The sequence below is a fragment of the Triticum urartu genome, chromosome 2A, assembly GCF_056163025.1.
Source record: "Triticum urartu cultivar PI428250 chromosome 2A, HENAU_Tu73, whole genome shotgun sequence".
Taxonomy (NCBI): domain Eukaryota; kingdom Viridiplantae; phylum Streptophyta; class Magnoliopsida; order Poales; family Poaceae; genus Triticum; species Triticum urartu.
In genome coordinates this window covers 763,343,126-763,487,304 of record NC_141874.1, presented here as the reverse complement: position 1 = coordinate 763,487,304, position 144,179 = coordinate 763,343,126, and the positions used below count along the sequence as shown (strand labels likewise).

General features: G+C 45.3%; 3 protein-coding genes, 1 non-coding gene and 1 pseudogene across 4 annotated transcripts; 3 read left to right on the top strand and 2 right to left on the bottom strand.

Annotated features, from left to right (window-relative positions):
* Positions 1 to 19,817: 19,817 nt before the first annotated feature.
* LOC125534651 (disease resistance protein RGA5-like) lies at positions 19,818 to 27,286 on the bottom strand (annotated as a pseudogene).
* A 16,422-nt stretch (positions 27,287 to 43,708) lies between these two features.
* LOC125541924 (U2 spliceosomal RNA) lies at positions 43,709 to 43,907 on the top strand. The gene has a single exon (XR_007297730.1). It is a non-coding gene; the product is annotated as a U2 spliceosomal RNA (small nuclear RNA).
* Positions 43,908 to 46,655: 2,748 nt separating this feature from the next.
* On the bottom strand, positions 46,656 to 126,421 carry LOC125534650 (uncharacterized). Its single transcript, XM_087545598.1, has 8 exons — positions 125,806 to 126,421; positions 125,495 to 125,702; positions 116,181 to 118,308; positions 115,234 to 115,255; positions 52,524 to 53,355; positions 47,435 to 49,410; positions 47,313 to 47,360; positions 46,656 to 47,143 (listed from the first exon to the last, which is right to left on the bottom strand). The coding sequence occupies exons 1-6, from the start codon at positions 126,419 to 126,421 to the stop codon at positions 47,442 to 47,444; spliced, it is 5,775 nt and encodes a 1,924-aa protein (XP_087401724.1). The 3' UTR covers positions 46,656 to 47,143; positions 47,313 to 47,360; positions 47,435 to 47,441.
* On the top strand, positions 50,191 to 51,535 carry LOC147988022 (uncharacterized). Its single transcript, XM_087545599.1, has one exon. The coding sequence runs from the start codon at positions 50,831 to 50,833 to the stop codon at positions 51,533 to 51,535; it is 705 nt and encodes a 234-aa protein (XP_087401725.1). The 5' UTR covers positions 50,191 to 50,830.
* A 13,800-nt stretch (positions 126,422 to 140,221) lies between the features above and the next one.
* LOC125538526 (disease resistance protein RGA4-like) lies at positions 140,222 to 142,371 on the top strand. Its single transcript, XM_048701812.1, has 2 exons — positions 140,222 to 140,405; positions 140,612 to 142,371. The coding sequence occupies exons 1-2, from the start codon at positions 140,222 to 140,224 to the stop codon at positions 142,369 to 142,371; spliced, it is 1,944 nt and encodes a 647-aa protein (XP_048557769.1).
* Positions 142,372 to 144,179: the final 1,808 nt, after the last annotated feature.

Below are 144,179 nucleotides of genomic sequence, written 5' to 3'. Positions count from 1 at the left end.
CGTTGGCACGCGGATAGGGAGGAGAAGAAGCGAGAAGATGACGCAAATGATCCGGAGATAGATAAAAAAGACAAGATGCTGAGTCACCCTAAGGATGCGAGCCAGTGGCAAGCGTTGAACTTCGAATACCCAGAATTTGGGAAGGATCCAAGGAACATCGTGCTGGGCGCGAGCACCGATGGAGTCAATCCGTTTGGCAGCCAGAGAAGCACACATAGCACCTGGCCTGTGTTTGTGTGGATGTACAACCTTCCCCCCTAGTTGTGCATGAAGAGGAAGTACATTCACATGAGTATGCTAATTGAAGGGCTGAAACAACCAAGGAATGACATCAATCTGTATCTAGGGCTGCTGAAGGAGGAGCTAGACACACTGTGGAAAACGCCAGCCAATACGTGGGACGCCGCAGAGAAAGAATATTTCCCTATGAGAGCCGCACTGCTCACGACGGTGCACGACTATCTCGGTTACGGATATCTCGCGGGGCAGGTAGTCCATGGATTTTCTGGATGCGTAAGGTGCATGGATGACACAACGTATCGCCAGCTAGATAGAGATCCCGGGTCTTCGAAAACCGTGTTCATGGGACATCGAAGGTGGCTTCGCGATGATGACCCGTGGAGGAAACGCAAGGATCTGTTCGATGGTGAAACCGAACCCCGAAAACGCCCGTGTACGAGGAGCGGCAAGGAAATAGACAAGCTGTTGAAAAATTAGAAAGACTGCCCACTGCCGGGAAAGAAGCAAAAGGCGCCAGAGCGGGGAAAGAAGCGAAAGGCGCCAGAGCCGCTGCTGAAGGTATGGAAAACGAGGTCTGTTTTCTGGGACTTGCCGTACTGGAAGATCCACCGTGTGCCTCACAGCCTTGATGTCATGCATATCACGAAGAACGTGTGCGAGAGTCTGCTTGGTACCCTGCTCAACATGCCAGAGAGGACCAAAGATGGGCCGAAAGCAAGGGCAGACTTGAAATCAATGGGCATCAGGCAGGAGCTTCACGCTATATATGATGATGATGATGATGATGAGGCGAAGCAGGACACAGAAAGTCGTCGCAAAGGCTAAAAGGCCAAGAAGACCGGAAATGACTACCCTCCCGCGTGCTTTACTCTAAGTCAGGAGGAGATCGAGCAGTTTTTCACCTGCCTCCTAGGAGTAAAACTTCCTTACGGTTACGCGGGGAAGATAAGCATGGACACTCGATCTCGATCCCCCTCCATCTCGATCGCTATCCCACCTCGCCAGATCCGGTCCCCCTCGCCGCCGAGCACCCCCCGGTCCACCGGCCGCCGCCGCCGACCCTCCGCACCCTCGATTCCCCTACTCAACCTCCGCCGCCGACCCCCCGCACCCCTTCCCTACTCAACCGCCGCCGCCGACCTCCCGCACCCCCCGCACCCTCCCCCCCGCTCCACCGGCATTACTGTTTGATGATATTTAAAAAAAAATTATTACTGTCTTATAAAAAAATATTACTGTTATGATTTAAACAAGTTTGAACATATTCAAACACAAATAAGTATCAAACAGCATTTTAAATGCATAAAAAAATTGTGGAGCCTGGGAATCGAACCCAGGACCTCCTGGTGTGAGAACTGGCTGCTGACCAGTCAAGCTAGTAGAGGGAACTTGATGTGGATCAGGTCAGGTGGAAGATAACCTGTTGGCTCGAGCAGAAATAAAAAAAATACTAATGGCGCACCAGGGTGAGGTGCGCCATTAGTATGGATGTACTTATGGCGCACCGAGGGGTGGTGCGCCATTAGTATTGTGCCGCCCCCATCCATATTTCCTCCCCGGCCCAAACCTATCCCCTCTCTCTCCCTCGCCCTCGCCCTCGATCCCCTTCCCCTCTCCTCTCCCGACGCCGCTGCCCCGCCGCCTCGATGCCGCCCCGACGCCGCCTCGACGCCGCCTCGACGCCCCGACGCCGCCTCGACGCCTCGCCCGCGCGCGGCGCAACCTCCGCCTCGCCGAGTCCAAAGGTACCCTCTTTCTCCACGCCCCCCGCTCCCCGGACCCTAGCTAGGGTTCTAACTGAACTGCTGGGGGTTTCGCATCTAGCGGCCGGCGGCGCCGCGAAGCTGGAGGAGCTGCTCGTGGAGGAGACGTGGCTGGAGGCGCTGTCCGGGGAGCTGCGCAAGCCCTACGCGCTCGACCTATGCCGCTTCGTCGCCCACGAGCGCCTGCACGCCAAGGTGCCTGTCTACCCGCCGCCCCACCTCGTCTTCCACGCGCTCCACACCACCCCCTTCCACAACGTCAAAGCCGTCATCATCGGCCAGGTACCCAAATACCAAGCCACTCAAGTCTACGAATCTTGTACTTGTTCACCTGTTGCTTCATTTTCATTGTGAAGAAGTGTGTGACAGTTTCACTAACTTAATTTCATTCTGAAGAAATTTGCGCCTAGAATTTCTTTTTGTTACAATGCTGCTTGCTGAATGGAGTGATGGCATCAAATTGAAACATGGATAGAAAAAAATTGGCAACGCCGTATGCAGAAATGTAAATTGTTGCTTCTGTTCTGCGTATTTATATTATGCTAGAATAACTGATTTGTGGTGACAGTGCTGCCTGCTGTATGGAATAATGACATTATACCGAAATATGGATAGTATAATTTGGCAGTGCCATATGCATTTTCATATTATCATGCAAGAATAACTGGTTTGAGGCTATTTTGTTTGTGTGATCACATTGTGGTGCCTGGCATATTTGCCACAACACTTTGTAGCCGGAAAATATGCCTGTCATATATATGCCTTTCATTCAGCTATTAGTTCGTGATCCTATTTCGCTTGTTGTACTTACCATATGGTCTTCATTTGTCTTTGAACCTACTTTGCATCTGTATCATGCACTAAGTTTCTGATTTTAGTGTTTTCAGTCTATTTTTCTATTTCTGCTTTAACATAACTGAATAACTAATGGTGGCTGCCTAATGATGACAGACTAAGTTTCTGATTTATTTTCTTATAAAAGTGTAGATTCATTGGTAGCAATTGTTTTCAGTGTCTCATGTTGCAGATTGTCTACTTTTCAGGATCCATACCATGGTCCTGGCCAGGCCATGGGATTGTCGTTTTCTCACATTCTTCTTGTATCTGATCCAGTATTGCTTGTAGTGGTTTGTCCAAAATGTTGAATGATACTGCTTGGAGATGCATATATTGTTTCACCTCTTCACATGCCAATGTATTTTCCATGTTGTGATGGAGGCCTTTTTTGCCTTGTCCACCCGAGAGGCCCTTGAGTTTGCTGGAATGTCGATTAACTTCCGTTCCGGCAAATTCGGGTACTCCATATGTCCTATTTTTAGCAAAGGTCATGCTAAAATTTTCCATGAATTTTAGCATGACTTTGCTAAAAATAGGACATATGGGGTACTTGTGACTAATGCATGGGCCGGGGTATCTTAGTAGTTAATTAAGTAGGATCAAGTGCCCCTTTATTCTAGCTGCATTAAACCATAGGCGGCAATAGAGCCAAGTGATTAGGCCCAACTTAGAATTCTCCTTCCCAGCTTAGCTTTTAGGATGCCTCGGTGTCGACAAACCATTAATTATACAACCTTGGCTTTTAGGGTGCCTCGTTGTCGATAAAAACCGAAATGATGAAAGCTTAGGCTTTTAGGGTGCCTCGACGTCAAAAAACCCTCAATGATAAAAGCTTAGCTTTTAGGATGCCTCGGTGTCGACAAACCCTAAATGATGAGACCATGATCTTGTTCCTTGACAATAACCAACTTTTTGACCAAACTTTGTTCCTATTTAGAAAGAAACATGGCCAACAACGATGAGGCCGGGGGTTCAGGCGGCAAGGCATTCTGGGAGCTGTCCCAGGAGATGGAGGAACAACCTCACTTGTATGAGGACGCCGCCTTCCCCACCGATCCTGAGACCACTGATGGTGCCGCCGAGGATGACCCCACTGATGCCACCACTGATGGTGCCGCCGAGGATGCCACCACTGATGATGGCGGCGCACGCACAGATGGCAGCCAACCGAAGAGGCAACGGAAGGACCGGCGCCCGACCGTGCTCCGCACCCTCAAGGAGGAAGTTACTGAAGTGGACTCCGACGGGAATCCAATGGCGCCCGAACGAATAGTCAAGGGGTACTCGCTTCAGCTCGGGTGCATTCTCCGGAGCACCGTCTCGATCAACACCGAGAACCTGAGGCATCCTGACCGAGGGAATTTGCGCAACCTCCTCTTCACGAAGCTGCACGAACGATACAAGTTCCCCGCTGAATTTGAAAACACAAGCATCAAAGGGAATAACGTGAACAATGCTGCCCTCATGAAGATGAGCAAGGCCCTGTCTACTTGGAAAAGCAATGTGAAGAGAATGATCGAGAAAGGTGAGAGTTATGAGAAGATCAAGGAGAAAAATCCTTCGATCACCGAAGATGACTACAACGACTTCAAGATCAATTGCTCGAGCACCGCAAACTCCGAATCAAGTCAGTGGGGGAAAGAAATGCGGGAGCTGAACTTAGGGGAACACACACTCGGTCCCGGCGGTTACAGAGTGGCGGAGCCTATATGGGACAAGGAGGAGGCGGACCGTGCCGAGCAAGGCCTACCGCCCCTCTTCGATAAATACGGTGACAAGCAGACCAGGAACTTTGTCAGGGCCCAGTACAAGAAGGACCCGAAAACAAAGGAGCTTACCACGGATCCGAAGACCAGGGCGCTTGAGCTTGTTCTGGTAAGGAATACACCCCTGCGTAATTAGCTCCATATGGTTGCATTCTAATTAATGAAGCCAAATTTCTAAATGGTTCACATTCCTTCCGCAGGCGACTGAAAGCAGTAGCGCGGGGTCGACTAAGAGCAACCCTTGGGACACCACTCTAAATAGGGCGTTGAATGTAATGAAGAACAAGGATAAGCTCAGTAAGCCGACGTCAGCTGGTCGTGTGGCCGGCAAAGGCTTGTCGACAAAATGGTCGTCATACTATAACACTGGTGGGCGAAAGGAGAAAAAGACCAGCTAGGAAAGCCAGGCGCGTGAGGTTCAAGAACTCAAGGCACAGGTGGCGCGGATTCCGGAGATTGTCCAAGAGCAAGTGCAACAACAACTCGGAGCGACGATCACCGCCATTGTGCCTACCTTGATCTCGGGGTTGAGTGCGTCGATTGCGGGCGACCAACAGGGGCCGCCCCCGATTCCTAGCTTCACGGCCATCAACTCGCAGAACGCGATGCCGGGGCCATTGGTGTCTCCAGCGGAGGCGGCATTGGTGTCTCCGACCCCGGCACGGGAGCTTAATGCACCCGGGTGTACGCCGGCCGGCACCTCTGCAGCAAGCGGCCCCTCCGTCAACTGCACACCCGCCGTTGGCGGTGCCTCGACATTAGCCGAGCTCGACGCCATCATCACGGTAACTAATTAAGCCTCTCTCGGTCGAGGACTTCATCTCCTTGCCTTTGACTGGGCATCCCTGACGCCCTACATGTTTTCGCAGGGCGCCACCGACGTTCCGTGCACTCTCCTGCACTTCGTGAACAACGAGTTGGTCGATGTCGCCAAGGGCAAAATCGTTCAACCGGGCAACCCCTTGTTCCACGGTACCCAGATGCCACCCAACTTGTTTAGGGTTCAACTGGTTCGGGTGCTGCCAGGCTGCGACGAGTTGTTACCTCCGATTCGACCCGTCGGGGCCAACGATGATGACGTGATGAACCTCAGCGCCTGCCTGAGCTGGCCCCTGCTTTGGCCGAAGAGCCAGATTCGTTTGGGGCGGGGGACACCACCCCAAAGACAACACCGCCAGTCGTGCCGGCGCCAAGTCGGCCCCATGGCAAGACCGCCGCAACGGTGCCGGACATCCCTATGCCACTGGATCCAAACATGCATATGGCACAGGATCAGAACGACGATGACGACGATACATTTGGCAATGTCGATCAGCACTTTGCCGATCATGGGTACGGTGGCGACTTCATGGGGCCTCCTTCTCAAGAACCCAACCCAACAAAAGACGTGCGCGATCTAGCTGGTACCGCGGAGAAGCCAAGTTGCAACAGGCGTCGTCTGCAGTTCAGCTCTCAGGAGACGCCTCCAGCTGCCGACTTCACCGAGCCTCAGATAGGCGAGGTGCGAAATATATCAGCCCCAACACACTCAAGAAGGCGGTCTGTGAGCAGAACTCGGTCCCATTACAGGAGAAGAAGAAGGCACGCAAAAGAAAGACTAACAAGGGTGCGGGCCAGCCGGCACCGAGTACGATCCGTGCTCAGGACGGGCCACCTTCACCTGAGGATTTAATGAGGAGGGTGCATGTGGCGGGTAGGCCGATGCTACCGAGAAATATGCTCGATGCTGCAACCGGTGCTATGCGGAGTCTGCATGATAGTGTTCTTTCTTTGGAGAAGCGGCGTCTTAGAGAGAAGGATGTGGCATACCCGGTTTTCGCAGCCAAGGTGCCAGAGGGCAAGGGCTTTGTGGATAACTCCATCGGGGGTACGATCGTCCTGCGGTTTGACGACATCCACGCTATGTTGAACCTTCATCCGCTGCACTACACCTTCATTCGGCTATTTTCGCTGAGTATGGAGATGCGGATCATTCGCGACAAGACCCCGGACATCGTGATAGTCGACCCCTTCTACATGTGTGCCAAGATCTTGGCAGCGCTGGGGACCGGCAAGTCGCGAGTTCTTACCTCGAAGGCATCATTCTGGCAAACCAAGATAAGGATAACTTCCTCGTGCCTTACTTTCCCGAGTAAGTCCTCCCCTCAACCGCCCCGTAACATATGAATTCTTAGATTTCGATCGTTTTTCTTTTAACATTCCGTGTTTTCTGCAGTGACACACATTGCACGCTCATCCTCCTAAGCCCCAAATATCCCATGGCCACGTATTTCGACCCGGACCGTCAGTCGAACGTAGACTACACAAATGTCAAGAAGGTTCTTGATGATGTTCTCCCCGGCTACGCCAAATCTGGAGGCACCTTCAACAGGCCTATACGTAAGTACGACAAGCACGAGTTCTCCCACAATACGACGTTCTGCTGCGTCAAGCAGCCGCCTGGCGGTCAGAAGGGTGCCTACTACGCCATCCATCACATGCGGGCGATTGTACGGGACCATCATCAACTTTTGCTACCGAGTAAACTCAAAGATTGGGCCGCGAGCGTGTCGGCAATCCAGGACACGGACATCAGACAAGAATTCTTTCGCATCCAGTCGGAGCTTGTGGAAATCATCCATCAAGATGTCCTTCGTACCTCGAGGCAGTTCTACCTCAGAAATCAACTGTCCAACAGTGACATCGACACAATGCTGCAAATGCAGGCTGACAACGCCCGTTATTTCATGACTCCCACGATAGACGGCGGCTTCATCCACGCTCCGGTCCCTTGAGTCGAGTCGAAAGCAGTGATGCTGTGTCTAGTTCTGAAACATCGATTGGCTCATGTTGTAATTAAACTTTAATGAACTTGTAGTATGTCTCTTTGGTTTCGAGAGTCGTTCAACTTAGATGTAATCGATGCTATTAATGTCTTGCTTTTCTCTTCCGATCGTTCTGTTGCATACTTATATACTGCTTATGTATTGTCTGTGAATTGGTACTAACGTTTCGTTTGGCTAGTGCATAGCGATGCCGTCGTATGTCGTGTACAAGGGTAAGGTTCCCGGAGTCTACGACGACTGGGAGGAGTGTCGGAGACAGGTTCACCGATTCAGCGGTAACAGTTACAAAGGGTACACCACTAGGGCCGAGGCCGAATCTAGATACACCCGCTATCTAGCGGGAGAGGGGAGGGAGCGTTGGAGGAACCGGATGAAGACGAGTTTCATCGTGATGATGCTCATCGTGATGACCGCAGCTCTCTTCTATGTGATGGTAGTTTAGATGATCGATATCGACTTGTAATGTGAAGACAAACTCGCTACTCGCGGTCTCGAGACTTGTAATATAATGTTCTATCTTTGTTCGGTCTTTTAAATTCGGAGACTAATATGATGAATTGTATTCGGAGACTAATATGATGAATTGTATTCAGAGACTAATCTTCTATTGTATTCGATGAATCTGTTGTTGATGTGTGCTGTCTATATTTTGTCCAATTATACATTTTGTAACCTGTGCAAAAAACAGAAAATAAAAAAATAAAAAAACCTAATATTCATACTAATGGCGCATCACATCACAGTGCGCCATTAGTATGCCAAAGGATACTAATGGCGCATCATTAAACAATGCACCATTAGTATGCCGAAGTTACTAATGGCGCATCTTGTTGTTGTGCACCATTAGTATGCCAAAGCACCTGGGTATACATGGCCCCTGGGAGGCATACTAATGGCGCACTGTTGTATATACTAAGGGCGCATCTGAGGTCCGCCATTAGTATACCAGATACTAATGGCGCACCAGTGGTGCGCCATTAGTAAAATATACTAATGGCGTGGCACTAATGGCGCACCACTAATGCGCCATTAATGGCCAAATTAGGTGCGCCATTAGTAGGCCTTTTCCTAGTAGTGTACAGTGCATATGCCAGTTGATATATTTGAAACATCATTTGAGCACTAGTAGAAAAGGGGCCTATTGTCCCGGTTGGTGAGGGCCTTTAGTCCCGGTTCATGAACCGGGACTAAAGGGTCGGTACTAATGCCCTGGCCCTTTAGTCCCGGTTCAATCCAGAACCGGGACTAAAGGGCGCGGCCACGTGGAGCTCCACCTTTAGTCCTGGTTGGTAACATCAACCGGGACTAAAGGAAATTTTATGATTTTTTTTGAAAAAAAATTTGAAATTTTTTTTTGAATTTTTTTTTATTTTCAAATTTTCGATTTTTTTTAACCTCTAGTCTGTAATCACCACCCCTCATCACTTCTCAATTTATCCTCTAATCACCCCTCATCATTCCAAATCATCTAACTTGCCGAACGGTCACCCATCCTCCCACTCCCCCAGCCTGAGCACGCTTAACTTCCGGGTTCTATTCTCCCTCGCTCCAAGTCTGCACTTGAATAATTAGTTTTAAAAAACTAATAATTATTTAGTAACACTAATATTTCTTGAATAATTAGTTTGACCATTATTTGACCACAGTTTGACCATAGTTTGACCAGATTTGACCAAAATTGAAATAACTGAAATAACTATTTAGTAACACTAATATTCTAGAATAATTAGTTTGACCATTGTTTGACCACAGTTTGCCCACTGTTTGAATTTTTTTCGATTTTTTCCACTCTAGATCTTAAAAGCCCCGTAACTTTTTTTGGTTAGGTTTTTGAGGATTTTGAAAATGTTAGGTACCAAAGTAATCCAGGAGTGGATCACTGGACAACGATCAAGAACATCCTGAAATACCTGAAAAGGACGGGTTACGTTGATGCAAGCTTTGACACTGATCCGGACGATTCTAAATCGCAAACCGGATACGTGTTTACATTGAACGGTGGAGCTGTCAGTTGGTGCAGTTCTAAACAAAGCGTCGTGGCGGGATCTACATGTGAAGCGGAGTACATAGCTGCTTCGGAAGCAGCAAACGAAGGAGTCTGGATGAAGGAGTTCATATCCGATCTAGGTGTCATACCTAGTGCATCGGGTCCAATGAAAATCTTTTGTGACAATACTGGTGCAATTGCCTTGGCAAAGGAATCCAGATTTCACAAGAGAACCAAGCACATCAAGAGACGCTTCAATTCCATCCAGAATCTAGTCCAGGTGGGAGACATAGAGATTTGCAGATACACACGGATCTGAATGTTGCAGACCCGTTGACTAAGCCTCTTCCACAAGCAAAACATGATCAACACCAAAGCTCCATGGGTGTTAGAATCATTACTGTGTAATCTAGATTATTGACTCTAGTGCAAGTAGGAGACTGAAGGAAATATGCCCTAGAGGCAATAATAAAGTTATTATTTTATTTCCTTATATCATGGTAAATGTTTATTATTCATGCTAGAATTGTATTAACCGGAAACATAATACTTGTGTGAATACATAGACAAACTAAACGTCACTAGTATGCCTCTACTTGACTAGCTCGTTAATCGAAGATGGTTATGTTTCCTAACCATAGACATGTGTTGTCATTTGATTAACGGGATCACATCATTAGGAGAATGATGTGATTGACATGACCCATTCCATTAGCTTAGCACCCGATCGTTTAGTATGTTGCTATTGCTTTCTTCATGACTTATACATGTTCCTGTGACTATGAGATTATGCAACTCCCGTTTACCGGAGGAACACTTTGTGTGCTACCAAACGTCACAACGTAATTGGGTGATTATAAAGGTGCTCTACAGGTGTCTCCAAAGGTACATGTTGGGTTGGCGTATTTCGAGATTAGGATTTGTCACTCCGATTGTCGGAGAGGTATCTCTGGGCCCTCTCGGTAATGCAAATCACTTAAGGCTTGCAAGCAATGCAACTAATGAGTTAGTTGCGAGATGATGTATTACGGAACGAGTAAAGAGACTTGCCGGTAACGAGATTGAACTAGGTATTGAGATACCGACGATCGAATCTCGGGCAAGTAACATACCGATGACAAAGGGAACAACGTATGTTGTTATGCGGTCTGACCGATAAAAGTTCTTCATAGAATATGTAGGAGCCAATATGAGCATCCAGGTTCCGCTATTGGTTATTGACCAGAGACGTGTCTCGGTCATGTCTACATTGTTCTCGAACCCGTAGGGTCCGCACGCTTAACGTTACGATGACAGTTTCATTATGAGTTTATATATTTTGATGTACCGAATGTTGTTCGGAGTCCCGGATTTTATCACAGACATGACGAGGAGTCTCGAAATGGTCGAGACATAAAGATTGATATATTGGAAGCCTATGTTTGGACATCGGAAGTGTTTCGGGTGAAATCGGCATTTTACCGGAGTATCGAGAGGTTACCGGAACCCCCCGGTAACCTAATGGGACTTAATGGGCCTAGTGGAGGAAGAGGAGAGGAGGCCTAGGGGCAGCCGCGCGCCCCTCCCCCCTCCCCCCAAGCCCCCTCCACCATAATCCTCGATAATATTGTAGTGGTGCTTAGGCGAAGCCCTGCGACGGTAGAACATCAAGATCGTCACCACACTATCGTGCTGACGGAACTCTTCCCAGACACTTTGCTGGATCGGAGTCCGGGGATCGTCATCGAGCTGAACGTGTGCTAGAACTCGGAGGTGCCGTAGTTTCGGTGCTTGATTGGTCGGTCCGTGAAGACGTACGACTACATCAACTGCGTTGTCATAACGCTTCCGCTTTCGGTCTATGAGGGTACGTGGACAACACTCTCCCCTCTTGTTGCTATGCATCACCATGATCTTGCGTGTGCGTAGGAATTTTTTTGAAATTACTATGTTCCCCAACAGTGGTATCAGAGCCAGGTTTTATGTGTTGATGTTATATGCACGAGTAGAACACAGGTGAGTTGTGGGCGATATAAGTCATACTGCTTACCAGCATGTCATACTTTGGTTCGGCGGCATTGTTGGATGAAGCGGCCCGGACCGACATTACGCGTACGCTTACGCGAGACTGGTTCTACCAACGTGCTTTGCACACAGGTGGCTGGCGAGTGTCAGTTTCTCCAACTTTAGTCGAACCGAGTGTGGCTACGCCCGGTCCTTGCGAAGGTTAAAACAACACCAACTTGACAAACTATCGTTGTGGTTTTGATGCGTAGGTAAGATTGGTTCTTGCTTAAGCCCGTAGCAGCCACGTAAAACTTGCAACAAACAAAGTAGAGGACGTCTAACTTGTTTTTGCAGGGCATGTTGTGATGTGATATGGTGAAGACATGATGCTAAATTTTATTGTATGAGATGATCATGTTTTGTAACCGAGTTATCGGCAACTGGCAGGAGCCATATGGTTGTCGCTTTATTGTATGCAATGCAATCGTCCTGTAATGCTTTACTTTATCACTAAGCGGTAGCGATAGTCGTAGAAGCATAAGATTGGCGAGACGACAACGATGCTACGATGGAGATCATGGTGTCGCGCCGGTGGCGATGGTGATCATGACGATGCTTCGGAGATGGAGATCACAAGCACAAGATGATGATGGCCATATCATATCACTTATATTGATTGCATGTGATGTTTATCTTTTGTGTATCTTATATTGCTTTGATTGATGGTAGCATTATAAGATGATCTCTCACTAAATTTCAAGATAAAAGTGTTCTCCCTGAGTATGCACCGTTGCCAAAGTTCGTCGTGCCCAGACACCACGTGATGATCGGGTGCGATAAGCTCTACGTCCATCTACAACGGGTGCAAGCCAGTTTTGCACACGCAGAATACTCAGGTTAAACTTGACGAGCTTAGCATATGCAGATATGGCCTCGGAACACTGAGACCGAAAGGTCGAGCGTGAATCATATAGTAGATATGATCAACATAGCGATGTTCACCATTGAAAACTACTCCATTTCACGTGATGATCGGTTATGGTTTAGTTGATTTGGATCACGTGATCACTTAGAAGATTAGAGGGATGTCTTTCTAAGTGGGAGTTCTTAAGTAATATGATTAATTGAACTTAAATTTATCATGAACTTAGTACCTGATAGTATCTTGCTTGTTTATGTTTGATTGTAGATAGATGGCCAGTGATGTTGTTCTGTTGAATTTTAATGCATTCCTTGAGAAAGCAAAGTTGAAAGATGATGGTAGCAATTACACGGACTGGGTCCGTAACTTGAGGATTATCCTCATTGCTGCACAGAAGAGTTACGTCCTGGAAGCACCGCTAGGTGCCAGGCCTGCTGCTGATGCAACTAACGACGTTAAGAACGTCTGGCAGAGCAAAGCTGATCACTACTCGATAGTTCAATGTGCCATGCTTTACGGCTTAGAATCGGGACTTCAACGATGTTTTGAACGTCATGGAGCATATGAGATGTTCAAGGAGTTGAAGTTAATATTTCAAGCAAATGTCCGGATTAAGAGATATGAAGTCTCCAATAAGTTCTATAGCTGCAAGATGGAGGAGAACAGTTCTTTCAGTGAGCATATACTCAAAATGTCTGGGTATAATAATCACTTGATTCAACTGGGAGTTAATCTTGCGGATGATTGCGTCATTGACAGAATTCTCCAATCACTTCCACCTAGCTACAAGAGCTTCGTGATGAACTATAATATGCAAGGTATGGATAAGACAATTCCCGAGCTCTTCACAATGCTAAAAGCTGCGGAGGTAGAAATCAAGAAGGAGCATCAAGTGTTGATGGTCAACAAGACCACTAGTTTCAAGAAAAGGGGCAAAGGGAACAAGAAGGGGAACTTCAAGAAGAACAGCAAGCAAGTTGCTGCTCAGGAGAAGAAACCCAAATTTGGACCTAAGCCTGAAACTGAGTGCTTCTACTGCAAGCAGACTGGTCATTGGAAGCGGAACTGCCCGAAGTATTTGGCGGATAAGAAGTATGGCAAGGTGAACAAAGGTTTATGTGATATACATGTTATTGATGTGTACCTTACTAGAGCTCGTAGTAGCACCTGGGTATTTGATACTGGTTCTGTTGCTAATATTTGCAACTCGAAACAGGGACTACGGGTTAAGCGAACACTGGCGAAGGACGAGGTGACGATGCGCATGGGAAATGGTTCCAAAGTCGATGTGATCGCGGCCGGCATGCTACCTCTACATCTACCATCGAGATTAGTATTAGACCTAAATAATTGTTATTTGGTGCCAGCGTTGAGCATGAACATTATATCTGGATCTTGTTTAATGCGAGACGGTTATTCATTTAAATCAGAGAATAATGGTTGTTCTATTTATATGAGTAATATCTTTTATGGTCATGCACCCTTGAAGAGTGGTCTATTTTTGATGAATCTCGATAGTAGTGATACACATATTCGTAATGTTGAAGCCAAAAGATGCAGAGTTGATAATGATAGTGCAACTTATTTGTGACACTGCCATTTAGGTCATATCGGTGTAAAACGCATGAAGAAACTCCATACTGATGGACTTTTGGAACCACTTGATTATGAATTACTTGGTACCTGCGAACCGTGCCTCATGGGCAAGATGACTAAAACACCGTTCTCCGGTACTATGGAGAGAGCAACAGATTTGTTGGAAATCATACATACAGATATATGTGGTCCAATGAATATCGTTATTTTCTCACCTTCATAGATGATTTAAGCAGATATGGGTATATCTACTTAATGAAACATAAGTCTGAAACATTTGAAAAGTTCAAAGAATTTCAGAGTGAAGTTAAAAATCATCGTAACAAGAAAATAAAGTTTCTACGATCTGATCGTGGAGGAGAATATTTGAGTTACGAGTTTGGTCTACATTTGAAACAATGCGGAATAGTTTCGCAACTCACGCCACCCGAAACACCACAGCGTAATGGTGTGTCCGAACGTCGTAGTCGTACTTTACTTGATATGGTGCGATCTATGATGTCTCTTACAGATTTACCGCTATCGTTTTGGGGTTATGCTTTAGAGATGGCCGCATTCACGTTAAATAGGGCACCATCAAAATCCATTGAGACGACGCCTTATGAACTGTGGTTTGGCAAGAAACCAAAGTTGTCGTTTCTGAAAGTTTGGGGCTGCGATGCTTATGTGAAAAAACTTCAAACTGATAAGCTCGAACCCAAATCGGAGAAATGTGTCTTCATAGGATACCCAAAGGAGACTATTGGTACACCTTCTATCACAGATCCGAAGGCAAGACATTTGTCGCTAAGAATGGATCCTTTCTAGAGGAGTTTCTCTCGAAAGAAATGAGTGGGAGGAAAGTAGTACATCGCAGAAACCGGTTTCTGTGACACCTACACCGATTAGTGAGGAAGCTAATGATAATGATCATGAAACTTCAGCAAGTTACTACTGAACCTCGTAGATCAACCAGAGTAAGATCCACACCAGAGTGGTACGGTAATCCTGTTCTGGAAGTCATGCTACTAGATCATGATGAACCTACGAACTATGAAGAAGCGATGGTGAGCCCAGATTCCACAAAATGGCTTGAAGCCATGAAATCTGAGATGGGATCCATGTATGAGAACAAAGTGTGGACTTTGGTTGACTTTCCCAATGATCGGAAAGCAATTGAGAATAAATGGATCTTCAAGAAGAAGACTGACGCTGACGGTAATGTTACTGTCTACAAAGCTCGACTTGTCGCAAAAGGTTTTTGACAAGTTCAAGGGATTGACTACGATGAGACCTTCTCACCCTTAGCGATGCTTAAGTCTGTCCGAATCATGTTAGCAATTGCCGCATTTTATGATTATGAAATTTGGCAGATGGATGTCAAAACTGGATTCCTGAATGGATTTCTGGAAGAAGAGTTGTATATGATGCAGCCGGAAGGTTTTGTCGATCCAAAGGGAGCTAACAAAGTGTGCAAACTCCAGCGATCCATTTATGGACTGGTGCAAGCCTCTCGGAGTTGGAATAAACGCTTTGATAGTGTGATCAAAGCATTTGGGTTTGTACAGACTTTTGGAGAAGCCTGTATTTACAAGAAAGTGAGTGGGAGCTCTGTAGCATTTCTGATATTATATGTGGATGACATATTACTAATCGGAAATGATATAGAATTTCTGGATAGCATAAAGGGATACTTGAATAAGAGTTTTTCAATGAAAAACCTTGGTGAAGCTGCTTACATATTGGGCATTAAGATCTATATGTTGGGGAACGTAGTAATTTCAAAAATTTCCTACGCACACGCAAGATCATGGTGATGCATAGCAACGAGAGGGGAGAGTGTTGTCTACGTACCCTCGTAGACCGAAGCGGAAGCGTTGACACAACGTAGAGGAAGTAGTCGTACATCTTCCCGATCCGACTGATCCAAGCACCGAACGAACGGCGCCTCCGAGTTCTGCACACGTTCAGCTCGATGACGCTCCCCGGGCTCCGATCCAGCAAAGCTTCGGGGAGGAGTTCCGTCAGTACGACGGCGTGGTGACGATCTTGATGTTCAACCGTCGCAGGGCTTCGCCTAAGCACCGCTACAATATGACCGAGGTGTAATATCGTAGAGGGGGGCACCGCACACGGCTAAGGAACGATCACAAAGATCAACTTGTGTGTCTATGGGGTGCCCCTGCCCCCGTATATAAAGGAGTGGAGGAGGGGAGGGCCGACCCTCTCTATGGCGCGCCCTAGGGGAGTCCTACTCCCAGCGGGAGTAGGATTCCCCCTTTCCTAGTCCAACTAGGAGTCCTTCCATGTAGTAGGAGTAGGAGACAAGGAAGGGGAAGGGAGAAGGGAAGGAAGGAGGGGGCGCCGCCCCTCCCCCTAGTCCAATTCGGACTAGGCCTTGGGGGGGCGCGCGGCCTGCCCTAGGCAGCCCCTCTTTCTTTCCCGTATGGCCCAATAAGGCCCAATACTTCTCCCCGTATTCCCGTAACTCCCCGATACTCCGAAAAATACCCGAACCACTCGGAACCTTTCCGAAGTCCGAATATAGTTGTCCAATATATCGATCTTTACGTCTCGACCATTTCGAGACTCCTCGTCATGTCCCCGATCTCATCCGGGACTCCGAACTCCTTCGGTACATCAAAACTCATAAACTCATAATGAAACTGTCATCGTAACCTTAAGCGTGCGGACCCTACGGGTTCGAGAACACTGTAGACATGACCGAGACACGTCTCCGGTCAATAACCAATAGCGGAACCTGGATGCTCATATTGGCTCCTACATATTCTACGAAGATCTTTATCGGTCAGACCGCATAACAACATACGTTGTTCCCTTTGTCATCGGTATGTTACTTGCCCGAGATTCGATCGTCGGTATCTCAATACCTAGTTCAATCTCGTTACCGGCAAGTCTCTTTACTCGTTCTGTAATACATCATCCCGCAACTAACTCATTAGTTGCAATGCTTGCAAGGCTTGAGTGATGTGCATTACCGAGAGGGCCGAGAGATACCTCTCCGACAATCGGAGTGACAAATCCTAATCTCGAAATACGCCAACCCAACATGTACCTTGGGAGACACCTGTACAGCACCTTTATAATCACCCAGTTACGTTGTGACGTTTGGTAGCACACAAAGTGTTCCTCCGGTAAACGGGAGTTGCATAATCTCATAGTCATAGGAACATGTATAAGTCATGAAAAAAGCAATAGCAACATACTAAACGATCGTGTGCTAAGCTAACGGAATGGGTCATGTCAATCACATCATTCTCCTAATGATGTGATCCCGTTTAATCAAATGACAACTCATGTCTATGGTTAGGAAACATAACCATCTTCGATTAACGAGCTAGTCAAGTAGAGGCATACTAGTGACACTATGTTTGTCTATATATTCACACATGTATTATGTTTTCGGTTAATACAATTCTAGCATGAATAATAAACATTTATCATGATAAAAAAATAAATAATAACTTTATTATTGCCTCTAAGGCATATTTCCTTCAGTAACCTCTCCTCTATCTATCCTACTTCCACTTCTTACCGTATCATCATCGGTAACGGCGCCGGTCTTCCCATCTCTCATACTGGTTCTGCTAGTTTTCCATCTAACTCTAGACCTATCTCTCTAAATAACGTCATTGTTTCTCCACATCTTATTCAGAATCTTGTTTCTGTTCGTAATCTTTCTCGTGATAATTCTGTAAATGTGGAATTTGATGAAGTTGGCTTTTCTGTTAAGGACACTCGCACCAGGATGATACTTCACTGATGTGACAGTCCCGGCGATCTCTACCCAGTTCAATTGACATCATCTTCGGGTGGTCCTCGAGCTCTTTTCGCCGGCGTCGATACTTGGCATGCTCGCCTCGGGCATCCTAGCACTTCCTCGCTTTGTCAAATAATGAGGGGTTTTTCCTTTTCATGTAGTAAAACGGATGCTCACTCATGTGAAGCATGCCGGTTAGGCAAACATGTTCGCCTCCCTTTTACTTCCTCATCCACAGTTGCCTCTTTTCCTTTTGAGTTAATTCACAGTGATGTATGGACCTCTCCAGTACCCAATAATTCTGGTTATCTTTATTATCTTGTTATGCTAGATGATTTTTCTCACTTTGTGTGGACATTTCCTCTTCGTAGGAAGTCAAACGTTCCCGCTGCTCTCATCGCATTTTATTCTTATGTCTCCACATAGTTCGGGCGGCCCATACTCGCACTTTAGATTGATAATGGAAAAGAGTTTGACACCCTCACCAACCTCGCCATATAAAGCTCTAGGTAGCTCCTGTCTCAGGAAGCTACTATACATGATTGCGGTTTAGTTTGTTTCTATGATTTTTCTATGGGTTTTTCTAGTAGTTTTTATTTGCTTTTTTGGTTTTATTTCCCTTTTTATTTCATTTTCAATATTTTTTTAAAAAGTTAAAATTTAAAATTCATGGACTTTTTTCAAATTACCTTTTTGCAAATCTGTGTACTTTCTTTCAAATGCATCAAATCCGCAAATGTTTTTCAAATTAGTAAAAAAATTCAATTTCGTGATTCCTTTTGAATTTGTAATTTTTAGTTAAATCCATGAACATTTCTCAAATCCGGGAAATCCATGAACTCTTTTTCAAATCCGTGAAATTTTTCCAGATATGCAAAAAAGTCCGGTATGAGCTTTTTCCCCAAAATTTACCCAAATAATAAGTGCCACATGTATGGCACGAAACACTTCGGTCCTGGCGTTTTTTTACATCCAAAGTTGCTATCTGAAAGAAAACATACAGAAAAACTGAAACTTGACATCCGAAAAGAAAGTTGTCATGCTTGACAACGAAAATTGCCATCCTCGCATCACTAAACTTGCCATATAAAATGTTCAGAGTTTTCATGTGTTTATGGCACACGTGTGACATTTATTAGGGTCCAAAATTTAATGGTCAACATTTGACAGGTCAACGGTGAACCGATTGAACGAGCGCTGCTTGGCTATCTGGCGAACTAAGCGAACAAACAGTTATTGGGCCGGCACAAAAGCAGGTGCCCATTTGCTCTTTCTCTTCGTTGGGCCACACAGTCGTGGATAAAGGCCGAAGGCGAATCCATTGGGTATCTCTCTCTCTCGTCGTTGGCTCGAGACTGTTCTTTTGCACGCGTCGACGACCGGAGGCGGCAGGGGAACTATGGCGGCGGCGACCCCTCCGATGGGATTTTTGCTCCGGGGAGGTGGACGGCGGCTCGTCGACGCTCTAGTTAGCAGTAGCCGAGCGGGCAGCACCGGTGATAACCAGAAGGCAACAAGCAGCAGGAGCTCGGTGACGGCGACGGCTGCCGTTGGCGGCACGCGGCTACTAGGTGAGCCAGTCTCTGTAATTTGACCAAGATGTTCTGCAATTGAAGGCCAATCATAGCTATTTATAGCTAGACTTGTTTAAAATTTCAGATTTGGGAAATTTCTTTGTTGACACTACAAGAAATTCACAAGTGAAACTGTTAGTGCATACTAGTATTAGACTATCAGTGATTAGGAACAATGTGTCTGCTTGAGATCTTAATGTGTATTCAAGCTGTTCTACTACACGATACGGAAACAAAAAATACACCACCCTGTCGCCCGTGGAACACAAACTCTGAACTGAACTAATAACAGATCAGCTCACTGCGGATAAAGAAAAATTAATAGGCATTTGTACCATTAGAAACAAAAGGTGATGCATCCAAATAAACAAACTGACTACGCCTTAATTCCATTGATTATGAGAAAGGAATAAGAGAGTCTCAAATCAGACATGAGGGCAGCAGTGCGCCGGGTAAACAAGCCGGCAGTACTTGATAAAGAAGTACCTTAGAAAATAAGCTACTTATTTGGAAGGAAAGCAAAAATATATAGTGAATCATGAGCTAGCTAGCTTTCAGGCAGTCAACTAAGGACCTTAGAAATGTAATGGTTCCTGAACCGAGGAAAGCAAGAACAGAATAGACTATCACCGAATTTTATCTTACAAGAATGTAGACAGTAATCAACACAACAATAGAAATGGAAATAGGTTCGCTGAGTTCAACGCACACCAGGAAAACCCTCTAGCAGCTACATTCGCGGGGAACATAACCCAAGGGACAAAAAACCTGGCGCACCACCAAACTAGCCTTATTACACACTGAACAAACCAGTTTCACCAAATAAATATGTACAGGCAAAAGCACACAGAACTTCATCTCGATGACATAGAAGGAACATGAACTGAACATGCAGGAGTGCTTGGAAGATGGAGGCTTGCGCGATAGAGAGTCAATGCCGACGGAAACACCTCGTGCCAGCTGAAATCAAAGGCAGAGACAAAGAATCACATGCAGTTCATGTTGCATCTTCTTGATGGTGTGGTGAAGTAAACAGACAGTGGAGGGCTAAAGAAGATGTTGAAAGGATAGTACTACTAGTTACAGACATATGCGTGATGTAGAAAACAACTGGACGGAATGGGTACCTGGACACAGGATTTTGTTCATCGCTTGGCTCGACTTGGTCTGTAATTGAAAGAAGTCATTATGAGACAAGGCAAAAGAAACAGGGGACTGAATTAAATGCAGAAACAGTAGTACCTCTCCATCATGTCAGTATTTATCGGCACGAAGGGTGGGACTTTTGGGATGGCCCTCTGCCACACGCCTCAGCGCATCCATGGCTTGAGAATAATACTCAGGTCTGCGTTTATCTCCCCTACTGTCGAGGTCAATTCTGAGTTGCCTGAGCGAAGGAAGGTTTCTTATGCTCAGATCAAAGTCAGGACCGAGGATGTCATTCACTAGGAGACCGAAGCGAAGGCGTTGAACCATTGGCATAGCTCCTGGTTGGAAGGTAGGGTGCACCAGTATAAGTTTGTGGAAAAGGCACACTCTCACGCTCGGGAAGGCACCAGCGCTAAGCACAAACTTCTCCAATGGATTGCATACATTGCGGATGACTAATGATAATGTGACACACTGGAGAGCTGGCAGCATCCCAAGGATCTGAATATCCCCGGATTCCACATGACGGACATTTAGATCGAGGGAGGAGAGAAGCGGAAGCGACGAAGAACAAATCCATGTAGGCAAGCTCTTGAAATATCCGTCAAATTTTAGACTGCGGAGGTTTGGAGATGGCACCCAATCCTGCATGAGGTTGACAAGCCAATTACAAGCAGAGGAGATCTCCAGCCTCTCGAGTTTGTGCAACTTGCCTAGGGACTCAATTAAAGCTTTATCAGTTCTCAGGTCATTGCCAAGGGTCTCCATCAAAGTTTTATTAGCACCCACAATATGGCCCACGGACTCAGTCAATGGTTTATTGGTTCTCAGAACATCCGGACACCTAACAATTTCCCTCGGATTTTTCCTTGATGAATCCCATTTAAAGGCGAGCTCCCTTAACCTGTTCAGACGCCCCAGCTCTTTTGCGCTGTCTGCAGAGAAAATTCCCACCCCGTGTCCCGTCAGCTGTTCAAGGCATGTCAGGTTGCTGAACCCTTTTGGTAGTGGCATATCAGAATCAAGGATTAGGCACATCAAATGCCTCAGATGAACAACACTGGACGGTAGTTCTTTTGAATTGGTCCATCTCAAGTCTAGTGTCTGCAAAAACTTCAGCTTTCCTATTTCCACAGGGAGCTTGCCAACCTTTGTACCTCTTAACCCTAGGTATCTCAAATGTAACAAGTTCTCAACATGCCTAAGGTCAACACCTCCAAGATCACAACCTTCTAGATCCAATACACGTAAAAATTGAAATCTAGAAAGAGGGGGGATCTTATTAATAGCAGGACTAAAAGAGGTAAAAGACCTCACTTGTGACATTCTTGTGGTAGCCAGCTGAGTAGTGGTGAGATACTGAGATCTGTCATGCTCTTTTGGAGGGACAATCTGCGGAACTTCTTCTCCAAAGGTGTGTCTCCCTTGATAACATCCAATATAGTAACAAAGTTATCTTCGCTTGATAATTCGCACATAAGATCAAGCATTATATCATGGACATAACAAGCTTCAACCCTACCATCAACATGTATGTTTATCGGCATTATCATGTTCCTGTTTACTAGCTCATTGAAGTAACAATCTCCAAGCTCTAGTAGGCTGGTGTCATCTTCTACTTGGATGAATCCTTCAGAAATCCATCTCCTTATCAGCCGATCTCTGCTAATTTGATGATCATCTGGAAAGATACTTAGATATAGAAAGCAAGTCTTCAAATAAGAAGGGAGATCATAAAAACTCAATGATAGTATCCTCTTCATTTCTTTCACATGATCATCACCTTTTTTAAGTCCACCGCCAATACGGTTGAGCAAACCATACCATTGGTCAATTTGGTTGATCCTCTGATTATTAGCTAAATAGCTAGCTAGACTAATGATAGCTAATGGCACCCCAGCACATTTTTTCAAGATCTTTCTGGATACATGCTCCAATCTAGAAGGACACATCTCACTTGGAAATACTCTTGTATAGAAAAGTTTTTGGGATTCATCATCAGAGAGTGGTTCCATCTTATGAATCATATAATCTTTATTAGAGCAACATTCTTTAGAGACCTCGAAATGGCGGGTTGTTGTGATTATTATACTACCACACTCATTGTCCTTAAGTGCATATCTGATTGTTTTCCATGCTTCTTTATCCCACAAATCATCGATAATTATAAAGTACCTATGCACATTGCAATAGAGAGCTACAGGTTAGCAAAACAAAACAATTTGTTTACCAAAAATATGAAAGCATGTCAACCACTTCAATAATCCAAAGAGTTACTATTGTTACCACTTGAGCAGTGGGTGTGTTCGATTCTTCGTTTTGAATGTTTGAAATTTTGATGGCTTGGTGTTTGAGAAAGGGGGTCAATACCGACTCACGACACGCACTTCAAATTGACCTAGCTATCACCAGTACACAAATGCAAATCGAGGCACCACGGCCCCATGAGATGGTGTGCACGCTACCACATTTAATGCATGCATGCAATTCAAATAGAATAAGAAATACATGTCAATATGAGGAATTAGACCTCTCCAGAAAAACAACTTGACCTAGTGCACTAAGGCGATAAATTTACTATCTTCACAAAGATATCGGGGTGGGTTGGGCCGTCCGTCCTCGGGCACGGTTCGGGGCTGCGCCTCAATGTCAGATTCCTCCATGACCGAGTTTGAGTTCTCCATGGCCGATTCCGACTCCTCGTCGTCCTTGATGGTCGACCGTGCTCGGGCATGGGCCGGGGCAGGGCCTTGATGCCAGGTTGCACCATGGGTGAGTCCGAATTCTCCATGACCGAGTCTGATTCCCCCATGGACGAGTTCGACTTCCTCGATGGTAGACTCCTCCATGGCCGAGTCTGGGGCTTTCACGGTTGAGTCTGGCTCCATCATGGCTGAGTTTTCCATGTATTGCAAGAGGTGGACGTGCAATCTTTAGTCCCACCCCAGAATTGTAGGTGGTGTAGGACCAACTTATACAGTGGAGTCTAGTCACTCCACTTAGTGATGGGTAAGAGGAGAAAAAGAGAACACCACATGCACACGCTCGCCGAGTTTGACTTCCTCGATAGAAGACTTCTCCATGGACGACTCTGACTCCTCCATGGTGGACTCCTCCGAGGGCTCTACTTCACTGTGTCACGCCATTGATAGCCGACTCCCCGCCTAGCCCAAGTCCGACTCCTCTGTGGCCGAGTATAACTCCTCCATGTTGATTCCTTCGAGGACTCTACTTCGTTGCGTCACACCACCTAGGGCAGACTCCTCTATGGCCGAGCCCGAATCCTCACGGCGTCCATGCATTCCGTGCCAAGTTTGACTCCTCTGTCTAGTGCATTGCAGCATCGCCGACGGTCGACTCCTCTAGGCCAAGTCTGAGTTCCCCATGGCCGACTGGTCTTCTTGGACATTGATATGATCTACCTGAAGAAATAATTGATGGACTTATTTGGATTGCTAGAATTACTCGTGAATGCCAGAATTGTTCATGGGTTTTTTAGAGGAAAAAGTTATTAGCTTCAGCTTTACATCATTACATGGTTATGATAATTCATTTTGTGATATATCCAGACTACATTTATGATGCAATTTTAGGTGAAATCTTAGAGCTATTTTGATGTTTGCAACCTGGGTGCAATTGTGCACACGTGTTAGGGGCTGTTAAATGATAATATGTTTCCATCCTACTATGCTATATACAAATTACGTTGAATGCTTTGTTTCTCTGGGCTACCAGTACCTTACAATTAGCCCTCGGCTGTATTTCGTTTTTTGCGCCATGGGCCCAACAGGTCATCTAGTACAAATATAGAACCAAACCACCTTAAGCTATTGTTACTTATATATCCCAATACAAGAGGAGATTAAAGCGCATTTCGGTGTCCCATACTTATATGCACACCTTTGGGGCTTCTGATTACAAAAGGTGGTCTCTGAAATTACTAGGATTTATGTCCATAAAATAAATATTTGAGAAATATGATAAAGACGAAAGGCTATTCTTATGACACTAGTATAATATGGACTTAAAAAGGATGACCATTCAAAAATTAACACTTACACATAGTATAAGGTTGTGAAAAATCTATTGTACTCTTAAAGTAAAGGGGAGTGGTTTTTCTACACCCCAGCTTGGTGCACCCATGGTGCACCCACACAAGAAAATATAGCAAAACATTTCAAAAAAATTAAAACTTTGTGGGAATGATCATCAACAAATATTATGAACGGTTGCAAAGTTTGGTGGTCAAATAATATTCGAGGAGCTCTCTACAAAAAAGACAAAATCACTAAAACTTAGTCAAGATGAAAGTGCACTGTTTGAGCATATTTTGCAATTTTGTCTTTTTTGTACAGAGCTCCTCGAATGTTATTTGATCACCAAACTTTGCAAGCACTCATAACGTTTGTTGATGATCATTCCCACAAAGTTTCAGACTTTTTTTTGAAATGTTTTGCTATATTTTCTTGCGTGGGTGCGCCGTGGGTGCACCTTAGGAGGGTGCAGCCACTACTTTGTTTCCCGAAAGGAATATTGTTTCTAGACTGGAGATTTTACAAAGTTAACGTATGGTCAAATTTTATCTAACAATAATGGTGTAGATTTGATCTCTTAATAAGTTGTAAAGAGTAGTACAAATATAATATAGAAAAAGAGTAAGTTAATGAATGGAGAAGATAGTCTCGCAAATACAGTCACGAATTAGGGTGTAGATTTTCCATAGAAAGGACATTTTATATTTTATACCTGTAAGATATAAACTGTTGTCGAAGAAAAGGAAATAAATGTAAGAGACCATATGCTAGACGGTTTAGGGAAAGAAAAGACAAAGTGTATACATAATTCAGTTCTAAAGTACACAGACTAGACGTGGCACACTTGATAATAATAATAAGAAAAACGCCGGCTGTTTAGAGGAATCAATAATGAAAGCAGACCTACTCGTAGCAAGAGGCCAAGGTAGGTATAGTGAGAAAAATAAAAGTAGGCGTGGGAACATAGGCATGTACAATGAGAAAGGCATAAAAAATAAGGTGAGATGATTTCTAGAGTGGTGATGTTTTTCCTTATCCAATATCGGTTATTTTCTGCTAATTAGTTATATATTATATTTGTTGTCTTTTTTATTTGACCAATTCGTCAGGATTGACACTATGTATGCTGCTTAGATGTACTATTATCTGCAGCATATAAATGACATGGCGGCATACCTTTTATGGCAAAGCAAATCTCGGATCACGATGATGAGCTGCTCTACATCCAACTTTGCTGCATTTATACTAGTATGTCTTCTGTTGTCAATTTTAAAGAGAAGATTGCTTAATACATTCTTCAAGTCGGGATTCCGGGACACAGACAGAAAAGCTTTGTAATCAAATTTTGTTGGAAGGGCATCATATACTTCTCTGGCAAGTGTAGTCTTTCCCAATCCTCCAAATCCAACAATAGAAAGTATCTTGAGTTGCTCATTGGACACAGGGCCCCCCTCACTGATCTTCTTGATAATATCGTCCCTTGCCTTCTGCATGCCGATAATATCCTTCTTATCTCCGTAGAGAACCTCCCAGTGAGGGTCCACGGTTGTCCTTGTGGCTGCAGGTAGATTAGCAAAATTAACCATTTCACTAACCATTTTATGTCGGGTGGCAACATCTTGCAATCGTTCATGGATTTCTTTGATTGCTTTGGAAATCTGATGTTTAGCCTTGCCCTTTTTAAACAGGTTTTTGAAGTTGGTCACGACCTTCTTGAAGTTGGACTGATCGGCATTGGGCTCACAGCTCTCAACACGCACCAGGAGAGAGTCGATGACATCCTCCATGTCGTAAGACAGCTCCCTGATATCGTTAGCCCAAAACTTAACCTGGTCGTCGAGCTGATCCCTCGGCACCTCTGCCACCTTGCCAAGAGCAGCGCGCACAATCATCAGCTGGGCAGAGAAGGACCTGACCTTTTTCTTAACTCCCTTCTGTAGCTTGTACTCGCCCTTGATAACCTCACACAGTTTGAGGAGGAGGGAGCCCATGGCCCCCATTGCGAGATCCATGGCTCACTCAATCCTCTTTTGTTGATGGTCACCAGGCAGAGGCTACGATCTGAATATCATATGAAAAAAACACGAATGTTACTGCAACTTTGCAAGAGATTACATGAAGAACCAGAAGATCTATAATTCACAAGGGGGTTCCGGAAGAATGTTGCTGCGCCAAAAATCATCAAAGTTCTTCAGGTCATCAGGGATGCAAGCATGCAAGAGAGCTGCATCGTCCTGATGCAGGCTAAATCGGTAATGAGTAGTGAGGGGGACTGACCTCTAGAGACAATAGCGTTGCGGGTGGGACGTGCTGCCCAAGGGGCAAGCAGAGGGGTAGACAATAGCGCCTCGGCAGGGTCAATCAATCTTGCTTACTTGGACTAACCTTAGCCAAGGACAATTGTTATATTGGCCACAAGGGTTCACGGTTGAGCCACACTCCAGCAAGTATATCATTGAAGACTTCACCCATTGGACTCATCGGTTTAAGAAACCGAGGGGAGACAAAAGTTTCCTGCCAATTCTGTTTGTTTTCTGAGTGAATGTTCCCGCCAATTCTTGGTGAATGTACCTCTCTACACATGTAAATATGTCTATGGCTCTATGCAAACCTCTGCCTATGTGTCCTCTTTGACTAATACTTTCAGGTGATAGACTCCAAGCCTAGAAATTTTATATTGGGAAATACTAAGACGGAAGATACATATGCACTAGGCACTTTTAGTAGTACACAAGCACTAATGATCATGTACCGTCCCAGCATCGATGGATGGTCCTGATGTGTGCAGATGAAAGTCAGCGACATTGCAAGGACAATTCATGGGATGACCACGTGGAGGAGTCTTTCCCGCCGGTGCCCCCCCTCCCCCGCTCCGTTGGCACCGTTGTATCTGCCTCGTCTACTGTGGTGTCTGGCAAACCTTGCCGACGACCACATTGGGGGGTCCTTCCCACCACCGTCCCTTTTCATAGCAACTTTCCCCAGAAACAGTTCCCCTTTAATTTGCCATGTGACTTGAAATTTTTCTAAAAGTTGCCATGATTTTTAAGAAACACGTTTTTTTCTTCTTCCATGTGATCATTAGAAACACTTTCAAAATTAGCCTTGTTTCTAGAGAACACTTTTCCCTAAATTTTGCGATGCAACTAGTTTTAATTTTTTTAAATCCTTAATTTGATTTGTAGGAATGAGAATTATCTCATTTTGCCATGTGATCAGTATAAACCTTTTAAAAAAATTCCATGTTTTTCAAAGAACAAAACTATCCAATTTTTTCATGAGACTATTTATTACAACATTTTTGTATGTTTTTTATTGCGAGATATTGGTATGATGTTGTTGTTTTGTATATGATTTTCTATCTAGACAGGCAGTATTGTATTTGCTCTATATCATGGGAATTTCGTATGTTTGTTTTTGCGTTTTGTTTTTATACACAAATTTTTTTTGCTCTTTAGCATGGCGAATTTATATTGTAGGTCATGGCAAATCTGTTATGCCAAACAGCATGCCAACTACGTGTGCATATTTGTTGTTTTGTATACATGCAAAAAACATTACTCTACAGTATGAGAATTTATATGTTTATTCCGTGATAAATTTATAATTTTTAGCATGGTAGTTTTTGGCCCGGTTTAGAAATTGTACTTTGGGCCTGGCCCGTCTTGCGCAAGGCGCTCGTTGGAATCAGTATGCCCAACGTCACGCGCGCTGAGGCAGTAGTCATCGAGGAGTATGATGGAATTACGAGTGTGAATGACTACAAACTGGATTGTGTTCCTGCGTGGGTACGTATCGTTGGAATCCCGGATGGTCTTATGAAAAACGAAGCAATTGCGGAGAAGATTGCGAGGAAGGTCGGTATCCCTCCAATAAAGGTTACTGTGAATGAAGGACGAATTAACCCGACCGAATATCTAAGAGCTACGGTGTTCCTCCCCCTAGATGTTCCCCTAGTTCTGTTTGTCCACCTGACATTGAAAGAGAGCAAGAGGTATCCTGTGGAATATGAAAAACTCCCGGACTTCTGTGATTTCTGTGGTATGATTGGCCATTTAGTAAGAGAATGTGGTGATGGAACCCATAGAGCAGAAGACTGTGAATGGGGAAACTGGTTAATGGTTAAGTTTGAGGATCCGTCAGGAGGAACTGGGTATGGTCGAGGTGGCGGCCGTGGTTCAGGCCGTGGGGAAGACATGTGGAACAGAGGGAGGGGATTTGGTGATGACAGAAACATGGCACCAAGAGGTTCTGGAAGGGGAAATACTAGAGATCTAAATCCCCAAGAACCTGAGAACATGGATATGGAGAGAGGGGATGATCTTCAAGGGAGAGATGTTGCGCCGAGCGCTAGGAAGCGTCTCATAAATCAGGATGGGACTGCTAATATAGCAGTTAACTCCTCTATGGCACCCCCACCAGGATTTGTGACCGATCAAGTAGGGACTGCTAATATAGCAGTTAACTCCTCTATGGCACCCCCACCAGGATTTGTGACCGATCAAGTCCTACTGATCGAACACACAGGTGGAGGACAGATTGATAAAACCCTCATGAGTACCCCTCAAAATATACATGATAACAAAAGGCTGAAGGCCAATATGTCGGAGTCGACAAAAGAATCAGCGGCGTCCTCCTCCGGGGAGGGTCGCCGATCGCGATGAAACTTATAAGTTGGAACTGTCGGGGTTTGCTCGGGGCCCCGACAGTGAGATCGCTTCTGGACATCCAGAGAGGAATAATCCAGATGTGTTTTTTCTGTCTGAAACACATTTGGATGAGACTAAGGCAGAAGAGGCAATGAGGAAACTGAGGATGGATCATAGGATTGTGGTCCCCTGTCTTGATGGTAGAAGCAGAGGTTTACTATTAGTCTGGAAGAAGGATGTGAGGATCTACTCCCGGACTAATACGTTTAATTGCATTGATGTCTCAATTGAAGAAGTGGATGGTAGATTATGGAGGCTGACGGGTCCGTATGGAGAACCAAGCTGGGATAATAAGAATAAAACATACCAGCTGATCCGAGACCTTCATGCCCACTCTAACTTACCGTGGGTTGTTATCGGCGACTTCAATGAAATATTATTGTCGTCGGAAAAAGAAGGAGGAGCCCAGCGGCAACATTCTAGGCTACAAGCTTTCCAAGATGCCCTGTCAGACTGCTCCCTAGAGGATATTGGCTACCATGGTGACAAGTTTACCTTTTTCAGAGGAGGATTGCGAGAAAGGTTGGATCATGCAGTATCAAATTCGGGATGGATGGATATGCATCCTTTATGTGGTCTTTTGAACCTGGATATGGGAAAGTCGGACCACCGACCTATTTGTTTGGATACTGAATACCTAGTGGGTGTCGCAGCTCAGCGACGTCGTCCAGGAAGAAAATTTGAGGCAAGATGGCTAGAGGAGGAATTGGTGGAGGAAGTAGTGAGAACGGCTTGGCAGAAAGCATTTGTAAGGGGGCTTTGTCCCTCAGCCAGTGAGAAGCTAGCAGCAGTGCATAAGGATCTTCACCAATGGGACAGAAAAGTTCTAAAGGGCCCCCGCGCCAGACTTAAAGCAGCCCAGCATGAACTAGAAGCACTGATGCGAGAGCCATATGATGCTAATGCACAGGCAAAACAGCAGGACTTGACGCTCAAAATTGAAAACCTCCTAGAGCAGGAGGAGATTTACTAGGCCCAAAGGGGGCATGCAAATTGGCTTCGCCGCGGTGACCGTAATACCAATTTTTATCATCAGTTTTCTTCAGCCCGTAGGCGTTGTAACTTAATCCAGAGATTGAAAGATAATAATGATGCATGGGTCGAGGGGAATGAGAACCTCAAGCCCCTGATTTTTGATTATTTCCAGAATCTGTTCTCATCGGAGGCAGGGCTGATTGACGAAGCCTTGCTGAACACAGTAAAACCTGTGGTGATGAGGCAAATGAATGATCTCCTAACTGCTCCATACACGAGGGAAGAGGTAAAAAAAAGCAATGTTTCAAATAGGAGATATGAAAGCCCCAGGCCCTGATGGGCTTCGTGCCATCTTCTTTAAACGCTTTGGCATATCATTGGAGACGAACTAACAGATGAAGTGCTGCAAGTGATAAATAACAAGAAAATACCTAATGGGTGGAATGACACTAATGTGGTGCTAATACCTATAGTGGGCAGTCCAAAGTTAATTACACAGTTTAGGCCCATCAGCTTATGTAATGTGGTTTACAAGATCATTTCAAAAATGCTGGCGAACAGGTTGAAAAAAATCCTACCTGAGTTGATTTCTCCTACACAGAGTGCTTTTGTACCAGGTAGATTAATCACTGACAATGTGTTGATTTCTTATGAGTGCTTTCATTCCATAAATAAGCGAACACATGGTTCGAATGGTATGTGCAGTTAAATTGGACATGCTAAAAGCATATGACAGAGTAGAATAGGATTTTTTTGAGGCAAATGATGATGAGGATGGGGTTTCATGCACACTGGATTGAGTTAGTTATGGAGTGCGTCTCCTCTATTAAATATCATATCAGATTAATGACATAGAGACGGATGAATTTACGCCAACCAGAGGCCTAAGACAGGGAGACCCTCTATCTCCTTACCTTTTTTTGATCTGCTCTGAAGGACTATCAAGTATGTTAATGCATGAAGAAGAAATTGGTGGTATTGAAGGAATAAAAGTGGCAAGGAATGCCCCCTCAATATCTCACCTTTTGTTTGCAGACGATTCTCTCATTCTCATGAGAGCCACGGTACATAATGCAAGTACTTTGAAGAGGGTTCTAGATACGTACTGTGAGAGCTCGGGATAGCGTGTAAGTACACCCAAATCCAGTGTATTCTTCAGTCCTAATACCAGAGTTAATGAAAGAGAGAATGTTTGTGGAATGTTGAATATATTACCTTAAGATTTGTCTGACAAGTACTTGGGACTACCGACAATTGTGGGTGTTGATAGAAGTGATTGCTTTCAACATCTTGTTGACAGAGTATGTCAGAGACTGAAGGGGTGGAAGGAAAAATTCCTATCAATTCAAGGTAAAGAAATCCTTCTAAAAGCGGCAGCTCAGGTAATTCCATCGTATGCTATGTCTGTTTTTAAATTACTAAAAGGAATATGCAAATTAATCACTGATGAAATATCGAGCTTCTGGTGGGGTGATGGAGAGGAGAAAAGGAAAATGCACTGGTTTGCATGGTGGAAGATGTATGTACCAAAGAAGAAGGGAGGAATGGGATTCAGAGACCTTCATAGCTTTAACCTTGCTATGTTAGCAAAGCAGTGTTGGCGACTGATCCAGAATCCTAACTCTTTGTGTGCACGTGTCCTAGGTGCAAAATACTACCCTGATGGTAATATCATGAGAGCAAGCCCGAAGAAAGGCTCCTCGTTCACATGGCAAAGTCTCTTTGCGGGAATACAAACGTTCAAGAGGGGATGTATTTGGAGAGTGGGTACTGGTTCACAGGTAAACATTTGGGAGGATCCATGGATTCCAGCAAGGCCGTCAAGGAAAATTATCACCCCTAGAGGGGGGTTATGTTATCAAAAGTGCAAGATATAATTGACCCGCATATGGGTCAATGGGATGAGGCACTTATTTAGAGTGTGTTCTCGCCCGTTGATGTAAGCAGACACTACTGCAGGTTGCTGCTAACGCGACACTACGATCAGAGACCCTTCGATGAAACTGTGTGCGATGCATTAATCGCAAACGGTGGTGTAAAAACCCCGTCAAAAAAGGTGCAAAACGTTTGGGATGGAGGATGCATCAAACATGGTTCAGATATTAGTTGCGTGTGCGATGCTGGGCATACGGTTCAGTTTGATTAACTATTTGCAATGTGGCAGAACAAAAGAAACGGGCAGCCAGATGAAGGCATGTGCAATATACGGTTGACGGTTCACTCGGATGAACTGTTTGTGATTAGGCAACACAAAAGAAACGATCAGCCAGATCAAGGTGTGTGCAATATACGGCATGTGGTTCACTCAGATAAACTGTTTGCGTTGAGACAAGAGAACATAAACGGTTCAATATAACAAAATGTGTGTGATACGCGGCAAACAGGTCTGTAATCAGAAATATGTGTGAAGACCGATAATAACACAGACGATTGCTTCTAATAAGACGTTTGTGATATGCTCTATCTACACAATATCTATTGGCCATTGGGTGATGGGCGGTCATCCGGGTACGCCATAAGGATGCGAAGAGGGCATCCTATATCAGCAAGGACCAGTTGTTCCATTAGTAGCTCATCTAAGAGAACTCTCAAGTTAACTGTGCTCAGGCTGGAGTAGACATGAGATGGGTGACAAGATGAGAAGTTGTCTTGATGTTAATCCCATTGATGGGATGTATCTTAAATGTCCATTAAGGATATTTATGACACATCCCATCAGTGTAATTAACCTCAAGGTCCTTGTTTTGATTTTTTAACACATATTAAAGAAGGTCTACCGCATTACTTTTTGACAATGTCAATTTAGGGCATACACTTCAGAAGGATTAACTATTTGCGATTAGGCAACATAACAGAAACGCCATGTGCATGGCCGAGAAAGCGTGCCCACATTACGCCGTCTAGGAATAGTGCCGTACTTAGAAATTATAGAACCGTCAATAAATTTTGAGCATCCGTCCCGTCACATTCCAAATTGCAATCCTGTTCACACCGATCAAAACCTAAACGGTTTCCCATTTAGGAGCGTATTAGCACAGTTATAAATACTACTACTCCAAGATGACTGCACATTCCTCCATAACTGCTCATCCACAAAAACAAACAAGTCATTCATCATCGTTCCCTTGCATGTGCCATGGCCAGCGTGAGTTCTGGGTCGAGAGATTGCCACCAGGGAGATGCGAGCATGGAAGCGGAAGCACGAGAGATGTCCCGCCTCGCCGCGAAAGCAGCCGACATGTCCCGCCGCACGGCCGTAGCAGTAGAGAGGTCCCGCCGCGCCGCCGGAGCAGCACGGAGGTCCCGCCGCGCCGTCGATGCAGAAAATTGGTCCGGCCGCGCCGCAAATGCAGCAGAGATGTCCTCCCACGCCGCGGCGGCATGGGAAAATGTCTCGCGGGCAGGCGAGGACTGTTACAGGCGCATGCATTCCATCATCCTTAGCCAGATGGATCAGATCTCCGGCTGGGCGAGGTTGTAGGACGACATGAAAGCCTCATTTGAACAGGCTACCGGCGTCATCCGACAACTAAATGAGAGCAATGCGAAGCTCCGGGCCGAGCGCGACCAGCTGAGGGCGAAGATCGTCGGAAGTGCGGAGCAGCAGGAGGAGACCACTGCCTTGTTGAAGAGGACCGGCATCATTCTTGAGAAACTTATGGACAAGAATGCCATGCTGCGCATCGAGCGCAGAAGGCTGGTGGAGGAATCCGTGGATGCTCTCAAGCAGCATCTTGAGGACAAGAAAGAGCTCATTGCCGCTCGCCGGAGACTAGTTCTCGTGGCCTGTAGCAACGCATCAAGAAAGTAGAGATCAACAAGCCAGATCGTTGTCTTCCTTCTTCTTTTGCCCTTGTGTATTTCGGGCGTTGCCGCATGTGGCTTTTTTACTATTGTTTTATATGATTTTGGTATGATTTGATTAGAACTAAACGGGACTGACGCTGTTTTCGGCAGAATTACTGTGGTGTTGTTTTTGTGCAGAAATAAAAGTTCTCGGAATGCGCTGAAAATCAACGGAGAATTATTCTGGAAAATATAAAAAATACTGGAACAAAAATCTACCGGAGGGGAGTCCCGTAGGCCCATGAGGGTGGGGGGCGCGCCCACCCCCCTGGGCACGGCCCTATGCCTCGTGGACTACCTGTGGGGCCCCTGACTTGTTCTGGACGGCAACCTCTCCTATAAATACCCAAACCTCCAGAAATTAACCTAGATCATAAGTTCCGCCGCCGCAAGCCTCTGTAGCCACGAGAAATCAATCTAGGCCCTCTCTAGCACCCTGCCGGAGGGGGCCATCATCACCGGAGGCCATGGTGGAGGATCCCGGAGGGGCCATCATCGCCATGAAGGCCAATGACCAGAGGGAGAACCTTTCCCCATCTAGGGGGGCATGGAGGAGGAAGCACAAGGGGGAGAACCTCTCCTCCTCTCTCTCGGTGGCGCCGAAGTGCCATCGGGAGGGGAATCATCGTCGCGGTGATCGTCTTCATCAACATCACCATCATCATCACCATCATCATCTCTTTTACGTGGTCCACTCTCCCGCACCCCGCTGTAATCCCTACTTGAACATGGTGCTTTATGCCACATATTATGATCCAATGATGTGTTTCCATCCTATGATGTTTTGAGTAGACATCCTTTATCTTTGGGTTGATTGATGATCTAGATTGGTATGAGTTGTATGTTTTATTTTGGTGATGTCCTATCGTGCCCTCCGTGCCGCGCAAGCATGAGGGATTCCCGCTGTAGGGTGTTGCAATATGTCCCTGGTTTACTTATTGTCTGCGTTGCTTGAGTGACAGAAGCGTAAACACAGATAAGTGGGTCACGGCGTATGGGATAAAGGGGACATGATGCTTTAATGATATGGTTGGGTTTTCCCTTAATGATCTTTAGTAGTTGCAGATACTTGCTAGAGTTCCAATCATAAGTGCATATGATCAAAGACGAGAAAGTATGTTAGCTCATGCCTCTCCCTCATATGAAATTGCAATAGTGATTACCGGTCTTGTTAACGATTGCCTAGGATAATTCCGCACACCGACCCATCATTATTCCACACTCGCTATTTATAATATTTAGTAATATATTCTAACTTTATGATAACATCACCTACTTTTATGTTTTAGCTCTCCGATATCATGCAAAGTTATCCTCTTCATACCCACAACGTAGTTTCATTTCTCATTGCTAGTTGGAAGCAAACATTCGGTGTACGTAGAGTCGTATCAGTGGCACATAGGACTTGAGAGAATATTGATCTTACCTTTAGCTCCTTGTGGGTTGGACACTCCATACTTATCACTTCCACCTTTGGGAATTGCTACGATGATTCCCTGCACTTGGGGATTATCAAGCTCTTTTCTGGCACCGTTGCCGGGGAGCAATAGAGTGGGGTTGATATTCTCGTGTGTGCTTGTTTGCTTTATTCACTAAGTAGATTTTGTTTTTCCTTTTTGTTTCTGTTTAGTTTTGGGTAAAACATACAATTTTTTTTAAAGAATGAAAATACTAAAAAATTTACTTGCCTCTCATGCCTAAATTTTTTTTCAAAAAGAGAAGTGATTGGAAAGTTATGCATTGAAGAAGTGAGGGTCGACCTTGAGCACTTGAGTTCATGCTCATGGAAAAAATGTAAACTTTTTCATGGAAGTTTCTCTGTAAATAATTATCCCCTTGCATATATCCTTTGTATTATAAAAATAATGTGTCAAGCTTTGGTTTTAGGATGATTAGATTGCTTGTTTACTTTGTGCAGTACAAAAACAGAAACTTTAGCTGTAGCGCGTGAATTTACATTTTTTACTGGAAAGTCAAATTGGTCTGAAACTTTTTGCACATTACTTCTGTACAGTTTTTTAAAATTTTAATATTTGTTCTAGAATTTTTGTAGTTACATAAGTATAAATAACTTCCAAATTACTACAGACTGTCCTGTTTTTGACAGATTCTGTTTTCTATGTATTGATCGCTTATTTTGATGAATCTATGGGTAGTATCGGGGGGTATGAACCATGGTGAAGTTAGAATACAGTAGATAAAGTGCTAATATGAAATTGAAATGAATTTTCAACAGTAACTAAAGTTAGTGATTTGCTTTAGTATACTAAGGGATCTCACAAAGTTTTTGTAAAGTTTTTGTGGATGAAGTGTTCGAAGAACGAGGAGTTACCGATGTGAGAAGAATAAAGAGAGGCAAGAGTTCAAGCTTGGGGATGCCCAAGGAACCCCAAGTAAATATTTCAATGATACTCAAGCATCTAAGCTTGGGAATGCCCCGGTTGGCATCCCATTTTTCTTCTTCAACAATTATCGGTATACCTCGGTTTTTGTTTAATTCACATGATTTGTGTCCTTTGTGTTTTTGTTTTTCCTTTAAGAACCATGCTAGTATGAGATAGCCCTTCATTAATTTATAGAATACTTCATGTGCTTCATTTATATCTTTTAAGTATGATCTTATAGAATTGCTCTTTGTGCTTCACTTAAATCATTTGAGTATGGTTTTATAGAATGCTTCATGTGCTTCACTTATATATTTTGAGTTTGGATATTGGTTAGTCTATATTAATTGTATAATTCTCCATGAACTTCCCTTATATCTTTTGGAGTATGAATAATACTATCATCTGAAGCGGGTTTGGAAGAGTGTCAACTTTAGGAATTAGTGTTCCCACTATTCCGAATGGGAAGAATTTTGTTTATGTGGAGAGTAGAAAAATTTCTATGCTTGTAGATCATGAAAAGAATGCTTTATGTGATGGTTATATTGTTGAATTCATTCATGATGCTACTGAAAATTATTATGAGGGAGGAATATATGCTTGTAGGAGTTGCAATAATATCATTTTCTCTCTATGTGCTTAAAGTTTTGAAGTTATACTTATTTTGCCTTCCTATGCTAGTTGATTCTTGTTCCTATAAATTATGTGTTCACAAAATCTCTAGGCATAGGAAGTGGGTTAGATTTAAATGTGCTAGTCATATTCTTCATGATGCTCTCTTTATGTGTCAATTCTTTTCTTTTATGTAAGCATCATTGAAATCTACAGTACACTTTATATTCTGTGCATCCTTAGAAATAATAGCACAGAAGTGACCCTTATGCATAAAAGTGTACCTGTTTGTTCGCCCATGATGAAGGGCGTTAACATCATGCTGCCATGGACGCCCCAAAATAAGATGACAAACATGTAGTGGCATAACGTCGCATTGCACAAGATAGCCATCAACAGAAAAAAGAACCTTCACCCTGTGAGTTACCTTCACTTTGCCAACATCATTTATCAATATAATATGGTCTTGGGTGCTCCCATGTTGGCAACAAAAGAGACTCCACCACATCCTTCCTAATCATGTTGCTAGCACTGCCACCATCAATTATCTGTTTGCAAATTTCTCCCTTAATGGTACATGCAGTTTGAAAAATACTCCGCCGCTGTCCTTGTTCAACAATGGTCTTGTCATCTCGCTGGACCTTATGTGCTAGCAAACTCTCCATATCAGGATCATCTTGAGGATAACATAGTATGGTATCACCATGACCTCTTTGGATTCCATCCTCTAACTTAGGCGTCTCATCTTCAGATTCCAAAATATACTCCGCATCAACAAGTAGAGCCCTTCGTTGATTGGAACATTCATGCTTCATGTGTCCACGTCCTCCACACTTGTGGCAAATAATATTACGATGATGAGATGATGTTGCACTAGATGAAACATGAGAAATCTCCTTTGGCGCAGACGCCACTTTGCCCTGTTCAATGCTTCCCGACTTATAAGAAGGAGTCGGTTTAGCACTAAACCCACCATTAATAGGAGAAGAACCACGTTGCCAACTGTTGTAAGTTGGACAAGTCTCTGAAGCTTGCTTCTCCAATACCCAACGTTCTGCACGCTCCGCTTGATGAAGCAACTCATGAGTATCATTATATTGCTAAATCAACACGGTCACGAATCTTTTCTTCTAACCCCTCAAAGAAACGTACCATGGTCGCCTCTGCAGACTCACGCACAGCTGTACGGATCATCAAAACTTGCATCTCTTTATAGTACTCATCAACTGATTTTGTACCTTGCACTTAGACGACATAGTCTACTGTGAAGCTGTCGAGTGTAATAAGCAGGCACAAAATGTTCCCTCATGATTCGCTTCATGTCAGCCCATGTCGTTGGTCGCTCGTGGGTATGGTTCTTATTATCCCACCATACAAGAGCATACTCTGTAAATTCCATTGATGCAACACGAACCTTCTTCTTTCCGGAGTAGTTGTGACCATCAAAAATCTGATTTACGCGCATTTCCCACTCCAAATATTTCTCCGGGTCAGCACAACGTCCTGAGAATTCAGGTATGGTTATCTTGATTCGACCCAAACCATCATCATCGTGGGCACCATTGCCTCCATAGTCATGGCGCCGCGCAGCATGGTGGTGAGCCCCAGCATCATGCCGTGGTCGGTGAGGTAAGCCTCCACGGGCATCAGAATTCTCAGAAAAATCACCATCATCGTCGTTGTCACGGTCACGACGTCGTCGTGGTGAGCGGGACTATCGGGGTGCCACATCTCTCGCCTGAAGGCGCTGAACTGCTGTGTTGAGCCGATTAAGACTCTCAGTCACCACCTGTAGACTATTAGTGCGTTGTCGGTCGCTGGCAGTCAAACACTCGTTCAACCTGTCCTCGACGCCTATAATATTTGTAGACAACTCCCCCACCCTTGTCCCAAGCTTCTTGTTGGCTTCCTTGATCGCCATCAGATGAATACGCAAATCGTCACTTATCTCCAGCCCCTCCAGAAGCTCATCGACCTCCTCATGATCAAATTTGTCATGCTGCGAGTTCACCATCTTTCAAATAGTTGAATCAAATAGCAGGAAAAAAATTGTATCGTGATCAACCTTACTCTGAATACCACTTGAAGCGACCGTTGACAGAAAAACAATAGCACAAATAATTATCCCAATCTTTCACAGTACCGATCAATTTAGACGAGGCTTCACAACGATCCAGAATTAGGTTTACCAAGATGCAAACCCAACCAAACAACAGGCGAACCCCGCAACGGCTGGAATCACCTAGACGGTCTTTAGCAGATCACGCGTAGCAATTGGAGAAGCTTCCCAATCCACGCGCGCCAGAACAACCGCGATGGGTTTTCAACTCACGAGCACACAGTATTCTCCGCCAGAACCATGGCGATTTTTCTTTGTTTTACTCACGTAATAAAAAACTGTGCATACAAGGGCAGCGCCCTGACCTTTTATATGGCCGACCAGATAGATCTAGACTCAGACTCCTAAACCAAAACGTCAGCTCAAGCTGAACCGAACAAAACACCTAACAAAGTAGTAGTCAGGCAGCCCATATATACTACTCCCTCCATCCCATAATATAAGAGCGTTTTTTACACTCTTATATTATGAGACGGAGAGAATACTAATTTAAATACTTGGCTAGGTGCGTAGCTAGTACACGCACGTACTACTGAACCTAGAAATAAAAAGAGCACACCTAGGTTGACCTGACTTCAATTTAACTTCAGATGAATTTTGCCCACTGTCAAAAAGTTGCATGGAGTCCTGAATGTTGGCTTCACTTCCTTCGCTGGTATGATCTGAACTTTGTCGGTCCCACGAGTGTCATCTTGAATAACTGCATGTACACTTTTCGCCCGACGTCGAGCTGGTACGACATATATCTCCTTCTGCCCTTGGCCAGCCTTCGAAATGTCCGTTGCCACCGTAGCAGATACGGTCGCATCAGAGGGTCGCGGGTGGGCTTTGGTGGCCGTGAGCTCCGGATCTAGCCGGATGGGAGGGCGCCGCGGTGCGAGGGGACCTCAGTCTGTGCTTCGCGGTGGCGAGATTCGCCGGTCGTCACCTGAATCAGCCACCATAGGTGGCGCAGCGAGGAGCCGCGTGAAGAGAGAGAGAGATGGGAAGCGAGGGGGATGGGTGGGTGCGGATGCGGCGGATCTGGCGGCTTCTGGAGTTGCGAGGTTGGAGGAGGGGAGGGGGATGGCCGGCGGCGAGGTTGGTCGGAGGAGGGCGGCGAGGCGGGGGGGGGGGGGGGGGTGTGGGCAACGGTTTGGGAAACATTAGGAGAATCTGGGCTTCTATTTCTCGCGCTTCTCTCTCCTTTCCTTTGTTTTTTCCATATATGTACCACGATAGGGTCACGACTCACGAGCTGTGCATCTGCAACGTATATACTGCAACCGTTATTATGCGTATCTCTCCTGAATTTTGCAACATATAGTCAAAATGTTGTACTATTTTTGTTGCTTTATAGAAGGTATCCTTGTAATGTGCGTGTGTACTTGTTCTCGTGCATCTAGTGCCTATCTTATCTTATATTTATGTGCGTCCTATATACTGTATATGCTTGTTCTCGAACGAAAATGACCAGAATTCTACAAACTTTTAAGAATTTTTAATTGCTTGGATTGCTTACCACATTTATCACGTGGTAAGGAGAAAACAATTAGTTACAAGTGCTGCTTCGTTTTCTTAAGATGGGATGTGGGTAAACCCCTTTTGATGAAAAAAGGAATTATTACAAGTGCTTTGTTTTCAAAAGTTCAAAGTGGACAAAGAAATCATTCTGGTTCATCAATTTTCGTGAAATCAAAACATTAGTATGTTTGACCAAGATTATAGAATAAAAGATCAACATCTACAATACCTAAAAGTTAAAATATTCCATGATGGATGAAATTGTTCAAATTTGGGAATATAAATATTGATATATTTTTCTAGAAACTTGGTCAAACATGGACACGTTTAACTTTTGAAAAGATTAATACACCTTATATTTTAGACGGAGGTAATAGATAGAGAAGTGCATTTCAATCCCAAACTCTTGCTCTAGTTTAATCTACAACCACGAACTATGAAACCGATTATACTTCACCCTCAAACTATCGATACCGTTTTTATTACCCTAGAGGTTTGGAAGGTGGTTTCCTACGACGTCACATTTCAATGGACTATTCAATATTAATGCGGAATCCAACCGGCAAAATAATCTTTCTGGTCCCATATGTCATACTAAAAGTGTCTTCGTCTCTCCCCATTGTCCTTCATCGTTCACCGCGATTGGGGTGGGGTGGGGGGGGGGGTTGCTCGACGTGACATGATGCGTTGTGTCACAACAACCAGGACAACACGCTATCTGCACCGTCAGCTGCTCCTTAACCTCGAGGGCAAAGCACATGCGGCCATCTTCGCCAGGCTCTAGGATGGGCATGCCATGGCCTGTTGCACCACAAAGTGGGGGTGATGGGGACTTGCCTTTCTTCATCAGAGTTCTTTCAATCTCCGGTGCCTGTACCACCTCCCCGAGTTCTCCCTTTGTACCATGCCCAAGTTCATCATCCACAACATCTCCTTCCTCAAGTCTGGTAATCATGGCTGACATAGCCATTCTGTAGATTCCGTCGAACCTAATGAGGAAATGTAAAATTCCTCACATCCCATTATTATCCCACCTGACCTATCGCACCCGACTGCACCACCTCCAACCACCACCACTGACAACCAGCGGCTTCACCTTTAGACCCGCAAAGAAAGTCGACAAAGATTCGAGAAAGGGTGGAGTATTGGAAGGAAGACTCAATGTGGTACCTGTGAGGGAAGGAAGAGAGAGGCAAGGGGATGGGACGGCCGACTCTACGATGGAGGCAGCCGATGTGGTCTTTGCAGCATGAAGTGTGAGAGGTGTAATCGTTGGCGCACCAACATGCCCACCACCTCGGTCCTTAGTGTCGGCCCGAGCTCACCTGCTGTCAGAAGCTTATCCATGCCTCCAGATCCCTTTATCCATCATGATTGGTCGTGCCGTCTAGAGGTTGCCCGCATAGCACCGGATTGTGCTCACCCCGCTGTAAATGAGGTACTTCGCGCCTAGAGCTTGCTTGCTCCATACTGGGAATGGCAAGCTGGAACGTAGGGGGGCCAAGGAGAACAAACGAGGGGATAGGGAGGCAAGAGGCGGGGGCGGTGGCACCGGTCACCTAAGGTGGCAATGCTAGTACGTCGTAGTATTTACTTGGATGAAGTTGTCTGGAATTTTAAAAATTACTGATTGATTTCAAAAAATGTTCATAAATTTTTAAAATTTCAGTCAGCCATTTGAAGTTACTCATTGATTTCAAACAGCAGATTGGTCAGGCACACGAGATGAGGCGTGCGACCTTCCACTTTCAGCATTTTCCCTTTTTTTGTTTTTATTTCATTATTTTTCTTAAAATATTTTGAAATATTCTAAATAAATAAATTTCGACATCTGTATTATATAAATTTTAAAAAATCATCACGTGTCAAAAAATATTCATGCCTGTTAAAAAAATGTCCCTGCAACTTTTCAAAATGCTGAAAACTTTCAGAAAAATGTCTGTTACATTTAAAAAATGATCACATGTTTTGAACCAATATTTCTCACATTTCAAAACAATTATACAACGTAACAAAATGTTCGCGTACTTTCAAAAATCTGTCGTTTAAAAACTGTACTTGGCATTTAAAAATAATGTTCAATATTTAAAATAGATTCCAGGCATTTCAAAAGAATGGTTACAAAAAATGTTTCCTGGCATTCAAAAGAATGTTTACAAAAAATGTTTCCTGCCATAAACATGTTCAATGTCTATTTGAAAAATGTTAACAAGTATATTAAAAAAATGTTCAAAACATGTATTTGAAAACTTTGTTTATACAGTGTGAAAAAAATTCAACATAGTTTAAAAATGGTTTTGTGCCATCAAACAAACTTTCAATGTATATTTGGATTTGAATTTTTTAACAAGTATTAATAAAATTGTTCAAATAATGTAGTATTTGACAATCTCTTTAAGAAATGTAAAATAATATTCATATAACATTGAAAATATGTTTTGTATCATTTAAAAAATCATGTGTATTTAAAAAATGTTTGACATGTATTTGAAAAAATTATTCATCATGTATTGACAAAATATTCAACTAGTATCAAAAAATGTTCTATGTGTATGAAAAATGTAAAACACATATTGAAAAAAAGTAGATATGTATTGAATATAAGAAAATAAAAACTATGAAACTGTATATTAAAGATAAAAATGGAAATAATTAAAAACCTCTAAAACCCAAAGAAACCTTAAAGAAGCATAGAAAAAGAAAGAAAAAAAACAAGTGAAAACCGGACCACACCCACCGCCGCCGGTATACACCAAACAAGAAGAAAAACCGCCGTACAACGAGCGAGCAAGCGTGTGCTACATCCGAGCAGCGACCCCAACAAGAACCGGCTAACTGAAAACTCGATTGCTGGAGCAGGCTAAATGTGCAGACGCCATAGGCGAGACTGGGTTACATCTTGATATAGCTTCTGTGGGTGACATATAGCATCCTCACGGCTCGCCCATCCACAAAGCGCTATTGTATTTTTTTTTTGAGCCGGACTAGCTATAGGCCTATTTAGTCTTTCTCTTAGTTGGGCCACAACAGGCCGAAGGATGACGTTACACGCTCGTGAAGGCTCATAGACTGTTCTTTGAGATAATAGCTAAAATACCACTAATATAAATCAGACATGCCTATACTTTTCTAGGCTTTTTGGTTAAAATCAAGTGTAGTATCGGTTCTTATCACTTTGATATTTGATATGTAGAATTTTAAGTCTACACAATATGAAGTTAATTCTTTTTTGTCGAGAAGAATCCCCATATGTAGCTTGCGGCATGGGTTCTTTGTGTCGCCTTAGTGTTGCACTACTACTAGGGCTCGGCGCACCCCAATAAAAAAGAATCAAAACAAGCCAAAATGCCTACCTAAACAAACATGTCAAAATACCACTAGTGAAAACTGACTTGTCAAAATAGCACTACAATCCCAGTTTTTCATGCCAAAATACCACTTCCATTACATGTAAAAGGAATTCTGTTAGTCAAGCGGTCAACAACTTGCCACCTTTTCTTAAATACAAAACATACCCTCGTGTGGCCTAGTGTTTTTCTATCCCAATTTTTTCTCCCATAGATAATCAGCCCAACTCCATGGGGGCGCACCAAAGCATCTCTGTCAGCGCCGGCTTCTAGCCATCGATCCCCTCTCTCCCTAGTACCCTGTTCGCGACTAGCCGCCTGCCTCCTTTCGCCGCTGCTCCAGGCCGATCTCCCTATTCCCTTGGCCCCTGTGTCTTGGCCGCCGATCGGCACCCACGGCATTGTAGCGGGACATGCTACAAAAAAATTAGGCTACATGATTACACCCAAGAACACTATGAAGGTGTGGGTGGTCAAAGTCACTGATGAGCAGAGTAGCATAAGCGGTGTAGCTTTGTCGGTGAAGCATGATGATTCTCTCAGCTAGATTATACCTCCCAGGCACGAGAATTTAAGCAAGATGATCCGCCGATCGAGATTTTAAGCGGTGTAGACGACCCCTCTAAGGTAATCCCGCATTCCAAAGTGGTAATCCCGCGTTCTAATAGGTTGGGTTTTAGAAGCTTTTATGTATAAAGACTCTGGTTTGCGGAACCTTCTGTCTGGTTTTGCGAAGGTTCTGGATAGGTTTTTCGTTTATCTTTTCTCTGTGTTTTTATACCATTTTATCAGTTTTCGTTGGGCTTTCAATTTTCTATTTATTTCATATTATTTGTACCATTTTTCTATTTTGAATTCACATCGGTGTTTCTCCAAATACATGTTGAATTGTTTTGGAATGCATGTTAAACATTTTTCAGATAGACACAACTGAGCATTCGTCAAATATGTTTAAAATACATGGTGAATTGTATTTTCTTTTACATGTTCACCATGTATTTTATATATAGTGAACATGTAAAAGAAAATACAATGTGAACATATTTTAACAGAGCATTGAATAATTTTTCAAACACACATTGAACGTTTTCCTAAATACATGGTGATATTTCTTTAAATATGTTTAAAAAAATTACATACACGGTGAAATTTTTAAATATGTTGAACATTTTTAAGATACATAGTGGAAATTTATTCAATACACAATGATCATTTTTCTTAACCCATGACGAACATTTTAAAAATAATACAATGCACAGACTTCGATACGTGGTGGACATTTTTTGAATAAACATTGAACATTTCTAGGTACACAATGAAAATTATATATTTTAAATGTGTTGGCACCATTTCTTAGTTGTAGGCGCATGCGACGCCAGGAGGCACGAAAGAAGAAGATCATCCATATCAATGCTGGAGCATATTCGGCCAGCCCAAATTGGAGGCACATATAGGCAACGAGATGCTACATCTGGCAATAGGTTAGATATAGCATTTGTGCCCATCTATCAAGACCTCATTGTACGCAAATGCTTGCCGGGGCTTTTTTTTTTCTTGATAAAAGCTACTCCCTCTGTCCCAAAATATAAGAACGTTTTTTACACTAGCATAGTATAAAAAACGTTCTTATATTTTGGGACGGAGGGAGTAAAATCATATTTTTCATGTTTTGAAAATTCTGAAAAAATACAAATGAATCTAGGCATGTATAGTACTTCTCTGTAAATTTTCATGATGAAATTCATTTTGATGAAAGCTACACAAAAAAAATCATGTATTTCTAGCACATGCTATTCAGTATAAAAGTCCATAATTTTCTGTTTTTGTACAGCTCACACCAAATGTATTTCATCATGAATTATACAGGAATATAGTATACATCTGTATGTTCATGTATATTTGTTTTCGAAAAAAATTAAACTTCAAAATATGATTTTCTAATTTTTTTTAAAAAGCTCCATGTAATAGTCATAGGCCCATTTAGTCTTTCTCTTAGTTGGGCCACATCAGGCCAGCGCAGCAGGCCACAGGCTCGTGAATACAGAAACGGGAAGCTGAAACCGAATTGATGGGTCGCTCGTCGGCGGCAGGGGATCTAAGGCGGCGACCCCTCCGGAGCGATTTTTAGTCCAGTGGACGGTGGCTCGTCGGCGCTCCATAGCCAAGAGGGCAGTACCGGCGAGTTCCCTAGCTGCCGCAAGGCTAGAACCAGAAAAGTAGCAAGCAGCAGCAGATCGGCGACGGCGGGTGACCACCGGCGGCACGCGGTTACTAGGTGAGCTATTCTCTGTAATTTACCCTAGAAATTCTAGAATTAAAAGCCATTTTTAGTTAGATTTGTTCAAATTTAAGAAAATTCACAAGTGAAAGTATTGGTGCATATTATATATACCTAAATATGCGATACTTGTTACTCTGTATAGACTAAGCTGAAGTACCTTCAGCTTGCTGTGTACAAGGTTTTGGCAAATATAGTGAGATCATATATTATCGTTCTTGTCAGAAGTACCTGCTTGAGATCTTAATGTAAAAATCAAAAGTACACCACCGTGTTGTCGCCGGTGGAACACTAACTCTGAACTAAACTAATAACTGATCAGCTCACTGCTGATGAAGAAAATTTGTCTGCATTTGTACCACTAGAAAGTGAAGCATCCAAATAAATGAACTGACTACACCTTTGTTTTATCGATTTTGAGAAAGGAATTAACAAGGAGCCTTAAAGCAGCCACGAAGGCAGCATCGGCACCAGGCAAACAAGCCAACAACAAACCACGAAGGTAGCTTTCAAGCAGTGAACTTACGACCTTAGAAATGTAATGATTCCTGAACCGAGGAAAGCAAGAACATAACAGAGGATCACGCAATTTTATCTTAGAAGAATGTAGACAGTATTCAACACAACAATAGAAAGGGAAATAGGTTCGCTGAGTTCGACGCACACCAGGAAAACCCTCTAGTTACATTCGCTGGGAACATAACCTACGGGACAAAAAACCTGGCGCACCACCAAACTAGCCTTATTACACACTGAGCAAACAAGGTTCAGCAAATAAACAGTACATGCAAAAGCACACAGAAGTTCATCTTGATGACATAGAAAGAACATGAATTGAAGATGCAGATACTCTGAAACATGGAACTGGGGCCAGGAAGATGCAGACTTGCACGATAGAGTCGATGCCGCCGACGAAGTCACCTCCTGCTAGCTGAAACCAAAGGCAGAGACAAAGAATCACATACAGTGCAGGTTGCACAAGGAAGATGCTGAAGTAAACGGACAGTGGAGAGCTGAAGAAGATGCTGAAAGAATAATGCGAGTACTAGTTACTAACTAACACATGCGTGATGTAGAAAGCAACTGGACGGAATTAGTACCTTCAGGACACAGGATTTTGGTCATCGCTTGGCTCGACTCAACTCGGCCTGAATTGGAAGAAACAATTGTTAGACACGCCTAAAGAAACAGGGGACTGAACTAAATGCAAAAGCAGGGTTACCTCTCCATCATCCGTTGAATTTATCAGCACGAAGGGTGGGATTTTTGGGATGGTCGTCTGCCAGACGCCTCAGCATGTCCACGGCTCGGTAATAATCATGTTTGACTCCACTATCGTAAAGGTCAATTCTGAGTTGCTTGAGCGAAGGAAGGTTCCTTATGCTCAAATCAAAGTCAGGCCTGAGCATGTCATACACTCCGAGACCGAAGCGAAGGCGTTGAACCATTGGCATAGCTCCTGGTTGGATTGTAGGGTGCAGCAGTAAAATATTGTGGAAAAGGCACACTCTTGCGTTGGGGAAGGCACCAGAACTAAGCACCAAATTTTCCAATGTATTTTGTACCCTGAACATGGATACGCTGAAGTTGACATAACGGAGAGCCGGCAGCATTCCAAGGATCTCAATAGCCCCGGATTGCACTTCCCCCGAGGTTGTTAGATCAAGGTAGGAAAGTAGGGGAAGTGATGAAGAACAAATCCATGTAGGCAAGCTCGAGAAATGTCCTTCTAATTTAAGCCTGCGGAGGTTTGGAAACGGCACCCAATCCAGCTCCAGCATAAGGTTAACAACCCAAGGAATAGCAGAGATCTCTAGACTCTCGAGTTTGTGCAGATTGCTTAGGGACTCAAACAAAGCTTTAACTGTTCTCAGATAGCCCGTACGCCATTGTACATTCCAATGAAAGGCGAGCTCCCTTAGCCCGATCAGATAGCCCAGCTCTTTTGCGCTGTCTTCAGTAAAAATGCCCACTCCATGTCCCGTCAGCTGTTCAAGGCATTTCAGGTTGCTGAACCCGTTTGGTAGTGGCATACCTAAATCAAGGATAAGGCACATCAAATGCCTCAGCTGAGCAACACTGGACGGCAATTCTTTTGAATTGGTCCATTGCAAGTCTAGTGTCTGCAAAAACTGTAGCTTTCCTATTTCCATCGGGAGCTTCCCAACCTTTGTGCCTCTTAACCCTAGGTATCTCAAATGTAACAACTTCCCAACATGCCTAAGATCAACGCCAGGGCTTTTTCGAAGATCACAACCTTCCAGATCCAATACACGTAAAAGTTGAAATATAGTGAGAGGGGGGATCTTACTAACAGCAGGACTAAAAGACGTAAAAGACCTCACTTGTGACATGCTTGTGGTAGCCATCTGAGCATTGGTGAGATCTGTCATGCTCTTCTGGAGGGACAATCTGCGGAACTTCTTTTCCAAAGGTGCGCTTCCCTTGATAACATCCAGTATAGTCACAAAGTTTTCTCCACTTGCTAATTCAAATATAAGATCCAGCATGATATCATGTACGCAACAAGCTTCAACCCTACCATCAGCATGTATGTTTATCGGCATGATCATGTTTCTGTTTACTAGCTCGTTGAAGTAGCTATCTCCAAGCTCAAGCAGGCTATCAGTTTCATCTTTTACTTGGATAAAACCTTCACAAATCCATCTTCTTATCAATCGATCTCTGCTAATTTGATGATCTTCTGGAAAGATACTTAGATATAAAAAGCAAGTCTTCAAATGAGAAGGGAGGGCATAAAAGCTCAATGACAATATCCTCTTCATCTCCTTTACGTGATCATCACCTTTTTCAAGTCCACGGCCAATAGAGTTCAGCAAAACATACCATTGGTCAATTTGGTTGTTCTTCTGATTATTAGCCAAATAACTTGCCAGACTGATGATGGCTAATGGTACCCCGGCACACTTCTTCAAGATCTTTGCAGATACGTCCTCGAATCCAGAGCGACACACCTCACTTGAAAATATTCTTCCATAGAAAAGTTTCTGGGAGTCATCATCAGAGAGATGTTTCATCTGATGAATCATATCCTCTTTAGAAGAGCAACAGTCTTTAGAGACCTCAACCTGGCGGGTTGTAGTAATTATTATACTTCCACACTCATGATCCTGAAGTGCATATCTGATTGTTCTCCATGCTTCTTGATCCCATAGATCATCGATAATGATAAAGTACCTATGCACATGGCAAAGCAAGAGCTACAAGTTAGCGAAACAAACCAAAATAGTTGTCAAGAACATGAAAGCATGTCAACTACCTCAATATTCCAGCGAGGTACTACTGTTACCACTTGAGCAGTAGATGGTGTTTGACTTGGATATGAATGTTTGAAATTTTGGGGAGATCAATACTAACTAACAACCAATACTACTGTCACACATATACATATGTAAATCAAGGCAACACTGCCCCATGGAACAGTGTGCACACTACCACATTTAATGCATGTATGCACCTCGATTAAAATAAGAAAACCATGTCGATCATAGGAATTAGACCCCTCCAAAAAAGCAATTAGACCTAGTGCAGTACGGCGATGCATTTACTCTTGTCACAAACATATCGACTAATAAAAAGCAATACTATATTAAAAGCTAATAAAGAAACAAACCACCTTAGGCGAAACTAGCGAATATTGTTACTTATACAAGAGGGGATTAAAGCGCATTTTAGTGTCCCGACACGTATATGCTCCCCATTGGGAGTTTCTGGTTACAAAACATTGTGTTTGAAGTTTCTACGATTTATGTCCATGAAAACAAATATGTTGAGAAATATGATAATGGCGAAAGACATATCCTCTGATACTAGTATAATATTGACTTATAATGGATAATCATGTAGAAATCAATCCTTACACATGATATGAGGTTGTCAAAATATATTATAATATTGAAGTAATATTATTTCTAGAGTTGACATTTTACAAAGTTAACAAAAATGGTCAAAATTTGATCTAGCGATAATGGTGGAGATTTAATCTGTTAGTAAGTTGTAAAGAACAATATAGATTTAATATAGAAAAAAGTAAGTTAAAGGATGAAGTTGAGCATGACAAGGAGTCCCACTGGGGGTAAGGGCATCTCCAGCCGCGCCCCCAGGAAGGCCTCCCCAGGCGTTTTTCTTGCGCCGGCGCCGAAAAATCGGCCCAGTCGCGCCCCCAGGAGCCCGATTTTCGCCGGCTTGGGCCCAAAACAGCGCCGGCGGACCCAGGCCGAACCCGGCGCGCTGGGGGGCGCCCGGGGGCGCCGGGTGGACTTTTTTGGCGCGAAAAAGCCGCGGGCCCGCCGCGTCAGCGACACGGCTCTCTTCTCGCCCTTTCGTCGTCCTCATCGCCTCGTTTCCCGCGGCGAATCAATGCCAAAGCTGCCGCGCTGCCGCGCCGGTCAGCCTACGCCATTGATGCCTCACGGGCGGCGCAGTGAAGGCCGGACGACGCGCGTCCCTCGCCCTCCCTCGCCCACCACGCGTACACACGGCGGCCACGCGTACAGGCGGCGTCTCGGCCTATATAAGACGCGCACCAGCGTGCTCGGCGACCACACTCTCTCGCCGCCGTCGTTCCTCCCTCTCCTCTCTCTCGCCGTCTCCACCCATGGCCGAGCGCTTCCCTGGTGACGGCGCGGCGGCGAATGGCTTCGGCCGCCGCCATCTCCACGAAGACGAGGCTCGCCTCCTTTACGAGGACGGGTACCCGGTCCCGCCGGACATGCGGGTGCCCGGCGCGTGGAGGATCAGCGCCGGCGGCGTGCCGGTGCCACCACCACCCACCGGGGCGGCGCGGCGTGCGGAGATCGCACGCATCCGCGCGTCCCTACCGCGGGCGGCGAGGGAGGGGCCACGGTACGTCCCCGACAGCCCGCTCTGGGAGCCCTACTTCCGCCGTCGTCACGCCGAGCAGCTCGAGGCCACCAACGGCGTCGAGCCCTCCGGCAGGCTCAACTCCAACGGCCGGCGCCGGTGGTGGGGCGTGCCCGGGCGCACGTTGGAGGCCGTCCTCGAGTACATCGAGGGCGGCAACACGCCGCGCCTCGAGTACCCCGATCCCCCGTCCTTCTCACGCCGCTGGGGAAGCTCCTGGACCCCGAGGCGCATGGAGACCGGGGGGTCCTCCTCGTCGTTCGGCGGCTTGCCCTACCTCCGCCCCGTCAAGCCAGAGCCCCAGGGCACGTCGGTCAGTGCCTGCACGCGCAGCTCCGGCGTCCGCATCGGCGCGCCAACGCCTCCCCACCCACCGGCCGCTTCGTCCTCGTCAAGCCCAAGTCGGAGCGCGGCCTCCCCGCGGAGTACGAGGAGATAGCCCGGCGCGGCATCTCCGACGAGGACGCCCTGCGGTGGGCGCGGGACGACTACCTCCGCGACGAGATGGTCCGGCAGCGCCGGGCCCTGGAGGAGATCGCCGCCCGCAAGCGTGGGCGCGAGGACGAGCACGGCGTCGTGGTCCTCGACAGCGACGACGACGACGACGCTCCCGGACCGTCCAACCCGCCGCGCCAACCGGGGGAGGGATGCAGCAGGGACGACGGAGGCGCAGGCGGGGGCGGGGGCGGCGGCGACGACGACGACGATGACGACGGCGGCGGCGACTACACGCGGTTCTACCGCCTCCTTGGCATGTAAACTGCGTGGGCGGGCGGCGAGGCGGGCAGCGAGGGGGACGGCGGGGGTAGCCCGCCAAAGTTTTTTTCTTTTTTTGTAAAATATGTTTAAGTTTGAACGAACTCGCCGATGTTTGCGTTAAATTTCAGTCGTGTTTGCGCCGTATTTGAATTTTTTTTTTAAACGTGGGCGCCGCGACTGGGGGGCATCACGCCCCCAGTGCGCGGGTTAGCGCCGGCGCGCCCCCAGGGGGCGATTTTTAGGCGTCCTGGGGGGGCGAACGGCTGGAGATGCCCTAAGAGGCCACGATAGGCATAGTGAGAAAAACCAGAGGTGTGTGGGAACATACATAGGCATGTATAGTGGGAAATGCATGAAAAATAAGGTGAGACGATTTTGGAGCTATGGCGTTCTCCCTTATCTAGTGAACTACACCAAGTATATAAATTCAATATCAAATATAAAGATAAATACATTCGCAAAAAATATAGAGATAAATATATGTGTCACCCACGAGTTAGTTATATATTATGCATGATGTCTTTCTTAATTTGACTAAATTATAATCGCCTTTCTGGTCAGGATTGACGCTATGGATATTGCTTAGATCATGTACATCTAGGGAACACAGGAAGTCATAATGTATTATGTACTGGAGGTGTATGTGCCAGCTTGTGTGGATGACGTACCTTTTCTTGCTAAGCAATTCTCGGACTAGGTCGATGAGCTGTTCTACATCCAAGTTTGCTGCATTCAGTCTAGCATGTCTTCTGTTGTGAAGTTTAAAGAGAAGATTGCTTAATACTTTCTTCATGTCGGGATTCCGAGACACAGACACAAAAGCTTTGTAATCAAATTTTGTTGGAAGGGCATCATATACTTCTCTTGCAAGTGTAGTCTTGCCCAATCCTCCAAATCCAACAATTGAGAGTATCTTGAGATGCGCCTTGGACACACGGTCGCCGTCACTGATCTTCTCGATAATATCGTCCCTTGCTTTCTCTAGGCCGATGATATTCTTCTTGTCTCCATAAAAAACCTCCCAGAAAGGGTCAGTGGTGGTCACTTTTGCTGCAGGTAGATTAGCAAGCCTATGCCTATACCTTTCATGTCGTTCGGCCACATCTTGCAACCGCTCATGGATCTCTTCGACTGCAGTGGAAATCTCACGGTTGCTCTTGCCCTTTTTAAAGACCTTTAGCATCTTGTCCATGAGCTTCTTGAAGTTGGACTGATCAGCACTGGGGTCACTGCCCTCAACACGCACCAGGAGAGAGTCAACGACATCCTCCATGTCGTAAGACAGCTCCCTAACATCAGCAGCCCAAAGCTTGATCTGCTCATCGAGCTGATCCCGCGGAACCTCTGCCACCTTGCCAAGGGCAGCGTGCATAATATCCAGCTCGTCAGAGAAGGACTTGACCTTTTTCTTGACTCCCTTCTGTAGCTTGTACTCCTTCTTGATAACCTTGCCCAGTTTGCCGAGGAGGGAGCTCATGGCCCCCATGGCCAGATCCATGGCTCACTCAATCTTCTCTTGTTGATGGTCACCGGGCATGGGGTTACGATCTGAACACCACAAGGGAGAAAAAGGCAGAATGTAACAACAAGAAATTACAAGGGAACAGAGAGATATCACACAGAGATTCCTAAAGCTACTGACTAGTTAGTGAGGGGGACTGACCTAATGTTCTGAATACCACAGGAAAAATAACCGAAATGTTACATCAAGAGACTACTCGTACAAGGGGAACAGAGAGATATCACAAAGGAATTGCTGAAATGAGCAGTGAGGGGATCTGACCTCGATCTAAAGACAACGGCGTTGCGGTTCGTCCCTCCGATCCGAAGGTGCCGGCGGAGGGGAACGAGGGCCTCCGCAGGCGGCAGGGTCAATCAATCTTTGCGCTCTTGCTTTCTATCGGAACACAGGCTCGATCTTGCTCTCTTGCTCCATTGCTCGAGAATGTGCTTGTGCGCAGTGGTTGCTGCAGTGTGGCTCTGCTCCAAGCCTAATGATTGTACTGTAGTATACTGGGAAGGGGGAGAGGGGACGAGTGGAAAGAGGACACGTACGTCGTAGGCTTTAATTCAGTTGTCCTGTGTTTGGAGAGGATCCCTGCAAATTCTGGAATACAAAATGTTTTATTTCGCACCCGTCAAGAGAAAAAAGTGTTAGCCATTCGGCCCTCAAAGGCGTTTTCCAGTGAAAATAGCGCCTCTTGGGGCGTCGCCGACCGAATTTTTTACGTAGGGGGCACCGATTCCCAGCCGCGAACGCAATGGCAGAAGGCCAAAACAATTTAAAATGCCCACCCGATGAAATTCAGTCAATTTGAACGAAATATAGGTAATTTCATTTATATTTTTGGTGAATTAAAAAAACATAGATAAAAACATATAAAAAATACGCCTAGTTCATGCCGAGGAGGTTGTAGAAGACAGCTCCTGCCCACGCCCGAACTCCCATCTAGGGTTTCCTTGCCTCTCGCCGGCGCCGCCGGTCCGCCTTATCTTCTATGGTCCTCGGATCATGGAGGCACGGTGGATCCCGGCCCTTGCCGGTGGGAGGGCTCCGTTTTTAGATGCTTTTCTGAGTTTTGTTAGGGTTTGTGCCATACTCAAGAAGATGAGGCGGCGGCGTCTTCTTGAAGATGGAATAAGTTCCTCCCCGCCTAGCCCCTGTCCCGGTGATGTTTCAAGCATCATCGAAAGGCGTGTAGAGGTTTGTCTTCGGCGGATCTCGTGGGATCCGGTCGGCGTTTGTCTTTGGTGGATCCAACTGGATCCGGTCTTCGTTCGTCTATGTCTGAGTGTCTGCAGGTTGGATCCTTCCGGTCTATGCTTCTCTTCATCGGCGGCGGTTGCTGTTCTGGTGCGCTAGTCCTATGGGGCCTTAGCACGACGACTTCCCGACTGTCTACTACAACAATGTCTGCCCGGCTCCGACGAGGGAGGGGCGATGACGGCGGCGCGCCTTCGGCTCGTTCCAGTGATTGTAGTCGTCGCTAGGTGGTCTACGGACCTGGATGTAAATTTTACTTCTAGTGTTCTTTGTACTACCTTGACAGTTGATGAATAGATCGAAAGTTTTCACGCAAAAAAAGAGAAGACAGTGTAGTCCTCGTCGTCACCGTCGCTAGGCGGCCCATCCATCGGGGCGTCCTGGCTGCAGCCCAGCCCTGGATCGCGGCTGCGGAATGGCTTGCTCGGCACAGCGACCTCCTTGTTGCTGTCGGAAAGCACGATGACGCCGCCCTCTTCGCGGACGCGCGCCGCTCGGCGATTTCTTCCAGAGCACGACACTGGCGCTTCATCTCCTGCACCACGTAGTCTGCGCGCGACCAAGCGAGGCCGCTCTCGGGGTTGACGACCATGTTCTCGTGCTCCTGCTTCGCCACGGTAGGTGGCTCCTTCTTCGGCTTCAGAAGGCGAATGTGGCTGCGGGGAGGGGAAGGGACGCTGCGGCCCTCGTTTATGACGAGGTTGCCGCCACAGTTGCGCCGACGGAGCGGCGTCTCCTGGGGTTCAGGCTTGACGGGGACGGGTGGCGCCGCTAACCCGGAGGAGTGGGAGCCAGAGGACGATGTGTCCATGCGCCTAGGGCAACCAGGAGCTTCCACGGCAGCGAGAGAAGGACGGTGATGGGTACTCCATCCGTGGCTCGTTGCCTCCCACAATGTGCGCAAGGATGGCAGAGAGAGTTCACCTGGGCACGCCCCACCTTTGATGCCGGCCCTCTGAGTGGTGGCGCCCCCTCGGCGTCGGGCCACTATTGGTAAACGCCAGCTGCTCGGCGTAGCGTCGACGGAAGTACGCGGTCTACGACATGTGGTAGTCCGCGCGTTGCGTGGTTCTTCGCACACGTACTCCGGCATGGCGGCTCCAATTGCCTCGATCCCGGTGGGGTGTTCCGCGTCGGAGGGCAGCGAAGGCATAGAGCATCTTCACCACTGGCGAATCTTGGAGAAAAATCAAAAGCAAACTCAAAGTCAATGGCATGAAGAAAAAGCCACCAAGTCTCAATTCTTTTGTTCAAAGAAGACTAGAATTTGTCATAATACTACTAAGAACATGTACTATTAACTACTAATTTCCTTTTTTCATTGCTGGAGGGCAGGCTCAAGCCTATTAAAGCCTGTCCAGTTCATTCGTTACTGATCTCCACCATCATACGTGGACACATCCAGACACGTGGCAACCGGCTACGCAAATGCAAGCATCAAAGTCCGTCAACATTCAAATGAAAATTGAAGGAGGACAAAATTCATTCATACCGGATGGAATTTAAGCAAGTTTGATAATTCAAACCGAATGATATTTGAAAAGTTCAACTAATATTTTATAAAAAACGAAACGAAACTATGTGAGGTATCCGTAGTACTCCTACAAACCCTACCGCGACACTCATCATCGGTTTTCTTCAAGAGGACGAGGGAGAAGCCGATTTGTAGTGGAGGCGCTTCCAAAAAAAGGATCTGTATTGGATACCCCTACCCTAGGGTGCCCTAGGTAGCTGCCGCACGCATCATTGTTTTCTCTTTTCTTTATGCTCTTGCACCCTAGAGTGAAATGATGGTTGCTTCGTCCATCCAGCTTAATGCGGGAAAGGTGGGGCTTTGTGATTTGACCCCTCATCGCTCATTTTCTACTACTGCGGCGCTACGACCGGGGTGCCTCCAATTCCAACCGCGGCTCCGAACTGTAATTTGGTGCATCGCACGTGGAACAAGACGGTGGATGAGCCACATGTCGGCCAAAGGGGTCCTGTTAAGTGTGTCTCCATTTCGTGTGTGAACTGACCCTACTTGAGTTGCTACGCCAACACGACAGGAGCATCCTACCACTTGGTTTTGCTCCTTGGTGAATCCCGACTATATTGATCTAAAAAGATATGTGCTAAACTACCCTCTCTGTCTTGGTTTTTTTTATTTTTAGGCATCTCGGTTTATAGGGCCTACACGTAGTTCTAGGTCATCCATTTGACTAACTAAATATGAGTTACTATGTCACAAAAAGTATATCATTGGATTCTTAAGCGGATTTAGTTGTATTTAAAAGTCGAGGGTGCGGCTTTTCCTGCGCGGTAGGCGGGGCAGTTCCGCCTAGTCGGTTCAACAGAGACGCGAGAAGACGAGGGAGTAGGCTGCCGCAAACGTAGGGTTGTGTGATTTGACAGCGAGTTACTGCTGGACAGGTGGGCCCCCGTGATTTGACTTGCCATTATCATTTTAACTATGGCGCGAGTCTCCCGATTCCTGACCACCTCCATACAGGTGCCTCTCCCAATGCTCCACCATGTAGTAGAGGCTGGCTCTTGCATGAGAGCCCACTTCTCCACTTTTTCCTTGCCTCTCTTTCCTCCACATATGCAAAAATGCCATGTAAAGCGCACTATTGTACTTACTTTCACTTGCTCCTACAGGTGCTTAAGCTTGCCACATAGGCATAAATTCCGATGTGGCAAGTTAATCAAGAAGAGAGAGACTAGTTTGGTGACCCAAGGAAGAAACGGTGCTAAGCGCGTGTACCTAGGTGAAAAGACAATTTTGAGTCTATAGCTAATTAAATGAAGCAAACTTAGCAACACCATTTCATTGGAAGAGGTCACTCCTTGGAAAATGCAATAAATACTAGTACTCCCCGTGTCCCATAATATAAGAACGTTTTTGGAACTACACTAGTGTCAAAAACGTTCTTATATTATGGGATGGAGGGAGTATGAAGAAAGAGATAGAGAGGAGTAAAAAAAATACACTTATAGCCAACCTTATAGCCAACCTTGTTGTAGTATGAGTGACTAAGTGATGACTATGTATGACATGCCAACATCAGATAGCCTAACGCACCGTGTTAAATCTCCAAGGGCGCAGCCGCGCGAGCGACGCGACGGTCGTGGTAGGCGCGACCATGATACGGGCTGCTGGCAGCCCTTGGATCTGAGATCAAACGGTCGCATGCTAGGTTGCTAAAAATTTGCAGAATAACCCTCCAGGATAGGATATTCACCCATAGGTGTAGAATCACGCCATGCAAGCGTTCGATCTCAGATCCAAGGGCTCTCGGAAGCCCGTATCATGGGAGAATGGAAAGCCACTACCCTGCCGTTCGCACGCTGGCAGTTCGCTCCTACTCGTCCCCGCACGTCCTTCAATACTACGGCGGTTCGCTCCTAGTCATCCCGTCCATTCACATTACGGCAGTTCCACTAATCCTAACCCTCCTCCCAAATTTATGCGTCCCAAATATCCACGATCGGCGGTGAGTACAAGGTTAGAACCATCACCGGCGATGAGTTCGACGTCATCTCACCCGTTCTTCCGCGACGGTGAAAGGATGCCTTTCTCGCTTCAGACGCATGTTCGAAAACTCAGATGATGAGTGGGTCGCTGGGCTAGATGTTGAGTACACCACAGTCCTGGGATGAGAGAAGGATCTAAAGGACGAAGAGAGGAAGAAGCCCGCCGTGATCCAGGTTTGTGTACATAATGTTTGCTTGGTCTACCACATATGCCATGCCGGCGTTGAGTGCCAGGATTTTAAGAACTTCCTCAAGGACAAAACAGTGAAATTCGTTACTGTAGACTTTAAGAACGACAAAGAAGTCCTGGGTCGGATAGGCCTCGTTGTAGGCAACCCCTTCGACCTCCAGAAGAATCGGCTGGTGCCCTCTCGTCAGCCTTTAATGCTGACCCTGGCAGGAGCCATGGTTCATCCTTCATACCATAAACTATAGAAACCTCATTGCACGTTTCATCGTCATGCATGGCAGCGGAATGTACTAGATATAGATCACATCCACTACGCTGCAATGGATGGCTACCTTTGTTTCAATATCTACAAGGGTTGGATGAAGAGCAACAACCAAGAGTGCGGTTCAAGCAAAGAAGTATCGGCCAAGAGGAAGAGGGACAAGGACGAAGTCGAGGACGTGGACGAGGACTCCGAGTAAGGTGGCAGTGTCGTTGCTCATAGTGGTTCTAAACTTCTAATGTAGTGTCTATCGGATTAGTTGCATAGTTTAATTTCAGATGTGCTTAGTTTAATTTGAGGGGTGTGTTGTGTTGAGCCCCCAGTAGAACTATGTTATGTTTCTTCTCGTTACTTTAACTCTTCAGTATGTACATACTACTTTCTTTAATAGAATTTAGCACCCCAATTAAGCACGTACTAGCTTTTTTAATAGTACTATATGCATAATTTGGCGACGAGCGCTCTCTATATGTACCACCTTTTTTTAATTTCAATTTTTGCTCCATGGCACAATCCATCGATAGTACTACTGTACAAAAGTATACATTTTTTAAAAGGCTAGAGTAATGTTCATCACATATATAGCTAGTTAAATTCTCAACCTAGAACGACGTGCATGCCATGTAGTAAACCGATACGAAGGAAGTATAATAAAAATGAGGTGATTTTACCAAGCGATCGGCGGGGGAGCATGGCCTGTCATGCGGTCCCATGTGTCATGATGTACCAAGGCGATGCGCGTGTCCCTCTTGAGGCAGAAGCAATACTATGTGGTTTGAGATGATGGCGAACCGAAGTGTGAAATAATGGTTGCTTCGTCCGTCTGGGAAGGTGCGGCATTGTGATTTGACGTCTCATTGCTCATTACTACTACTAGGCCAGTACGAGTGGGGTGCGTCCCCCCTGCTGTTCTGCACTGTTATTTGGTGCTTGACACGTCGACCCGGTTGCTATATGTCCCACATGTAGGCAACAGGAAGTACAGAATTCATGAAAGGGAGCATCGACGGAGGAGTATACTACAGAATTCATGAAAGGGAGCGACTTAGTTTTGGAAAAATCGGTTTTTACGGAGTACGTACCCACTAGGGTTTATAGGGCTCATCTAAAAAACATTCGTTTTTCCGTTTGATAAGTCTCAATTATACTATACTAGTAGTAGTACCATTAAATGTTGGATTTCGAGGTGCGTTAGATCACCCGACGCAAGCAGTGTCAAGAGGAAACTAACCAATGCATGTACAAGTTCATGGAAATTTAGTGGTCATTCATGCATTCGTTCTAATTAATGCCTCGGTAAACATAACTTCTTGATAAAAACGAGTGTACTAATACTTGTGCAAACTACGAAATTAATTCGACCACTCACCGTCTACCTTGGTTGGAGAGATTTTGAAATTGAGCCATAAACTAGAAAGGAGGGAGTAGTAACTTTTGTCTCGATTACTATTTGTGACCTTGTATAGATGCAAAATGTATTTTTTTATAATGGCCTTGTATAACTAAATGGAGGGAGTACTAACCAAAGTACGTAGTAGGGACGAGGAGTAAACGGAGGGAGTAGTAAAATTTTCTCCTCGTGCTACGAGCCACCGCGTGCGTGGGCGAGGGAGGGGGCGTAAAGGCGTACTGTACTACTACTACTACTACTACTACTACTACTACTACTACTACTACTACTCATAAGCAAGCTTCACCTCATCCTGCGAGCCACTGCGCCCGTGGGCGGAGGAGACGGCATACTAAGCAAGCTTCTCCTCGTTCTGCGAGTTGACGGGACACATCAAAAGTACTCCAGTGTATAGAGCCTTGCCTCTAAGGTAGGCCCCACATGGTTTGCCTGTTTTTTTAATTTAACATAACGCGTCAAGTCGCAATTTGTTTGTTCACCCGTGGTAGACGATCCTCCCTCCACCAAGTGGACAACCAGTACACGTGCCAAATTACCACGTGGGCTGCCTTTTTCATACAGAAATGAGCTCCACCGTGTACCCGCGCGGGTGTGGTTGGGAAAGAGACGGGAGTATGTGCGCCGTGCGTGCACCTCTTCTCTTCGTGCACGTCCCCCACCTACGTGGGTGTGTGTGAGAGAGATACAAACCTAGACATATTGCGCCGTCCATCCCCATGCCTCCGCCCAGTCCGACCACCAGTCACCACCACGCCCCACTCCTCCTCACCTTATCTCTCATCTTTCTCCCTCCATTTTTATATACAAGGGGCCACTATCAAAATTACAATTTGCAGATATACAAGGCCACTAACATTAATCGATACAATATTAATGGTGTTTGCCTCATGGTACTAGCAAAGGAGGACATTAATTATCCCTTGCATGCATGCGGGAGTTTGTAAAAAATGCATCTTGATGTTCCGTGCAATGCACGGGCATCTTGCTAGTCCATGAAAACAACACATGGCAAAATTCCACGGCGAACGAGGGATTTGAATCTGTTGGGAGGGGCTATTTGGATCTTGCCCGGGGTAACCAAAATATTGACGACCCTTTTGTCCACCAATACCTTTGCCATCGACGAACGAGGAATGGCTCGGGTGCTTATGCTGTCATGCATCCTCCAGCGCGCACGTTGGATACGAGCTCGCACGAGCTGTGTTTTTTTGTCCCACAACACCGCCCGAGCCGCCCACAGACCGACTGGCGACCCGCAAATTACGCCATCCAACCGTAGCCGCACACATTATGACAGCAACTCAACCAACCGGACGAAATTCACGCAAACACGTAGACAAACTAATATTTCATATGAACAACGACGGAAATCATATAAAATACCAGATTTTCATACAAACATGACAGATTTCATTACATTCAAATGAACTACGTGGTGCTAGTTCTGGACAACACATGTATATAATACCTGGCCTAAATGGTCGCCCGCCGATCGATTTGTGTTCCTCATGTCCGGCAGCACGATCACCGGACTGCCGGGAGCCCCGGAGGTATATGCTTCAGCGCAAAGGACGGCTCGCTTCCCCACTGCCCAACTGATATCATTGGCTGGTGCCGAAGATGATGGTGGCCGGCACCGGTTCGAGTTCATCACCGGCCACTACTTCGCCATGGTCGGCACCGGCTCGAGTTCATCCTAATATTCCCCTCTTCCGTGGAGCCCATGCGGGGTCGACGAAGGTCCTCACAACAAAAGGATCCGGCAAGACACCTGCTGTGTACGCCGGCGTCGCCTCCGCGGTGGCCTTCATGGGACCCAAGCGGCGGCGGCCTCCCGTGTTCTTCTTCTCCTCGATGATGGCGGCGGATGCGGAGGCGCTGGCCACCGACTCGTCGCTCTCCGCGCACCCGGCTTCTGTCACTGCTTGCATGGCGCGGCCGCCGGCATGGGAGTCTCGGCCACAGAAACGGGAGACGCGGTACGAGGCGGCGGCGTGGACGGCAGCAATGACGCCCGTGCGCTGCTCCTCGTCGAGCTGGCCTAGAGTGGCGAGTTGCTGAACCACGCGCCGGCTTGGGGCGGCAACTGGCTCCGTCGGGCAAGGGGAGGGAGGTGGATCAGCAAGCTGCATAGCTCGTATCCGGCGGGCTACCCAGCTGGCTTGGATGCGGAATAACTACTCTTCATACGCCATTGTAAGAGTGGACAAAATGGTGGAGGAGATAGGGGAGCGGCGGAGGTGTGCGATTCTTGGCCGGCGTTTGGCCTCGTTTAAATAGGAGATTAAATAGACGGCGGACGGGAGGAGCTCGGCCGGCGTTGCGTTTAACGCCAGCCCGGTCATGAACGGACGTGTGTCCAGAGTGGGGTTTTCGGCTTCCACACGGGCGGGTTTCATGGAGGCGTTTGAATGCGGCACGGAGGCGTGTTCAGCCGGGCGTGCTGCGAGTGGCACCCTCGACTCTGACCTAGGACACCGCGCCGTTCTTCCACTGACGTGTGGGTTCTTTGGGTGCATGGCCTTCATGTCAGTGACCCAACGCAGGTAGCGCACAGTAGAGGAACCTTTGGTGGGCCAGGGCGGTCAGAAGCGGGCATTTCATAAACCGATGATTGTTCATTGAGTGTGACGTCATCTTTTTCATGTAGATAAGCCTACTATGTTGATAGCCCGTTCGATACGTTGTGATTCATAAAGACCGCTGCAAACATCAATGTTCTGCTTATCACAGATAAGATTGATTAATACCCGTAACAATCCATGTCCTTAACAAAGGGTGCATGCATGTATAGGTTGAGTGTGTGTCTTGCATCGTGTGCTGTGTGCTTGCAGGCGTGCGAGTGTTGCGTGCGTGCAAGGGTATATTTCAGTGTTGCATGCATGGGTGCGTACGTGCGTGTATTCGTGAGTGCATGTGTACGTGTCAGTGTTGCACGCCAGCATGTGTGCGTGTGTACGTGTCAGTGTTGCACGCCTACATGCGTGCGTGTCTTGTGTGCGTGCATGTGTACGTGCGGGGTGAGGCTACACGTCGGTCGACTGGCTTTTTCATCTCTGGTCATTAGATTTTCTAGCTGTTGGATACGAAATCAAGGGCCTCCAGTTTATCATCACACTCCACCCCCCTGAGCCGCCAGCCACCACCGGCCGAACCGCCAGCCCCCGCCGCCCGCGGCCGGCCCGCCCTTCCCGAAACCACTCCCCACCGCCGGTCTGCCGCCACACCGGCCATCCCTCTAGCCCCCCCCCCCGCGCCGAGCTTTTTCTTAGGAGATCCCCACCCCACCGCCCAATGAGCGCCCCAACCGCCGGTGACTGCCAACCAGAGGTCTCACGACTTCGAATACCCACCGACCACTAATTTATTACCATTTCTGTCCTTCATATACGCGCTGATGGGTGGGCCCTATGGTAATGTGTGCTGTTGAATGTGGACCGTTTGACTAGTCAATTGATCGTGTTATCAACAAATTACGGAGTTGTATGGTGAGCCAGCGACTATATGATCACCCTAAAATGTACTCCTATTTTATTAACACAGTACAGACTCAAACTACCATTTCTTTCTTTCATATACGGGCTGACAGGTGGGCCCCATGGTTACGCGCCCCGATGGTGCAACACTAGTTGAGACGCGTGGAACGTTTGACTGGTCAATTGATTGTGTCATCAACAAAATACGGAGTTGTACGGGTGAGCCAGTGACCGTATAATCATGATATGTATTTGTTTAACACGGTACAGACGCAAGGGCTCATATATACGCGCAAGCACTCACTGCTATAAGCGCACACACGCGAACCCTACCCCTATGAGCACCTTCGAGAGAGTGGGCCAGCATATATGATCTTGAGATTTTACGAAGTCACCATATGTGCCTCGTAGTCGAGTGGAACGTCTCCTCCCACTGAACATACATCGCCGGAAAATACTGAAATTAACACAAGATAAATGCGAGCACTAACCTTGGTGGGCTTGAGAAACCACTGTCCTCTAACCATCCAACCACATGTTAGTTAGCACGACAAAATGTATGTGGTGACCGTGATGAGCTTATTCTGAAGTCCAGTGACCATATCGTGCTTTCGCTTCAAATACAATGACCGTAAGTGTCGTCAACTAAATACGGAGCACGCATCAAATGCAAAGTCCGTCAGTGTCATCAACAAAATATGGAGACGTATCGTGAGCTAGATACCGTTGTACTATTGTATATGCTTATTTTCTTAGTGGCCGATTGCGTGTGTGGTCTGATGGGCACATCATTACTAGTTGTGGTGGGTCAACATGAAGACTCATGGGTCGGTTCCATCCTGCGCCACATATAGGTTGGACCGAGACGTGTTATACGAAGACCCATGTGGAGGACTCGGTGTACAACACGAAGCTACCAGAGTCGTGGAGGACTCTATCCCCACCGGTGATAAGCCGACTATATATGATTTGTAACCCTAGGCCCTTAGTATGTTATACAAGCTTGGGGGCTAGTTTGTCGATAGTATACACACGCACAATGCCTGGTATTCACGTGTACTTTGTACACACCCCTATCACTAATATACAGTACCAGGAGTAGGATCTTTCTTCAACTAGAAGGGTCCGATCCGAACTAGGGTAAAACTTTGCCTTGTATAACCATCCAGCCTAACAGCCAAGGATATCCTACCGAATGATATGATGAAATCATATCTGCCAACTGCTAAGAGAGAGGTGTGTCGGGGGGGGGGCAATGTGTGCGAGAGAGGCCTAAAGATAATGTGCGTGCGGGTGACACGTAGGCACATATATGTGCGTATAGAGGGCTAGTAGAGACCGTGCATGTGTATATATGCATGTGAGAGAAATAGTGTTTTCCAACTGAGATTAGTGAAAAGAGTGGTACATAGTAGTCAGAAAGAGAGAGAGAAATAGAGAGCATGTGCGTGAGACACCCTGACACCCTGAGAAAGATTGTGAGCATGTGTGAAAGAGAAACGCCGATGCATATAAAGTGTGTGCACTTATGCGTTAGATAGAGAGATATGTAACGCGTTTGTGAGAACGGGGTGAGGCATAGTGCATCTACGTGTAAAAGGCGGTTCTACGCATTAAATTAAAATATAAATGGCATTATTATTTTTGGATGAGATCGTGAATTTTGCAAATTGCGTATGGACGAAAATCGGTCTATCAGACACCCATATTCTATTGAATTCTAGCATGTGCATTTGTTTATTTCATATTATCGATCCATAGAGTGAGAGCGGTTTGAAATGCAGGCAATGGATGCTTTTGCAACTAATATATAAACATTAATTAGTGCACTCCATGTTGTTAGTGTGAAGCACTTTATACATTTGTCACTTGCATGGATACATTCCAAATTGCTAGCTATGAAATAGGATACATGTCGAATCCAACATAAAGGGGGTTTCGAAGATTCGAATTCATAGGAAGTGCATTCATCTATTTAAACCCGAGATAATGGCATTTATAAATCAGATGTAAAAGGGGGCATCAATCTTTGTTGTGAGTTTGAACATGATATATATATTCATACGCATATCTAACTTTTTTTGCAACCAAGGAGATTATATCTGGAACCATGCATGAACTCAGGTAAGTTGCATATTTTTTAATATATACTCGTGTACAATGTATATTCAAATGGACCCCCTACATTCCAAAATAATCGTAGCTTTAGGATTTTCAAGAGTAAAGATTTGTGAAGTTTGACAAATCCTGAAAGTTCAATTCAAGAGAACCGAAAACGTTAATGCTTCTGCTCCCAAATATTGAACGAAGCGCCAAATAGGCCTCTGGTCACCCGAAACCGCGCGAGACTAATGTTTTGGTGGTAGGAAATTACTGTCCTGACTCTGGCCCGTGTAGCCTATCGGCCCGATGTCCAAAGGTCTAAACCGGGGTAGGTTTGTAACTTCACCAAGACGCCAGTCTCAACCGCCTCCGAGAAGCATTCATACGCCGTGGGAGCCTACCCATGCGCTCGGCCGAAATCTATCCCGCCCACATTTGGGACACCTGACATGACTGTCCTACCCCCAACCCGCAATATGTCCGAAATTATAGATGGGGGCAAAGTTTGTAACTTTCCCCAAATTTCAAACAAGCGCATCTCAAACCGAAACATTGTTCCCCCTTAGTTCCCCGCCTCCCTCTATTTCCCCATTCATACTCCATGGGCGCGAAAACGCCCTCTCCACCAGCCACGAAACCCCAGCCTCCTCCGTCCTCCACCCCATAGCGGCCAATCCACCGCCGCCCTCCTCCATCAAGCTAGAGCCAGTACCCCAACGTCGTCGTCCAACGCAACCGCAACCGCAACGCCCTCAAGGACTTAGCAGCTGAAGCCGAGGCAGAGCTGCCTCCACGACGCTGACACCGACGTGCGCCGTACCAGAACCACTCTGACCACGCCGTCCTGCGCCTCACTGCTGCGGATCCACTGTCGCAACCGTCCACCGCACCGGAGTTGTTCCCGCTACGCCGGCATTCGCCGCCTCGGATCTGCTTCCCCGCCGCCGATAGACGGCCACCGCACCACACTCAACAACTTGGCCATGGGTTCGTCCAAGGCTGCACCGTCCTCCACAACTTCTGGTTTCCGGCGAACAACAAGAAGATCATCTGAAAAACAGAAGGAGGACAAAGCACTGCCAACAGAAAGAGGTACTCCTCTTCCCTTATTCGTGGAAATCTTACGTCTCCGCTCACACCGTATGTTGGGGAACGTAGTAATTTCACAAAAATTCCTACGCACACGCAAGATCATGGTGATGCATAGCAACGAGAGGGGAGAGTGTTGTCTACATACCCTCGTAGACCGAAGCGGAAGCGTTGACGCAACGTAGAGGAAGTAGTCGTACGTCTTCCCGATCCGACCGATCCAAGCACCGTTACTCCGGCACCTCCGAGTTCTTAGCACACGTACAGCTCGATGACGCTCCCCGGGCTCCGATCCAGCAAAGCTTCGGGGATGAGTTCCGTCAGCACAACGGCGTGGTGACGATGATGATTTTCTACTGACGCAGGGCTTCGCCTAAGCACTACAACGATATGACCGAGGTGGAATATGGTGGAAGGGGGCACCGCACACGGCTAAGGAACGATCACGAGGATCAAGTTGTGTGTCCTAGGGTGCCCCCTTGCCTCCGTATATAAAGGATCCAAGGGGGGGGTGCGGCCGGCCCTATGGAGGCACGTAGGAGGAGTCCTACTCCTACCGGGAGTAGGACTCCCCCCCTTTCCTTGTCCAATTAGGAGAGGTGGGAGAAGAGAGGGAAAGAGGGGGGCGCCGCCCCTTCCTCCTTGTCCAATTCGGACTAGGGCGAGAGGGGGCGTGCGGCCTGCCCTGGCAGCCCCCTCCTCGTCTCCACTTTAGGCCCATGAGGCCCATTAACCCCCCGGGGGATTCCGGTAACCCCCCGGTGCTCCGGTTTTATCCGAAACTTCTCCGGAACGCTTCCGGTGTCTGAATATAGTCATCCAATATATCAATCTTTATGTCTCGACCATTTCGAGACTCCTCGTCATGTCCGTGATCACATCCGGGACTCCGAACTAACTTCGGTACATCAAAATGTATAAACTCATAATAACTGTCATCGTAACGTTAAGCGTGCGGACCCTATGGTTCGAGAAGTAGAACGAGTTCGCCAACATTGTAAGTTTTGGCCCGCACTTCTCTGCTTTGATACCTTCGAGCCTGTTGTTGATAGAATGTGGAACGGACTTTTTCCACGTCACGCTCCTCCTCCAGGGCGTCCAAACTGTCCTGCCGATCGAGCTCGGCCTCTTTTTCTTCATACATGCGCACTCGAGGTGAGTCATGAATTATGTCGCAGGGCAGAACCGCCTCTGCGCCGTACACCATAAAAACCGTGTGTATCCGGTAGTGCGATTTGGCTTGGTCCGCAGCCCCCATAGTACAGAGTCGAGCTCCTCTACCCAGTGCGTGTTTGATTCCTTTAAGGACCGCACTAATCTGGGTTTAATGCTGCTCATGATAAGACCATTTGCTCGCTCGACTTAACCATTAGTTTGCTGGTGATAGACAGAAGCGTAATCGAGCTTGATGCCCATGTTGCTGCACCAAAGTTTTACCTCGTCGGCTATAAAGTTCGAGCCGTTATTGGTGATGATGCTGTGGGGGACGCCATAACGGTGTACGACCCCAGATATGAAGTCTATCACTGGTCCGGATTCGGCCGTTTTAACTGGTTTGGCTTCTATCCATTTGGCGAATTTATCCACCATGACCAATAGGTATTTCTTCTTATGGGTCCCCCCTTTGAGGGGTCCGACCATATCGAGCCCCCAGAGCGCAAAAGGCCAAGTAATGGGGATTGTTTGGAGAGCGGTGGGCGGCATGTGGCTTTGGTTTGCAAAAACCTGGCAACCGACGCAACGTTGAACGAGGTCCTGTGCGTCTGCTCGGGCCGTCGGCCAATAGAAACCTGTACGGAAGGCCTTGCTTACAAGGGCCCGGGCTACGGCGTGGTGGCCACCGAGTCCAGCATGGATTTATGCCAAAAGTTTACGCCCTTCCTCTCCAGAGATGCACCTTTGAAGGACTCCGGTAGTGCTTGTCTTAGAAAGCTCTCCCTCGTGGACCTTGTAGGCTTTAGACCGCCACACTATGCAGCGTGCCTCATTTTGGTCCTCGGGTAGTTCATGCCTGGTTAGGTAGGCCAGGAATGGTTCTGTCCACGGGGCGATGACGGCCATTATCACGTGGGCTGAAGGTGTTATTTCGGTGGCAGAGCCTCCAATTGTGTCAGAGTGTTCGGTATCTGGTGTTGTGGCCGGGTCCGGACTATTGTTACCGGTGTCTCCTTCCCATACCACGGATGGCTTAAACAGCCTTTCCAAGAAGATGTTAGGTGGGACAGGGTCGCGCTTAGCGCCGATACTGGCGAGGATATCCGCCGCCTGGTTGTTTTCCCGAGCCACATGGTGGAATTCAAGCCCCTCGAACCAAGCTGACATTTTGAGGACGGTGTTTTGGTATGCTGCCATTTTTGGATCCTTGGCGTCGAAGTCTCCATTTATTTGAGATATTGCGAGGTTTGAGTCCCCACGCACCTCCAGGCGTTGAATGCCCATGGAAACTGCCATCCGGAGACCATGTAACAGGGCCTCATATTCGGCTGAGTTGTTGGAGTCTGTGTATAGTATTTGGAGTACGTATTGGACTGTATCTCCGGTGGGGGACGTCAGAACGATGCCAGCCCCCAGACCAGCCAGCATTTTAGAGCCGTCAAAGTGCATGATCCAATTGGAGTACGCGTCGTATTCTTTAGGGAGTTTGGCTTCTGTCCATTCATCGACAAAGTCGGCTAGTACTTGCGACTTAATGGCTCGCCGTGGTCTATATGTTATGTCGAACGGGAGGAGCTCAATAGCCCATTTGGCAATCCGGCCTGTGGCATCACGGTTGTTTATTATGTCGTTGAGTGGTACTTCTGAGGCCATCGTAATTGAACACTCTTGAAAGTAGTGTCGCAATTTCCAGGATGCCATGAATACCGCATATGCTATCTTTTGATAATGTGGGTACCGTGATCTGCATGGAGTGAGGACAGCGGATACATAATATACCGGCTTTTGAAGTGGGAATTTATGTCCGTCCATCTCTCGTTTGACGACGAGCACTGCGCTTATAACTTGGTGAGTGGCCGATATATATAACAACATTGGTTCGCCGACATTTGGCATGGCCAAGATTGGGTTGGTGGCCAGGATGGCCTTTATTTCTTCCAATCCGGCCGTGGCTACGTTCGTCCACTCGAAGTGTTCGGTGCGCCGAAGGAGGAGATAAAGGGGTAGTGCCTTTTCTCCTAATCGGGAGATAAAGCGGCTTAAGGCCGCCACACATCCAGTTAACTTCTGGATTTGCTTGAGGTCAGTTGGGATAGCCAACTGTGACAAAGCTCGGATTTTAGCCGGATTTGCTTCAATTCCTCTGCTGGAGACGATGAAGCCCAGGAGTTTTCCGGCGGGAACACCGAAAATGCATTTTTTCCGGATTGAGCTTGATGTCGTATGTTCGGAGATTGTCGAACGTGAGCCTCAAGTCTTCTATTAAGGATTCAACGTGTCTGGTTTTAACGACCACATCGTCTACGTATGCCTCCACTGTTTTGCCCATCTGTTTTTCCAGACAAGTCTGAATCATGCGTTGATACGTCACGCCGGCGTTTTTGAGCCCGAAGGGCATTGTGTTGAAACAGAAGGGGCCGTATGGAGTAATGCATGCCGTTGCGACTTGATCAAACTCCGCCATCTTAATTTGGTGGTATCCGGAGTATGCGTAGAGGAATCACAATGAGTCGTGTCCCGTGGTAGCGTCGATAATTTGATCAATGCGGGGGAGGGGGAAGGGATCCTTGGGGCAAGCCTTGTTAAGGTCCTTGAAATCGACACATAGGCGCCAGGACTTGTTCTTTTTTGGTACCATCACCAGGTTTGCTAGCCAGTCCGGATCTTTTATTTCTCTAATGAATCCGGCCTTCATTAACTTGGCTAGCTCCTCTCTCATGGCTTGTCGCTTAGGTTCAGAGAAACGCCGAAGAGCCTGCTGGACCGGCTTGAATCCCTTTATAATGTTAAGGCTATGCTTGGCCAGCCTGCCTGGGATTCCTGGCATGTCTGAAGGATGTCAGGCGAATATGTCCCAATTCTCACGCAGGAACTCCCGTAGTGCGGCGTCTACAACGGGGTTTAACTGTGCCCCGATGGATGTTGTTTTTGTAGGGTCCGTTGGGTGGACTTGGAATTTGACTATTTCATCCGTTGGTTTAAAAGAGGTGGACTTGGATCTTTTGTCTAGTATCATGTCGTCCCTGTCCACTGTTGAGCGCAGCGCGGTTAATTCCTCCGCCGCGAGGGCTTCGGATAACGCCTCGACGGCCACTGCGGCTGTTTTGTTTTCGGCGCGGAGTGCTATGTCTAGATCACTAGCTAGAGTGATAATTCCATTGGGCCCGGGCATTTTGAGCTTCATGTACCCGTAATGGGGTATGGCTTGGAAGATAGTGAATGCCTCCCGCCCTAGAAGGGCGTGGTATCCGCTACTGAACAGGGCCACTTGGAATGTAATTTCTTCGAACATGTAATTCTCCGGAGTGCCGAATACCACATCTAGTGTGATTTTCCCAGCGCAGCGTGCCTCCCGACTGGGGATGATTCCTCTGAATGTCGTGCTGCTTTGCTCAATGCGGTTTCTGTCTATTTCCATCTTTTGAAGAGTCTCCTCATAAATGAGGTTTAATCCGCTGCCGCCGTCCATGAGCACTTTAGTAAGCCGGAAGCCGTCCACAATTGGACTGAGGATCAAGGCGGCTGGTGCTCGGACTGTTCGGAATTTAGGTTCGTCACTGGCATTGAAGGTGATAGCCGTGTCGCTCCATGGATTTATTGCTGCCACGTGGCAGACTTCGGCAAGGCTGCGGAGTGCTCGCTTACGCCTATTATTGGAGGCAAAGGTCTCGAAGACTGTCAATACTGTATTGGGTGTTTTGAATGAGGAGATCCTCACCGCTCTTGCCCACCTGCCGGAGTACCCAACATGCTCTAAGGCTGTGTGTTGATATGGTATCCGCTGTACTGTGAATTTTGCAGGGCCCGTTAAGCCATCCCTCCAATACGGTTCCATGCCCTATAATGGGTTTTTTCTTCTTTGTAATTGAGTCGGGCGACTTGTGAGAGCGCACCCTTTTAAGTCGGACTGGGGGATTTGTCAGAGCCGGATTATCCCAAAATTTTGTTTGGGTTTTCTAGGCGCTTTCCATCGCACAGTACTTCCGTACTATGGCCGCCAAGTCTGCGAAGCGTGTTATGTCGCGGCGACTTATGGCGTTGAGGATTCCCTTGTCCGTGCAATTATTGCAAAAGAATGAATTTGCGTCTTCCTCGCGACAGTCCTTGACCTTGTTCATTACAAGGAGGAATCTGGCCCAATAGTGGTGTACAGTCTCCTGGAGCTCTTGTCTAATGTGGGAAAGATTGTTTATGTCTGGGTGGGTGGGTGGATTTAAGTCCGAACCTTGACCCGATCTGAGACCCAGGGGCAGAGGAGTTTTCAATCTTGGGAGTTCGGGCTCCGGGATGTTGCCCGATAGGTCTAGCCTGCTGCCTGATTCTAGGTTCAGGGTTTGGGCGGTATCCTCCCATAGACAGGTATCCGGCTCAGATAGCTCGGGAATCCGGACATAGTTTGTCCTTAAGATAGAGGAAGAATCGCCACGTTGCTCCTCCACCACCACTATCTGATGGGTGACCGGCGGAGAGTTAATCTCCCTTTGGTCGGGTTTAAGCCCAATCCGATCATAGTCCGTAGCAACTCCCAAAGCGGCAATGCGATCCAAGAGCTCGTTTAGAGAGGAGAGCTCCATTGGATTCATCCGCTCGGTAAGTTCCGAGCCGATGTGGAGGCTGTTTTTGATGACCCGAGAAGTCATCGTCGGCGCAGCGGCCGAACGAGCGGTCATGACGAAGCCGCCTAGTCGGAGAGTTTGGCCTACAGCCAGGGCTCCCCCAGAGGTGATGTTCTCCCTGACAAAGAGACGAGCCATCCTTCCTTACAATGACGGCACAGTGGAACTCTCAATGAAAGCACCAATGTCGGTGTCAAAATCGGCGGATCTCGGGTAGGGGGTCCCGAACTGTGCGTCTAAGGCGGATGGTAGCAGGAGGCGGGGGACACAATGTTTACCCAGGTTCGGGCCCTCTCGGTGGAGGTAATACCCTACTTCCTGCTTGATTGATCTTGATGATATGAGTATTACAAGAGTTGATCTACCACGAGATCGTAGAGGCTAAACCCTAGAAGCTAGCCTATGGTATGATTGTTGTTGTCCTACGGACTGAACCCTCCGGTTTATATAGACACCGGAGGGGGCTAGGGTTGCACAGAGTCGGTTACAAGGGAGGAGATCTACATATCCGTATTGTCAAGCTTGCCTTCCACGCCAAGGAGAGTCCCATCCGGACACGGGACGAAGTCTTCAATCTTGTATCTTCATAGTCCAACAGTCCGGCCAAAGGATATAGTCCGGCTGTCCGGAGACCCCCTAATCCAGGACCCCCTCAGCCACGAGGAGGAGAAGGAGGAGCGTGCCCGCTGTAATGCCGCCACAGCAGCAGACGCCGGAGGAGGCTGCCCTGGTGGCCTCACAAAGCGTGTTCGGGTGGGCTCGGCCGCCAGCCATCTTCATCGGCCTCACCAGCGACGGCGACGATGGCAAGGGCAAGGCCGGCGCTAGGGAAGCATACGGGTGCGTAGTTTTTTTATTGTTTAATTAATGTTTAAGTGGACTTTGGCCGGAGGTTGGCCGGCCATTTATGTTTAACTATGTTTATTTCAGCCTTGTGTTTTTTAGTTTTTGGACACGGGTAAATATGGTTCTATCTTTCGTTGGCCGCACCGACCGATCCAAATCAAAAAAACGGACACACCGGTCCGCTTGGCCGACCCAAACGGAAAAAGGTGGATGAAAGACGCATCCATTTGGGTCGCCGCGTTGGAGTTGCCCTAGGAGCAACTCCAACGCGCCGACCCAAACGGACGCGCACTTTGTCCGTATTTCGTTCGTTTGGGTCGGCCGCACGAACGTCCGTGTCCCCCGTGTTCCCTTTTTCATTTGGGTCGACGCGCACCCCCAACACTAGGCTGACCCATATTTTTAAATACATACTTTTTTAAAGAAAGAGCAATCATGTCCAAAGTTAACATAATTATACATTAAAAACCGGTCAACCGCCGGCCAAAGTCCATCTAAACATTAAATATTAATCAAACAGAAAAAACTCTGCGCCACCGCAAGTGTTGCCCTAGGCCTCCTCGTCGTCCGACCCAGTGAGGTCGACCAGCTCCGGTGTCGAGCCACCCTAAGGGAATGCCGCCTCCTAGAACAGGCCCACGTCGCCCTGCATCGCCGGCTGGACTGCTCGGTCGCATGCATGACGCTCCTCCTGCTCCTCGCGCTCGAGCTGCATCAGCTACTCGCCTCCTCCCAGTACATCACCAAGGCTTGGGCCTTCCACTGCTGGAGGTAGGCTTGCTCCTGTGCCAGTGTCGCGCCGAGCCACACAGGGAGGGGAGTGCGCTGACCCACTCGCGCAGCATGCCGGTCCAGACATAGCGCTCCGTGGGCTCCGACTCCGGCGTTGGCGGCTTGGCCTTGGGCTCCGGGAGCCTCGACGGCGGCTACGGCAGAACCACGCAGTCGCTAGCTGTAGAGAGGGCGAGGGCCTCCGCCAGCCTAGCCTCATAGGCCGCCTCCTCCTCCTCCTCCTCCTTGCGCCTCTTGTCCTCGATGGAGGTATCCATGGCCGCCACCAGCGCGGCCTGGTACGTAGCCTCCTCCTCCTCCAGCTGGACCACTGGGGGCGGCAGCTGGTTGGTGTGGTGCTGCTGGACGTCGAGACGGTATTGCTCCTTGTGCTCGAGGGCAAACCACATCTCCCAATCGGGAGAGTCCGGCGCATATGCCGGATGCGCGCACTACTTCGGCATCAGGAGCGCCCGCCGCTTGTGCACCTCCTCGGCATGCGCCCGCTCCGCCTGCGGCACCACTAGCACCGGGATCCGCTGCAGATCCAAATGTCAGTCATGCGGCAGGGTGACGTCTGGGTATGGCAATAGCTGCCGGTACTGCCAGTGCCACCATGCCTAGTGCACCGGAATGGGCAGGCCACAGCAGCAGCGGAGGAGGAAACGTGCAGAAGGGGGAAGCACCGAGGGTGAACTTCCCTTTGATCTTGCCGGAGCCGCTAAAGAAACCCATGGCTAGGGTTTGGTTGTCGCCGGCGGGGGAGCATGTGGGGCTAGATGTGGACGGGTAGTGGAAGTGGATGAGGCTGGCCCCTCCGCACGCGTGATTAAGAAAGGACGGCCTCCCGAAGCTTCCACTGGCTAACACGTGGGCCCGCGGTAGGTGGCTGCTATAAATATGACCACGTTACACTAGTACAAAAAGGGTCAAACGTGAAGCACATTAGTGCCGGTTTGTATTTGAGCCGGCACTAATGTGGCCATTAGTGCCGGTTCCAACTGCTAGGCGAGCGGGCATCATTAGTACCGGTTCGTGGGTAACCTTTAGTACCGGTTCATGCCACGAACTGGTACTAATGAGGCTGTGTCAGGCTATGGTCAGTCTGGGGCCCCCACGAAGACCTTTAGTACCGGTTCATGCCATGAACCGGTACTAGAGTATCTTTGTAAGCTGATTTTTAGTCCCACCTCGCCAAGAGAGAGGCAGTATGAGCGGTTTATAAGCCGTGAGTGCACAAACAATGACGAAGAGTTGCAATGCTCACCTACATGTTCATTAGCTTCAAGCCTTGCGGAATAGCATAGATTGCACTGAGCTATGTGCAGTGCAGTCTACACTATTCCGAATGGCTTGAAGCAAATTAACCAGCATTGCACCACTTTTTTATTTTTAATAACTTATTTAAACTCCGGACTTCTTTTGTGTTCAGTATGCAGCATTTAAAGCGACATCATCAATTTCCAACATGTTCTGACATCATTTGTTGTTTTTCGGTCATTTACCTAATTGTTTAGAGAGCTAAATGACCGTGAAATTGAAAATCACTACAAAATGAATCCTGAAAATGTTGAAACTTGGCATGGTATCATCATATCACCCGCATAGCATGCACGAAAGAGTAGAGAGGGTCACGGCAAAAACTGGACGCACATCGTGTACAAACTGGACAAACTCTTTCCGAGTATCAGGATTTCGGACGAGAACTCATCTGTTACATGGCCACTTCAATGTTTTTTAAACTTATTTGAACTCCGGACTTCTTTTGTGTTCAGTATGCAGCATTTAAAGCGACGTCATCAATTTCCAACATGTTCTGACATCATTTGTTCTTTTTCGGTCATTTACCTAATTGTTTAGAGAGCTAAATGACCGTGAAATTGAAAATCACTACAAAATAAATCCTGAAAATGTTGAAACTTGGCATGGTATCATCATATCACCCGCATAGCATGTGCGAAAGAGTACAGAGGGTCACGGCAAAAACTGGACGCACTTCGTGTACAAACTGGACAAACTCTTTCCGAGTATCAGGGTTTCGGACGAGAACTCATCTGTTACATGGCCACTTCAATGTTTTTTAAACTTATTTGAACTTCGGACTTCTTTTGTGTTCAGTATGCAGCATTTAAAGCGACGTCATCAATTTCCAACATGTTCTGACATCATTTGTTGTTTTTCGGTCATTTACCTAATTGTTTAGAGAGCTAAATGACCGTGAAATTGAAAATCACTACAAAATGAATCCTGAAAATGTTGAAACTTGGCATGGTATCATCATATCACCCGCATAGCATGCGCGAAAGAGTAGAGAGGGTCACGGCAAAAACTGGACGCACTTCGTGTACAAACTGGACAAACTCTTTCCGAGTATCAGGGTTTCGGACGAGAACTCATCTGTTACATGGCCACTTCAATGTTTTTTAAACTTGTTTGAACTCCGGACTTCTTTTGTGTTCAGTATGCAGCATTTAAAGCGACGTCATCAATTTCCAACATGTTCTGACATCATTTGTTGTTTTTCGGTCATTTACCTAATTGTTTAGAGAGCTAAATGACCGTGAAATTTAAAATCACTACAAAATGAATCCTGAAAATGTTGAAACTTGGCATGGTATAATCATATCACCCGCATAGCATGAGCGAAAGAGTAGAGAGGGTCACGGCAAAAACTGGACGCACTTCGTGTACAAACTGGACAAACTCTTTCCGAGTATCATGGTTTCGGACGAGAACTCATCTGTTACATGGCCACTTCAATGTTTTTTAAACTTATTTGAACTCCGGACTTCTTTTGTGTTCAGTATGCAGCATTTAAAGCGACGTCATCAATTTCCAACATGTTCTGACATCATTTGTTGTTTTTCGGTCATTTACCTAATTGTTTAGAGAGCTAAATGACCGTGAAATTGAAAATCACTACAAAATGAATCCTGAAAATGTTGAAACTTGGCATGGTATCATCATATCACCCGCATAGCATGCACGAAAGAGTAGAGAGGGTCACGGCAAAAACTGGACGCACATCGTGTACAAACTGGACAAACTCTTTCCGAGTATCAGGATTTCGGACGAGAACTCATCTGTTACATGGCCACTTCAATGTTTTTTAAACTTATTTGAACTCCGGACTTCTTTTGTGTTCAGTATGCAGCATTTAAAGCGACGTCATCAATTTCCAACATGTTCTGACATCATTTGTAGTTTTTCGGTCATTTACCTAATTGTTTAGAGAGCTAAATGACCGTGAAATTGAAAATCACTACAAAATAAATCCTGAAAATGTTGAAACTTGGCATGGTATCATCATATCACCCGCATAGCATGCGCGAAAGAGTAGAGAGGGTCACGGCAAAAACTGGACGCACTTCGTGTACAAACTGGACAAACTCTTTCCGAGTATCAGGGTTTCGGACGAGAACTCATCTGTTACATGGCCACTTCAATGTTTTTTAAACTTATTTGAACTCCGGACTTCTTTTGTGTTCAGTATGCAGCATTTAAAGCGACGTCATCAATTTCCAAGATGTTCTGACATCTTTTGTTGTTTTTCGGTCAGTTACCTAATTGTTTAGAGAGCTAAATGACCGTGAAATTGAAAATCACTACAAAATGAATCCTGAAAATGTTGAAACTTGGCATGGTATCATCATATCACCCGCATAGCATGCGCGAAAGAGTAGAGAGGGTCACGGCAAAAACTGGACGCACTTCGTGTACAAACTGGACAAACTCTTTCCGAGTATCAGGGTTTCGGACGAGAACTCATCTGTTACATGGCCACTTCAATGTTTTTTAAACTTATTTGAACTCCGGACTTCTTTTGTGTTCAGTATGCAGCATTTAAAGCGACGTCATCAATTTCCAACATGTTCTGACATCATTTGTTGTTTTTCGGTCATTTACCTAATTGTTTAGAGAGCTAAATGACCGTGAAATTGAAAATCACTACAAAATGAATCCTGAAAATGTTGAAACTTGGCATGGTATCATCATATCACCCGCATAGCATGTGCGAAAGAGTAGAGAGGGTCACGGCAAAAACTGGACGCACTTCGTGTACAAACTGGACAAACTTTTTCCGAGTATCAGGGTTTCGGACGAGAACTCATCTGTTACATGGCCACTTCAATGTTTTTTAAACTTATTTGAACTTCGGACTTCTTTTGTGTTCAGTATGCAGCATTTAAAGCGACGTCATCAATTTCCAACATGTTCTGACATCATTTGTTGTTTTTCGGTCATTTACCTAATTGTTTAGAGAGCTAAATGACCGTGAAATTGAAAATCACTACAAAATGAATCCTGAAAATGTTGAAACTTGGCATGGTATCATCATATCACCCGCATAGCATGCGCGAAAGAGTAGAGAGGGTCACGGAAAAAACTGGACGCACTTCGTGTACAAACTGGACAAACTCTTTCCGAGTATCAGGGTTTCGGACGAGAACTCATCTGTTACATGGCCACTTCAATGTTTTTTAAACTTGTTTGAACTCCGGACTTCTTTTGTGTTCAGTATGCAGCATTTAAAGCGACGTCATTAATTTCCAACATGTTCTGACATCTTTTGTTGTTTTTCGGTCATTTACCTAATTGTTTAGAGAGCTAAATGTCCGTGAAATTTAAAATCACTACAAAATGAATCCTGAAAATGTTGAAACTTGGCATGGTATCATCATATCACCCGCATAGCATGAGCGAAAGAGTAGAGAGGGTCACGGCAAAAACTGGACGCACTTCGTGTACAAACTGGACAAACTCTTTCCGAGTATCAGGGTTTCGGACGAGAACTCATCTGTTACATGGCCACTTCAATGTTTTTTAAACTTATTTGAACTCCGGACTTCTTTTGTGTTCAGTATGCAGCATTTAAAGCGACGTCATCAATTTCCAACATGTTCTGACATCATTTGTTGTTTTTCGGTCATTTACCTAATTGTTTAGAGAGCTAAATGACCGTGAAATTGAAAATCACTACAAAATGAATCCTGAAAATGTTGAAACTTGGCATGGTATAATCATATCACCCGCATAGCATGCACGAAAGAGTAGAGAGGGTCACGGCAAAAACTGGACGCACATCGTGTACAAACTGGACAAACTCTTTCCGAGTATCAGGATTTCGGACGAGAACTCATCTGTTACATGGCCACTTCAATGTTTTTTAAACTTATTTGAACTCCGGACTTCTTTTGTGTTCAGTATGCAGCATTTAAAGCGACGTCATCAATTTCCAACATGTTCTGACATCATTTGTAGTTTTTCGGTCATTTACCTAATTGTTTAGAGAGCTAAATGACCGTGAAATTGAAAATCACTACAAAATAAATCCTGAAAATGTTGAAACTTGGCATGGTATCATCATATCACCCGCATAGCATGCGCGAAAGAGTAGAGAGGGTCACGGCAAAAACTGGACGCACTTCGTGTACAAACTGGACAAACTCTTTCCGAGTATCAGGGTTTCGGACGAGAACTCATCTGTTACATGGCCACTTCAATGTTTTTTAAACTTATTTGAACTCCGGACTTCTTTTGTGTTCAGTATGCAGCATTTAAAGCGACGTCATCAATTTCCAACATGTTCTGACATCTTTTGTTGTTTTTCGGTCAGTTACCTAATTGTTTAGAGAGCTAAATGACCGTGAAATTGAAAATCACTACAAAATGAATCCTGAAAATGTTGAAACTTGGCATGGTATCATCATATCACCCGCATAGCATGCGCGAAAGAGTAGAGAGGGTCACGGCAAAAACTGGACGCACTTCGTGTACAAACTGGACAAACTCTTTCCGAGTATCAGGGTTTCGGACGAGAACTCATCTGTTACATGGCCACTTCAATGTTTTTTAAACTTATTTGAACTCCGGACTTCTTTTGTGTTCAGTATGCAGCATTTAAAGCGACGTCATCAATTTCCAACATGTTCTGACATCATTTGTTGTTTTTCGGTCATTTACCTAATTGTTTAGAGAACTAAATGACCGTGAAATTTAAAATCACTACAAAATGAATCCTGAAAATGTTGAAACTTGGCATGGTATCATCATATCACCCGCATAGCATGCGCGAAAGAGTAGAGAGGGTCACGGCAAAAACTGGACGCACTTCGTGTACAAACTAGACAAACTCTTTCCGAGTATCAGGGTTTCGGACGAGAACTCATCTGTTACATGGCCACTTCAATGTTTTTTAAACTTATTTGAACTCCGGACTTCTTTTGTGTTCAGTATGCAGCATTTAAAGCGACGTCATCAATTTCCAACATGTTCTGACATCATTTGTTGTTTTTCGGTCATTTACCTAATTGTTTAGAGAGCTAAATGACCGTGAAATTGAAAATCACTACAAAATGAATCCTGAAAATGTTGAAACTTGGCATGGTATCATCATATCACCCGCATAGCATGCGCGAAAGAGTAGAGAGGGTCACGGCAAAAACTGGACGCCCTTCGTGTACAAACTGGACAAACTCTTTCCGAGTATCAGGGTTTCGGACGAGAACTCATCTGTTACATGGCAACTTCAATGTTTTTTAAACTTATTTGAACTCCGGACTTCTTTTGTGTTCAGTATGCAGCATTTAAAGCGACGTCATCAATTTCCAACATGTTCTGACATCATTTGTTGTTTTTCGGTCATTTACCTAATTGTTTAGAGAGCTAAATGACCGTGAAATTGAAAATCACTACAAAATGAATCCTGAAAATGTTGAAACTTGGCATGGTATCATCATATCACCCGCATAGCATGCGCGAAAGAGTAGAGAGGGTCACGGCAAAAACTGGACGCACTTCGTGTACAAACTGGACAAACTCTTTCCGAGTATCAGGGTTTCGGACGAGAACTCATCTGTTACATGGCCACTTCAATGTTTTTTAAACTTATTTGAACTCCGGACTTCTTTTGTGTTCAGTATGCAGCATTTAAAGCGACGTCATCAATTTCCAACATGTTATGACATCATTTGTTGTTTTTCGGTCATTTACCTAATTGTTTAGAGAGCTAAATGACCGTGAAATTGAAAATCACTACAAAATGAATCCTGAAAATGTTGAAACTTGGCATGGTATCATGATATCACCCGCATAGCATGCGCGAAAGAGTAGAGAGGGTCACGGCAAAAACTGGACGCACTTCGTGTACAAACTGGACAAACTCTTTCCGAGTATCAGGGTTTCGGACGAGAACTCATCTGTTACATGGCCACTTCAATGTTTTTTAAACTTATTTGAACTCCGGACTTCTTTTGTGTTCAGTATGCAGCATTTAAAGCGACGTCATCAATTTCCAACATGTTCTGACATAATTTGTGGTTTTTCGGTCATTTACCTAATTGTTTAGAGAGCTAAATGACCGTGAAATTGAAAATCACTACAAAATAAATCCTGAAAATGTTGAAACTTGGCATGGTATCATCATATCACCCGCATAGCATGCGCGAAAGAGTAGAGAGGGTCACGGCAAAAACTGGACGCACTTCGTGTACAAACTGGACAAACTCTTTCCGAGTATCAGGGTTTCGGACGAGAACTCATCTGTTACATGGCCACTTCAATGTTTTTTAAACTTATTTGAACTCCGGACTTCTTTTGTGTTCAGTATGCAGCATTTAAAGCGACGTCATCAATTTCCAACATGTTCTGACATCTTTTGTTGTTTTTCGGTCAGTTACCTAATTGTTTAGAGAGCTAAATGACCGTGAAATTGAAAATCACTACAAAATGAATCCTGAAAATGTTGAAACTTGGCATGGTATCATCATATCACCCGCATAGCATGCGCGAAAGAGTAGAGAGGGTCACGTCAAAAACTGGACGCACTTCGTGTACAAACTGGACAAACTCTTTCCGAGTATCAGGGTTTCGGACGAGAACTCATCTGTTACATGGCCACTTCAATGTTTTTTAAACTTATTTGAACTCCGGACTTCTTTTGTGTTCAGTATGCAGCATTTAAAGCGACGTCATCAATTTCCAACATGTTCTGACATCATTTCTTGTTTTTCGGTCATTTACCTAATTGTTTAGAGAGCTAAATGACCGTGAAATTGAAAATCACTACAAAATGAATCCTGAAAATGTTGAAACTTGGCATGGTATCATCATATCACCCGCATAGCATGCACGAAAGAGTAGAGAGGGTCACGGCAAAAACTGGACGCACATCGTGTACAAACTGGACAAACTCTTTCCGAGTATCAGGATTTCGGACGAGAACTCATCTGTTACATGGCCACTTCAATGTTTTTTAAACTTATTTGAACTCCGGACTTCTTTTGTGTTCAGTATGCAGCATTTAAAGCGACGTCATCAATTTCCAACATGTTCTGACATCATTTGTTGTTTTTCGGTCATTTACCTAATTGTTTAGAGAGCTAAATGACCGTGAAATTGAAAATCACTACAAAATAAATCCTGAAAATGTTGAAACTTGGCATGGTATCATCATATCACCCGCATAGCATGCGCGAAAGAGTAGAGAGGGTCACGGCAAAAACTGGACGCACTTCGTGTACAAACTGGACAAACTCTTTCCGAGTATCAGGGTTTCGGACGAGAACTCATCTGTTACATGGCCACTTCAATGTTTTTTAAACTTATTTGAACTCCGGACTTCTTTTGTGTTCAGTATGCAGCATTTAAAGCGACGTCATCAATTTCCAACATGTTCTGACATCTTTTGTTGTTTTTCGGTCAGTTACCTAATTGTTTAGAGAGCTAAATGACCGTGAAATTGAAAATCACTACAAAATGAATCCTGAAAATGTTGAAACTTGGCATGGTATCATCATATCACCCGCATAGCATGCGCGAAAGAGTAGAGAGGGTCACGGCAAAAACTGGACGCACTTCGTGTACAAACTGGACAAACTCTTTCCGAGTATCAGGGTTTCGGACGAGAACTCATCTGTTACATGGCCACTTCAATGTTTTTTAAACTTATTTGAACTCCGGACTTCTTTTGTGTTCAGTATGCAGCATTTAAAGCGACGTCATCAATTTCCAACATGTTCTGACATCATTTGTTGTTTTTCGGTCATTTACCTAATTGTTTAGAGAACTAAATGACCGTGAAATTTAAAATCACTACAAAATGAATCCTGAAAATGTTGAAACTTGGCATGGTATCATCATATCACCCGCATAGCATGCGCGAAAGAGTAGAGAGGGTCACGGCAAAAACCGGACGCACTTCGTGTACAAACTGGACAAACTCTTTCTGAGTATCAGGGTTTCGGACGAGAACTCATCTGTTACATGGCCACTTCAATGTTTTTTAAACTTATTTGAACTCCGGACTTCTTTTGTGTTCAGTATGCAGCATTTAAAGCGACGTCATCAATTTCCAACATGTTCTGACATCATTTGTTGTTTTTCGGTCATTTACCTAATTGTTTAGAGAGCTAAATGACCGTGAAATTGAAAATCACTACAAAATAAATCCTGAAAATGTTGAAACTTGGCATGGTATCATCATATCACCTGCATAGCATGTGCGAAAGAGTAGAGAGGGTCACGGCAAAAACTGGACGCACTTCGTGTACAAACTGGACAAACTCTTTCCGAGTATCAGGGTTTCGGACGAGAACTCATCTGTTACATGGCCACTTCAATGTTTTTTAAACTTATTTGAACTTCGGACTTCTTTTGTGTTCAGTATGCAGCATTTAAAGCGACGTCATCAATTTCCAACATGTTCTGACATCATTTGTTGTTTTTCGGTCATTTACCTAATTGTTTAGAGAGCTAAATGACCGTGAAATTGAAAATCACTACAAAATGAATCCTGAAAATGTTGAAACTTGGCATGGTATCATCATATCACCCGCATAGCATGCGCGAAAGAGTAGAGAGGGTCACGGAAAAAACTGGACGCACTTCGTGTACAAACTGGACAAACTCTTTCCGAGTATCAGGGTTTCGGACGAGAACTCATCTGTTACATGGCCACTTCAATGTTTTTTAAACTTATTTGAACTCCGGATTTTTTTGTGTTCAGTATGCAGCATTTAAAGCGACGTCATCAATTTCCAACATGTTCTGACATCATTTGTTGTTTTTCGGTCATTTACCTAATTGTTTAGAGAGCTAAATGACCGTGAAATTTAAAATCACTACAAAATGAATCCTGAAAATGTTGAAACTTGGCATCGTATCATCATATCACCCGCATAGCATGAGCGAAAGAGTAGAGAGGGTCACGGCAAAAACTGGACGCACTTCGTGTACAAACTGGACAAACTCTTTCCGAGTATCAGGGTTTCGGACGAGAACTCATCTGTTACATGGCCACTTCAATGTTTTTTAAACTTATTTGAACTCCGGACTTCTTTTGTGTTCAGTATGCAGCATTTAAAGCGACGTCATCAATTTCCAACATGTTCTGACATCATTTGTTGTTTTTCGGTCATTTACCTAATTGTTTAGAGAGCTAAATGACCGTGAAATTGAAAATCACTACAAAATGAATCCTGAAAATGTTGAAACTTGGCATGGTATAATCATATCACCCGCATAGCATGCACGAAAGAGTAGAGAGGGTCACGGCAAAAACTGGACGCACATCGTGTACAAACTGGACAAACTCTTTCCGAGTATCAGGATTTCGGACGAGAACTCATCTGTTACATGGCCACTTCAATGTTTTTTAAACTTATTTGAACTCCGGACTTCTTTTGTGTTCAGTATGCAGCATTTAAAGCGACGTCATCAATTTCCAACATGTTCTGACATCATTTGTAGTTTTTCGGTCATTTACCTAATTGTTTAGAGAGCTAAATGACCGTGAAATTGAAAATCACTACAAAATAAATCCTGAAAATGTTGAAACTTGGCATGGTATCATCATATCACCCGCATAGCATGCGCGAAAGAGTAGAGAGGGTCACGGCAAAAACTGGACGCACTTCGTGTACAAACTGGACAAACTCTTTCCGAGTATCAGGGTTTCGGACGAGAACTCATCTGTTACATGGCCACTTCAATGTTTTTTAAACTTATTTGAACTCCGGACTTCTTTTGTGTTCAGTATGCAGCATTTAAAGCGACGTCATCAATTTCCAACATGTTCTGACATCTTTTGTTGTTTTTCGGTCAGTTACCTAATTGTTTAGAGAGCTAAATGACCGTGAAATTGAAAATCACTACAAAATGAATCCTGAAAATGTTGAAACTTGGCATGGTATCATCATATCACCCGCATAGCATGCGCGAAAGAGTAGAGAGGGTCACGGCAAAAACTGGACGCACTTCGTGTACAAACTGGACAAACTCTTTCCGAGTATCAGGGTTTCGGACGAGAACTCATCTGTTACATGGCCACTTCAATGTTTTTTAAACTTATTTGAACTCTGGACTTCTTTTGTGTTCAGTATGCAGCATTTAAAGCGACGTCATCAATTTCCAACATGTTCTGACATCATTTGTTGTTTTTCGGTCATTTACCTAATTGTTTAGAGAACTAAATGACCGTGAAATTTAAAATCACTACAAAATGAATCCTGAAAATGTTGAAACTTGGCATGGTATCATCATATCACCCGCATAGCATGCGCGAAAGAGTAGAGAGGGTCACGGCAAAAACTGGACGCACTTCGTGTACAAACTAGACAAACTCTTTCCGAGTATCAGGGTTTCGGACGAGAACTCATCTGTTACATGGCCACTTCAATGTTTTTTAAACTTATTTGAACTCCGGACTTCTTTTGTGTTCAGTATGCAGCATTTAAAGCGACGTCATCAATTTCCAACATGTTCTGACATCATTTGTTGTTTTTCGGTCATTTACCTAATTGTTTAGAGAGCTAAATGACCGTGAAATTGAAAATCACTACAAAATGAATCCTGAAAATGTTGAAACTTGGCATGGTATCATCATATCACCCGCATAGCATGCGCGAAAGAGTAGAGAGGGTCACGGCAAAAACTGGACGCCCTTCGTGTACAAACTGGACAAACTCTTTCCGAGTATCAGGGTTTCGGACGAGAACTCATCTGTTACATGGCCACTTCAATGTTTTTTAAACTTATTTGAACTCCGGACTTCTTTTGTGTTCAGTATGCAGCATTTAAAGCGACGTCATCAATTTCCAACATGTTCTGACATCATTTGTTGTTTTTCGGTCATTTACCTAATTGTTTAGAGAGCTAAATGACCGTGAAATTGAAAATCACTACAAAATGAATCCTGAAAATGTTGAAACTTGGCATGGTATCATCATATCACCCGCATAGCATGCGCGAAAGAGTAGAGAGGGTCACGGCAAAAACTGGACGCACTTCGTGTACAAACTGGACAAACTCTTTCCGAGTATCAGGGTTTCGGACGAGAACTCATCTGTTACATGGCCACTTCAATGTTTTTTAAACTTATTTGAACTCCGGACTTCTTTTGTGTTCAGTATGCAGCATTTAAAGCGACGTCATCAATTTCCAACATGTTATGACATCATTTGTTGTTTTTCGGTCATTTACCTAATTGTTTAGAGATCTAAATGACCGTGAAATTGAAAATCACTACAAAATGAATCCTGAAAATGTTGAAACTTGGCATGGTATCATCATATCACCCGCATAGCATGCGCGAAAGAGTAGAGAGGGTCACGGCAAAAACTGGACGCACTTCGTGTACAAACTGGACAAACTCTTTCCGAGTATCAGGGTTTCGGACGAGAACTCATCTGTTACATGGCCACTTCAATGTTTTTTAAACTTATTTGAACTCCGGACTTCTTTTGTGTTCAGTATGCAGCATTTAAAGCGACGTCATCAATTTCCAACATGTTCTGACATCATTTGTGGTTTTTCGGTCATTTACCTAATTGTTTAGAGAGCTAAATGACCGTGAAATTGAAAATCACTACAAAATAAATCCTGAAAATGTTGAAACTTGGCATGGTATCATCATATCACCCGCATAGCATGCGCGAAAGAGTAGAGAGGGTCACGGCAAAAACTGGACGCACTTCGTGTATAAACTGGACAAACTCTTTCCGAGTATCAGGGTTTCGGACGAGAACTCATCTGTTACATGGCCACTTCAATGTTTTTTAAACTTATTTGAACTCCGGACTTCTTTTGTGTTCAGTATGCAGCATTTAAAGCGACGTCATCAATTTCCAACATGTTCTGACATCTTTTGTTGTTTTTCGGTCAGTTACCTAATTGTTTAGAGAGCTAAATGACCGTGAAATTGAAAATCACTACAAAATGAATCCTGAAAATGTTGAAACTTGGCATGGTATCATCATATCACCCGCATAGCATGCGCGAAAGAGTAGAGAGGGTCACGGCAAAAACTGGACGCACTTCGTGTACAAACTGGACAAACTCTTTCCGAGTATCAGGGTTTCGGACGAGAACTCATCTGTTACATGGCCACTTCAATGTTTTTTAAACTTATTTGAACTCCGGACTTCTTTTGTGTTCAGTATGCAGCATTTAAAGCGACGTCATCAATTTCCAACATGTTCTGACATCTTTTGTTGTTTTTCGGTCAGTTACCTAATTGTTTAGAGAGCTAAATGACCGTGAAATTGAAAATCACTACAAAATGAATCCTGAAAATGTTGAAACTTGGCATGGTATCATCATATCACCCGCATAGCATGCGCGAAAGAGTAGAGAGGGTCACGTCAAAAACTGGACGCACTTCGTGTACAAACTGGACAAACTCTTTCCGAGTATCAGGGTTTCGGACGAGAACTCATCTGTTACATGGCCACTTCAATGTTTTTTAAACTTATTTGAACTCCGGACTTCTTTTGTGTTCAGTATGCAGCATTTAAAGCGACGTCATCAATTTCCAACATGTTCTGACATCATTTCTTGTTTTTCGGTCATTTACCTAATTGTTTAGAGAGCTAAATGACCGTGAAATTGAAAATCACTACAAAATGAATCCTGAAAATGTTGAAACTTGGCATGGTATCATCATATCACCCGCATAGCATGCACGAAAGAGTAGAGAGGGTCACGGCAAAAACTGGACGCACATCGTGTACAAACTGGACAAACTCTTTCCGAGTATCAGGATTTCGGACGAGAACTCATCTGTTACATGGCCACTTCAATGTTTTTTAAACTTATTTGAACTCCGGACTTCTTTTGTGTTCAGTATGCAGCATTTAAAGCGACGTCATCAATTTCCAACATGTTCTGACATCATTTGTTGTTTTTCGGTCATTTACCTAATTGTTTAGAGAGCTAAATGACCGTGAAATTGAAAATCACTACAAAATAAATCCTGAAAATGTTGAAACTTGGCATGGTATCATCATATCACCCGCATAGCATGCGCGAAAGAGTAGAGAGGGTCACGGCAAAAACTGGACGCACTTCGTGTACAAACTGGACAAACTCTTTCCGAGTATCAGGGTTTCGGACGAGAACTCATCTGTTACATGGCCACTTCAATGTTTTTTAAACTTATTTGAACTCCGGACTTCTTTTGTGTTCAGTATGCAGCATTTAAAGCGACGTCATCAATTTCCAACATGTTCTGACATCTTTTGTTGTTTTTCGGTCAGTTACCTAATTGTTTAGAGAGCTAAATGACCGTGAAATTGAAAATCACTACAAAATGAATCCTGAAAATGTTGAAACTTGGCATGGTATCATCATATCACCCGCATAGCATGCGCGAAAGAGTAGAGAGGGTCACGGCAAAAACTGGACGCACTTCGTGTACAAACTGGACAAACTCTTTCCGAGTATCAGGGTTTCGGACGAGAACTCATCTGTTACATGGCCACTTCAATGTTTTTTAAACTTATTTGAACTCCGGACTTCTTTTGTGTTCAGTATGCAGCATTTAAAGCGACGTCATCAATTTCCAACATGTTCTGACATCATTTGTTGTTTTTCGGTCATTTACCTAATTGTTTAGAGAACTAAATGACCGTGAAATTTAAAATCACTACAAAATGAATCCTGAAAATGTTGAAACTTGGCATGGTATCATCATATCACCCGCATAGCATGCGCGAAAGAGTAGAGAGGGTCACGGCAAAAACCGGACGCACTTCGTGTACAAACTGGACAAACTCTTTCCGAGTATCAGGGTTTCGGACGAGAACTCATCTGTTACATGGCCACTTCAATGTTTTTTAAACTTATTTGAACTCCGGACTTCTTTTGTGTTCAGTATGCAGCATTTAAAGCGACGTCATCAATTTCCAACATGTTCTGACATCATTTGTTGTTTTTCGGTCATTTACCTAATCGTTTAGAGAGCTAAATGACCGTGAAATTGAAAATCACTACAAAATGAATCCTGAAAATGTTGAAACTTGGCATGGTATCATCATATCACCCGCATAGCATGCGCGAAAGAGTAGAGAGGGTCACGGCAAAAACTGGACGCACTTCGTGTACAAACTGGACAAACTCTTTCCGAGTATCAGGGTTTCGGACGAGAACTCATCTGTTACACAGCCACTTCAATGTTTTTTAAACTTATTTGAACTCCGGACTTCTTTTGTGTTCAGTATGCAGCATTTAAAGCGACGTCATCAATTTCCAACATGTTATGACATCATTTGTTGTTTTTCGGTCATTTACCTAATTGTTTAGAGAGCTAAATGACCGTGAAATTGAAAATCACTACAAAATGAATCCTGAAAATGTTGAAACTTGGCATGGTATCATCATATCACCCGCATAGCATGCGCGAAAGAGTAGAGAAGGTCACGGCAAAAACTGGACGCACTTCGTGTACAAACTGGACAAACTCTTTCCGAGTATCAGGGTTTCGGACGAGAACTCATCTGTTACATGGCCACTTCAATGTTTTTTAAACTTATTTGAACTCCGGACTTCTTTTGTGTTCAGTATGCAGCATTTAAAGCGACGTCATCAATTTCCAACATGTTCTGACATCATTTGTGGTTTTTCGGTCATTTACCTAATTGTTTAGAGAGCTAAATGACCGTGAAATTGAAAATCACTACAAAATAAATCCTGAAAATGTTGAAACTTGGCATGGTATCATCATATCACCCGCATAGCATGCGCGAAAGAGTAGAGAGGGTCACGGCAAAAACTGGACGCACTTCGTGTACAAACTGGACAAACTCTTTCCGAGTATCAGGGTTTCGGACGAGAACTCATCTGTTACATGGCCACTTCAATGTTTTTTAAACTTATTTGAACTCCGGACTTCTTTTGTGTTCAGTATGCAGCATTTAAAGCGACGTCATCAATTTCCAACATGTTCTGACATCTTTTGTTGTTTTTCGGTCAGTTAACTAATTGTTTAGAGAGCTAAATGACCGTGAAATTGAAAATCACTACAAAATGAATCCTGAAAATGTTGAAACTTGGCATGGTATCATCATATCACCCGCATAGCATGCGCGAAAGAGTAGAGAGGGTCACGGCAAAAACTGGACGCACTTCGTGTACAAACTGGACAAACTCTTTCCGAGTATCAGGGTTTCGGACGAGAACTCATCTGTTACACGGCCACTTCAATGTTTTTTAAACTTATTTGAACTCCGGACTTCTTTTGTGTTCAGTATGCAGCATTTAAAGCGACGTCATCAATTTCCAACATGTTCTGACATCATTTGTTGTTTTTCGGTCATTTACCTAATTGTTTAGAGAGCTAAATGAACGTGAAATTTAAAATCACTACAAAATGAATCCTGAAAATGTTGAAACTTGGCATGGTATCATCATATCACCCGCATAGCATGCGCGAAAGAGTAGAGAGGGTCACGGCAAAAACCGGACGCACTTCGTGTACAAACTGGACAAACTCTTTCCGAGTATCAGGGTTTCGGACGAGAACTCATCTGTTACGTGGCCACCTCAATGTTTTTTAAACTTATTTGAACTCCGGACTTCTTTTGTGTTCAGTATGCAGCATTTAAAGCGACGTCATCAATTTCCAACATGTTCTGACATCATTTGTTGTTTTTCGGTCATTTACCTAATTGTTTAGAGAGCTAAATGACCGTGAAATTGAAAATCACTACAAAATGAATCCTGAAAATGTTGAAACTTGGCATGGTATCATCATATCACCCGCATAGCATGCGCGAAAGAGTAGAGAGGGTCACGGCAAAAACTGGACGCACTTCGTGTACAAACTGGACACACTCTTTCCGAGTATCAGGGTTTCGGACGAGAACTCATCTGTTACATGGCCACTTCAATGTTTTTTAAACTTATTTGAACTCCGGACTTCTTTTGTGTTCAGTATGCAGCATTTAAAGCGACGTCATCAATTTCCAACATGTTATGACATCATTTGTTGTTTTTCGGTCATTTACCTAATTGTTTAGAGAGCTAAATAACCGTGAAATTGAAAATCACTACAAAATGAATCCTGAAAATGTTGAAACTTGGCATGGTATCATCATATCACCCGCATAGCATGCGCGAAAGAGTAGAGAGGGTCACGGCAAAAACTGGACGCACTTCGTGTACAAACTGGACAAACTCTTTCCGAGTATCAGGGTTTCGGACGAGAACTCATCTGTTACATGGCCACTTCAATGTTTTTTAAACTTATTTGAACTCCGGACTTCTTTTGTGTTTAGCATGCAGCATTTAAAGCGACGTCATCAATTTCCAACATGTTCTGACATCATTTGTTGTTTTTCGGTCATTTACCTAATTGTTTAGAGAGCTAAATGACCGTGAAATTGAAAATCACTACAAAATGAATCCTGAAAATGTTGAAACTTGGAATGGTATCATCATATCACCCGCATAGCATGCGTGAAAGAGTAGAGAGGGTCACGGCAAAAACTGGACGCCCTTCGTGTACAAACTGGACAAACTCTTTCCGAGTATCAGGGTTTCGGACGAGAACTCATCTGTTACATGGCCACTTCAATGTTTTTTAAACTTATTTGAACTCCGGACTTCTTTTGTGTTCAGTATGCAGCATTTAAAGCGACGTCATCAATTTCCAACAAGTTCTGACATCATTTGTTGTTTTTCGGTCATTTACCTAATTGTTTAGAGAGCTAAATGACCGTGAAATTGAAAATCACTACAAAATGAATCCTGAAAATGTTGAAACTTGGCATGGTATCATCATATCACCCGCATAGCATGCGCGAAAGAGTAGAGAGGGTCACGGCAAAAACTGGACGCACTTCGTGTACAAACTGGACAAACTCTTTCCGAGTATCAGGGTTTCGGACGAGAACTCATCTGTTACATAGCCACTTCAATGTTTTTTAAACTTATTTGAACTCCGGACTTCTTTTGTGTTCAGTATGCAGCATTTAAAGCGACGTCATCAATTTCCAACATGTTCTGACATCATTTGTTGTTTTTCGGTCATTTACCTAATTGTTTAGAGAGCTAAATGACCGTGAAATTGAAAATCACTACAAAATGAATCCTGAAAATGTTGAAACTTGGCATGGTATCATCATATCACCCGCATAGCATGCGCGAAAGAGTAGAGAGGGTCACGGCAAAAACTGGATGCACTTCGTGTACAAACTGGACAAACTCTTTCCGAGTATCAGGGTTTCGGACGAGAACTCATCTGTTACGTGGCCACCTCAATGTTTTTTAAACTTATTTGAACTCCGGACTTCTTTTGTGTTCAGTATGCAGCATTTAAAGCGACGTCATCAATTTCCAACATGTTCTGACATCATTTGTTGTTTTTCGGTCATTTACCTAATTGTTTAGAGAGCTAAATGACCGTGAAATTGAAAATCACTACAAAATGAATCCTGAAAATGTTGAAACTTGGCATGGTATCATCATATCACCCGCATAGCATGCGCGAAAGAGTAGAGAGGGTCACGGCAAAAACTGGACGCACTTCATGTACAAACTGGACACACTCTTTCCGAGTATCAGGGTTTCGGACGAGAACTCATCTGTTACATGGCCACTTCAATGTTTTTTAAACTTATTTGATCTCCGGACTTCTTTTGTGTTCAGTATGCAGCATTTAAAGCGACGTCATCAATTTCCAACATGTTCTGACATCATTTGTTGTTTTTCGGTCATTTACCTAATTGTTTAGAGAGCTAAATGACCGTGAAATTTAAAATCACTACAAAATGAATCCTGAAAATGTTGAAACTTGGCATGGTATCATCATATCACCCGCATAGCATGAGCGAAAGAGTAGAGAGGGTCACGGCAAAAACTGGACGCACTTCGTGTACAAACTGGACAAACTCTTTCCGAGTATCAGGGTTTCGGACGAGAACTCATCTGTTACATGGCCACTTCAATGTTTTTTAAACTTATTTGAACTCCGGACTTCTTTTGTGTTCAGTATGCAGCATTTAAAGCGACGTCATCAATTTCCAACATGTTCTGACATCATTTGTTGTTTTTCGGTCATTTACCTAATTGTTTAGAGAGCTAAATGACCGTGAAATTGAAAATCACTACAAAATGAATCCTGAAAATGTTGAAACTTGGCATGGTATAATCATATCACCCGCATAGCATGCACGAAAGAGTAGAGAGGGTCACGGCAAAAACTGGACGCACATCGTGTACAAACTGGACAAACTCTTTCCGAGTATCAGGATTTCGGACGAGAACTCATCTGTTACATGGCCACTTCAATGTTTTTTAAACTTATTTGAACTCCGGACTTCTTTTGTGTTCAGTATGCAGCATTTAAAGCGACGTCATCAATTTCCAACATGTTCTGACATCATTTGTAGTTTTTCGGTCATTTACCTAATTGTTTAGAGAGCTAAATGACCGTGAAATTGAAAATCACTACAAAATAAATCCTGAAAATGTTGAAACTTGGCATGGTATCATCATATCACCCGCATAGCATGCGCGAAAGAGTAGAGAGGGTCACGGCAAAAACTGGACGCACTTCGTGTACAAACTGGACAAACTCTTTCCGAGTATCAGGGTTTCGGACGAGAACTCATCTGTTACATGGCCACTTCAATGTTTTTTAAACTTATTTGAACTCCGGACTTCTTTTGTGTTCAGTATGCAGCATTTAAAGCGACGTCATCAATTTCCAACATGTTCTGACATCTTTTGTTGTTTTTCGGTCAGTTACCTAATTGTTTAGAGAGCTAAATGACCGTGAAATTGAAAATCACTACAAAATGAATCCTGAAAATGTTGAAACTTGGCATGGTATCATCATATCACCCGCATAGCATGCGCGAAAGAGTAGAGAGGGTCACGGCAAAAACTGGACGCACTTCGTGTACAAACTGGACAAACTCTTTCCGAGTATCAGGGTTTCGGACGAGAACTCATCTGTTACATGGCCACTTCAATGTTTTTTAAACTTATTTGAACTCTGGACTTCTTTTGTGTTCAGTGTGCAGCATTTAAAGCGACGTCATCAATTTCCAACATGTTCTGACATCATTTGTTGTTTTTCGGTCATTTACCTAATTGTTTAGAGAACTAAATGACCGTGAAATTTAAAATCACTACAAAATGAATCCTGAAAATGTTGAAACTTGGCATGGTATCATCATATCACCCGCATAGCATGCGCGAAAGAGTAGAGAGGGTCACGGCAAAAACTGGACGCACTTCGTGTACAAACTAGACAAACTCTTTCCGAGTATCAGGGTTTCGGACGAGAACTCATCTGTTACATGGCCACTTCAATGTTTTTTAAACTTATTTGAACTCCGGACTTCTTTTGTGTTCAGTATGCAGCATTTAAAGCGACGTCATCAATTTCCAACATGTTCTGACATCATTTGTTGTTTTTCGGTCATTTACCTAATTGTTTAGAGAGCTAAATGACCGTGAAATTGAAAATCACTACAAAATGAATCCTGAAAATGTTGAAACTTGGCATGGTATCATCATATCACCCGCATAGCATGCGCGAAAGAGGGTCACGGCAAAAACTGGACGCACTTCGTGTACAAACTGGACAAACTCTTTCCGAGTATCAGGGTTTCGGACGAGAACTCATCTGTTACATGGCCACTTCAATGTTTTTTAAACTTATTTGAACTCCGGACTTCTTTTGTGTTCAGTATGCAGCATTTAAAGCGACGTCATCAATTTCCAACATGTTCTGACATCATTTGTTGTTTTTCGGTCATTTACCTAATTGTTTAGAGAGCTAAATGACCGTGAAATTGAAAATCACTACAAAATGAATCCTGAAAATGTTGAAACTTGGCATGGTATGCAGCATTCAATTTCCAAAAGAAAATAAATAGAAGAAAATAAATAATGCAGAAAATAAAAAAACTATACAAAAAAATTGCTCAAAAATAAATAGAAGAAAATAAATAATGCAGAAAAGAAAAAACTATATAAAAAACTACTCAAAAATAAATAGAAGAAAATAAGTAATGCAGAAAATAAAAATTATAAAAAAAATTGTTGGCACGCTGCCCAGTGGGCCTGCCAGACCTAGGGTGTGCAAATGCAGGCCCAGAAGGGCCAGCAGACTCACAGGGCAGCGCGCCCTAATTAATTAGGCCCAGAAGCCTGCTATATGGATGAGTTCGAAGAGGTAGCCGCGGCTGGGTTTATAAGCCAGTGCGGCTGCCCTTCGCCGGGCGAGGTGGGACTACACTTTGGGGTGGCAGCGCAAAGCCTTTAGTACCGGTTGGTGGCTCCAACCGGTACTAAAGACCATCCTTTAGTACCGGTTGGATCCACCAACCGGTACTAAAGGCCTGCTCTTCCCGCCTCTTTGCCTGGCCAAAGTAGGCCTTTAGTACCGGTTGGTGGCTCCAACCGGTACTAAAGGCTCACCCTATATATACAGCACTTACGAAATCTCAGTTACATCTCCCCACTTCTTTTGTCAACCTCTCGCGCGCCGCTCCCGTCGTCGCCACCCGTCACCCGTCATCGTCGTCGTCGTCCCCGCCGCCGCGCCGAACGCCGCGCGCCGCCGTCCGTCGTCGTCCCGCGCCGCGGTCCCGTCGTCGTCCCGCACCGCCGTCCGTACGTACGTATCTTACTCTCTCCTCGCCCGTACCCGGCCGCCGCGCCGCCGTCCGCCCCGAACACCGCGCGCCGCCGTTCGTCCCCGCCGCCGCCCCGAACGCCGGCGCCCCCGCCCCACACGCATACACACACACATATAACACACACGCATACACACACACATACACACATACGTACACACATATACGTATACACACACATACACACACACATTTTTTTTATTTTCTGTTTTTTAGAAAAGTTAATTTGATGATCGAATGTTTGATTAATGTCGAATGTTAGATGAATTAGCTAGCTAGATAGGTATATGAAAAAATTTAGTAAGAAAATTTAGGTATATGAGATTTGAACTAGTTCAATAATTAATATAACTAGTTTATTTTTAGTAAGAAAATTTAGGTATATGAGATTTGAACTAGTTCAATAATTAATATAACTAGTTTATTTTTAGTAAGAAAATTTAGGTATATGAGATTTGAACTAGTTCAATAATTAATATAACTAGTTTATTTTTAGTAAGAAAATTTAGGTATATGAGATTTGAACTAGTTCAATAATTAATATAACTAGTTTATTTTTAGTAAGAAAATTTAGGTATATGAGATTTGAACTAGTTCAATAATTAATATAACTAGTTTATTTTTAGTAAGAAAAATTTAGGTATATGAGATTTGATGATCTAATTAAAATATTATTTGTTAATGAGTTTTTCTGTTTATTTAATTTTTTATATATTTTGAATTTATATAAACATTAGATTAATGTCGAATGTTAGATGAATTAGATAGAAAAGTTAAATATATAGTAATGTCAATTGAATATATAGTTAGATATATTAATGTCAAATGTTAGATGAATATATATTTGGCTAGATATAGGTGTTTAATGTTTCACATATATGAACATAGGAAATGTCATCTGACGACGAAAAAGATTTCATTATGTGCGAACACTGTGAAGACCAGCGCGGTCTGTGCGACAAAAATTTCCTTGTTGATGGTAGGCGCTTCAGCATTAAGCTGGATGAGACATTCGAAGTTGATACAGTAAGTCACTTTGTCAATTATTATTTGAATGCAAAACTTATGCTTCATTTGCTTCAACTTATAATTTTAAATTTTCACTATTCTACTAGCGCATCCCCTGCCATGCAAGAATTTTTGTCTTAGATAAGATAGGTTTTACTGCTATAGATGATATGGAGGTAAAGAGAGTTTACTTGAAGACGGAGCATGGGTATACTTTCAACGTCAAATTATATAATGGAGACACATACACTCATTTTGAATGCAAAACTTGGCAAGCACTATGGAAGGCTTATGCATTTGATCCTGATATGGTTATCACCTTTGATATTCGTCCGGAAGATGATATTGAAGGTAATATAGACATCTGGGTCGATGTGCAAACGCCTCCAGTTCTACCATTTGGTGAGTTTTTCTCAATCATGCATGCATATGTTTATGTCTTTGATACAGTTTATTCAAAAATAGTTGACAACTAATTTGTATTGTCAGCTTATTTCGGTTCAAGCAAACATGTCCGGCGCTTGGTAGACAGGACCTACTACTGCCCCGGGGCTCAACTAAACTGCAAGGAGATAAGTCATTATATTTCATGGCTTGAGGATCTTAATACTGTCAAGACAAATTTTTTCCTAAACTTAGAAATGTTAGTACTCAAAACGTGCGACCAATGGTGATCGTATTGAACTACGGTCACATCTATAATCGAAAGATGGTAAGATTTTAAATATTTGTCCTTAATTAGTGCATCTTTTGCATACATTATTTTTGAAGCTAAACTTTCATTGCTTAGTATATTAATTACTATACGATGTTCTTCAACAGGGACTTCCGATGACAGTTGTGCCTCAGTGGATCGAGACAAAAGGTCGCATGTCAATGGTTAGCTTACGACCAAGATTTCCTACATTGCACATGAGTGCATTCAGGATTTCTGAAAGCGAAGAATGCTTAATAGTGAAAGATTGGAACAAAATTGTTAACGATCGCAGAGAAGTACTAGGGGGCAGCAAGGAGAAGCGCAACCCAAGATTAGGAGACAGATTCATCTGCATGCTCCAGTATGATGAATCAGGAGAGCTATACATGTTCTATGCTATTCTACCTGAGAGGGAGCAGCAGGATCAGTAGCTACTAGTTCATGCTCTTAATTAGTACTTGTCTCATGTCCGTGTCCTGAACTTCGATGTTGGTGATGATTATGTTGAACTTGATATCTTTGCTTCTGTTACAAAGTGAATGTTTCCTCTTTAAGCTAGCCAGCGTTGATGATGATTAGATAACTAGCGGTAATGACTATGATGATTAAATAGTGGTAATTAGACGACTATGATGATTTTTAGCTAGCTAGAGTTTATTTATTTATTAATATGCGATGATGATGATGATGACGACTACAACTCATTATAACGTAAAACAATCCTAAATTAAATTGATAACACAAATTTAATTGAAAAATACAAAATAAAACAAAAACCCACAACCATTTAGTACCGGTTGGTGTTACCAACCGGTACTAAAGGGCTCCCGGCCCCCGGAGCTAGCTCGTGCCACGTGGTTTCCCTTTAGCACCGGTTCATGCTGAACCGGTACTAAAGGGGGGGGCCTTTAGTGCCCAAACTTTAGTGCTGGTTCCTAAACCAGCACTAAAGGGCCTTACGAACCGGTGCTATTGCCCGGTTCTGCACTAGTGTTAGGTGGTTGGCTGGCCCCTCCGCACGCGTGAATTAAAAAAGGACGACCTTCCGACGCTTCCACTGGCTGACGCGTGGGCCCATGGTAGGTGGCCGCTATAAATATGACCACGTTCGGTGGTTCGCCGGCCGACATGTGGGGCCGTGGCGGACTCCGAGGGGACACGAATGTGTTAACACGGACATGAAATGAACGCGTTTTGGGTTTGGCTCGGCACGTTGGGCCATAGTTTTTAGAGCAACTCCAAGACCCAAAGGGACACGGATTTTGTCCGTTTCGTGTCCGTTTGGGTCACCTGTCCGCCTAGCGGACATGGGGTGGACAAGCGTTGTACCCAACGCGCGGCACGAAAGCAGACCCAAACTCCTCGCGCCGCCCGTCCCCTCCTCGTCACGGCGCCCGTCCTATCTCCCTCACGCCGCCCCTTCTCTCTTCCTCGCGCTGCCCCTCCTCTCCTCCTCGCGGATCCCCTCACCCGCGAGATTTTTCTCTGCTCGCGCCTCTGCTGCAGCCACCCTCTGCTCGCGCCGACGTCCGGGCCTCGAGCCCTACGCCGGTGGCCTCTCGGCGGCGCAGAGGAGCGGCCGAGCGCGCGTCGGCGACCTGCGCCGGTGGCCTCGCTGGGGCGTAGAGGAGCGGTCGAGCGCGCGGAGGAGCCCTGCGCCGGTGGCCTCGCTGGGGCGTGGAGGAGCGGCCCAGCGCGCGTCGGCAACCTGCGCCGGTGGCCTCGCTGCGGCGCAGAGGAGCGGTCGAGCGCGCATCGGCGACCTACGCCGGTGGCCTTGCTGTGGGCATTGTGGAGGCAGAAATCACAATGGTGTTGTGGAGGCAAAAGTTGCAGTCGCTGACATATGAGACCAGGGGCGGACACGAGCGGGCGACAGCGGTGGACGAGAGTGTCTGCTTCGTACCCATTTGTTCTCAGATTTGGGTCAGGTTTGTGTCGGGGACGGACAGCAGACGGACACAGACGTCCACTTGGGTCGGTCCGTTGGGTCAAGTTTTCTGTTTGGATGACTCAAACGAACAAAATGGATCCTCCCATTGGAGTTTTTCTTATACGCTTCAATTAAAATAGACATGAACGAGCGAAATGGGTCGCCCAGTTACACAGTTGTATTTGAAGCTATGAATGTTCTCGGCGTCTAGTATCTGGAGGTGGTGTGGCGTCTACTCTCTATACCTTGCCGACGGCCGTCCTTCCTTCCCGCCTGCCCGCACAGCGCGGCCATGCAGCTTTTCCAACCGGCTCACGGACCCGCAATTATACATCTGCACCCAATGGTGAGAACACCGGCAGGCCGTCTACGCCGACGCCCATGCGCCCATGCCCATGCCTTTCACTCCGGTCGTCCGGTCAGTGTGAACCTTTCGGGAACCTGAAATGGGGCTGCCTTACCATGATGTACGTGAGCACGCTTTTGTGATGGACCATTTTTAGCACAGGGCGCATCAAGGGCAACGTGAGACGGTACACGATCATTTACCCCATGGCAGTGCCCGCTTTCGCGCTCACTCTGCGCACTCCACTAGCACTAGCCTGCCCATGTTTTGTTTTTACTTGGAACAAGCTCCACGCATCCAACTGATCCAAGGACGCACGCGGCGAAAGCACTCGAAGATGTGGCTTTGGCTCTACCTCCATACTTTGCCTAGGAATTACATTACACATATCGAAAATTTTAATCGGTGTCCCAGAGATAGTGCTCCCTTCACCAAAGTTCCTCGTCTCTCCCCCTCTCGCGGCTTTTCTATGGTTTGAACATCGTCGCCTAGCCCTTGTAGAATCCAAGCAGGCCCAAAATGAAAACGGCTATTATTTTTCTTTCTGTAAAATTTGCCTTGTTTCCCGTCATTTTGATGAGTAAATTGCATAGAAGTACCACAATTGGGGCATTGGAAACAGATTGATACCAAGTTTGGTAATTTTTACATGTCAGTACCAAGTTTGGGGCTAGACGTTACAAAAAGGTCTAAATCGCGTATAAACGCGTATTGACGGTGTATCTGACCGGCGGGGCCCGCATGTCAGCTGCCGATGTGGCATTCTTTTTTGCAAAAAGCCCCTTGCTTCGCCGGCGCTACTGTTCATCGTCTCCACGCACGGCGGCGCCCGATCTAGATCGAGGGGAGGAGCCCCTCGAGCCCGAACTCCTTCGCCTCCCGTAACCGCCGCCCCGCCCCGGCCTCCACCTTGCTTTGCGTGCTTGCAGCCGAAGCAGGGGAGGCAGCGGGACTTGGCGCAACTCCGGCGGCAGGGAGCGACGAAGGGCGCGGGAACCGACGGATCTGGACGGCGACTCGCAAAATTCAGAAAAATAAATAAATAAACAATTTGTGAACATTTTATTTTATGTCACTATTTTCTAAACGGCACAAAAAATTTATATGTTATGATTTTTTATAAATTGCATGAACAAATTTTTACATTTCATGAACTTTTTGAAAATTTCATAAAACATATATTTAATGCATGAACATTTTGTACGTGTCATGTTTGTTTTTTAATGGTACAATATTCCAAAATATAATGTGTATTGGTTTCCATGCAAGTCAAACTTATGTATGTATGACCAAAATTATAGATCAAAATATTAACACCTACAATACAAAAAATATATATGAAAATACTTTTCGTGATGGATCTAACGGTACAAATTTGGTACTGTAGATGTTGATATATTGTTTCTTAAAAACTTGGTCAAGCAAGCATGTGTTTGACTTTTGAAAAAACTAATACACCTTATATTCTGGAATGGAGAGAGTAAAAAGGAAAAAAAACACTACGTAATTACCACGCTTTGTCCCATACCGAGGCATCCTTCGGTCTTGCAGTAGGCGAGTCCTAGATGCGCCTGACTGTTTTTGCGTTTGCGTTTACACCTTCATTATTTCCTTGCGAGTTATTCCCAGTGCATGCATTTCTTTACTCTTTCTCCTTTCACTATGTTTGGCCCGACCGATTCTGGCCCATCACCCGCAGGCTGCCCTTATTTATTTATTTTCTGTTCGACCTTCCCACATGAAGGAAATGCACGATCGTCTATGTTTCTTTTTTACTTCACATATTAGATTTATTTAAGTTCGACTAAAAATATATTTCTTTAAGTTTGAATCATTTTTTTAGATTTTGTTTAAGATCAATTCGATTTTTTAGATTTATTTAAGTTTGACTCATTTTTTTAGATTTTGTTTAAGATCAATTCGATTTTTTAGATTTATTTAAGTTTGACTCATTTTTTTGATTTATTTCAGCTAATTTTTTAAAAAGTTTGACCAAACTTATAGAGAAAAGTATCAACATTCATAATATCAAAACAACGTTATTTAATTCATCACGAAATATATTTTCTTATTGTATTTATTTTATATTGTAGATGTCAATATTTTTAAATATATATTTGGTCAAACTACACATAGTTACACTTAAGCCAAATGTAATATGTGAAGTAAAAAATTGAAGGGAGTACATAAACTAGGGTGATATGGAGGAAGATGAAGAACAAGCTAGAGTGACCACCTGCCGACCTACATGTACTCCAACGACATATGTTTCCTCCATCGAGTTGATCCCTCTATGTTCATCACAGTATTCGAGATATCGCTTAACGTTTACTGTTTGGTTGTTTGGGATTAAGTATTTATGAAAAAAAGGTCGATTAATCCATTTTATTGTTCGAGCGGTTCTTTGCAAATGCTAGGTTCTAACACTAAAATTTTTTAGGAGAAGGCCATGCCTAGCTTTTTTTAGGGGAAGGCCATGCCTAGCTGAATCAGACTTGTGTGCGTATCAGCGGGCTGTTAATTTGGAGCTTTCCGGGGTTTTGCTAGTCTACACGAACAAACCAACCTGGCTAGTTTCCCAAAAAAAATTAGAAAACTTGCAAAGCTTTTACTATTTTCGCCATAATGTGTACAGCGATCTAACTGGCCTACCTAATGAAATTTGATTTCATGTATAATGGCTCCATAGCTAGCTAAGCTTCTCTGCTGGTTTCCTAAATACAGTGGAAACACTTGCCTACACTATATTGCTTAGTGAGTCGCCCCAACTATGTTGTTCAACTGGTCTTACGAACTGGAAACTTTTCATCTGGCTTTAGGAAGGTTCTATCTAGGTTTTCTTTTTTGTTCTCTATAAATGTTTTCATCGTTTTCTTTAATTTCTTCAAATACTTGCGAGCTTTGATCGAATATGCATTGGTACATTTGATTATATTGCTTGAACATTTTTTAGATACACGTTGAACATTTATACAAATACCCATTGAACAGTTGCAAAGTACAAATTCAAACATTATTAAATACGTGGTGAACATTTCTAAATGCATTTACAAACATTTTTCAAAATAAAAATAGAGAAATAAGTAATTAGAAAAGATTTTTATTGTAAGTACTATTTTCTAAATGGCACAAAAATATATGCTATGATTTTTCATAAATTGCATGAATTTTTTTTACATTTCATGAACTTTCTGAAAATGTCATAAAACATATATTTAACGCATGAACATTGTTTAAGTTTCATGATTTTTTTAATGGTACAATATTCCATAATATACTGTGTATTTGTTTTCATGCAACTCAAATTTATGTATGTATGACCAAGACTACAGAACAAAATATTAACATTTACCATACAAAATAAATAAAAAATGATAATACTTTTCGTGATGGATCTAATGATACAAATTTGGTACTGTAGATGTTGATATTTTTTCTAAAAACTAGGTCAAACAAGCATGTGTTTGACTTTTGGAAAAAACTAATACACCTTATATTCTGAAATGGAGGGAGTAAACAGGAAAAAAAACACCATGCTCCATCCCATACCGAGGCGTTCTTCGGTCTTGCAGTAGGCGAGTGCTAGATGCGCCTGACTGTTTTTGCGTTTGCGTTTACTCCTCCATTATTTCCTTGCGACTTATGCCCCCCAGTGCATGCATTTCTTTACTCGTTCTCCTTTCACTATGTTTGGGCGGACCGATTCTGGCCCATCACCCGCAGGCTGCCCTAATTTTTTTTGTTCGACCTTCCCACATGAAGAAAAAACGGCGCAGGGTCGTCTCTGTTTATTTTTTTACTTCACATATTAGATTTATTTAAGTTTGACGAAAAAATAGATTTATTTTAGTTCGACTCAATATTTTAGATTTATTTCAGTTAATTTTTTAAAATTTTGATTGAACTTATAGAAAAAAATATAAACATTGTAATATCAAATTAACGTTATTTAGTTCATCATGAAATATATTTTCTTATTGTATTTATTTCATATTGTAGATGTCAATGTTTTTAAATATAAGTTTTGTCAAACTACACATAGTTTGACTTAAGGCAAATGTACTATGTGAAGCAAAAAATTGAAGGGAGTACATAAACTAGGGAGATATGGAGGAAGACGAAGAACAAGCTAGTGACCACCTGCGGACCTACATGTACTCCAACCACGTATGTTTCATCCATTGAGTTGATCCCTCTATGTTCACAGTGTTCAAAAAATCGCTTAATATTTACCGTTCAGTTGGCTTAGGATTAAGTATTAATGAAAAAAAGGTCGATTAATCCATTTTATTTGCCGCCTATTAATCGACCAGTTCTTTGCCAATGCTACCCTCCAACACTAAAATACCCTATATTCAATAGGAAAACAATATTGGATAGAACTAAAAGCGTTACCTTAATTCCTTGCCTTTGAGTCCTTAAACAATTACCCACAAAAAAGGAGTCCTTAAACAATCGTTGACTTGAAGGTGACAAACCTACACAATGGGAACATGTTGGGAAACGTTGCATGGAAAACCCTATTAAGCGTGAGATATCCCTAATAACTAATGGGAGTAGTTATTAGTTCTCCCATTTCTTCTTTCTCTTTTGTCTTTCATTTTTATTTTTCTATTTTTCTTTTTCATTTTCTTAAATTCTTAAAATTTTCCAAAATCAATGAATTTTTTTCAAATCGATGAACTTTTTCTTAAAAATTGATGACAATTTTTCAAACTTGATGAAACCGATGAACCTTTTTTTCCAAATTGATGAACGTTTTCTAACTTAATGAACTTTGGTTCAGATTTGATGAACTTTTTGTTCAAAATCAATGAGTTTTTTCAAATTTGATGAACTTTTTTTCAAATCAATGAACTTTCTTTCAAATTTGACGAACTTTTTTGCAATATCGATGAACTTTTGTTTCGATTTGATGAACATTTTCGGAATTTGAAGAACTTATTTTCAAATTTTTGAACATTTTCTAAATTTTCATGAACTTCTTTTGAAATTCGTGAACTTTTTTTTAATTTGGGTGAACCTTTTCAAATTTAGGAACTCTTTTAAGTTTACGATTTTCAAATGAACAAACCTTTTTTGATTCGCTACAATACTTAATACCCGACAGTGCCTTACGCCTTGCTACTGTACTGCGCATATGTGCCCGCCCAATCGGGGTGGCTCTATGCGCCAGGAAGGAAAACTGGCGCAAGGGGAAGAGTACTACTTGGCAAGTTAAGCGCAAAATAGGAAACTGCTTGGGTGAGTGGAAACGGCATCGTTGTAGTGGGCTAACAACTGTGTACAAAGGTCGTAGGCGTAGGTGGAACGCGACGACTATATCTGCAATTAAGCGAGACAGTTGCAATTCTCGCCGCAAAGTTCTACAGTAACAGGCCAGGCCACTCGCACACGTGTAATAGAAAATAAGAGAAAAAACAAACAAGCACGGGCGATTTGATCATGAGTCTCCTAGTTAGTCGAGGGCTTGTTCGGTTGCAAGGGGTTTGGAGTGGATTGAAGGGGTTTAAATCCCCTGCAAGTTAAATTTCTCCTCAATCCCCTCCATACCTCTTCAATCCTCTCCAAGAGAGATTTAACCGAACAAGGCCTGGAGGGGCTGTTAGCCACTACACTTGGGTTAAGTTCATGTTGAACTACAAGGACTCTATCTACTTGACGGGAAATAAGCAGATTTACCATTGTTTTTTTCTAGTTATTTGTTTTTGTTTTTGTTTTTTCCAACGGTTTCCCTGTTTTCATTGATTCTTTCCCTTTTTTTAGTTTTCTTAATTTATCATCTCGTTTTACACTAGCTTTTCTCATTTTTCTTCATTTTTCTCTGTATTTTTTTCTCTTTTCATTGGTGTTCTTTTTTTTCCTCTTACGGGTTTTCATTGTTTTTCTATACACATTTTTGGTATACATGTCTAATATTTCTCAAATACAAGAATAACATTTATTCAATGCATTGTCAACATTTTTCCAATATTCGTTTAACATTTTTCAAATGCTTGATTAACATATTTTATATATCTGATCTACATTTTTGGAATACATGCTCAACAGTTTTTCTTTACACATTTAACATACTTTCTGATTGAGTACATTTTTACAACACCAGATCTACATTTTTATGAACATTTTGAAAAGTCAACAGACAATCGTGAGATGGTCAGCCAGCCAAGCAGTTTCTTTAGAGAAAGCGAAGCAGCAGAAGCGAGCGAGCGAACTCCTATAGAAAAAAGCGTCTCGTTCGAGTGCACGTGTGTTGATCGGTAGTTTTGCTGTGCCGGTTCAGTAGTGTCCCCTTTGAGCGCCAGTACGCCAAACCGGCGCTGACTAGGGAGTTTCCCATATCAGCGCCCTAGGTGGAGGCGCCGATATAATAACTCATGTGAATGAAATCAGGCCAATCATATTGTGGGCTGCATCTACGATCAAGAAAAACTAGTACGGGCAGCCACCAGAATTTGGTAAAGGGTCTTCAGGGCACGAAAATTTTATTTTTTGCGCAGGCTCCGTAGTACCAATTAAAGCTTCTTCACAGTGAACAGAGAGCTTATACATGTGCAGACAAAAATATAGCCTTCCGGCGGTTTACAAACTGAATATCGAACCAGGCTTATTTGACGCGGGAGAAGATGACTCGTCATGTCAGTGGAGCAGCCTTTGCTTCTGAATTCAGCCAAGACCAGGAAAACAGAGGAGTGCCTTGAGAACAAGAGAGCAGAGGTGCCTGCTGGGATATGCAATACCTCTTAGCTTTACTTGGTTATTACTGACTGTTTTCCATGATTTTTTTTCGACAAAGGGTAATATATTAATATCAAGATGATATCAAGTACACACGGCCTCTGCAACAACTCAATGCCACCAGTAACTCGAGGCATCAAGGATGCACACAGCCAAAAAAAAGGAAAAATAACAAAAGAAAAAAAGAAGAAGATCTAAGACACGCCGTAACCAACAACGATACCAAGCACTACCGTGACAACACACGGGCTGCGAGTAGGTTCTCCAAAACCAACGTCTTCAAGAAGACAAGGACACACAAGTGTCACCGTTGCCGGATTCAGTCAAATACTAAATCCTGATTTTTCATCCTGAGAGAAGAACTGAGCAACATCATGCAATGCCTTCAACAAGGTAACGATATTGAAATACCGCCATTGCCAGGTATGACCGTCGAAGGACACACCATGGGTTTTCACCCTGAAACTCCAGTCCCGGTACCGAAGTAGCACCACCAAACGCAACCACGAAGTGTTGTTGCAGCCGCTGGACCACCCCCTTCATTCCTTCAATCCTTGACAATGTCGAACACAGACAAACGCCCACATGCGTCGTTTTCTAGACCACTCGGCAACGAATATGCATAATCCTCGTGCACAAGGACCATGGAACATCACATCTCAGAACATCTTCAGCCTGAATGTTTGGCATTCCATCCATTGTCCATTGCGCTCACACACAGTTCTGATGGGAAAAGTTGTGCTCCTATGAGCTAGTTGACTGGCGACGACGCGACTGCCAGGAGCCACCGGAACCCACGATAAGGGTACCTTCGGCAGACCCATGTCATCCTCGCCATCAGCTGATGACAAACTTGGGAAAAGGATCCCTTCAGTTGTCCAGTTGCAGCCGTGGTTGTCCATGTCCCTAATCTGCAGATTGGAGTCAGATCGGATCACAGTCAAACCGCAAGTGACCACCGCCGTCATGGATGGCATCTCCGTCTTCAAATCTTGATCCAGCGCCGCACAAGTCGCTGTGGCCAGCACCACCTAGATCCAATGGTGTCCGCCGCGCTGCCCTCGCAACCGCTCCAGCCAAGTCACCACCAGAAAGTTGAGGCCGCCACCCCGATTCCGAGCTCCGCCGAGCGCCAACGCCGTCTAGGGCCGGCCCCCGCGCAAGGCCGGAGGTCCCCTCGGCAGGAGAGGACGAGAGCCCGCCACCGTCGTCCACCGAACAGGCCTTACCCGTCGGTTTCCTCCGGCGGCAGCGGGGTGGATGGAGAAGAGGGGAGACGGGGGCGGCGGCTAGGGTTTCACCCGTGCCGCCCCCCTAGGAGCGGAGCGGGCGTTTACTATGATTGATGAATCAGAAGCTACCTCTCCGACTTACTGATGGTTCTGTTTTATAATCGGTATTTTTACTGATTGTTTTGTTTTATCCAAGCTACTAAGCTTTATCCAGGCTACTAATTGGTTACTAATTGTTCCGTTTTATCCAGGCTACTAATTGGTTACTGCTGATGAATCATAATCTACCTCTTCAACTTTTCGGTCAGTAGAGAACGTTCTGTATTTTTGACCAATTTTTTGAAATGATTGTTCTTTAAATTTTGAACAATTTTTTAAAACATAAACATCTTTTGAACTTGTTAAATTTTTTTGAAGCAAGAACATTTTTGAAATTTGGAAACTGAAAGCACGAACAAATTTATGAAACTGGACCATTATTCGAAATTTGTGATTTTTTTATTAAAACCTGCCACCACTAACAAAGTTTGCTACACTAAAGTTATGTTTGGTTCCTATGATTTTAATTACATTCAAGCTACAGTTGAAAGGATGTGAGCCCCTGTTTCTACCATGCAAACCACCCTCGTTACAACAATCAAATCCCCTTTTATTTTAGGCTAGAAATTTGATAAGCTAAATTAGTTTATCAATGTCTTATAGAGGGCTTAGTCATCCATCCTTGTATCTCTGGATCGACTTGACAATGGGGCGTGACTTCTGTTAGACCTGCCTTGTGTATGAACTCTATGCGGAGAGAAGCAGGCACACATAGATATTGATAGAGCATACAACAAGAAGAAATCTATCCCCAAATCGTGTAGAATTTTATTTTCTCACAATGTCCTGTGTAGATATAGCAAATTGTATTGTGAGGTTTTGCTAAAAAAAATATTAAGTTGATTTGTGTGTACTCTGTTATCACAAAGGGAACATTGCACTTTAGATATAGTAAATTGTATTATGAAGTTTTACTAAACATTATTAAGTTGAGTTGTGTACTCTGTTATTTTTTCGATAAAGGGCGATTTTATTATCTCAAATGTAGCATACAAAGCATTATGAGTAAGACCCGGCCTCTGCATAATTAGGATGCACACGGCCCAATATGAAGGTCTGACAAAAATTGATGAAAAAAAACGACAAATCGATAACAGTAGAGCCCTATAGATTGACACTATGCCTATGTCGATGGAGGTGGTGAATCGATCCGAAGGTTATATTGTCACCCATGTTGGGAAAAAACCTTCATAGCCACCTGCTCCAATCGCATACACACCGCCTTGAACAGCGGTTGGTCCTCCGGTCGTCGGAACATAGACCACATACGTAGCAATTGCGTACACCAGAAAATAACCTGTAGAGATAACCTGTAGAGGAGAAGCATTTCTTCCATTAAAAACAAAATCATTTCTGCATAGGCAAAGCGACCAAATTAAGGCATACGCTCCCACCCGTATTAGCGTTTTGTACTCTGTTATAACAAAGGGAAGATTACAGAATGCAAAACTATGATAACAAGACGGATCACTAACTCCGTAAAAATAAAGTAAAATATGAAAACCGGAAGGACCCGGCCAGGTCCAAAATGAAAGAAGAAATGATTTAAGCGTGTGCACCTCGGCAGGGACACGTGCATGTCAATATAGGGAAAGATTACAAGATCGGCAGGTTGTTTCTAGTCTTGACCTCTACTCCAAGCTATACAAGAGATAAGATCATCTAGCCTAACAACCTGCCGTATACACAACAATATGCACGCAATACCCACGCAATATACCCATCGTGACACTTGTCACTTACATACAAGCCTACTCTTTAACATCCTCCCTCTATTTCAACATGTCAAGGTTTAGATTGTTCTTGAAGGCTTGTAATTGTCGAACTTGAAGCGGTATAGTGAAACCATCAGCAACTTGATCTCCGGTTGGAATAAACTTTATCTCCAACAATTGCAACTCTTTCACGAACAAAGTGAAAATCAATCTCTATATGGTTTGTCCTTGCATGAAACACAGGATTTGCTGACAGATATGTTGCACCAAGATTATCACACCACAAACATGACACATGTGATCTATGAATACCCAACTCATCAAGTAACGTTTCAATCCACATTACCTCAGCCGTTGCATTTGCCAAAGACTTATATTCTGCTTCAGTACTGGAACGTGAGACAGTTGCTTGTTTCTTTGCATGCCATGATATGAGGTTAGAACCAAGGAAAACAGCAAAACCTCCTATGGATTTTCTGTCATCAGGACATCCAGCCCAGTCTGCATCAGAGAAGGCACTTATTGCAGTTGATGGTGACTTACATAACTTTAAACCGATTCCAATGCTACCTTGTATGTATCTTTAAATCCTTTTTACAGTTGTCCAGTGCACAGAAGTGGGTGCATATAAAAACTGACAAACCTTATTAACAGAGAATGAAATATCTGGCCTTATCAGTGTTAGGTACTGAAGTGCTCCAACTGTGCTTCGCTACCTGGTTCCCTCTTCTGGACTTAATAATTTCCCTTCATGCAAAGACAGCTTTTCAGTGGTGGACATGGGCGTGCCGGAAGGTTTACAATCCTTCATTCCAACACACTTTAATATATCTGAAGCATATTTTTTTGAGTGAGAAAAATACCATCCCGCACCTTCTTAACCTCAATGCCTAGAAAATAGTGCAACTCTCCCAAGTCCTTAAGTGCAAATTCATTTTTCAAGTTTCTTAACAAGGCTGAAGTGGCATCTTGTGAGGAGCTAGCAACAATTATGTCATCAACGTAAATTAACATAAACATTGTCACCTTTCCTCTTCTAAATAAGAACAAAGAAGTGTCTCCCTTCGATGGCCGAAAGCCAAGTTGTTGCAGTTTTGAACTCAGCTTAGAGTACCACGCTCTTGGTGCCTGCTTCAAACCATACAAAGCTTTGTCCAGCCTGCATACATGATGTGGCTTAGAACTGTGCTCAAAACCTGCTAGTTGCCACATGTAGACCTCTTCCTCGAGAACGCCATGCAAAAACGCATTCTATAGATCCAATTGGTGAAGGCTCCATCCCCTGGAAACAGCAATAGACAAAACACGCCTGATAGTAGCAGCCTTCACTACTGGACTGAAGGTGTCCTCGTAGTCAATACCATAACGTTGTTTAAAACCTTTAGCTACTAACCTAGCTTCGTATATGTCTATTGTACCATCAGCTTTCTTCTTGATTTTATACACACACTTACAAACAATAATATTCCTCCCTGACTTAGGTGGAACAAGATGTCACGTCTGATTTTTTTACTAATGCATCATACTCAATATTCATAGCATTTTTCCAACTCTTATCATTCAAGGCCTCTATCACATTTTCTGGTTCACCGGTGGAAGCAAAGCTTGCAAGTTTAAAATTCTTGTTATACCTGACCGTGCCATCCTTGGGTACCAACGGTTTGACAATACCTCGTTGCGAGCGTGTCACACGTGTAGTTGCACTCGTGCTGGGCGCACCGGCGGCCACAGTGGATCTGGCTCCAGTAGGCACAGGCGATCCAACAGCCGGAGAAGATCTGGAGGGCGAGCCGCCTCCTCGTACTGGCGTGGGCGAATCGTCCTCGACGACCGCGCGATCAGAGGCCCACATGGAACTGTCGGCGCCATCATGCGTCTGTGGGGCACATGACCCGCACCCAGCCGGCTCGTGCGAACTGGCGGATGGCGACAGGTGCGGGGCCGTCCCGCCCGACTGTGCTGCAGCGCCCGATGACGTGTCAGGCGGGGACTGGTTTGTCCCGATGCGTGCAGAGGAATCTACGCTGGGATCCGCCACGTCTGCACCTGCGCCGGATCTCTCGGGATCCGCACCCTGGGCTTTGTCAGCCGGATCCTCCTCGTGTCCAGCGCCTGTACTACCAGCCAAATTCTGCATAAAACCACAGATTTGAACAGTGTTTTTTTCACTGTTTCCATTAGCATCAGGTTTATGACTATTAGCCAAATGATCATTAGCATATTTATCTCCCCCATGATCAGTTGGATTCTAAAGCTCCGGAGAAAGAAGAAGAATTTCAGCATGTAGACGTGCACCGGCATTGGGATGCAAAGTGGAGAAAGGGAACATTGTTTCATCAAACACAACATCCCTAGAAATACAAACTCGGCCGGAAGAGATGTCTAAACACTTAAAACCTTAGTGCAAATTACTGTAGCCTAAGAAGACGCATTGTTTGGAGCGGAATTGGAGCTTGTGGGTATTATATGGACGTAGATTCGGCCAGCAAGCACATCCAAAGATGCGAAGAGAAGAATAATAAGGTTTTTCATGGGATAGTTTTTCAAGAGGGGTTTCAAAGTTGATTACTTTGCTGGGTAATCTGTTGATGAGGCATGTAGCAGCGATGAAAGCCTCATCCCAGAATTTAAGAGGCATGCTTGCTTGAGCTAGGAGGGAGAGACCAACCTCGACTATATGTCGATGTTTACGTTCCGCTGACCCGTTTTGCTGATGTGCATGAAGGCAAGAAACGTGATGAGATATCCCAACTTTTGTGAAGAAGAAATTTAGCTTCACATATTCTCCTCCCCAGTCTGTTTGGAGAGCAAGAATTTTGCGATCAAATTGACGTTCAACAAGATTTTGAAAGTCACGAAATTTTTGAAAAACTTCTGACTTATGTTTGATTAGGTAGATCCACGTGAACTTACTGAAATCATCTATAAAGCTCACATAGTATTTCTTTCTGCCTACTGATTCAACAGGTGTACCCCACACATCAGAAAAAATAAGTTCCAAAGGGAACTTTGATTCACTTATTGAGTTCGGATAAGGCAACTGATGGCTTTTGCCTAGTTGACAAGAATCACAAATAACTTCAGAATTGAATAACTTAACACATGGGAGCTTATTCTTGCTAATTATTTTGCTAACTATGGTTGATGAAGGATGCCCTAGGCGCCAGTGCCACCTATCCGAGGAGGGCGTGACTCTGAGCACGTGCTTCTTGGCGCCTTGTCCCATGTGTTTGACAGGGTATAGGCCTCTCCTACCCTTGCCTTGTAGCAGAACCCTCCTCGTTCCCCGATCCTTTACAAGAAAAGAATAGTGTTGCCAATAGCAAGTCGGCTTGCAGAGATTAAACTCTTGTCAGCCTCGGGAACATGTAAGACATTTTTGAGGAGAAGATCACGTTCGGGGGTATAAATATGAGATTGACCAATATGTGCTATAGCCATACCTGACGCGCTCGCGGTGTGGATTTGATCATCTCCTGTGTAACGATCCCGGATGGTGAGCTTCTCTAGGTCTCCTGTGATATGGTTCGTCACACCACTGTCCAAGTACCAGTTGGTGTCGACGCCATACTGCGGAGCCGCCATGTTTGCAGAGCGTTCCTCCCCCCTTGATAGGAGGAGTCGTAACGCTTCCAGCACTTCCACGTTCGGTGACCAACCTTGCCGCAGATCTGGCATGTTGGTTTGGTGGCGTTGTTGTTGTAGTTGCCGCTGCTGCCGTTGTTGCCTCCAGGGTTGCCACGGTTCGGTGGCTTGGGGAAGGTGCCACGGCCACGATCACCGCCGCCACCTTGCCTGTTGCTGAAGTCGCGTCCACGATCACCGCGGTCACCACCGCCGCGACCGCGCCCGCGCCCGCGTGTCGCCGCGTTTGCCGACGACTGAGAGGACCCGCCACGTAAATTCATGCGAGTCTCGAAGCTCAGGAGCTGCGAGTACAGCTCCGGGACCCCGACAGGCTCAACCCTAGAGCACATGGCAGACACCACGGGGTCGAACTCCTCGTCGAGTCCCGCGAGGATGTGAGAGACGGCATCCTCCTCGTCCACCTTCTTCCCTGAAGCAGCTAATTCATCACAAAGGGTTCGGACCTTACCAACATATTCAGTGATAGTCATGTTGCACTTCTGGAGGTTTGCCAACGTGATTCTGACGTTGACGGTCTGCGCACGGGTATGCGATGCAAGCATCCCCTGCACCGTGTTCCACAGCTCTGCTGCGGTGTGGCACGTCGCCACCTGGATGGCCATCTCCCGGGGCAGCGTGGTCAACAGGTAAGAGAACACCTGCTGATCGCGCGCATACCACGCACTGAACTCCGGATTGGGAGCCTTGGACTTGGTCTTGCCGTCGTCGCTGGTGACTTCAATGTTCATCGGGAGCACCACCTGCTCGAAGTCGAGGAAGGACGCCATCTGCGCTCCCCGGATGGCCGAGAGCACGGTGGCGCGCCATAGCGCTTCGTTCCCTCTCGTAAGCTTCTCTGTTACGATGTGTACAAACGGAGATGAGGGGAAGGTGTTCGGCGAAGAGCTTGCCATGGATGAATTCGAGGTAGGCTCTGATTACCATGAAAGAAGAAAGGGTTTAAGCACGTGCACCTCGGCAGGGACGCGTGCGTGTTAATATAGGGAAAGATTACAAGATCGGCAGGTTGTTTCTAGTCTTGACCTCTACTCCAAGCTATACAAGAGATGAGATCATCTAGCCTAACAACCTGCCGTATACACAACAATACACACGCAATACCCACGCAATATACCCATCGTGACACTTGTCACGTTACATACAAGCCTACTCTTTAACACAAAACATGTTCAATGTAGAAATCACTAAACTAAACAACCAAGGAAAGTGGGCATGACCCAACAGTTAATAGCAAAAGCTCTTGGTTTGAAGTAATAAATTTAAATGTACAATAAGATGAAGGATTCATCCCTCTTAAACATTTAAATGATACAACAATCCGACGCACATGAGTAACTTTGAAAAGATAAATTGAACAATACGTGGTAATTAAACCTTATTATAATAAAACCATCACACCATGAGAGAATTGAAGAAGATTTGGGCTTTATTTAGTTTTTGCGTGGATCCGGGCAGCAAAGCGGAAGGTGGCTCTGTTGCTGATTTGCACTGCAAAGAATCAAATAGTATGCGTTAACTCAACTGAATAATATGTACTTCAAGTGAATAGCAAAGAGGGGAAGAGAACTGACCGTGCTGATTGACTCTGCATTATTGGGGATATTCGAGGAACAAAACGTTGGGCTTATTAGGATGGCCTTCTGCAGTTCGTAGCAGTTCATGTTTTATTGTATCCTCAACTTGGTGATGGAGCGCGACTTCCCGGAGTTTTACCATGCATGTGATCTCGATGATGGGATTATCAGGAATAGCATGCAGATCTTGACAGAGGATATGAATTGACACAAGATTAGGCAGAGGGTGAGCTGCGATTGCTACTTCCAGTGTCCCAGTGCACACGACGTATATCCGCTCAATGGCTTTGAGGTGCCCAGCAGCTTCAGACAGTATGTGGAGGGATCCAAGGTTGTCTTCAATAAGCTTGAGATATTTCAGTCCCCTCACCCTGCTCAGCCCGTCCCGAATAACCTCCCAGCTCATACCAGTGGACCAAAAGCACAGCTTCTTGATAGCACTAAGCCCTGCAACAAACGGAGGGAATTGGCTCAGTTCGCCGCGCAGCTCAAGCGAGTCGAGCATGCCGGCAACTGAGACTGTATTCTTGGCGAATTCCCCAGAGGATCCTTCAAAATGGATTGATAGGGACCGATGAAAATGAGGCTTTCCAGCCGCTTCAGGAATGAACTCCGTGATGGCATTTGAAAGATCTTTGAGGTTTCTTCTGCTTGCGTTGGATTCACACCATATCTTGACCTGCCGCAACCGCTTCATAATACTCATCAGTTGTGGAAATCCTAGTGTCTCGCCGGTGACAAATCCTGCCAGCGTCTCCAGCTCACTCTTATCTCTCAGGAACTTCTCTAGATCTGATTCTACCACTCCCTTTACGGGAACGAAGGGGGTATCTTCTTTGGAGAGCTGAAACCTCCCAAAGAGGTGCTTCAGTCTGGGCAGCATGAGGACTTCTTTGTACACCGTCACAGTTTGGCTTCCACTCAGGTCGAGTATCCCTAAGTGATTGAGGGTCGTGAGACGAGATAAATCCGGAGGCCAAATAGGTTCGCCGTTTGCAGGAGGTCGGACAGATATCTCACCATTGCTTCTGTGGATGGATTTGATGATGCTGGACTCGATGAGATTATTCAAATTGCAGAACTGTTCACTAACTGATTGAGGGTCAAGAGGCGAGGCAAATCCTTCAGCCAGCCATCTCCTTATTAGGGAATTCGGTTTAATAGGACGATCACCAAGGAACAACTGGGAATATAGCAAGAAGGCACGGACATCAATCTTGGCCATTGAAGAATCATGGAACTGGATCTGGGGAAGCAAATCTGCAGCTGGGATATCTTCCTTTTTCTTGCCATCTCGAATCCCTTGTATATTTTCCTCTCTTCCTTCAGTCTCCGTACTCTCTGCCTCCTCTCCTTCAAAAATCACATCTATGAATTGCACTATGATTATAGGAGAGTTCGTGTGATGCTCAACGGAAGCCTCCAATGTAGACTCGACTCCTTTTATGTCGAAATTATGAGCATCCTCGACCCCAAGTTTTACAGAGACCTCTGTAAGGCCCCTCAAGTAACAGAAGCCAGACAACCAAAAGCTACTTTGCTTCATTTTGTTTGAATTGAAGCCAATCTTGAGCCTTTGGAGCTTGGGCATTGCTCCTTGTGCAAAGGACAGGCATGGTGCAGCACACATGAACTTGAAGTACGTGAGTACATGGAATCCGCCCTTGTCGATGACGATCCTTTCTTCAGAAACTATCTGGATATATAGTGTGAGAGCAGTGAGGGCGGGCAATTCTTTCAGCACATCAGTATCATTCACTGACAGCCACCTAATTGCAATCTTTAAAATGCAGAGTTTCCTGAGTTCTCCAAACCACTTAGGCAGGCTGAAGAAGATGCAACAGTGCCGTGACAGCTCGATCTTCTGAAGAGGCAGGTCCACAGTAGGAGATACCATGCTGAAGCTATCCGCAGGAATATTTACACAAGAGGAGTCTGAAGCAGCTGGCACCAGAGTTACGGACTGCAAGAAACTGAGTTTCTCGAGAATCGAGCCTAGTAGTTGCACATTCCTTTCCAGATTTTCTGCTGGCTGTACCGTAGAACCGGTGAGCTGAAGATCCTGGAGATTGGTCAGCTCTCCAAGATGTAAAACATCCTCTACTGAGCACCTGCTGAGATCAAAATACCTGAGTGTGCGAAGAGATGTCATATGGGCAACTACACTGGGTTGAATATACTCGCTCGGAAGGCAGAGGTGCAGTAATCTCTTCATATTACCAATACCTGATGGAACAGCAACTACTTTTGCATATACTTCCAGTGTTTCCAACTGTTGCAGCCCTTGAATCTTGTCTGGAAGTTGGACAGTGATATTACATTCAATCTTGAGATACTTGAGAAGAAATAGCTCCCCGATTCCAGTGAGGTCAAAACTCTCGTTGTCTTCGTCAGCCCAAATATGAAGAATCAGAACTCGAAGAAGTCCATAATCCTTTATGGAAGAAGGTACACACTCGAAGAAACCCCAAAATATAAGTGATCGAACTTGGGATGTTACAATGGTTTCCGGTATGTATGCGCTTTTTACCCCTCCAAACTGGACCGACAACCGGCGAACTTTATCAGAAAGTGCTACAGTTGATTGAAAATAGTCCACGGTGATGACGAAATTCTTCTCCATGGATTTGTGCCTAATATAATCCAGTGCCGTCTGGTGAACTGTACACGAAAACACCTCGCCGTTATTACTGGTATCCACGACTTGGACCATTCCTCTGCTCACAAGCTCAGCAAAATAACCCTCGGCAATATCTTGTGTGTCTCGCCCTCCCACAACACTGAGAAAACCTTCAGCTACCCAGAGCTTCACCAACTCATCCTTCTTGATCACGCAGCCCTGTGGATACATGCTGAGATATAACAAGCATGTCCTCAACCGAGGTGGAAGACTGCTGTAGATAAGGTGTGGAAGGCTATTGCAGATTAGGTTTAAAAAATCTTTCATCCCTTCGGAAGTGGACGGCAAAGAATCATGTACGTGCTTCCATTTTTCCAATACGATACTGGATTCGCATGCTAGCAGACTGGCTATATCTACAATTGCTAATGGCAAACCACCGCATTTCCTGATAATCATGTATGAAACTTCTAAGATATCTGTTGGACAGCCATCTTCGGAGCCAAACACTCTGCCGAAGAATAACTTTCTAGACTCGTGATCATTAAGAGGTTCCATCATATATATATAACCTGAGTCATAACTACAGCATGCCAGTGCTACATCATCAATTTGTGTAGTTGATATTATTCTGCTGCAATAATCACCCCGAGGAAAAGCACGGCTAATAATATTCCATATGGATGCAAGCCATAAATCATCAATTACGATGAAGTACCTGCGTAATTTTGTATGTTCAATAGGTCAGACAGAAACAGCAAATTAATGCATAAAGAGTATATATTGCAAATAATTATGTAAATACGACACCTAACTTTTTCCAGACCATGTACTAAATTTAGCAAACGTCCATACAATTAGTGAAATATATTTAGTATATATTAAAAACTAAGGCATTTCGTCGGGTTCAGATTGGGCAAAATTTGATTGCATGGAATAACTTATGTGGCCGCCTTTAGATGGATTTTTCACCAAAACCATCAATATTCCGTCAACTCCATGTACAACAAAGGTGTTGTCTCGTTCCGATATTTCAATTAAAAATATATACTTTTGGAAACTAAAAATCACATTTATGAAGATATTCTTGTGGTATATGCGCAAGATCGACATTCTACAATGAAATTAGCTAGGGAGGTCTAAATGTAGCTTCCATAGCCACGACGAATCAATTCATCATCTTTTCTTCGAATGTCATTTGCTAGAGACGTGTGGTGTATAGTTCAGGTATCATCTAGCTTATCACCACCTCAAGATGTTGCTAATATATTTGGTAATTGGCTGAGGGGTTATCAAATAGATTGCAGGCTTTGATCCTGGTTGGAGCATCTGCTCTATGTTGGTCACCGTGGCTTTGCTGTAAACATTCTTTTCTGATAAAAGAAATATAAATTCTCCTATGCAGGTTATGTATTTATCTATACACTAGGCGATCTCCCCGCACGTTGTTGCGGCAATTTAAAGATTAATTTTGGATGAGTTATCCATGAACGAAATGACCTAAATCAAAAGCTATTATTTTCTAAGTAAATTTGTGTTGAAAATGTATGCATATACGCCAGACCATTGGAGTTGCAACAATTATTTTGGGCTATGCATGTGCTACAAAAAAAGGTGTTAGGGGATGATGACATGGAAACTTTAGTGATGTGGAGGATTCATGTGGAGAGAATTAGAGTTAGTGAGGATCAACTATTTAGGTATATAGGATTCGCTCCATACTTGGTCTATTCTTTAGCGACAGGAGGATCCCCTGTTGGTGATGGCAGCATGTACGTGCCTGGAAAGGGTTGTCGGGGACATTTTATTCAACAACAGTTTGACAAAAACACACACCAAACCACCTGTCGGTGTCAAAACCGGCGGATCTCGGGTAGGGGGTCCCGAACTGTGCGTCAAGGCCGGATGGTAACAGGAGACAAGGGACACGATGTTTTTACCCAGGTTCGGGCCCTCTCGATGGAGGTAATACCCTACTCCTGCTTGATTAATATTGATGATATGGGTAGTACAAGAGTAGATCTACCACGAGATCAAGGAGGCTAAACCCTAGAAGCTAGCCTATGGTATGATTGTTGTGTATGAAGATGATTGTCCTACGGACTACAACCCTCCGGTTTATATAGGCACCGGATAGGGTTAGGGTTACACATAGTCGGTTACAATGGTAGGAGATCTTGAATATCTGCATCGCCAAGCTTGCCTTCCACGCCAAGGAAAGTCCCATCCGGACACGGGACGAAGTCTTCAATCTTGTATCTTCACAGTCCAGGAGTCCGGCGAAGGTATAGTCCGGCTATCTGAACACCCCCTAATTCAGGACTCCCTCACCACCCGAATCAATTACTCACACCTACAAACTCAAAAATGCGTAGTGCCTTCACTCCCCACCATCTAGAACCCGGGTCACCGTCGATCCGCCCACATGACATATCAAGAGCCTACACCCAGTGCAACAAACCTACAACATTCACCGCATGCACATGTTTTACAAGCCGCCACAACCATCGAACCGCTGACCCATCTCCAGGAAGGAGATCCGCATCATCCTTGCTTGGCTGCTATCTGTCAACGCCGCCACGACGTCAAATAGCGCCACCGCCCTGTGGTCGTCCATCTAGACGCATCTGTCGCCGAGACTCGGCTGCACCATGCCGCCAAGATCCACCGTCGTCGACGCGGTGAATGCGACACCGCTCCAGCTGCCAACCTCCACACCATCGCTGCCGCTGTAGCCCTTGCCACATGGAGCCCACTGACCACAGCAACCCTCCCCCGAATAGCCAAGCCTCCCAAGGAAGCTCCTCCATGGAGGTTACGACGTGCACGGTGCCACCGCCACCCAATCCAAGACGGATTTTGGACTTCCAGTCGGGAGGGGATCGGGGGTGGATTAGAGGTACCTCAGTTTCGCCTCCAAGGAGAGTAACATCGTCGAGAGACGTCACCGCTACCGGGCCGAACCAGCTGACCAAAGTTTCCTCCGGTCCCCATCTTATACCATGAACCTCCGTCTGCTCCGGATCCAGCAGCTAGCCATCAACCGAAACCTACTGAGACGAGAGTGCCATGGGAGCTCAACCCTCCAAATCAGTTGATGAGGAAGATCAAGAAAGACACCCGGAGCAGAGCAACAACCCATCCAGGCCAATGGAGCACCCAATCTGGTGCTGCCAACATCCAGGTGCGGGATCTAGGAGGATCCTTCTGGAAGCCAAAGACGGATGCCACCACCCCGCGCTGGCCACCGGCATCGAAGCGCTGGATCCAGAGGGATCCGACATGAAACTGTCGACGCACGCGACCTCCAGATCTTGCACAACATGCAACCACCATACCGCGCCGCGAGTATGCAGCCATGTCGTTAACGCGTCGTCCACACACCGCTGCCAGGAGTGCCCGTCGCCGTGCTGCCGCGGCCCATGCTAGCCCAATGCCTCCACTCGATCGGGCCATCCCGTGCCAGACAAAATACGCGAAGGGAAGAGGAGCCCCGCCGCTGCCCCTGTTGGTCGGGCTTCGTCCGGCGGCGGCGAGGGAGGAAGGAGGGGTGGGAAAAGGATCGCCCGGCGGCTAGGGTTTCCCTCCGTGTCGCCCACGGGAGTGACTCGAGGGTGGCATGGAGTTCGGTCTTAAGCCCTCCCTCTAGTGGCACTAGGCGTGTCTTTTCTCTTGTTCTTCTAGTAACTAAAACTTTCAATGGGTTTATCCCATTTTATGTGTTTTTAATTGCGAGCTGTGTGTATCTCCGATGCAAAGCCAGAAGCCGAACTTTTTTGTGGTTGCATCGTCTAGATACATGGTGAAAAATCACTAAAATATTCCATTTCCAAAAAAGTACTGCATGACAAGTGAACAAAAAATAAAGACATACTGAAACCCACAAAAAAAAACATCTAGTCATTAATTCTGGGGCACTCTTTAATCAATGAATAACAAACGTTATATTTTCATAACGGGATAATTATTTTTGTGCCCTTAGTTGAGTCCCACTCGGTAGTTTTTCCTAGTTTCCAAAAATACTCGGTCCTGCCCAAGCCACATTGCTATTCTTATCGTTTTGCCCTTCGGTCACAGTTCTGTCCAGTTCGAGTCGTTTGACCGCGTGTTGACCGTCTGTCGACTTTTCATTGTACCATTTTGCCCCTGCTTCTTTACTCTAGTGAGACACTGCCAAGTGGGACCCATCACTTGGAAAAGCATCACATGTTCCCCTTCTATTTTTCTCCCGTCGGACAAACCCTAGTCCCAGATCGCCTTCCCCCTTCTCTCTCAAATCCCGTCAGCGTTGGAGCCACAGATCCCATCGATGGCCTACGGCGGTCCTGTCGGTGGTGGAGCCACGGATCCCGTCGGTGTTTGCCGCAATAAGCGGCACATAGGAGGACTCATCTACGTCTCTCACATTTCATTTTTTATTCATCAAAGTTTTTTTAGCACATATCGGACTTTGGTCATTCAAGCGCCAAAACTATCCTTGATCTCTTACAGGCAAAAAATGACCCCGCATATTGTACCATGCCATTAAATCTGAACGCCTGGCCCGAGATTTTGGACTCGACCCAAGTTTGCGCCAGCTTGGTGCGAGCCAGACTCGGCCCCGAATGGCAACAAGCCAAGCCGGGCTCCGGAAATGGGCTGATTTCAACCTCGGGCCGAGCCTAGGCTCGGCTTGGTCCAGCTCATGAGCCCAAAGCTTGCAATTCAGTTGAGAGGGGAATTGCCCAGAGCAGCCTAATATGAGGTTGGACAATCCTTGTACATTCCAATTAAGAAGGACCATATCCATGGGAAACTAACATAACACAGCCACAAAGTTGCAGGCATACCCAGCGAAGCTGAACTAACAAGCTGGCAGACTGGCCAAACTGACAACAGAAAACACCTCGGTACACCACACATACATATGATGTGTCTAACATAGGAACAAGTGAACCTCCAGTGGCGACCACAGCGTAGTCTTCACCCCTGAGAGACCACGGCCTGCTGGGTTGGCACCACCTGTGGCGCCGGCGGCAGCGTTGGCTTCTTACTAGCGGTCGCATCAACCAGCGAGGTGAGCCTCACTCTGGCATGTTCCACTCGTAGCTCTTCTTTTTTGTTTAAAGCTTCACTCAACCCTCTCCCCCGAACTGAGCTATTTAAGCTTTTTGAGAACACAAAGTTCGGGTACTTGAGTGAAAAAATGTACTTCGGTGTGATTTTGCACTTTCATATTTTTGAGAAAAAAGAGATACACATGCCATCTTATACAACGACAATTGTGAAAAGATAATCACGTGTTGTATAAAAACCCAAGCAATGGTTATTGACCTTTTGTGTTGCTATAAAATTTTCTCGAAAAAAAATCTTTCTATTAATAAATCTTCCAGTCTATTTCGTTGATGATGAAAAAAAATCCTTTGATCCAATCTATTAACGCCGCCGGCGTTGCAATCACGTGGCTCTCCCCTTGGAACGCCGTCAAGGGATCTTCCCCGTATCCGTCTCAACTGCTGACCTGCCCTCCCTTCAGCGCATCAATCATCCTCACCGCAGGGCTAATTATCTTCCTGATGCTCGGCCGCCACACCGCCGATGGTTTCTCAACTTCGCTCGTAGCACTGCTGATGTATCAGGCAATTCCACCTCTGTCCGTCTCGATCCCTTTCTCCATGTGTGCATATCTTTGATCACTGAGATTGGTCCTTAATTTGAACAAAAATCCGGAATAAATACTTGAGTGTTAATAAGACCTTCCTAGATTGAAGACGACGAACTTGCCAAAAAGAACACAATGCCGGCAGATGCATGTAGATCTTGTGCATTGAATCCATATGAGCAGCCATTCGAGCACGTAGAAACAATATCCAGTCAAATCTGTTATTCCTATTCGAAAAAAACGGTGTATTCCTCAAAGAAATCAGATCCTTTAAGGTAACTGTTTGATCCGAATATTAGGCACACGTTATTTGTCATCTTCTGTTTTTTTTTAGAAAAGGAGGATGACCCCCGGCCTCTGCATCTGGAAGATACGGCCACTTTATTAATTATTCTCGAGGACCTTACAAAGTATTACAAACAATATACCTGAATCCACCATCTTGGCAACATATGCCGCTAGTCTTATCTATATGATGAAGGGATGCTAGCTGGGCCCCTACCCAAACCACTCACCTAAACCTAACATCAAAAACCGGAAGCCCCAGCCGAGCCACATACCGGGTCTGGGGCACAATCCGGTCAGACGCACTCTTGCGTCGTCGCCGCCATTTTCCACAGGTCCGTCTTCAGATGATATTGAGTCTTCTACCTTGTGAAGGCCACATCAGCCATCAACGTCACCATGACGCCAGACAGTTACCTCCTCCTGCGCGAGTCCATCTCCGCGCATCGGACGCCGAGCCTCCACGGCGCCATGCCGCCGATCTCCGCCGCCATCAATGAGTGAGATGAAGTACCGCTCCACCACGGCAAGTACAAGGTGAGGAAGGGCGAGGTCGCCATCGGAGACACGGCCGGAAGATAAGCACCGCAGCCACGGAGCTGCAACGCGGTAGATCAGACGGGCCGCCACCAGGAACCAGACAAACTCGCCATGCACACCCAGCATCCCCAGGCCCAAGTCGGCGCCTTCAAGAAGGTGACGACGCTGTGGCGCCGCCGCCGCTTAGCCACCGGGGCTAGGGTTTTCACTCGGGCGTAGGGGAAGGGGGGAGGCAGGGGAGGTATAGCCTCGGCGCCGCCACCAAGGAGGGAATGGCGTCCGGGACGCCATCGACGCCGTGACCGCCACCGGCGGCCAAAGGTTTCCCCCGGCCAAGCACCTTGCCGCCACCTCCGAACTAGCCACAACATGAGCCAGGCCGGCCGGAGGTCATGCATCACGAGCGGACCAGATCGCCTCCGATCTGACGAGGGGAACCCGGGGCCTCCCCGTGCCTGACCAGCGCCCACCGGGACCTCGCTGCCCGCGTAGCCGAGGGGATCCGGCCTACCTCACCGACGAGCACTCCCTGCCGTCGGAGTAGTGTCGTCCGCACCAGCGAGGCCGCCGCCTCAGATCCCACCAGCGCGCGCCACCCGACGCGCCGGCCGCCGAGTTCCGCCGCCGCGCCCGAGGAAGGAGCCCCCCGCGGCCCCTACTCCAGGCGAAGGCAGGCGAGATCCCGCCGCCGCCGGCACCGCGCGGGCTTTGCCCGGCGGTGCCCGCCGGCGGCGGCGGGAGGAGAGGAAGGAGGTGGGGGTTGGGTCGGCGGCGGCTAGGGTTGGGCGCCCGGGTCGCCCGGGGGGGGGGGGGGGGGTGGGGGGCGACACGGGGCTGCGTCCCTTCCGCGTCTAAATTAGTTTATTCAATTTGTCATCTTCTGTTACGTTTTCTATTTTACGTATCTGCTGTTACGATTTTACGCTTTTTTTGCGGGGGTTACGATTTTACCCTTGAACTGGAGGTACTCCTTAACACTTGGAGCCTGTTTGGTAAACACTTGGGTAGGAGAATGGGAGTTTGCACAAGGGTGTTTATGAAGGGATTAGGCATGGGAAGTAGATTTTTACTCCCACTCCCTTGTTTGGCATATGATGGGAATTGACGTGGGATAAAACTTTGCTCACGAATTAACAGGGTACCCTTTGAAAAGAAATCGGTGGGAATTGGCTTTCTCAACTCCCATTCCCCTTTCCACTTAAACTCCTATTCCCTCTAATCAAACTGTGGATTTTTAATCTCCTCACCCCTCAACTCTCATTCCCCATCTCTAATTCCCCCGAACCAAACACGCTGTTGGTACTAGTAGTACTCCCTAACACTCGCGCTGGAGTACCAATAAGCAACATCCGTTGGATTAAAGAAAATCGACGATCTGTGTTGATTTAAGGGTACTGTAAAAGAGCTCTTGCTTATATAAATGGCAGAGATTAGTTACCTTTTACCTTGGAGATGTTTGCTGATAGCATCGATAAGGTCCGGCACATCAGGAAAGCCATGGGGCCGTTGTGCCTTAAGTTGTGAGAGCATGCTGGCGAGAAACCCCCTCGTATCTGGATTCCGGGACACAGTCACGAAAGCCCGGCACTGAAATTTCCCTGCATGCTTGTGATACAAGGTTCTGGCAACTGTTGTCTTTCCGACACCTGCAAATTGAAAAGGAAAAGATAAAAACTTATTGATGGAGCAGAGAGAAGACATGAAATTCGAGTTGAAGAGGACTCCGGTGGTCCGGCCGTAGATTAGTACCTGCACATCCACTTATAGATATCACCTTGAGTGTCTGCTTGTCGTCGTCGTCCAAAGCCAGCAGATCGACAAGCTTCTTTGGGGGCTCCGCAACACCAACTGTGCTACTACGGCCGCAGATAGGAACCGGCAGCTCGGGGGACGTGAGGCAGCTGACACCGGCTTCCCTCCGGTCACCGTCAGCTGGTTTGATAGTCGACCACTGGAAACCTTCGCGTCTTTTACCCGCATCCTTCACACGAGCAAGAAATTCTGAAAAATTGAGATGAGCGCCGGCGCCGACGACCTCGTCCAGGTGATCTTCCGTGTCATAGTAAAGTTCCCGAACTATCTTCATCCACCACCGGGCCATGACGCTAGCGTCGACCTCGTCTTCCGACATATCCTGCAGGGGGGCACATAATTTCTTGAGGCCATCTCTGAGAAGATCGATCTCATCCGCACTGATCCCATCTGGCAGACTGTGTCCGGAAGCCGTGAGCGAATGGAGTTTCCGGAGGAGGGGGCCGACAGGCCCCAGCCAAACATTAACAGGATCTTGCATCGCCTCTTGAAGAGAAGTAGGATCAGGATCCGGCGTCTCCGGCTGAGGGGATGCAGCATCTGAATCTTCCATCTTCGCTGAGAACGTCAATTATTCATGCACCAGAACATCCATCAGCAAACTCAAGTAAGAACAAGCTGATTAAATTTTCTAATTGTATCCATGCACGAGAAAGAGAACATGGGACGAGGGGAAAAATTACCAAGGAGATCTCAATTCTGACGAGCACAACGCGGAGGGTATCAGATAATAGATTGTGGAGCATGGATAACAGAAGAAGCCCCTCTTCAAAGGGGAGAGAGAGAGAGAGAGAGAGAGAGAGAGAGAGTATTGGGTGCTACTTTCCTCTAAAACAAAACCGTACCGTCACCGTAGAGTATTGTTTTATGGGTTTCCTATAATACTCCTTTCATCTTAAAATAAGTATGATCTCAACTTTATACTAACTTTAATACAAAGTTCTTAACTTTGTACTAAATTTAGTATAAGGTTATACTAAACTTTTAGACATTTATTTTGGGATGGAGGAGCTAACACGCTAACATGCCTCGCAACATCTTACCACGTGACTGGGCATGCTAAGCACCGTTAAATCTCAGTGGATTCGGTAGCCGTCGGATCTCGGTGCCAAAATTCCTGCAGGGCATTGTCTTTTCTGTGCTGTGAAGTTGACGTGCGGACGTGCCGTACACGAGGGATGGACCTTTTTTTTTAGAAACGGACGGGCTTTTTCTTTTTTTTTTGAGATGAAACTAGGGCTTTATTCATCAACCAAAACAGGCGGAATACAAATGATGTCTGGTAAGTTCCTTAGCCACACATGTCGACCAACAGGGAGTGTCGAGGCTGCCTTTGCCAAGGCATGTGCCTCACCATTTGCCTCCCTATTCTCAAAACGAAAAACAACTTTAACAAAATCTAAAGTTCTAGCTCTAATTTCTTCCAGAACAAAAGCATAAGAAGAAGATGGCGCAGAGCCATTAATGTCTGAGACAACTTGCGCGCAGTCCGAAGCTATTATCACATGTGGTTGTACTAGATCTTGAGCAAGAGCAAGGGCCTCATTGCATGCTTGCGCTTCCAAACATGCTGCATCCACTAGGCCTTCAAACACCACCGCTCATGAGCCAATATAGCATCCATTTTTATCCCTGCAAATTGCTGCGCTTGCCCCCGTCCTTCCTGAGCGGGAAATGGCTCCATCCACATTGATCTTTACCGCATCCTCGCCAGGTGGTATCCATCGCCGAGCTCTTGGTTTTGGTGCGCCTGCATGTGTTGTTGGTTCTCGCTTTGTGGCAATCTGAAGATCCTCAAGATACCTGTTAATAAAACACATAGTAGATAATGGACTCTGGAATTCATCATCATGGATCGCCCTTCTCCGCGCCCACCAAATGGCCCACATGGTGATTAGAACCCTAGCAAGATCCTGCTGGTTCACTGATTCAAAAAGCCAGAAGAGCCATAGCCGTGCATCTTCGCTTCTGTTTGATATTATATGCTCGACAATTTCCTCATCACATAGCGCCCATACACAGCGTGCCATTCTGCACTCAAACAGAGAGTGGCGCCACGAGTCATACTCCTCCTGACAAAGGCTGCACTCAGGGGACGCAGCCGTATTGCGCTCATGACGGAGTGTCCAGTAGGTAGTGACATCTGGGCTAGTCTCCAAACAAAGACCTTTACCTTTGAAGGTATTTTCACTTTCCATAGTTGTGACCAGGATTTGCTTTCAGCTTCGGTATTCGAGTGAGCCGGCCTGTGCTCTAGCCAGTCCTCTCGCTGGTGTTTGATTCCGCTGATCATTCTATAAGCAGATTTAACCATAAAGATTCCTCTTCTATCATAGTGCCAGGCCCAAAAGTCGGGTTGCACCCTGAAACTCAGAGGAATGTTCTGAATAACCATCACGTCCGGGGCAATAAAATGCTCATTGAGCTTCTGTGTGTTCCATGACCTGGACGTCTCGTCAATGAGCTCTGAGACAAGCTGCGGGGGGTCAGCAGATATAGAACATATCGGTTTCAGCTTGTAGTCCCTCGGAAGCCAATTGTCTTCCCATATGCGCGTATTCGAACCAGAGCCAATTCTCTTAATCAGTCCCAACACCAAGATTTCTTTTCCTTCCATTAGCGAGCGCCACACCTGTGAAGGATGTGCACCAATAGTAGCCTCCAGAACGCTACCATGTGGGTAATATCTGGCTCGCAAGACTCGTGCACTAATTAAGTGACTCCGGGTCTTGAAGCAAGCGCCAAACTTGACGTGCTAGCAAAGCCAGGTTGAATAACTCGATATCCCGAAAACCAATCCCCCCCATATTCTTTGGTTTGCACATGGTTTTCCAAGAGACCCAAGCCGGTTTTCTCTGACCTTGCTTACTCCCCCACCAAAACTTCCTCAGCATACTATTTATGTGTTTAGTTAGTCCTCGGCCAAGCTTAAAACATGACATTGAATATGTCGGAATCGATTGTGCAACTGACTTGATCAAGACCTCTTTCCCCCTGCTGACAAGAATTTTTCCATCCACCCTTGAATGTGTTTCCATATTCTGTCCTTCAGGTATCTGAAACTCCCTTCCTTCTTCTTGCCTACATCTGTAGGCAGTCCCAAGTATTTTTCTGACAATGATTCAGTGTGCACATCCAAAGCATTTTTTATTTCATCACGCACTGAATCCCTTGCTGAAATAGATCGAGGATTTTTCTGTATTGACACGTTGGCCCGACGCATCACAATACCTTCTCAGAATGTCCCGCATTTGAATGGCACTCTCACTGCTGGCTTCAAAAAACAGAAGGCTATCGTCTGCAAAGAGTAAATGATTAACTATCGGAGCTGAATCTGCCACCGACATACCTCGGATACCACCATCCTGAGCCTTTAAAAGGCATGAAAGACCTTCAGCTGCAAGTAAGAATAAATACGGGGAGATGGGGTCCCCCTGTCTCATTCCCCTCGTTGGCCTGAAATCTTGCAAACTGCCCCCATTAAACAGAACTGAGAAAGTGACTGATGAAACACATCTCATTACCGTCTCCGTAAAGCGCGGACTAATTCCCAATTTTAGCATCACCGCCTTCAAGTAAGGCCACTCCAAACGGTCATAGGCCTTCATCATGTCTAGTTTTAGGGCAACAAACCGGTTCTTTTTAACTCTCCTCGATTTCATGTAGTGCAAGCACTCATACGTTGTTATAAAATTGTCAGTGATAAGGCGACGAGGCACAAAGGCCGACTGCTCCTCGGAAATTACCTCTAGGAGAATGATCTTCAACCTATGCGCTAAAACCTTTGACGCTATCTTATAGACCACGTTGCAAAGACTTATAGGCCGGAATTGTCCGAGGATTTTTGGACTAGCTATCTTGGGGATCAAAACGATGAACGTGCGATTGATATCCTCCGGTGAGTCATCTCCATTGAGCAATCTTATAATCATACCTGTAATCTCTTCACCACACAGATCCCAATGTCGCTGGAAAAAATGCGCGGGAAACCCATCAGGCCCCGGTGCTTTTGTTGGGAACATTTGAAATAGAGCTTGCTTGATCTCCTCATTAGTGTATGGTGCATTCAGCTTGCTGTTCATATTTCCATCCACCCTGACCGGGATATGAGACAACACCTCTTCCATCCCTATGCAACCCTCCGATCGGTACAGATTTTCATAAAACTGACTTGTCATCTCGGCCATCTCGGCGGCATCCGATGTGAATGTCCCATCCGCCTTCTCCAGCTGAGAAATATTGTTTCGAGCTCTCCTAGCACTGGCCTTCTTCTGGAAATATTGGGTATTGCTATCACCTGCTCGAAGCCAGTCTATACGAGACCTCTGTCTCATCATTATTTCCTCCCTATAAGAGATCTCCACGATCCGGTCTTGGATCTTCTTCTCCTCTTCTCCTGGTCCGGTACGCAAAGGATCAGCTCGCAGCTCTGCTAGCTGTTGGCGCAGCCGCCGAAGCTCTTGTCTAACCGACCTGAAACTCGCTCGGGCCCAATGCTTTAGTGAAGACCCAACCGAGGTCAATTTTGCTGCCAGTTCTACCAGATTGGTTGCAGGCAGGTCCTGCTCCCACGCATGTTTCAGAGTTGCAGCAAATCTGTCGTCCGTTTCCCAACAGCACTCTTATCGGAATGGTTTTTTAAGTGCAATCCTCAAATTGCTAGCCTCGAGCTCGTTCATCAACAGTATGGGGCTGTGATCAGATTTTGCCACCGTGAGATGCTCAACTGAGGCGAATGGAAACATGGATGACCAGCTGGCGGTAGCCAGCGCTCGATCAAGCCGAACCCTGCAGAATTCTCCACCAGCAACTCTCTTCTCGAAAGTCCAATCCAGGCCTTTGTACCCTAGATCAGCTAGTTCACAAACATCTACTGCTTCTCTGAAGCCTTCGATCTGTGCACTATCTCTTTCATTTGGACCCATTTGCTCCTCTGGCCGCAATATCTCATTAAAGTCACCGATGCAAAGCCACGGTAGTGTGCTCTCACCCCGCAAGAATTTCATCGTGTCCCATGTCCTGAATCTCAGGCTCCTGTTAGCTGCTCCATAAAAACACGACAGGCGCCATGGGTTTTTACCCGGTTCCTTCACAACCGAGTCAATATGATATTGAGAAAAAGTTTTTATTTCAAGATCAACATCATTCTTCCAAAATAAGCACAAACCACCACTCCTACCCGCACTATCTACTCCAAAACGACCCGAGAAACCTAAACTACCTGCCAAACCTTCCACCCTATACTTCGCAATCTGTGTCTCCACAATGCAAAGCACCATCGGCGCACATGCCTCCACTATATCGCGGAGCTCTCTGACCGTCGCGGGGTCGCCAATCCCGCGGCAGTTCCAGCATAGTGTCCTCATTGGGACCGGCGGTCCTCCCCACTGGAGGCCGCCTGATCATCTGTTACCATATCATCTCCCCACACAGCTCCATCTTGCCTTCTTCTCTTGACTATCGGGGCTTTCCCAGGGGTATTGGGATTCCCCTGAGTTAATTCTTCGCCATTGTTTTCCAAAAGAAGAACAGTATCAGCGACTTTGCCCGCCAAGTTTGGGAGCGCTTGGCCCCTTATATTCACCGTCCCATCTGATAAAACAAGTCTTTTGCGCGCATTGGGATTCTCATTGCCAGGCTCTTGTTGAGTATAGTCCATGTCGGTAGCATGTATATCCTCCTCCCTTCTCATACCATCACGACCTTCCCTACCTTGCCTTCCTCCTCTTCCTCCTCTTCCTCCTGATCTACCTCCTCCACCTCGTCCATCCATGTTTCCTCTTCCTCCTGGCCGAAAGGTCGCTTGTTCTGAGCCCCAAAGAAGCCACTCGCCCCACTCACAGGTGCGAGGATCATGTATGCCATCTCCACATTCCTCCACAGTATGGCCCATCAAGCCGCAAAAGAAGCAAAAGTCCGACAGCCTGTCATAAAAGACAGGATATCTTCCTAACTCCTTAAGGGTGATTGGTACAAACCTCACCAGAGGCGTGCTTACATCCACAAAAACTCTAACTCTCAAGGCACCCGCTGGATTAATCTTTCCTTCATTGACAATCACAGTGAATGGCGGTTCACCAACCTTGGCTGCAATCTTCTCCGCTAGTTCCTTCTTAGCTGTCAAACCATCCGGCAACCCCTTGATTCTAGCCCACAAAGGAACCTTGTTCAACTTGTACACCGAAACATCAGCGAAACCATCATACTCTTGGATAATAACAGGAGCATAACGAAAAATCCACGGTCCCCCATCCATGATCCGTTTCCAGTCTCCGAGGCAATGACACTGGAACAAGAATAAATTTGGGCCCTTCACGTTGAAAGTTACTCCTTGTGCAGCCGCCCACGCGTTCCTCATCTGCTTCAACAAAGCTGCGTGGCTGAAGGGCTTCATGGTATACACGCGGAACAGCCCTAACCAACGCACGCCCCTTATCAGATCATCAACTTCACCAGACAGATCTAGATCATCTTCCTCCTCTCCATGCAATTTCATCCCTGCAAATCTGTCTTCCAGATCCGGTGCCGGTCCATAATAGTCTCACTCCTCCTCTTCGTCCACTTCGACCTCTGCTTCCCTACTTCCACTCCCCGATCCTCCCTCCATGATCCTAGGTTCTTCTCCCTCCAAACTTCCCTCCCCCACCTGCTGTTTCGCCGCCAGATCAGGGTCTACCCTCACCTCTTCCTTCTCGCTCCCTTTGCCGCCCAACGCCATCGTTTGAGTTAGATTTGCCATGCAAGCGGTTCCCAGAGGCGCCGCCGCTGTGATGACTCCCCGCCGCCGAAGAAACCCCGCCGGCGTGGAGGATTACGTGGACTCCGACGTCGCCGCCGGACGGGCTTTTCCTGTGGGTGAGCGATTCGCCTGCGCTCTTGACCCGTTTGGATATGAAGGATGCACACGGGCCTTTTTTTTTGAGAAACGGACGGACTTTTTCTGTGCTGTTTCTATGTCTTCCTTTTCATTGCGGCCCGTTTGGATATGAAGGATGCACACGGGCCTTTGCTCTTGTACCGATGGATATTTTGTACCTGAAGCATCAGAGAGCACGTGCCGATTTTTCTTTTCTCTTTTTCGTCTTTTGTTTATACTATTTCTTATTTCGACAAATTCATGTTTTCCTTTTTTAGGTTCTCCTTTTGTGTTTTTGCTTACATCAAAGGGTGTTTGACTTTTTCTTGTTATAATTCATGTTACGCATTATAACGAGTAGTTGCACATTGGCACGACTCATATAGTTACGCATTGGACATGACTAAGACCCTCCCAGGTGTGCAACGAGTAGAAAGCAGTTACAGGACGTGTAGCATGAGAGTACATCGTACGTGATACTATTCCCGTATTCCGTCTTCCTGATCGTGAATATTTCCAAGGTGGTTGGGCCTCCACTAACGTTGTAGCTGCACTAAATAATAAACGGAGTAGCCGAGTAGGTCACTGGGCCTGGCCCAAGTAGTAATAGCTCGGGCACAACGCATTAGGAGCTTTAGCTTGGAGCCAGCAAGTGACAACAAGGCTGACGGATTCTTCGTAGTAAGTATCTTCACTCCAAAACTTTATCCCAAATGACAGCAAGGCCGACGGATTCGCCTTTCTGAAAATGGTTGATGTGAGTCAAATCAGCTTTTTTCAATAGGACAAAGTTTATAGTCGGAAATGGTATCGACACGTGCTTCTGGGAGGATACTTGGCTTGGAGAGACACCCCTCGCGCTGCAATATCCGACTCTTTATAATATTGTTCAACGACACGACGCGTCTGTGGCAACAGTATTTCAGTACATCCCCCTTAATACTCAATTCAGGAGAACGCTAGCCGGCAATCGTTGGGAAGCCTGGCTCCACTTAGTGCGTCGACTGATGGAGGTCCAGTTATCTCAACAACCCGATCATTTGCGCTGCAAGCTTACTAGGACTGGGGAATTCACAGTTAAATCAATGTATCTCGATGTTATCAACTCTAGCTTCATTCCTAGTTCCAAACATGTTTGGAAAGTCAAAGTTCCTTTGAAAATGAAAGTGTTTATGTGGTTTGTTCATAAACAAGTCATCTTGACCAAAGACAATCTAGCAAAGCGCAACTGGGCAGGACCTACTAGGTGTAGTTTTTGTGATCGGAATGAAACTATCAAACACCTTTTTCTTGACTGCCCGCTGGCAAAAGTGCTATGGTGGACGGTGCACATAACCTTTAATATTACTCCTCCGAGTTCTGTCAGCACGTTATTTAGAATGTGGATTAACGGGATAGAGTCCGAAACAGCGAGACACATTCGCGTAGGAGTATGTGCTTTATTGTGGGCAGTCTGGAATTGCAGAAATGATTTGGTTTTTAACAGAACAACAAATATTCATTTTTTGCAGGATATTTTCCGAGCCACTGCGTTGATCCGTATGTGGTTGCTACTCACTCTGACGGAGGCCAGGGAGCGTTTGGTTACTGGATCTATCCGCTGGGAGATGGTAGTATGGGATATCTTCAACCGGTTTGGATGGCGGTCATGTAATAGGATAGGCAATTAGTTTACCTATCTTTTTTATGCCAGCCGGTTGTGGCTTTTTATGGCTAGTTTGTTATTGGCTCTTTGGCTCTTTGTGAGCTTTCCTTTATTTTTGTTTCGGACTTTAAGACTTTGTTGAACCTATTTGCTTATTTAATAAGTTGGCCGTATGCATCGTTCTGATGCAGAGGCCGGGGAGTCCTCCCTTTTCAAAAAAAAAAACTTGGAGCCAGCATCAGACGCAGTCGCACCCAGCACGAGCCGCCGCCCAGAAAAAACCTAGCTCGAGCCGCCGCCCGCCGCCATGAAAAAACCTAGCACGAGCACCAGCCGCATGAAGAGCAGGTCTAGATTGCGATAGATCAACCAGGAACCTTGCTCGAAGAGCCGGTCCAGATTGCAAGGGACACGGCTACTCGCCGGATTACGGCGGTGCATCGGTGTGTCGTCTGTGGATATGGACATTGCCGGCTGGTTTGACCTCTTTTGCAGTATGTATCATCAATCTTTATGTTTGTGCAATTGATAATGAACTTAACCTACTCTTGATTTACTCATTGGCACAACAAGGTAAGAGTAATTTCGCACTATCATAGTTGTCTAATTTGATTCAGAAATTATTTTGCATATCACTAATACAGTTGCTCATCTATATTAATTTATATGATACTGCCATCGATAACAATCTACCGTTATCATTAGTCAGTCCAATAACTACTATGTTTTGGATGCATATTTTGTTTAGGACTTTGTCGAAAAAATATTTTGTTTAGTCCCACCTCGCCGGGCGGAGGGCAGCCGCACTGGTTTATAAACCCAGCCGCGGCTACCTCTTTGAACTCCTCTATATAGCAGGCTTGTGGGCCTAACTTCTGCGCGCTGCCCTGTGAGTCTGCTGGGTCTTTAGGGCCTGTAATTGCACGCCCGTGGCCTAGCAGGCCCACAGGGCAGCGCCCCAATTTTTTTTATAAATTTTTTCTTTTCTGCTTTATTTTCTTCTGTTTATTTCTGCGTAGTTTTTTGTATAGTTTTTTCTTTTCTGTTATATTTATTTTCTTCTATTTATTTGTGAGTAGTTTTTCATCTAGTTTGCCAAAATTCAACATTTTCAGAGTTCATTTTATAGTGATTTTCAATTTCACGGTCATCTTGTAAATGAATGAAAAATAGCAAATATAATTTTTTTTCTTTTCTGCTTTATTTTTTCTTCTATTTATTTCTGAGTAGTTTCTTCTTTTCTGATATATTTATTTTCTTCTATTTATTTCTGAGTAGTTTTTTTATATAGTTTTTTTTCTTTTCAGCTATATTTTTTTTCTTTTCTGCAAAACTTGATGGTCAAAGTCTGGAGTTATAACCAAAGTTTAAAAAAATGAAATGCCGACGTGCAACTAGTTTTTGCCATAAGAGAAGAAGTCCGGAGTTGTAATAAGTTATTAAAAATAAAAAAGAGGTGAATGCTCGTTAATTAGCTTCAAGTCTTTCGGAATAGTGTAAACTGCACTGCACATAGCTCCGTGCAGTCTACCATATTCCTGAAGGCTTGAAGCTAAGCAACGTGAGCATTGAGCCTCTTCTTTATCGTCTATGCACTCAGGGCTTATAAACCGCTCCTAGTCCCTCTCTCTTCGCGAGGTGGGACTAAAAAACAGCTTACTAAGAAACTGTAGTACTGGTTCATGCCATGAACTGGTACTAAAGGTGCTCATGGGGCCCCAGCCTTTCCTGACACAACCTCATTAGTACCAGTTCGTGGCATGAACCGGTGCTAAAGGTTCGCCATGAACCGGTACTAAAGAGCTCCTCCCGCCTAGCAGTTGGAACCGGTACTAAAGAGCTCCTCCCGCCTAGCAGTTGAATGGTGCATACTGAATGCACAAAAAGTCTGGAGTTGTAATAAGTTAAAAAAAATGAAATGCCTTTGTAACAGATGAGTTTAATTTCATCATAAATCCGAATACTTCGAAAGAGATTGTCTAGTTTGTAAACGAAGTGCATCCAGTTTTTGCCGTAACCCTCTCTACTTTTTTGAACATGATATGTGGGTGAAATGATGATACCATGCCAAGTTTCAACTTTTTCAGAGTTCATTTGTAGTGCTTTTCAATTTCCAGGTCATTTAGTTCTCAAAACAAATCATTAAATGCATGAAAAATAGCAAATGAAGGCATAAACGGTTGAAAGTTGATGGCATCGCTTTGAATGGTGCATACTGAACGCAAAAAATATAAGAGCATTTAGATCATGATCTTATATTTCTTTACAGTCTAAATTGTCAATATGATCTTATACATCAAAAATACTTTGATCATCAATGATCGTTGTGTGTACAATCTGAATTGTCAATATGAGTCATCAACGATTTATAAACCGATGAAGACTCATATTGCGGCCACAAATTCTACACATAGAGTTCAATGAAGACCAAGTGCTTGTGATAGTTTGAGAAATAACATATTTAAGGTGGTAAAAGGCTTGTTAGGGGAGCGAGGTGGAACTAAAAACAGCTTGCCATAACCTCATTAGTATCGGTTCGTGGTACGAACCGGCACTAAATGGTGATGGTGAGGCCATAGCCTGACCGCAGGCTGACACAGCCTCTTTAGTACCGGTTCATGGCATGAACCGGTACTATTGATCGCCGCCACGAACCGGCACTAATGTACACATTAGTGCCGGCTCAAATTCAAACCGGCATTATTGTGCTTCACATTTGACCCTTTTTCTACTAGTGTACCTTTCTTTGAACCTTTTATTTAGTGCCTCAAACTTATTATGTGCTTCAATAGTTGTGCTAACCCTAACAATAAACATGGCTTTGTATATGAAAGGATGACTTGTAATAGCTATGCATACCTTTGTCAATTTCCTCCATAGGCCATCATATATACCTCGGGCCACTCAAAAATTATAGCGACATAGACCCAAAATATGGTGTTGGATATCACAAAGTATTGTTATGATGTTTATATTAAGGGCCCCGGTTTTTAGTTTCGCCCCGGGTCCCCAAAATCTCATGACCGGCCCTGGATACTGAGCTGGCACAACATCTTGAGATTGACAAAGTCACCACAGGCGCCTCGTAGTTGATGAAAATGTCCCCTCCCAGTAAATGAACATCACCGGAAAGTCTGAAATAAATTCAGAATAATTTGAGCACCAGTGCCAAGTCTAGGAGTTGAACTCTTTTGGGCTAGTTTCACCATAAGGAACCTAACCATCTGAGCTATGCTCAGTTCACTTTTTTTCTTTTCATTTTGGGTCACAACAAGCAGAGTTGCACACATCGACCCTCCCACTTGCAACTGCATGCGCGGCGACAAAGGCGCAATTTGGCACAATTTATTTTGCAAAATCTACTGCTAGTTGCATGCTAGAAAAATAGAAAAAAGAGGCAGACCGGAGGGAGAATGACTGAATGAGGGACAAGGAATATGGATAACCTATGGGTTAGCCAAGACCAGCATGAAAAATAAATCGGGCTGATGTTGCTCATGAGCCGCGGTGGGCCAAGTAATGGCAAATGCCTTAGGCATGTACAAAGTTGATAAGACAGTCTTTTTCTATGCAATGTATGTCATCTAAAGAAGACAAAAAACATGTTATACAATGAATCATCTTTTAATATTATCTCTAACAAAAAATATTTGCATGACCCTAAAATTATACTCCCTCCATCCCATATTACTTATCGCTCGGACGGATGTATCTATATATGGGATGGAGGAAGTAGGTAATTAAAATTAAACTAGAAAATATGTAACTAAGAGACGGCAACTTATACAATGGAGAGAATTGTCTTACCCTCCTTAGTAAGAGATCATATCTTAGTTAAGAGAAGACAAACCTCCTTTTGTATTTCTCTCCCTCTTCCTACTCAGCAATCATCCTAGGTGACACCGCTAACATAGCACTATTGTATGCTACTTTAAAGCACATAACAATAGTGGCTTCTAAAAATATGTTTGTGATTCCATCAAACCTTATGTGTTTTTCCTTACCACAAATGGTTAAAACAAACCTCCCTAATGTTTATTTTCTCAAAAGTAGTCTACGAAAACGCTCACCAACACGGTTTTGTTTTCCACATGTAATTAGCTGTTTTGCAAGAGGGTAGTGACAGCCAAAGAAGAGATGTTATATATGTTCTCTCATCTTACAAGAAAACAACAATTTGTATTTACGTTCCAATTCCTAATGTAACATTACCTTAGCTTAAATTAACATCTGAGTAAATACAAAAAATAAAACTAAATGGAGTTGGATCCAAAGCCTCATGAAAAAGAACCTAATGGTGGACTATTAATTTAGGATGCTCCCAGGGAAAGGTCACCCAACAAGTTCATAGTATATAGAAGATGTTTACCCCGCCAGTACTCTTTCTGTCCGTATGCATCCCTAGTTGGTGTAGAGACTGGGAAGTGAAAATCTCCCCCATTTTTAAAGGTTTTTCCTCGCGACCCCCTCCTCTCGCGACCCCCGCGTCGCCTCCCCTGGCGGCGGCGGGGGAACCCTAGCCGCGCCACCGCGCCCCTCCCCACCTCCTCCCACCTCCTCGCCGCCGCCTGAGGCTGCCGCCGGGCAAGCCCGGGGCGCCAAGGATGGTGGCGGCGGGGCCTCGGTTGCCCTGGTTCTGCGTGGGGCACCTTGGATCTGGAGCGGCGGCTCCATCGGCAAGGCACGGCCGGCTAGCAGCCGTGCGGGAGGTGGATCTGGTGTCCCGGCGGCGCGGGCGACGGGATCCGATGGTCGTTGGCGGCCGGCATCGGCTTCTGTGGCGGCCGGTGCGCGCGATCTGGCGTCTCCCCTCCTCCCCTATTTGGCATGCGGGCCAGCCAGGTCGGGCCGCGCTTCCTCTTGGTCGCCGGTTCTGTACAGGAGGCTCTAGTGGTGGCGGGGATCTAGTTCGGGCAAAATCCCTGGCCGGCCTTGATCGGCCGCGCCGACGGTGACGCCTGATGGCGCCGTTCCCCTCCTTGGAGGCGTCGGTATGGACTGATCTCCTCACTTCACCTTCCCCTAGGTCTCCCGGGTGAAAGCCCTAACTTTGTTGGGCGGCGGCGGCGCTTACGGCGCCGTTCCCTTCTTGAAGGCGCCGCTTTGGGAACCTTGGGGTTGGTTGGCGCTTGAGGATGGTGGGCGACGGCGGTAGTGCGGCCCTATCCTAGCATGGATTTATGTCTGTTGCTTGGAGATGGACTCGCATAGGTGGAGGTCGTCGGCTGGCGTCGTAGTGGCGTCAATGGCGGAGAACCTGCCAAGGCTCGCGTAGGTGGAGGTCGTCGTTTGGCGTCGTGGTGACGTCGATGGCGGAGGACCTGCAAAGGTTGTCACCTCAATCTGCTCTGAAGATGGATCAGTGGAAGACGGCGGTGACGACACATGTGAGTCCCTCGGACCGGTTTGAGCCCCGGACCTAGCAGATGGCTCGGTCGGGGCCTCCGGCTTTAGATGTTAGGCTTAGGTGGGTATGTGGACCAGCTTGCACCCCTTCATCATTTGGATAGGAGTAGCGGCAGATGTTGCCAAGATGGCGGATTCGGGCATGTTGTTGTTCTACTTTGTAAGGTCCTCGAGAATAATAATTAATATAATGGCCGCATGCATCTTTCAGATGCAGAGGCCGGGGGTCATCCTTCTTTTCCGAAAGAAAAACTAGGAACTCCATGTAGTCTTTGCAGCCAACTGGAGACAAAACCGAAGCTCCCGATATGCCGAGCCCTCCACTACGGTTAAGGTATTGCCCGTCCGCTCCCTCCTTTTAACTCCAGGCAACACTAACCCCACTTTGCCATGCATGCAGATCTGGGTAGGAGGAGTGATCTATGTAGCCAAGGGAAGACAGATCGATGGAGTTTGGTGTAGCCACATTTAGCGCGGTAGCTGCCGTCGTCATCTCGAAGCTCTGCGTGGTGATGGAAAATATTTTAAAGAAGGTCCCGGAAATTAGAGCTGATGTTAGGTGCATCAAAGAGGATCTGGAGGCGATCGAAGCTGCCATTGAACTTCATGGTCTCAATCGCGAACATGTCAGTTTCTTTTCTTTCGAAAATTCAAGTTTTTATAGCTTGTTGTTTTTTCTTTCGCCTTCTCTTTTTATCAAACCTAGTGACATGTGATCTTTACAATAGTTGGCCATGTGAATCTTTGCATACAGAGGCCGGGAGGTGTTCTTTCATTATCTAAATTTTCTGATTATTTTGCAAAGGTATCAAGACATGTCCGTTGTTTGAGTCCAGTATTCATTGCACAGCTGAGGCGGCTGGCATATGACATCGAAGACTGCATCGACCGCTTCGATGCCAAGAAGATGGTCCTCAAGGATTTTGCCAAAGAGATTGTCCTACTCAAGGAAACATCGACTAATACGACCAACAGGATACAGAACTTCAATTTCCTTGCAGAAGAGGATGACAGGATTGCACAAGGGCAAGGGGCTGCTGATGTCCCCGCAGAGCTTCAGAATCTCGGTGATTATAACCCCAACTGCTTGCTATATTTGTGCTTGTTCCCTCGTAATCATCAAGTCAGGACTAAGCCCCTAGCAAGGAGATGGCTGGCCGAAGGACTAGTACAAGGAGAACATCTCGCAGTCAAAAATATGAAAATTCTCACCAACTCGAGTATCTTCAGTTCCATCCAGAGAAGCAACAATGGGGAGGTAAGGAGATGCCAACCTACCAACGAGACGTTCCGGTACATCTCCCAACAGTCGGTATCAGAGAATTTCGTATTGTTCTGTGATGGCGCGGCCCAACCATCGCAGGGGAAATCATTGCAGGCCCAAGTCGCCCGCAGGCTGTCTGTGCATCCTTCTGCAAACGTGCAACTGAATTTGCCTCAGGATCTGTCTCGTCTCCGGACCCTGGCGGTATTCCCTGCAGGTGAGGTGAATCTCGCCAGTTATGAAGATGTTTTAGATTTTGCCAGGTATCAAGTCCTGCGGGTGTTGGATCTGAAAGAATGTACTCACCTGAGCGAAGAACATCTCAGAGATATCTGGAGCCAGGTGCTCATCAAATATCTGAGCATCAATTTGGGCAGCATTGCTGAGATTAATAGCTCAATCAAGCACCTGGATCAGTTAGAGACACTCGACCTGAGTGGAAGCCAAACTGTGACGGTGTTCAAAGAAGTCCTCCTGCTGCCCAAATTGAAGCACCTCTTTGGGAGGTTCCAGCTTTCCAAAAGAGATACCTTCACTCCGGGATGGTTACTAACATCAGGTCTACAAGAGTTCCTGAAACGTAAGAGTAAGCTGGAGACGCTGGCAGGATTTGTCACCAATGAGAGACTAGGATTTCCACAACTGTTGAATCTTATGAAGCAATTGCGGAAGGTGAAGATATGGTTCGAATCCGACGCTAGCGAAAGAAACGTGAAAGTTCTTTCAAAATCCATTACGGAATTCATTGGTGCTGGTGTCACTCAGCCTGATCTTAATCGGTCCCTTTCCATTGAATTCGAAGAATGCTCGGGAAAGTACGCGAATAATATCAGCCAAGTTGCCGGCATACTCGCCTCGCTCAAGCTGCGCGGCAACCTCGCCCAATTCCCTCCGTTTGTTGCAGGGCTTAGTGCTATCGAGGAGCTGTGCCTTTGGTCCACTGGTCTGAGCTGGGAGGTTATTCGAGCCGGGCTGAGCAGGGTGAGGGGACTGAAATATCTCAAGCTTATTGAAGATAACCTTGGGCGCCTCGACATACTGTCTGAAGCTGAGCACCTCAAAGCCATTGAGCGGATATGCGTCGTGTGCAAGCAAAGGCTGGAAGTAGCGATCGCAGCTCGCCCGCTGCCGAATCTTGTGTCACTTCATATCCTCTGCCAAGATCTGCACCGTATTCTTGATAATCCCCTCGTCGAAATCACACGCATGGCAAAACTCCAGGAAGTCGCGCTCCATCATCAAGTCGACGATACCACAAAAGATGAACTCCGACGAATTGCGTATGGCCATCCTAATACGCCCAAAGTTTTGTTCCTCGAATATCTCCAATAATGCAGACTTAATCAAACACGGTCACCCCTCTTTCGTCTTCACTTGAAGTATTCTTTCCAGTGCAAATCCACAATAGAATTTGCTGCTTGGATCCATGAAATAACTTAAGCTGGATCCATCTTCAGTTCTTTCGTTGTGTGATTTTTATTATAATAAAGGATTAATTACCACATGTTGTTCAGTTTACCATTTCCAAGTTACTCATGTGCATCGGAGTGCTGTCTCTTTTAAATGTTTACGAGAGATGAATCCTTCCTCTTATTGTACATTTTAATATATTACTTCAATTCATGAGTATTGCTATTAACTGTTGTGTCATGAGTACAAGGTAGACGCACACATACACGCACACCATCACCACATGCAGACACTCACACAACGTCTACTGAAGACCGAAGTTGCTTGGGGGTGTCGTTCATGATGAGCTTGGGGTGGATGTGATGCTTTGATTGCTTGGCGGCGGTTGGTGGCGTGGTCGGAGTTCATCTGGTGGCGGTGCGTTGGCGCTCTGCCGCCTATGTGCTCAGCCTCGGAGTCCTTCTTCCACGGTGCTTGGTCTTCAGCGGCCATGCCGGACTCGGTGAAGCGGTGCTTCATCCTACTCATTGATGGCGACGTATCTCGGCGGCGTGGCACAGTGGAGATTCGGCGTCCGATGTGTGGCGATGGACTCACGCAGGAAGACGAAGCTGTTTGGTGTCGTAGTGACATCGATGGCTGAGTGGCCAGACAAGGTAGAAGTCTCAATATTTGCTCTGACGACGGACCTGTGGAAGATGGCGGCGACAACACACGAGTGCGTCGGACCGGTTTGTACCCCAGACCCGGTATGTGGTTCGGCTGGGGCTTCCGGCTTTTGATGTTAGGCTTAGGTGAGTGGTCTGGATAGTGGCCCAGCTAGCACCCCTTCATCATTTTGATGTTAGACTTAGATGAGTGGTCTGGATAGTGGCCCAGCTAGCACACCTTCATCATTTGGATAGGAGTAGCGGCAAATGTTGCTAAGATGGTGGATTCAGGCATATTGTTGTAATACTTTGTAAGGTCTTCGAAAATAATTAATAAAGTGGCCGCATGCATCTCCCAGATGCAGAGGCCGGGGGTCATCCTCCTTTTTTTTTAAAAAAAACTGAAGACTGAACTTGCGGAGCTTCAAAATTGATGAAGTCACTACTGGTACCTTTCTATCGAACGGAATGTCACCTCCCACGCCACATCGCAAACGGTTAAAATACTCTCATCCCACACGGTCTATGGGCCCACCGCTATAGACTCATCACACATTGGTAAAAAGAACAACGCGTTTTTGATGTGCCACACAGCGGAAACGGGGAATGCCTAGCAACTGTTTGCGATGTGCATCTCATTGCCAATGACAGCGACCACCATTCATTCACATTATATTCAGATAAGTTACACCCATATAACACGGCCATTCATTCAGATTCACGTTCACATATGTCACACCTGTTGGCGCTGCCTCCTTGCCGCAGCGCCTTCTTCTTCCTCACAACTCTTTCTTCTCTCTTTCATGGTTTGTCTCGCACGAACACGTGAACGCACACATACCAAGGGAACACACACGTACACACTTCATCAAGAAAGAAGGATCACAATGGCTTTGCCAAAGACACTTCCCTAATGGCACACCATGGCTACATGTTTCCCTCGGCCCTCACAGCCACTTATCTCATTCATCTGGTCACTTAAATAGTAGATACTCCTACAAGACTTATGCACACACGCCGGCCATCACACCCGGCCACTAACTGCACGTTCTCCATGCACTAACTAATCCTATCTACATG

What these genes read in the sequence shown, in the direction of transcription:
- LOC147988022 (XM_087545599.1), top strand. Translation starts at nt 50,831, where the DNA reads ATGGCCGAGCGCTTCCCTGGTGACGGCGCGGCGGCGAATGGCTTCGGC.
- LOC125534650 (XM_087545598.1), bottom strand. Translation starts at nt 126,421, where the DNA reads ATGGAAGATTCAGATGCTGCATCCCCTCAGCCGGAGACGCCGGATCCT. An exon ending in CTTCAATGGCCAAGATTGAT is followed by an intron (nt 115,256 to 116,180) that starts GTCCGTGCCTTC and finishes GGCACCTCAAAG; the next exon opens with CCATTGAGCGGATATACGTC. An exon ending in ATTGAGCGGATATACGTCGT is followed by an intron (nt 53,356 to 115,233) that starts GTGCACTGGGAC and finishes AGATTGAGTGAG; the next exon opens with CCATGGATCTGGCCATGGGG.
- LOC125538526 (XM_048701812.1), top strand. Translation starts at nt 140,222, where the DNA reads ATGGAGTTTGGTGTAGCCACATTTAGCGCGGTAGCTGCCGTCGTCATC. An exon ending in TCTCAATCGCGAACATGTCA is followed by an intron (nt 140,406 to 140,611) that starts GTTTCTTTTCTT and finishes GTTTGAGTCCAG; the next exon opens with TATTCATTGCACAGCTGAGG.